The following is a 138356-nucleotide window of genomic DNA, read 5'->3' as shown; positions in this document are numbered from 1 at the left end:
TCCTCTACTGAGCCGTGTCTGATACACGTCATTAAGTCGTCTTGTATCTGCGTATTTGATCAAAATCTCTTCACTCTTTCCGTCTTTTCACTTCTGCATCTTCGTTCTTGTTTAAACTTTCTCTTTCAAATCCTTCATTGTTGTTTTTGTGAAGCTTTCTGCAACCAGTTTCACTCTCCCCTCTGGCGAGGCTTCTGCTGCACTTCCTTGCTTATGGCCACCGTCTGATCCCGACGAACTTTACTTCGGCTTCATTGCTTTACTCGTTCATGTCTTTTGATCATTGAACCTGTATCTTGAATTTCACCATGCACTGAACATGTTTGTTTCATGATTCTGTTTTTGCCTTCAAACTTCGAGGTGTAAATCGCTGAGAAGAGCCTCTTCTTAATGCCTTGTATGATTCCATACTTAGAATACAATTTGCATGTGTTCAACATACACCTTAATTGTGCAATCTCCCCAGGTTAACATACCTCGGACAAAACTTCCAACCTTGCTTATCGCGGTCTCGGTTTAACACTTGAAAACATTGTAACAAATATTTTCACAAGTGTTGCTTTTACTTCCTAAGACTTCTGTCTTCCATTATCTTCCAAGTCTTGGTAACATTGTCACCTTGGCACGTGTATAGATACTTCTATAACCTTAGATTTAATTTCAACTTGTAAATTTTCTCAAAATTTCAACAAGTGTTAAATCAATCTTCTTTCTCGGTTTAACATCAACTTGTAAATTCTCTCAAAATTTCAACAAGTGTTAAACATGATCTCGGTTTAACTTCAACTTGTAAATTCTCTCGAAATTTCAACAAGTGTTAAACATGATCTCGGTTTAACTTCAACTTGTAAATTCTCTCAGAATTTTAACAAGTGTTAAACATAATCTCGGTTTAACTTCAAATTGTAAATTCTCTTAGAATTTCAACAAGTGTTAAACATAATCTCGGTTTAACTTCAACTTGTAAATTTTCTCAAAATTTCAACAAGTGTTAAACATAATCTCGGTTTAACTTCAACTTGTAAATTTTTCTCAAGTTTCAACAAGTGTTAAACATAATCTCGGTTTAACTTCAACTTGTAAACTTTTCTCAAGTTTCAACAAGTGTTAAACATGACCTCGGCTTGAAAATTCCAACTCTCAAGCATCATTCTCCAGCCCTCTACATGGCTTCCACCTACTCCATTGTGGAAAAAAGTCTTTAACTCAGGCTGTGCTTTTCTCTTCTTGGATTTAATCATCTGGGCCGAGATCTTGCCTTCTGGAATCTGGGATCTGCTCACTTTAGACTGAGCTTTTCTTTTCTCGGACCTAATCATCTAGGCCGAGATCTTGCTTTCTGGAATCTGAGATCTGCTCACTTTTAGACTGAGCTCTTCTTTTCTCGGACCTAATCATCTAGGCCAAGATCGTGTCTTCTGGGATTCTCCATGGCCGACCTCCTGCGAAGGCCGGTGAGAATGTCCCTTGGTCTTGCCATGCTGAGGGACTGCAGGAATCATTTTCTATCCCCTTTTCTAGGCGCCTTTCTTGGCCGCTAGAATCGGCATATCTTGTAGCGAGAACAGTGGCTGTATGACGTTGTTCTGCATCAGGAAATTGATGACCGTTTGCAGGTCCGCCAATTTGTCCACCATTCCCTTTATCTTGTCGTCCCTCCGCAGGCATCTATCCTTCCATACCTGGAGGTCGTCCTCGTTGTAATACCCGCTCCGGTCCGTTTTCTTTGGTTCGTCGCTCTCTTGGTCGCCGTCCTTTCCTTCGTGATTCTTATCACGAGTCTCTTCATTGTAGTTGACTTCTTTGATGGCAGAGTCAATATGTTTCCCATTCTTAGTAGGGGTGTTGTTCCCTTTCTTCTCTTTCTATCCGTCGTTGGCCATCTATTCTCCTTTCTTTCCCACAGACGGCGCCAAATTGCGTGAGTGATTTTCCGATCACACTGCCAACTTAGTTATTCAACTGGAGAGCACCGGCAGAATAGATTAAGCCCGAACGACCTACAACAGAAAGAAGAGTTTATGGCGGTGGCTTGCCCACCCGAGGGCACTCCGACGATCAAGTCAGTAAAATATCTCTCAAAGATAACCAATAGTGCTTAACTCACTAGACAGAATATCAAAAGCATACCTTAGACCCATGGGGGTGCCTTTCTTTTATAACAAACTCAATCCTAGTCCCAATAGAAGCCTAGCTCTAATGGACTTAGGATTATTGCTAATCTTAGACTCCCAGTAGGATTAGGATAAACTCTCTAAGAGTCTTATCTTTACCCAAACTGAAGTCTTCTCCCCGTTCTAGGACTCTTGTCCTTTTTCCGCTTATCCCGGATTCTGGTATTGCCGCAGAATACCTTGGCAGTGCTCCAAATATCTCGACAAACATGATCTGCCCACGTAGCACCTCAGCTAACAACCTCGGCCACGTGGACTACCCAAAAAATATGTCCCCACAGTAGGCTAATGTGCACAAACTTGCAAAAGAGAAAGAGAAAATTGTAGAGAGAGAGAGGATATTTTTGCTCCCAAAGTTTTTCTAACCTTGAAATATGAGAGATAGGTCATGTATATATAGAAAACATGAGCCTTAGGTCGAAAATATCTATTTAGAAACAGCTGGAGCAGCGTGAAAATAGCTGGAGGAAAATATTTACAAAAATTCTACTTTTTGACACCAGTGGCCGGCCGGCCATCACTGGTGGCCAGCAAAAACACTCAAAATGGCCAAAAGTTGCACCAGTGGCCGGCCATAAATTTGTTTTTAGGCCCGACTTTAAATGGGCATAACTCCTTTATCTAGACTCAGTTTTTGGTCATTCTTGAATCTAAATTGAATCCCCGGAAGTCTACGTTCCAGTGATGGCAGCCTCATATCTAAATTCTAAGTGTGCAAAAAGATATGCCTATTTAGTGAAGGTTGCTTAGTTTTGTCTTAATCGGATTTGTGACGCCCCAAAATTTTAAGGACATCATAATAAGATTTAGAACTTAAAATCAATATTGCCACCAATATCACTAGCATCCATTAATTAACAACCCAGAAATTGAAAGTTTTCAAATTACAATTCTAATAAAACTTAAAACTTAGTCTCAATTACAAAAAAAAAAAAACACAAATATAAAAGAAAACTAGAGAAAAACTAGGAAACTTAGAAAATGGTTTGTGGAACTTGGAGACTCTTCAAGCTAACCAAGGCTGAATGTCACCTTGCGAGGCCTCGGTGTTTCCATCATTTTCTTCGGTACCTGGCATAAAACGCCAGGGCAACGAGAACGCCAACGAGCGACGAGCTCAATAATATACTACAACCCGAAAATACCCACCCCGATAATAATACTCACCATTAATGAATTATGCGTAGTAACAGAATAACATGTAGCATTTGATAAGCATAACATAAATGCCATCAGTTGAAATAATAACAATAGATAATAAATAAACAATAAAAAAAAACCAATAGCAAACGAAAGCAGTATGTCATCATAAGGAAAATGCCCACTTTTCTTTTTAAATTCTCATAGATTTAGTTCATCAGATAAGTTTAAGTAACTCCTCGCGGAGCACTATTTCCTCTCAACAGCTAAGCAATGGCCATGGGTAATTCTGACTCCCCCTTGGTCAAATATTCAAATGTTACTTGCTGTAACTACCAATGATGCCCACGCACTAGGGTTACGTACCCAAGTCGTGACATCACGGACTGCCACAAGGGAACGGTCTATGTTGTGACACCCGCACTACCAACCTTATATCGCCTACCCCGATAAGAGCTAAAATACCTTCCCATGCCATGTTAGGGTTCGCAACTCACTGGCGCAAGCTTCTAAACCGGGCTCACCCCATCATTTTTAAATTTTAATGTATCATCGATTCAATTTCGTGTTTCTTTACTTCGTCGAATTCATATTTTTATGCATGTGCGAGTTTTAGTTTGAGAACCATAGTGACATAATGTTTATATAGCACAACACAATTATATATGGCAACCAAAATAAATGTAATAGAATGTCTTAGGAATCATCACAAAATTTCTTAAGAATTCACACACTTCTTCCTTCAGCACTATATGGTCAGACAAAAAAATATGAAACCCATACCAAACGAAGTTCAACCTCTATAATATTTTAACTGGTACTAGCTCATTGAGTTAGGAAAATATTTTGAGAAGAATACCATGGCTAAAATTGATTTTAAAATAGAGAAATAAGTTTTGGAAGAAAACTAGTTTTCTGGGATAGTGAGTTACTTTAACCTCCAGCACAGGTGTTATGTGTTCGAAAAATAAAAAGTGGCCTCAAACGGTGTTGAAAAGAGGCATGATCAGAATGGTTTGCTAAATATTTGAGTTTAGAACATATTTCCAGAAGGGTTTGAAGATTGAAAACCAGTGTAAGATGGTCAAATAATTTTTATAAGAAAACTGGACAAATTCTGTCACGTTTTGGAAAAATTGGCGTTTCTCTCTCGATGCTTAATAAAAAATTATGACACCAGAGGAATTTGAAAGGTAAGTTAAAAATCTAGCTTTTCCGATTTGAATCACTTGAAAATTCATTCTGTGGAATAAATGGTGACTTGGTAAAGTCAGCATTGCTGTTGCCTCCAAACAGCAATGAAGTTAAAAATATATTCAGGCCATGAAACGTTGTCAAATAATTTTCTTCAATATTGTAGCACCATGAGAACATGTTAAACTAACTCCAGTAGTTTCAGATTTTATGAAAGTGTTCTCATAAGCTTGTTTAGGGTTTATTCAAAATGGATTAAAAATCTGTTTTGTTGGAAGTTCATTAGTTTGCAAAAAAACACACTTTGTATTCACCACGAATCGCATGCAAGACAAAAAAAAAAAATGTTTCTTACTAGTATTCCCATGTGAAACTCTAATCCTTCGTATTTACTTTCATTAGTGATAACAGAAAATAATCTTTATGAAGAGTAAACACAAATTCGTAAGCATGCAAGGTTGATTCAACGATAGAGAATATTTGAACACATAAGGAGCAAAATCAGTAGCTAAACCATCTAATCCATACTTGTAAGAAGGACAGAAATCACATAATCATAAGATTATCATTCTATCCAAATGTAACATGCATTGAGCATTTGTGTATTATCAATACACACTCTTGCATATTTTTAATGTATAGATTTAGTTATGAAAAAAAAATCTAAGGAAGGATAGGGGTTGAGTATTTTTACCTCAAGAGCTCCTTACAAACTATTCTCAAAAATTTGTTTTGAATTGGTGACCACCAAGCACCCTCTCCTCTTCTTTCTTTCTTTTCTTTTCTACTCTTTCCCTCTTGTTTTTCTTTGCTCAGCCATGTATATTTGAAGGTGGTTGAAGATGGGGTCCTTATGTAGGCATTGTGGAAGAGAAATGTGTGTTTAAATTGTATTTGTTTATTTTACTTTATTTTATCTTTAGCAAAATTTCTTATTGGTTTGAATTACCATCCTATAGGCATGATTGTCCACCTTTGATGAGGTTGTGTGTGCTATTGGAGAAGCATGCTCTTACATATGCATGCACAGTAAAGCCCAAGGAAAGACCTTGGGAAGAGGCCAACCATTCTCTCAATTTCCTTTTTATTTTTTATTATTATATATATATGATTTTGAGTCACTTTAATATTATAATATTATTTCATGTAACTAAAAGGCATGAGATTGAACCAATTAATCTACATGGGTTAATTTTCATGTGCATAAATTATTAATGCAAAACATTATACATAATAATATATATTAAGAATTAGATTTGTGTAGTCATAAAAGTGATGACGACGATGACAACCACAACAACAATAACAACAACAACAATAATATAATTAAAAGTTAATTACAGAATTTGGTCACAAAATGTTGTTATGGAATTGGATTATAGATGTTGATTACAAAATTTAAATAGCTAAATATAATTATCAAAATAATTTAATATACAAAACTACGGGTTCTAACAACCTATCCCCCTTAAAATAATTTCATCCTTGAAATTATAACCTGTACATTTATCTTCAATCAACTGAGGGTAGTCGGCTCGTATTGCATCCTCTTTTTCCCAATTAGACTCCTCCACTCCTCGGTGCTACCACAACTCTCGCACCAAGTGGATGACTTTGCTTCTCAAGTTCTTTTCTCGTCGATCCATAATCTTTATAGGCCTTTCCTCAAAACTTACATCGTCATTAAGATCAATCTCTCCCCAATTGATAACATGGGAAGGGTGTGGATCATATTTTCGTAACATTGAGATGTGAAAAACATTGTGCACCGCTGTGAGCTGTGGTGGTAGTGCTAAACAGTATGCCACCTCTCCTACCTCGCTCAGAATTTCAAAGAGTCCCATATAACGAGGTGCAAGTTTTCCTTTCTTCCCAAATCGTGTAGTACCTCGACGAGGTCAAACTTTGAGAAAAATATGATCCTCTACCTCAAACGTTAAGGGTCGTCTCCTTCGATCTGTGTAGCTCTTTTGTCGACTTTGGGTTGTGATTAATCATTGTCTGATCAGTTTTATCTTTTCAATGGTCTCTTGAACCATGTCTGGTCCTAACATGGTTATTTCTTCTACTTTAGTCCAACAGACTGGTAATTGACAAGGTCGCCCATAAAGTGCTTCATACGGTGCCATTCCAATATTGGTTTAGAAATTGTTGTTGTAAGCAAACTCAACGAGAGGTAAGTGTTTCTCCCAATTTCCATTAAAATCCATAACGCAAGCTCGAAGCATATCCTCGAAGGTTTGTATCGTCTTTTTAGATTGCCCATCTATTTGTGGGTGAAATGCTATGCTAAAGCATAGCTTTGTTCCCATCGCTTTCTACAAGCTTTGCCAAAATTACGAAGTGAATCGAGGATCACGATCAAACATGATGCTAACTGGTACTATGTGTAACCTGATCACTTCTTTGATGAACAATCTACTAAGTGAATCTAACGTATCTAATGACCTAACAGGTAAGAATCGGGTTGTCTTAGCTAGTCGATCTACCACTACTCACGCGCCATTATGTCCCTGTGGTGATTGAGGCAAACTCGTTACGAAATCCATGGTTATGTGTTCCCATTTCCACTCCGGGATTGGTAAGGGTTGAAGTGTCCCTGCCGGTCTTTGGTGTTTAGCCTTTACTTGTTGACATGTCAGGCAGTGTGACACAAACTTTGCTACATCCCTTTTCATTCTGCCCCACCAATATTGGCATTTTAAGTCTTGGTACATCTTAGTACCTCTGGGATGTACTGCGAATACTGAATGGTGGAATTCCTTAAGTACCTTTTCCCTTAGTGAGTTGTCGCTTGGCACGAACATTCAACCTTGATATTTCAAACTCCCATCAGTGCAAATTTCCCAACCATGCATGGTTTCACTAGATTCCATTCGTGCCTTGATGAATGCTACCTCATGATTGTACCTTTGTGATTCTAATATCTTGCTCAAAATTTTAGGCGTAGCAATCTAAGCACCAATGTAAGCCTTTCCATCTTGAATCTCTATTTGTATCCCAAATTCATTGAGCTCATCTGCCACCACGTTAGCATTGTCGGGATGATAGGAAAAGGGTAAATTGGTAATCCTCTAGATACTCCATCCAACGTCTCTGACGCATGTTTAAGTCCCTTTGAGTGAACAAATACTTCAAGTTTTTGAGATCGGTGAATATCTCAAACTTTTCACCATATAGGTAGTGTCTCCAAATTTTGAGTGCGTGAACTATAGCTACTAACTCCAAGTCATGAGTAAGATAATTCTTCTCATGGTTCTTTAATTGCCTTGATCCATATGCCACCACCTTGCCATTTTGCATCAATATGCACCCCAGACCTTCTTTGGAAGCATCACAATACACATTGTACCCAACGTCACGTTTTGGTACTATGAGAATAGGGGCACTCGTCAATCTTTTCTTGAGTTCTTGGAATGAATTTTCACAAGACTCGTTCCATTCAAACTTTACCCTCTTTTGAGTCAAATGTGTCATTGGTTTGGCCAATTTTGAGAAGTCTTGAATGGATCTTCGATAGTAATCGGCCAATCCTAAGAAACTATGAATCTCAAATGTGTTCTTAGGTTGCTTCCATTCTGTCACTGCTTCTACTTTAGTTGGGTCTACTGATATTCCCTTTTTAGACACCACGTGACCCAAAAACTTTACTTCCTTTATCTAGAACTCACATTTACTAACCTTAGCATACAGTTGGTTCTCTCTCAAAGTTTGAAGTACTATTCTCAAGCGTTGTTCATGGTCTCCTTCAGACTTGGAATACACCAAAATATCATCTATGAAAACTACCAAAAATTAATCTAAGTAAGGCGTGAATATTTTGTTCACTAAGGTCATGAACACGCTTGGTGCATTGGTTAGGCCGAATGGCATCACTAAGAATTCATAGTGGCCGTAACGAGTTCGAAACGCAGTCTTAAGAATATCTTCTTCCTAAACACGCAATTGGTGATACCTAGACCTGAGGTCTATCTTTGAGAAATACTTTGCCCCTCTAAGTTGATCGAAAAGGTCATCAATCCTAGGTAGTGGATACCGATTCTTAATGGTGACTCTATTGAGTTGTCGGTAATCAATGCACAACCTAAGTGTCCCATTTTTCTTCTTAGAAAATAAGGTTGGTGCTCCCTACGGGGACGTGCTTAGCCTTATAAATTCCTTGTCTAATAATTCTTGCAACCATGTCTTAAGTTCTCTCAATTCGGCTGGTGCCATACGATGTGGTACCATTGAGACCGGTGATGTACCAGGTTGTAATTCGGATGAAGATTTGCTCGATCTGAATGATTTTTGGGATCGGAAGAAGATCTGGAGATCGCCCCAGATCTTCATTGTTCATCAGGGAAATTGAAGAACAGCGAAGAAACTAAGGGGCATTGAAGGTTTTGGGTGGGGGAGGCCCTAAAACCTACGGATTTGGCGCCATAAAGAAAAAAATATGGAATGAAAACAGTAATAACAAGGGTTGAGGGACTTACCAATGAAAGGCAGAGGCTTCTTCTTCGAACGCGAGTTCAGGGATGACGAGAGAGAAAGGGCAAGAGCTCAGAGACGCTTGAAACGGAGGAATATCAGTGAGAATGAATCAAGAGGGAGGGGGAGGAAGAAAAACCGCCAAAATTCAAATTTCAGGGGACGGCTGGGTTGGCTGCTCGAGGACCAATGGGAGATTGACACGTGACCCCATTAATGGCAGCATCAGAGTTGAAGAGACAGGAAGGTCAGACGAAGCGTCGACCGAGCAAGACAAGGATCTGAGCGCAGAAATTAGCCTGGGTTGCCTCTTGCAAATTATGAATCGAGGAAGAGTTCATCCCGGTCGGAACAGGTAATCCTGGTCACGTTGGCGCGGACGGAATTAAGGGGCAATTGAGAGGGAAAAATATGGTCTGGATTGGGCCATGGTGATACCAGGCAAATTGTGGGCCGAACACATTTGGGCAGTGGTATCCCGGGTCCACCCAGAAGTGATTTTTGCTTGGCAATGGCAAGGACATGTGGAACCGAGCTACTTCACCTTGTCGGCATGGAGGCCGGTCAAGTAAGGGTTCCACGGTTTATGCGTTGCGCGGTTGGAAAGCACGCATCCATATCTCGGCGTGAAGGCTCATGCCTGAAGCTCGGAAGGAAGGACTTTGGTTGACCGGTATGACCAATCTCAAGCTTGGCTTCGCTGGAATGAAGTTGAGCATGGCTGGAAAGGAGCTCGGTTGTTGGGGGCACCTGGGCATGAAACGTAGCATGGCCGTTGACAGCCGAGATGCTACAACCCGGCTGCCGAGCTCCCAATACAGTGGGCTGGCAGTCGTGTTAGGTGTTGTTCAGCAAGATTTGTGCTGACAGATGGGATAGCAGCACCACGTGTCAAGAGACGAACGTGAGTAGATTTGGGGCACAGAAGGTATATAAGCAAGTCTGCGCCCCCCATGCTGGACAGATGAACATTTGGTAAGAGAAACACTTACACTCAACTCTCTCCTCACTCTCTCTATCCTCAGGTGTGTGCTAACTTGGTCGTCGGAGGCGTTTTCCGGCCACACACCGCCGGGTAGCTCACTGCTGTTGTGCACGCAGGTGATCAGACAGAAACGGAGCTTGGAAGAAAGGAATACGGGCTTGCCTGAATATTTGCTCCCCGTACAATTGGCGCCGTCTGTGGGAACTTTGAAAGACAAAACCTTGTCTTCCAGGCTCATCTGATCGCCATCCATGGCGAACAACGACGAGATTCCGTTGTCTGCCATCGACGGAGTTACCCCGGAGTCAGGCAGACGGAGAGAAGGGCATCCCACCATCATTCCTCCGATGGCGGACCTGGAGACTTCTCTAGGAGGACATTCAAGAGATGCGCGGGATAAGCGCGGAAGAAGTTATGGTCATTCACGGAGTCCAGACGGTCATCAGCGGCGGAGAGAATCACATGCCAGACGTTTGGAACACAAGTTAAGGGACCAGGACGCCGTCATCCAGTGAATGGTGGCGGAGATAGCGGAGCTGAAGCGGCATCTTAAAGGGAAGGGTGTAGCTGGAGTGGGAGACCACAGTGAGCGCACCCAACCCTGCCGTTCAGGCAGTCAAAGTCAGCGACACACTGCATCCATTTCCACCACCAGAAGTTACAAGGTTGGAGATTCCGACCTGCACGAAGAGAAGTCCAGCGCGCAAGACAGCACCTATCGACCCTCACGTCCGGCGACGACGTCGAGGTATTCTTATTCCGCTCGTTTAGAGGATTTGCGGGAAGTCTTGAAGGAACGAGCTCGCCGGCGGGAGGCTCAGAGGGTGCCGGTGTTCCAGCAGCTATCCTATGGGGTTCACGCCAGCGAGGAGGTCGGAATGCCTCCACCCCGCCAAGCAGCGCCACTCATTCTAGATACAGACTTGGCAAGGCTGAGCGCCACCCCTTTCTCCTTGGAGATAGAAATGACACCGCTTTCGGCAGGCTTTCACCAGCCTAAATTCACACTCTATGACGGGAAAACCGATCCCTACATGCATGTGAGTCACTTCCGACAGGTCATGGCCGGGCATAGGCGAAATGACGCACTTATGTGCCTTATCCTCCCGTCAAGTTTAGGCGAATTGGGCTTGAAATGGTTCGAGAGGTTGCCAGAGGGGAGCATAGAAAAGTGGCATCAGTTGGTCGAGGCCTTCGTGACGCGCTTTAAAACCAACACGAAAACACCAAAGGAAGTTGACCACCTACTGAGTGTCAAAATGGAACCGAGCGACACATTGAAGGCATACAACTCCAGATATTGGGAGACCTTCAACGAGATTTTGGATTGCCCGGTCAACCTTGCAATCACACAATACAAGTGAGGTCTTTCGGTCGGACATAGACTACGGGACTCGCTTACCATGCACCAGTCGACATCCATGGGCCAGTTGATGCAGCGTATCAATGAGCACATCCGTGTGGAGGATGATGCGTCGGCATCCAGCGCCAAAATAAATCCGGTAGTAGTGGACAAGAGGTCAGCTGGAAAAGTGCACGCGGTCGGGCAAGAGTCCGGCCGATCCAGCGATCGCGCTGAGGAATCGGACCGTGGCACTAATCGCAAAAATCGAGGTAGGGGACGTCGGAATGACCGGGATGACTACCCCCGAGATGATGTAGCCGATGCAAACAGAAGGTTGAAAGCAAGGATAGGCATCACCACGGTCTTTAAGATTCCAATCTATCGCATACTTAGTGAAATCCGCGATGAGGAGTATGTCTAGTTTCCTGCTAAGTTAGGCGACGAACAGAAGGGCTTCAATTCGAGGTACCGTTGCACGTTTCACCGAGAGCGAGGCCACCAGATAGAGGACTGTTTGCCTTTGAGTCAACACTTGGAAGAGCTAGTCGCAGCTGGACACCTGGACCTTTACATTGATGGAGGCGTAAAGGCCAATCAAGCTCTGGTTGACCCGCGGGGACCGAATGACCGAGATACGCCTCCACAAGGGGTTGTTAATGTCATCCATGGCATAGTGGAACCAGCGCGTGTATGCGAGCTTTGAGGTATGATCAAGAAGGCCGAACACATGAGGGAAGTTTTGTCGGTTCAGCCTGCGATCAAGAGGGGGAAGATCGAAGAGAAAGATGTGATCAGTTTCTCCTCAAGAGACCTGGAGCGCATTCAGATGCCGTACAACGATGCCCTAGTGGTTACACTCTGCGTCAAAGAATTTGATGTCAAACGGATCTTGATCAATCAGGGAAGCTCGGTCGAGATCATGTACTATGACGCTTTTAAACAGCTCAAGCTCCGGGATACAGATTTGGCCCCGGCGACTTCGCCACTGGTTGGTTTCAACTCACAACCGGAGTGGCCTTTGGGAAAGATTATCCTGCCGGTCAAAGTGGGATTCGTGGTCAACAAGTGGAGTTCTAGGTGTTGCAGGTGCCATCCACTTATAATTTGATCCTTGGAAGGGGATGGCTTCACGCTATGCAAGCCGTAGTGTCGACCTATCATCAGGTGATGAGATTTCCCTCGGTTATGGGGGCAATCGAGGAGATTTGGGGCGATCAAGTCATGTTGAAGCAATGCTTCGTGGCGGTCAACGGGAGCCGAGCTGCCAAAGGCTTCGTTCAAATGATTGAGGGACTGGAAGACTGGGGAGTCCTTGACAATGTGGGCACCAAGGCTGAGGACAAAGCTATCGAGGAATTGGTGGAAGTGCGCATTGATACAGAGTATCCGGACAAGTTCTTCTTGCTCGGCTCAAGCCTTACAGCCCAAGAAAGGACCGACATGGTTGAATTTTTGATGGCCAACATCGAAGTCTTCGCATGGTCACCTTACGACATGCCCGGTCTCGATCTGAGTTTTATATGCCATCATCTCAATGTCTTCCCCGGAGCAAAGCCGGTCATTCAGCGCACAAGGAGATCGGCGCTGCATCACGCCGAGGTAGTTGCGGAGGAAGTGAAGAACTTGCTTGAGGCGCGAGCAATTCAGGAAGTGCACTACCATCGGTGTATTTCAAACACGGTCGTGGTGCCCAAGAAGAATGGGAAGTGGCGAGTTTGCGTTGACTACAAGACCGTTAACCGAGCTTGTCCGAAAGACAGCTTCTTTCTGCCTAGAATAGACCAGCTTATGGACTTAATGGCTGGACATAACAGGCTCAGTTTCTTGGACGTCTACCGCGGCTACCATCAGATTGCCATGCATGGGCCCGACCGAGAGATCACCTCGTTTACTACACCAAGGGGACTCTTCTGTTACCGAGCCATGCCTTTTGGTTTGAAGAACGCCGGGGCAACTTTTCAAAGGATGGTGACCAAGATGTTCGCTCCTCTGTTAGGCCGGACAATGGAGGCTTATATTGATGATATGGTGGTTAAGAGCCGGCATCAAGCAGACCATTTGTCCGATTTGGCCGAAATGTTCGCCATTCTCAAAAAGCACAAGCTACGCCTGAATGTGTCTAAGTGTGCCTTCGGCATGGGATCCGAAAAGTTTTTGGGTTTCCTAGTCACGAACCGAGGTATCGAAGCAGACCCTACACAAATTCGAGCCATGCAAGAGTTAAAACAACCTAGCTCGGCTAAGGATGTGCAGCATCTGGCCGGAATGGCCGCCGCACTTAACCAATTTATAAGCCGGTCATCAGATCGCTGCCGCCCTTTTTTTCAAGCCTTGAAATCAAAGTTCTCGTGGGATGAAGAGTGTGACCGGGCTTTGGCCGAGCTCAAGGAGTATTTGTCTTCAGCGCCGTTATTGGTCACACCGAAGGCTGGAGAAGAACTCTACCTTTATCTGGCCATATCGCAGCATGCAGTCAGTGCGGTGCTTGTTCAGTCGGAAGGAATCAAACATTTACCCATCTTCTATGTCAGCAAAACCTCGCTACCGGCAAAGTCAAGGTACTTGCCACTGGAAAAACTTACGTTAGCTTTGATGATGGCTTCAAGGAAGTTGGCACACTATTTCCATGCCCATACCATCATCGTCTTGACCGAGTTCCCTCTCAAAGCTTTGTTCGAACGGGCAGACTTCTCCGGTCGTATTCTTAAGTGGGCGGTCGAATTGGGACAGTTTGATGTGAAGTTCCAGCCGCGCACTGCCATAAAAGCCCAGACTTTGGCCGACTTCGTTGCTGAATTCTCACCTGGAACTCATCTGTATGCCCAGTCGATATTGCCGTGGCGGATGAAGAGGTGAATGCAAGCTCGATCGAAATACCACAGCTTGGCGGCATTGGCGATGCGGAACTTGCACGCCCCATCGAAGCACCTTCAGTTAATACGATACTACAGCCTGGTGATGCGATGACGGAGTTGGGTATCACTGACTAACCCGCTTTGTCCGACACCACATCACCGAGGAGGGAAGCAATGGAACCGCTCAGCACAGAGCCTACGGTCGGCATAATACCGCAACCTGGCGATTCGCCTACAGACTTAGGCATTATGGATCAACTTGCTGAGTCCGACGTCGAATCACCAAGGGGGGCTGAAGTGGAACCGCTCTGCACGGGACCGGAAGCCGAACAGCCGAGCAACCGTGATCCCATCAACCTTCAAGCTTCTCAGGGCCCCTCAGAGTGTTGGAAGCTCTTTGTCGGCGAAATGTGGAAACTTTTTGTTGATGGAGCCTCGAACCGTCACGGTGCCGGGCTGGGTATAGTTCTGATTTCGCCAGACGGACTGACTATTGAACATTCTATCACCCTTGGCTTCCCAGCATCCAACAATGAGGCCGAGTACGAGGCGCTATTGGCCGGTCTCAAGAGCGCGCTTCAGATGCAAGCATTCGAGCTAATGGTTTACGGTGATTCCCAGCTTGTGGTTAACCAAGTTTCTGTGGTTTACGAGGCAAAGGATGACAGGATGATGAAGTACCAAGCTCTGGTCAGAGACCACATCAAGCAATTTTAGGCGATCAGGGTCCAGCAGATTGGTCAAGAAGAAAACTGCCGAGCAGATGAGTTGGCCGGCCTTGCTTCTATGGTCGACAGCACATCTCCCAACCCTCTTTTGATTGAATTCCTTTCGCGGCCCAGCATTGAGGAAACCGGGCAGACAGAAGTACTCTGCGCCGAGCTAGATCCTTCTTGGATGGACCCTATAATCCTCTTTCTCAAAGAACGGACCCTTCCAGCAGACAAGAAGGAAGCGCATAAAGTGCGGGTGAAGTCTGAGCGGTTTTGGCTCTCTCCATCAGGCGCTTTATACAAGAAGTCTTTCACCAGCCCCTACCTGAAGTGTGTGCACCCTAGCAGCGTGGAAGCCTTCCTTTGTGAAATTCATGAAGGCATCTGTGGCAGTCATATAGGGGGCAGGTCCTTGGCCTACCAAGCTATTTCGCAAGGCTACTGGTGGTCGTGCATGCAAGCCGACACCCAGAAATATGTTCACAAGTGTGAGAAATGCTAGAAGTTTGCCCACCAGATCCACCAGCCGGCCAGGGAACTTCTTTCCCTCACTAGCCCTTGGCCCTTTGCGATGTGAGGGCTAGATATAGTGGGGCCGCTCCCAACAGCACCAGGCAACCGGAAGTTCTTCATCGCGGCCACAGACTACTTCACCAAATGGGTTGAAGCGGAGCCTTTGGCAACAATCAAGGAGAAAGACGTGAAGCGGTTTGTTTGGCAGAATGTGGTCACGCGGTTTGGCGTCCCCAAAATTCTGATCTCTGATAATGGCACCCAATTTGATGGCCGCCTATTTAGGGGGTTCTGTGAATATTTGAAGATCGAATTCCATAACTCTATTCCGGCTTACCCGCAGTCCAACGATCAAGCCGAGGCTTCGAACAAGACCATTCTTGATGGACTGAAGAAGAGGCTTGAGAAAGCCAAAGGAAAGTGGGTTGAGGAACTCCCCAGTGTCCTTTGGGCATATCGAATAACCCCGCGACGATCTACCGGGGAAACTCCTTTTGCTTTGGCATATGGCATAGAGGCGGTCATCCCTTTGGAAGTTGGTATGCCCACCTTCAGAAGTGAAAGTTTTGAGCCCGAGTTGAACGCCGAAGCCATTGCCTTGGAATTAGACCTAGTGGAAGAACGCCGGGAAAAGGCTCTTATCTATGTTACCGCCTACCAACAAGAGCTTTCAAGGAAATACAACAAAGCCGTGCACCCCAGACCGTTCAAAGTGGGTGATTGGGTCTTGCGGAAGGTCATGGGCAATACCCTGGTGCCAGGCGAAGGCAAACTAGGGGCAACTTGGGAAGGACCCTACAAGATAACCGGTCAGGCGGGCAAGGGGGCATATCACTTGGAGGACTTGGATGGTAAAGGAATACCCCGGCCATGGAATGCAGCCAACCTCAAGTTGTACTATTTCTATCTTTTGCTCTCTTTTTTGTGCAAAGGAATTTTTTGCCTTACACTTCATGTAATATTCATTTTTGTCAATATATAAAAGTGACTCATCTTTGCCTTAGCATTTTTTGTTGCTTTGAGTTTTGTGTATTCTCAACAGAGATGATTTACTCCGGTTGAAGGAGTTGATGTTTTGTTCAACTTAGGTACCCTTAACCGAGATGTTTACTCCGGTCGAAAGAGTTAATGTTTTGTTTAACTAAGGTACTCTCAACCGAGATGTTTACTCCGGTTGAAAGAGTTGATGTTTTGTTGAACTTAGTGTAGACGCCCCCGCGTGGGGGCCCTCGCTACACGCTACAGTTCGGACTCGATTTGTGTCACGGTTCTTAATCTGAACCAAAGAGTCCAAATCCGGCAAATCGTTTTGAGAAAATAGATTTTTGAAAAGAAGTGCCAAACATGGACTGCTTTGCCAGATACAGAGTCGCCACCTAAATATTTTAATGGGGAAATTTAGAAAACCCTGACTCGGTGCCAAAGGCCACGTGTCCGTCATCACCAAAGTTGCCTCGGCTCGGGAACTTGGGTACGATTGGGGAAGGTCAGCTATGAGCACCCCCTCTCGCCCAATCCGAAGATCGGCCTCTACTAACCGTGATATCCGTTTTTGAAAACGTTATGTGTTGTTATTCCAGTTATTAGCCTAGAATTACTATGTTATGCGCACAGCAAACAAGTATAGACTAGATTACCTAATTTGGAAATAAGCATTGCATATTCGTTTGTCTTGAAAAACACTTTGGAATTTGCTACTCGCAATTAGGCTAAAATACGGATTTCAACGAGTTTTTCCAACTCAGACAATCCAACCTTCACCCACAGGCATTCAAGCAGTTTATCACATAAGCATCTAGCCACATGGTAATCATGCTATCATGGCAACACCCACACGCATGCAAGGAGGCTAAAGCATAAATACTTACATCGTACTTCGTGCCAAAACAAGGAACTCGTTAGCAATCAATGCATGATCCAAGTCCATGTTTAAATGTCTAATGCAACGCATACAGAATGTCACTAGAGTAGGCTCGGCTATTCTATGAATGACATGTGAAAATGCACAAGTAGCATGTATTCAAGTTAGATTTGAAATACTGATACAGTTAGCATGATGTGCCGAGCCCGGTGCATGCAATACTGATGAATGATGCACGCATGCATAGCATAAGGTATGCTAAATTAAACATGTCTTATTACTAACCGTCAAAGCAGGTAAGTAGAAGAGAGAAAGAAGTGGGGATTGGAAGACATGCACACACTCACCCACACTTATTACAAAGTTGCCCTCGCTCGGAGGGACCGAAAGAATAATACAAATTAACTAACTCGCCAACTAATTAATTATTACAAATCACCTAATTAATTAACAAATTAACTAAGCATAAGGAAAGCAATAAAAGGGGGGCTCGGGAAGAGGGTCCGATGCGCGCGTGCTCGGGTCTTGCTCGGAAGTGCACTGCCATGCATAGGCCACCTCTGTTTTCCCTGCTCTGCCTCTTTGAAGACTGCCAAAGTCTCAGAATTGCTTCCTTGGACATTGGGAGACCCCACCGGCTGAGTAGAATATCCACCGGCAGTGGTATGTGATCATCGGCTGTTGGTGAAGCTATCGGCCACCAATGGATTGCCGGTCGGCACTAAATATTGCCGGTCGGCAAAGAATGTATGCAGAACCTGCAATTGACAGCAGCAGAGGGCAAGGCATAGCATGGCAATGCAATTCAAGCAATGTATGCACCAATCCTATCCCTTATCATGTGTATGACTCAAAGGGACATGGTCCTTGGTTCTCGGACCATCAAGCGCCCATTTCAATGCGTGATGGCCCAAAGAATCAAGTGTGCATTTTTGATATGGAATGCAATGCACATGAACAAACCAATGGGACTCAACCTCTATCACAAGCATTTCAAGAGGCCAAGCATGCATGCAAATGGAATGTAATCCTAGGCATGTGAGCTAAGGATGCGACATGAGCATACAAGCAAGTGATGTACACTAGGTACACAAACTAAGCAAACAAGCAAACAAGCATGCCATAACTATGCAAACTACTAAAGCATGCAAGATGCAATCTAATCATGCGACATGCTAGAAACTTGACCAAGGGAATGCATGCCAAATGCGAGTGATTTCAAGCATGCAACACATGCAACCAAAGCATGCAAACATGGGATAATGTAACAACACTTGAATGGCATGCAAGGGATGGACTTACACTAATTGGACAGTTCTAAGTTAGGTCCAAAACAGTGGCCAATGTGCCCAAAATGAAGGACTAACACACACGCGCACATGCATGCAAAGGGTGTCCAATACTTCAAGCATTTAAAAGCAATTCTCAAGCACACTAAAGAGGATGCAAACATGGACAAATGACATGCATTAAGCTCTGAAAATCATGCAAGAACATGGTGCCAAACCAAGCAAACAAGATAGGCTAAGCATGTAACAATGGTCCAAGATTCAAGGCAAGCTAAAGGGGCATTTGACCACACTTAGCAAGACCAAACATGGCATGAATTTAATGACCAAAAACAGAGTTTTAGCACATAAAACAAAGCCCAAAAGACCACTTAGATGGCATCTAAATGGCTTGAATTCAAAAGCATGCACAAATGCACTTTCAAGGAGCATACCACACAAGCTCATAAGGCATCAAAGAGGCATCCAAGGCAAGCATACAAGCATGCTAAGGGGACTGAAATGATGCTATAAATGGTGCCAAACCATTAAAATAAAGCAAGTAATGCATGCTACACACTCACACACTTAAGACCAACAAGCCAAAATGCAAAGGGGCTATACTAAACATGTCATGGCCGACCAAAATGACTAAGGACAAACCTCAAACATGGCAAAATAAACACAAAAGCTTCACAAAGCCAAGCCTAAAACATGCTAGAACAATGGTTTACAACCTAAGGCATGTTAAGGCAACAAAGTGGCATTACAAGGCATGTATGCTAAGCAAGCATGGTGTACCAAAACCAACTAAAAACAGAGGCATATTATGATATAATAAGCACAAAAATTAGCTAAGGCATGGTCAACAAGAGCCTAAGCTAGGTGCTCCCTCAAGAGGCCAAAAATGGTCCTTTTCAAGGACAACAAGGAGAGGGGGTGGCCCTCTCCTTCTTGGGACCTCAAGGCACAATCCTCACCTCTGAAATCCCTCAAGATTTCAGTGGTGAGGAGGCCCAAACACCAAGGTCTCGGAGCTTACACAAAATGGCTCAAAATGGAGTCCCTCAAGGCTTAAGAGGGGTCAAACACCTCCAAACCACAAAACACTCTAAACAAACTATTTAGAGGGACAAAAAACAGAACTTTTTTATATTATATACTAAGCTCAAAAATAGTTCTAAGATAGGCAAAAATAGTATGCAAGAATGGGGTAAAAAGGGGTAAGATTGTTACCCTTGTTGACCTTCTTCACAAATGGTGGACCAACCCTTTCCTTGAGCTCAAAATAGCTCCCAAGCTTCAAGAACAAACCTTTGGCCCTTCAAGAACCAAGAAAAGGTGTAACACTATGTGTTTGTGTGCAATAGTAAGACACAAACACATTTATACACACACAAAGGCAAAATGAGAGAGAAATATAGAGATAGAATATATATAAATCCTAACCCTAGAACCAGAGCTTCCAACAATGTTTTTCTCTCTAAAATGTCTAACCCTAAAGCCAAGAGAGGAGGGCTCCTCTTATAGAGAAGCCAATCTTGTAAAGCTTACTCAAGAAGCTAACAAGGAAGCCATCCCTCCATACACGTGTATGGAGGGGAACAAAATGCAAGCCAGCTGTATTAAAATATCTGCAAAAGCAGATGAACAGTAGTCGGCTGCTCAAAATTGCCATTTTGACAAAATGTACTGCCGACCGGCAACAAAGAATGCCGACCGGCAATATACATTGCCGATGGCAACAAAACACCAGCCGGTGGCCTCTGGCCATGGCCGGTGATGTGTGGGGATGCCTCACAAGGCATTCCCTGCCCCTCCAAGGCAAAACACAAGTGTTTGGTGCAAAACCAGACACTAAACAGTCGAGTTCGGAGATCCTGAGGCAAGGCGCGTAGCCGAGACCTCCGGGAACTCCAAATGAACACAAACATGGATGATCACCGAGTGTTCAAATGGTGACGTCCAAGTCTTGAGGACGGTCAAAAATGGGGTGTCTACACTTAGGTACTCTCAACCGATATGTTTACTCCGGTTGAAAGAGTTGATGTTTTGTTCAACTAAGGTACCCTCAACCGAGATGTATACTCCGATTGAAAGAGTTGATGTTTTGTTCAACTAAGGTACCCTCAACCGAGATGTTTACTCCGGCTGAAAGAGTTGATGTTTTGTTCAACTAAGGTACTCTCAACCAAGATGTTTACTCCGGTTGAAAGAGTTGATGTTTTGTTCAACTTAGGTACTCTCAACCGAGATGTTTACTCCAGTTGAAAGAGTTGATGTTTTGTTCAACTAAGGTACCCTCAACCGAGATGTATACTCCGGTTGAAAGAGTTGACGTTTTGTTCAACTAAGGTACCCTCAACCGAGATGTTTACTCCGGCTGAAAGAGTTGATGTTTTGTTCAACTAAGGTACCCTCAACCAAGATGTTTACTCTGGCTGAAAGAGTTGATGTTTTGTTCAACTACGGTACTCTCAACCGAGATGTTTACTCCGGTTGAAAGAGTTGATGTTTTGTTCAACTAAGGTACTCTCAACCGAGATGTTTACTCCAGGAAAGACTTGATGTTTTGCTCAACTCTGGGTGTACTACCGAGATGATTTATTCCGGTTATATGAGTTAATTAATGAAATTTGTCTTGCCAAGATATTTTGTCCGGTTGAAGTTACTCAGCTCTAGGACCGTGCAAACACTTGGTGAAACTAGATCTTTTTCATTAATGAAAAAAGTAGTACAAAAGGAGGGGCAGAAAGCTCGGTTACATGCGCAAAGCAAAAAACAAAGAAAAAAGAAAGCTAAGCGAAGGGGGAAAGGTTGGTGAATTCATCCTCGGTTGCCTCCAAGTTGACCGTTGGAGATTGGTCTTGGGCACGGGCTTACTTCGGCCGGGCTGCTCCTGCTCTTGGTGGTCCTCTCCCTCTGCATCTGCCTCAGCCTGCAACGCACTGAAGACGTCGTTGGCATATGGAACGAGATAGGTCGGTAGGAAGGCAGGCGGCGGAGTGGCAAACACGTCGGTATCAGGACCTTGACCGAGATGTTCGCAGACAGACTTCCAGCCCGCTTTGAAATAAATGTCTTGAGTTGCGAAGACCTGCTTCTTGTAGCTGTCCTCGGCTTCCTTGAAGCCGGCGTTGTTGGCATCTTCGCACTCCTTCTCCCTTGAGTTCTTGAGTGCATCCAGCTCGGCCTGGAGCTCATCCCTTTTCTTCTCGGCTTCGTTAAGCTGGCTGAGCAACCTGTTGTTGTCAGCATTGGCAATTTGAAGTGAGGACTTTGCTCGGCCAAGCTCGGTTTGAAGGCTTTGGACTTGGCTAGCGGAGTCATTTGCCTTTTGCCGCAGTTGATGGATGCGCTCCATGACCAAGTGTTGCTTTTGGATGGCCTGCAAGAAGAAAATTTGATCAGAGAAGAAACCGTGCAAACACTTGTAAAAATTTCAGTAGAAGATTGAGATTCTTACCCTGGTCATGGACTTCACAGTGGATTTCACTAACCGGGTGTCAGGGACGTGGTCGCTGCCAACCATGTCGCTCGGCAGCAGAAGGGCTTTTAAAAGGTCGAAGGCGAGCAAGTGCTCCTTATCGCCCTTGACGGAAGCGTTAGCCAGGATGTCTTTACCCCGGTGCTTTAGCTGCGGTCGCCATGATGGTGTGGGGTCGGCAGTGACGGCGGGTTGCTCGGTGGTTAGCTCGACAACCAGCTCGGCAGATGGGTTTGTGCGAGGTTTTTTGCCAGCCCGGCGAGTCTCTTGTTTGGCCTGCCCGGCGGCTGGAGATGCCAAGGCAACCACGGGGCCGCTGGATTGACCGGTAGTTGGCGGGTGGGTAATGATGCTCAGTATCTCGACTGAGGTTGCTGTGAGGAGGTTCTTGATGTGGCTTCGTTTTGCTATCTCTTGTTCTTCAGTCAGCCGGATTAGCGGCACGTCCGGTAGAGTTGGGTCTGGAGGAGGTGTTGGAGCACGGAGAAAGTCTGTAACTTTGCTCCGGCGTGGAGCTGACTATCTGTAGGTTAGAGTGTAGCCGAGCAACTCGTTACAATCCCGGTGGCTATAACGGAGCACGGTCCGGATGGCTTCTACGTTGGGATATTGGTAGTTGGATTGCAAGGCTTGAATTGCTGCAAAAAGAAACAGGAAAAATGGTTAAGTACAGAATGTTGAAGGCAGGAAATTAACCGAGCAAATTAGCGCGGCTTACATGTGGAACCAAAGTTCTTGCTGATGAACCAGCCCGGTATATCGGCTGTTTCATAATTGCCAGACACCCAGAAGAAGTCGTCATCATGTAAGTCCTTGTCTGGGGTGTCAGTCACTATTTTCTCCTTGCCCGGTCTTATTTTTAAATAATAGGCCAGGCCGTCGCCGGTGTGCCCAAGGGTGTATTGTCGTAGTATCTCGACTAAACCTAAGTTTGTTCCTAGCCGGTTGTTTAACTCGTGCACGCCATTGATTATTCGGTAAGTATTGGTCGAAACTTGGGTGGGTGCTAGCCTGGTGCGGCGTAGAAATTCGGTCATCAAAGGGTTGACCGGGAAGCGGAGGTCTCCTTCAATTACTGACAGCACGGTGAAGGGGCATTGGTCAAGCCTGCCCCAAGGGGTTGTTTCCATCTCGGCGAGCTCTAAATGGACATCTATCGGGATACCGTATTCTTCCCTGAAGGCGGCCAAGGTAGTAGGTGTGTCCACAAGGAAGCGGAATTTCCCCATGTGTGGTCGACTAATTTAGCTCGGTTGAGGTGGTTTGGCACAGGTTTGGAATTAATGGCTACTCGGTCCTTGAGAGCCTCAGAATTGGTCTTTGGTCCCCTTGGACTCTGCAGGAAAACGGAGGGTAATTGTAAGTGGGAGCGCGGTCGCGCAAAATGAGCTAGACTTGAGCTCGGTCATGGATTGTGCCAAACCACCTCGGTCGTAAAGGCTAGCCAAGGAGCTCGGTCGCTCAAGCGAACTAGAGATTAGCCCGGTCGAGCGGCCAAGTCCTTTTTGCTACCTCGGTTTCTACTAAGGTTGGGACAAACTAAAGATTTGCTTGGTCTGAATGATTTTTGGGATCGGATAAAGATCTGGAGCCTGGTCCGCCCCAGATCTTCATTGTTCATCAGGGAAATTGAAGAACAGCGAAGAAACTAAGGGGCATTGAAGGTTTTGGGTGGGGGAGGCCCTAAAACCTACGAATTTGGCGCCATAAAGAAAAAAAATATGGAATGAAAACAGTAATAACAAGGGTTGGGGGACTTACCGATGAAAGGCAGAGGCTCCTTCTTCGAACGCGAGTTCAGGGATGGCGAGAGAAAAAGGGCAAGAGCTCAGAGACGCTTGAAACGGAGGAATATAAGTGAGAATGAATCAAAGAGGGAGGGGGCATGTTTATTGAGGAAGAAAAACCGCCAAAATTCGAATTTCAGGGGGCGGCTGGGTTGGCTGCTCGAGGACCAATGGGAGATTGACACATGACCCCATTAATAGCAGCGTCAGAGTTGAAGAGACAAGAAGGTCGGACGAAGCATCGACCGAGCAAGACAAGGATCCGAGCGCGGAAATTGGCCCAGGTTGCCTCTTGTAAATTATAAACCGAGGAAGAGTTTATCCCGGTTGGAACAGGTAATCCCGGTCACACTGGCGCGGATGGAATTAAGGGACAATTGAGAGAGAAAAATATGGTCTGGATTGGGCCATGGTAATACTAGGCAAATTGTGGGCCGAACACATTTGGGCCGTGGTATCCCGGGTCCACCCAGAAGTGATTTTTGCTCGGCAATGGCAAGGGCATGTGGAACCGAGCTACTTCACCTTGTCGGCACGGAGGCCGGTCAAGTAAGAGTTCCACGGTTTATGCGTTGCGCGGTTGGAAAGCACGCATCCATAGCTCGGCGTGAAGGCTCATGCCTGAAGCTCGGCAGGAAGGACTTTGGTTGACCGATATGACCAATCTCAAGCTTGGCTTCGCTGGAATGCAGTTGAGCATGACTGGAAAGGAGCTCAGTTGTTGGGGGCACCTGGGCATGAAACGCAGCATGGCCGTTGACAGCCGAGATGCTACATCCCGGCTGCCGAGCTCCCAATACAATGGGCTGGCAGCCGGGTTAGGTGTTGTTCAGCAAGATTTGTGCTGACAGATGGGATAGCAGCACCACGTGTCGAGAGATGAATGTGAGTAGATTTGGGGCGCAGAAGGTATATAAGCAAGTCTGCACCCCCCATGCTGGACAGGTGAACATTTGGTAAGAGAAACACTTACACTCAACTCTCTCCTCACTCTCTCTATCCTCAGGTGTGTGCTAACTTGGTCGTCGGAGGGGTTTTCCGGCCACACACCGCCGGGTAGCTCACTGCTGTTGTGCACGCAGGTGATCAGACAGAAACAGAGCTTGGAAGAAAGGAATACGGGCTTGCCTGAATATTTGCTCCCCGTACAATCATTATTATGTCTTAATTAAGGCTTAGGAATGCCTAAGATACAATGAGGATGCTAAAATACGTGTTGTAACACTTAGTCAGATTTCTGAAAATAGGGTCTTCGCTCAAACGGACTGCAAAATTCTGTAAAATCTTCAAGGTGCTCTCATTTTATGCTCGAGCCAAGGTTCAAAAATAGGCGCGGTTGCTCGAGTGCAGGTTCCCTCGCTTGAGCAGAGGCTCATGTCTGCAAAAGTACTGGAAGCATGAATTTTACACTTGAGCCAACTTTTAGTCGCTCGAGTGAAAGTGCAAAACAAATAGTGGTCGCTCGAGCATAGGTTCTATCACTCGAGCGATGATACAGAATTCTGGAATTTCCAGATTGATGTTCAAGATGCAAAACTGAATTTTAGGATGCATTAGCTCTAATGGAGCTTTGGCTCTCTATGAAGTCTTGGGAAATGGAAGTCTATGCATCTTCCCATAGATGCAACCTTCACAGACTTTATTTCTCCTTTCAATTGGAAGGAGTCCAATCACCATGTTCCTTTGCTTGAGCAATTGCAACCCTCTATAATTCAAGTGGCCATATCTTAAGTGCCACAAGAAGGTTTTGTCAAGACTTTCACTTTTGAAAGCAACTTTCTTGATTAGTGGCATAACAAGAGGAAAAACTTTGTTTCGGCTCATTTCAATGATTGCCACTGTGAGATTGTTTTTCTTGTCTACTATTTTGCATTTTCCATCTTCAAAAAACACTGAATAGCCTTTTTGCAAGAGTTGTCCAACAGTTAAGAGATTTTGAGTAAGATTTGGAACATAAAGAACATCATCAATGAGTTTTTTTGTTACCTTCCTTTGTGTTGACAGCAATGACTCCCTTGCCTTCAGTACTTTGAAGCTTTCCATCTCCAAGTTTTACTTGTGAAATGATATTTTGGTCAAGCTCTACAAAGATATCCTGTCATATGGTTACTGCAACCACTGTCCAGGTACCAAACTTGTTGAGATTCAAGTTGAACACTCATGCAAGAGAACAAGTGGTTAGGCTCATCTTTTGAAAAATTTGCTTTGTCATTTTCCTTCTTCTTTTGAAACCAACAATCCTTTTGAGAATAGTTAGGATTTCTGCATTTCTTGCACTTCAATCAACAATCTTTTGTTTCATGATTTAGACTTTTTTGCAAATATGACATCGAGAGATAAAGTTACCAGTTTGATGCTGGGAATTTTCTCCTCTTTCTTTTGCTTTCCATTACCTTCATTTTGATTGTACTGGACTTTTCCTTTCTTTTGGAATGAGCCCCCCCTTTCCATTGCTCCGATTTATTTGTCATCTTGTTGGAGAATTTGAGTTTGGATTGGAATGCTTGGTCCAAAGGTTGGCTTGGTGATCTGTTTATTCTTTGCTCGTGTGCTTGAAGAGAACTCATTAGCTCATGCAAAGTATAAGATGAAAGATCTTTAGATTCCTCCATGGATGCAACAACATGATCAAATTTTTGAGGTAGACATCGGAGAACCTTTTAAACTATCTTCTTGTCTTCAATGGTATCTCTATAGCTCTGAATTTGATTAACAACTTCAACAACTTTGGAGAGAAATTCTTGGATGGACTCACTTTCTTTCATAACCATGTTATCAAATTCCCTCTAAAGAAATTGCAGCTTTATAGAAATTACTTTGTCATTCCCTTGAAATTCATTCTTAAAGATATCTCAAGTTTATTTTGATTTATCAGCACCAAAGATTCGAGGGTAGATGGATTTGCTAACCCCTTGTTGAATATACCGAAGTGCATGACTTACTTACCCAAAAAAAAAAAATATACCGAAGTGCACTTGCATCTTTCTTGACATTTTCTTTGTACAGTTGCATCACTCCAATTAGACGAACTCCCAGCTGGAGGTTGTTCTAGATAAGTGCTCTCGACTACTTCCCAAAGATCTTGAGAGATGAAAATTGTCTTCATTTGGCTGCTCTAATAGTCATAGTGTTCTCCTCCAAAGATGGGAATTTGGTTTGGAGAGTATGCAAATACAGTTAGAACAGATGAGACTGTCATTTGAATTGATCTGGAGATATTTTGGGAATGAACAGGATTGGAAAGAATGGTTGGAAATGAATCCTTTGATACCAAATTTGTTGGGACAGCGGAAGTGTGAATGGATTAAGATATAAATCAAAAAGGTTGTGGATGAAAGCAAGAGTGAAAAACTATATTGAAGTGCTGTAGATTTTCATTAAATAAGGGGTTGAATTACAGATTAGAAAAATACCTGAAAAACATATATATAAACTCCCCTAATTTGATTCAAAAGGTTGCTGGTGCCTCGGGTTCTTTTCGATCTCTGTTTCTGCCGCTACACCTTTTGCTACTGCACAAAGGATTGTTTGAGATCTTTGAGATGTTTTTCTGATGGCTTAAACTGCAGGAAGATCAACACCACTATTTTATACTTGCCAGTAAATGCTTTAGAAAATTCTGCTCATTAACTTTTGCCTTCTTCCAAGCTCTAGGGAGGTGAACCAACACCTAGAACTTATTAATTCTCCTTGGCAGATATTTCCAAAGAGTAGACTTCCAAAATATTCATCAAATTATCTTCTTAGAACTTACTAATTATCTTTCAACATTTTCTTTGTGGGTGTTCAGTGAAGCATTGGTCTTCAATGGGTAGCTTTAGAGTGGTGGAGTTGGATCCTCAATAGCGAAGTTGGGTCTTTAATGGGCATGATGCAAGCAGTTTCTTTGCTCAAAGGGGAGTTTCATGTTTCTAGCGGTGGGTTTTCCTTGTGGGTGGTGGATCTTCTTCAATGGATGGTGGTCAGCAGAGGTGAAGCATAGTGAGTGCTCACGGTGACGTTCGCGGTGGTGGTTGGGTGAGACAACATGGACGTGAGGCAGTGGGAATGGGAGGCGGAGCAGGCCTGGAAGGTGCATGTGGATGTGGAACAACGGGATGGGTTGCTCTTCGGCATGAGATATTCTTGGGGGTTGTGGAACAATGTTTTAGGTTGTGTGTTTGGGGACGTGCACTGTTATTTGGGATGTATGCAGTCCTATGAATTGTTTCAGTGTGGTATCGGTGTTGTTAGGTGTGGGTGGGTTTCAAAAGTTTGATTTGTAGTTTTGATCTTTTAAAAAGAAAAAAAAAATTTGTGAGATCAAGGGATTGGTTGTAAGGATGTGAGTTGTAGTAGTAAGAGGGATTGCACTATTTGAAACTCTCTCAATGCATTTTTTTTCTTGTATCTTTAAAATTTCATATTTTTAATAAAAATTTGAATTTTACCGATCAAAACAAAAAAATAATAATAATAATAAAAAAGATTTAAGGAAATGTCTTTAATCCATACCACTATCATTTATATTATTTTGGTACTCTTTTTTGTTAGTCTCATCCTAAGTCCATAACAATGATTTGAATCGTTCGTCTTATATAGGCTTAGTAATAAAAATGTTGATCAAAAAATTAATTTCATCAGATATTACTAGACACGTAAACAAGAATTATATATTTAGCAACAATGAATTTAAACTTAAAGCATCCATTTTAAATAAATAAAATGTAATTTGTTTATCTATTCATCAATATTTAATGAAATTAGTTTTTTTGTATAAACAGTTTTCACTGCAAGATTTAAGAGTTGAATGGTTCAGAATATCATTGTGGGTTTAAAGTGGGATCTAAGCAATAAAATATGAAGTATATGATGAGATTATCAAGCAATCAAGCATACAGATGATTAAGAGATCAATCAAGTGCAACTTATCAAGAGATTCAGCAGAGCACAGTGCACTAGTAATCAAGAGTTGCAGCTAAATACATGAGGATCAATTGTAGCTATTCTGTCCTCACAACAAGTTGTTGTAACAGTTTTACACTATGTTTGGGAATTTAGGAGAGAAAATAAAAGAAATGATTACTTAAGTTATAAGAGAAAAGAAAAGAAATGATTGTGATTTCTCTCCTTCTTGTTTGGGTAAGTAAGAAATAAAAGAAAAGAAATGATTATGATTTCTCTCCTTTTTGTTTGGTTAGATTTCATAAGAGAAAAGAAAAGAAACTATTTTATGTTATATTACCAAAATAACTTTTTTATATTTTATCAATTATTTTATTTCTTTTATTTTTACAGGGACAAAATTGGTACTATGAAAATATAAGAATCTGTTGATTTATTTTCTCTCCCAATCTCTCCACTTTTGGGAAGATTGAAAAAAGAGAGTTATAAGAGAAATGGGTTTCTTTCCGTTTCTCCCCATTTCTCTTCACTTAAGTTATCCAAACAAGTAAGAGAAATAGATATCTCTCCATTTCTTTTCTTTTTTTTTTCTCTCCAAATCACTCAATCCAAACATAGTGTTAGTTAGTTAGTATAGTTAGAGATAATATAGATACACTATCATTCTCTTGTATATAAGGAATAGAACAACTGTGTACCAATATAGTCAAGTAAGATATTTTTACGCTTCTCTAAAGTTCTTCATGGTATCAAAGCACTTGTTCCAATGAGTCAAGGTTGTTTAAAGGTTCTTCACTGGCGTCAATGGTGGTTTCTTCCTCAACTCTTCCATCAAATCTCACTCTTCTAATCTCCAATCAAACTCATTTGTTACAGTCAAGTTAAATCCAACTGATTATATTGTATGAAAAAAATCAGTTTCAAAACATATTCAGAGCTATAAATTTGCCGAGTTATGTTGATAGATCCTCTATTTATCCATTTGTAATAGTTAGAAATTCAAGTGGAAAGGATGTAGATAATCTTGATTTCTTCAATTGGAAGCAATTCGACTCATCCGTTAAGTTGTATTACAGCAACTTTAACACCATTTGTGTTTACATCAGTTTTTTGTTGTTCAACTTGTAGTGAAGTATGGTCTCTTCTGGCCAAATGGTTCACCTCTCTTTCAAGATCTCACATTTATTAACTTAAGAACAGGCTTAATAACATTTCAAAGAAATCTTCTTCAATTGATGAGTACTTGCATCAGATCAAGAGTATCACAGATCAGTTGGCTCTTGCAGCCTCTCCTATTGATGTAGAAGATCTTGTTCTTGTTGCCCTAAATGATCTTCCAACAAAATATAACGCCTTGAAGACCACTATTGTCACGACCCAAACCTGCCCCTATAGGTTTAGTGTCGTAACCGGCCAGTAATCCGTGATTACCAAAGGCCTGCTTAATGACAATAATACAGTATAAAGGGGCTGGAGGAAGCCAATCAATAAATAAAAATAAATAAATAAAAGAATGTCCAATGAGCTGTGAGGACCTGAATTCAAAAAAAAAAATTCATTTACATAGCCATATTCAAAACCATTTATGCCAATAAACATATATATGAAAACAAAACACAAGTTAGGGAATTAACCCCGTCATCAAAAACAGTATTAACAATGGTCTTAAACATGCTTTTCACTTAACAAACTCAAAAGGATGAATTTGAACCACCCAAAAAGCCTTGACACAACCAGGTTCGGAACCTCGCTATGAGGCACAATCGCTAGCTTGACAAAACAAGGATTCAGGTCGGCACCACTAGCTTTGGTCCGGTGCTCGGTCACCTACATATAAAATAAACTGTGAGCTAAAGATCAGTGAATAACAAATGTGTAAAGAGGTGAAGAATGATGTCCTTACGGTCTTTGAAATAATCGATTTCAATCAATATGTTTCGTTAATCAATTGTTCAATCATTCGATTCGATCAATCATTTTCAATCTGTAGACACCGCATTTTTGACGGTCCTTACGACTTGGACACCATTGCATGCACACCCGATGATGAGATTGCATGCTCGCCAAGTGCTCGAAGCCCTCAGCAGAATGCCACAACTTTGAGCCTTTTCAAACTTTGTATACCTATTGCCTTATTCTTGGACCAACCTTTGGTTTTCGAGCCTGCAGCCTCTGGTGGCCTGCCGGCCACTCCTTTTGGGCTGCCGGCCATAACTACTTGGTTCCCGGCCTGCTGTCGACCACTGATGTGGCTTGCCAGCCACTAGTGTATTTTGCAGATATTTTATGCCAGTTGTGCCAGCTGTTTGCACAGATGCATGCATTTTCACCCACGTATAGGGCTGGATCTCCTTGAGAGAATTTCATGTTTTCTATATATAGGGACCCTCTCTCTCTTGTAGCAAGGTTAGAAAATTTTGAACTCAAAAATTTTCCTCTCTCTCGACAAATTCTCTACACTTTTGACTACAATTCATTAACCTTTGCCTATACACCCTTAACCAAATCTCACCATCTTTGAGCTGAGGTATTTTTGAGCTTGGTTTGAGCTCTATAGGGTGTTTTTTGCTTGGTTTTGTTGCTTGGAGTTGCTCTTCTCTTTAGAGGTATAAGACTTTGCTTGTAGCTTTGTTTTATTTGCTTCTATTCCTACTGTTTTTTCCATTGTTTTGGGATGTCAAAACTTTGTGGTTTTTTGGGCTGAAGCTTGGGTTTAAGGCCATTAAAGGTTGAGGGGTTGATAGCCCTTCTTTGTACCTTGTTTTGAAGGCCTTTGCCCTTGTGTTTCCCACTTTTTTACTATCTTTTTCCAAGCTTTTAAACACTGATTTTCAGAACTATTTCAGTGGCCAAAATCATGCTTTGAAGTCCAAATTTGGAGGGGTTAGCCTCCCCTCCTTATGTCTTGCTTTCTAGCCTAGGTTGTGCCATATTTTAGCATTTTAATCTAGCTTATTTTAGCTCAATTCTAGCATGTTTTAGGACATATTTTAGCCTACTTTAGCATTGTTTTGGGCTGTAGTTTGCATTTGAGCTTTGTTTTTCATGCTTCTAGTGTAATAGTCCTCATAAGCTTGATGTTTTAGGTCTTAGGCATCACTTATTTGAGTTGATAGCACTTATTTTTGGCTTTTCATTCGTCATTTCGGCATTAATAATCTCTGCAACCTCCCTCCTTTCTTGGCTTTTAATTTTGCTTTGAAAGTGGTTTCAAGTCACTTGCTTGCCCAAGTATAAGATTGAGGTTTCATACTTAATGGTTTAATCCCTTATGGGGTTCATTACCAACGGTATGATACTTCTTTCATGCCTAAAGCAACTTGTGTTTTGAACCCTCTTTCCATTAGAGGACTTTAATTCATCATTGGACTTAATTGAATTAAAGAATGGTTGGTAAATTAAAATGAGTAACTAAAACTTGGGACCAAAAGTGAGCAAGATAATATTTGGTTGTGTTCAATTGGACGTTAATTGAACACATGGAAGCTTGAACCATTTCATACTTGCTAGTAATGAAATGATTCAAGTCTCCAAGGTCAACTTCTTCTCTTGATCATTCGTGAAAGGGAGGAAGCTTGTGTCTTATTTTGCATTTATTGAACTTGCACACTTGGTTTCATAAGCCATCATGCAATGAAATTGCATCCATTGATGGTTTGTGAACCAAAGCTTGCTACTCATTTGATTTTCCCATGAAAATGAGGGGTAGGTTGTGCAAACAAACCATTGAAATACCCTGTATATGCTATGTTTATCCTCTGTTGCAGCAAGATGAACCTATGCATCAGTGGCCGACAGGCCACTTTCCATGGCAGGTAGACCACCATCCATGGCTGTCAACCTTCAACCATGGCCAGCTGGTGGCCGACAACCTTTACCAGTGGCAGGCAACCTTTACCAGTGGCATTCGGAAGAAAAACTGTGGTCTTGTCGGGTGGAAACTAAGCATGCACATGCATATCCGTTGTTTCCCGAGGCGTAGTAGTTAGTTGTTTAGTTTAATCATTAATTGCAACTACGTTGTAATTATTTAATTAGTTAGTTAACTAGTTAAATAATTCAAGTGTTGTAATAATTAGTTAAGTAGTTTAACTATTTATTCGGTTTGTAATAATTAGCTTAATTAGCTTAGCTTAGTTTGCTAGTTAGCTTAATTCATTCGGACTCTCCTTCGTGAGAGGGCAATGTTGTAATAATGTGTATGTCTTCCAACCCCACGCCTTTCTCCATTTTATTTACCAGCTTATGATGGTTAGATTAGAGACATCACGTTTCAATTAGCATATCGCATGTTTGCATCCATTTGTATTACATACACCGAGGCTCGATTCATCATTCTAACTGCATTGTTAGTTTCAATACTTCTTTGAATACGTGCTTAGACCGCATGCTATTTACTTGTTTCATATGCCATGTTAATAGCCGAGCCAAGTAATTGCATATTGCATGTGTTGCATTAGTCATCTTGTATAAGCTAGGAATTATGCATTTTTTCTAACTCTTTTGTTCATTTTGGCTTGGAGTACTAGGTGAGTCTTTACTCGCTTTAGCATATTGCATAGTATGTTAGTGTTGCCATGTTTAGCATGCTTGCCATGAGGCTAAGTGCTTAAGTGTTATAACTGCTTGAATGCCTGTGGATGAAAGCTATTTGCTTGAATTGGAATAATTTGAGTAATGTTCATATGTGATCACTTTTTCAAGTGGTACATATTCGAAACAACTTTCAAAACAAACATGACTTGAGGTGTTCCAATTCTTGCAAGTTAGTCTATACTTGAGTGTGTGCGCATCACATAGTAATGCTAGCTTAATAAACCGGAACAAAAGCATATAACATAGATAAGAATCATATCATGATTAGTAGAGGCCAATCTTTGATCGAGCGAGTGGGGGTGCTAAAATGTATTCATGACCTTCCCCCTCGTACCTAAGTTTCCGAGCCGAGACAATCTTGGTGACGATGGACAGGTGACCTTTAGCATGGGTCATGGGTTTCCTAAATTTTTCTAAAATAAAATATTTAGGTAGCAACTCTGTATCTGGCAAAGCAGTCTAATTTTTGCATTTTTGATTCAAAATCAATTTTCCAAATGATTTGCCGGATTTTGACTCTTTGGTGTTTATCTATTTCACGTTGCACTTGTGAGATTATATTCAAAACTGTGGAAGTCCGAACTGTAGGGCTTATTTCGAGTTCTCGAAAGGGGTTGCGAAAAAGGCGAGCTACACAATCATATTCATATTCATATAGGTTGTACGTGGTACATTCAATAGCAACAATACAATACAATAGGTCTTAAAGACCGAACAATCAATTGATGGCCATCATACAATAACAATAGTTCCAAGATTTGGAACTAATAGAGATCTCTATAACAATAGCGATATCAATAACAATAGCAATAACAATACGCTATGGATGCCACGACTACAATTCAAAAGAGGATCATCATTCAATCGATAGAAAGTAACCATTTAGAAACAATATAATTTAACGTTTAGAAAATAAATATAACTTGAATATATCTTTACAACATTGTTACTAGCAATGGCCTTCTCGATACATGTAATTTTGGTTCGGCGTCCGACCTAAACAAACAAAATCAAGCTCACTAATTCAATAACATTCATATCGCTAGTCAAGTCTATTCGATTCGGTTGTTACTAATTCGGTTCTAATTTTTATTTATGCACTCTAATGCACTTGTGAGATGTCAATGATCATGAAAACATTTTAAAACCATGCAATTGGAAGCTCGGAAAGTGGAAAAGAGAAGCGAAAAACCAGTTGGGTCCGCCCAAACAGGGCCGCACGTGCGGGACCTTCGCCGCACTTGCTCCCGTAGGTTCATATATTTCAAAATGCATAGCAAAATTTTCCTTGTTTTCCGCACGTGTGGGGCTCCACGCCGCACATGCGGCAGTGTTTCAATAACAGTTCGAAAACTGCTCTTTTTGAGTAATGTGTTTCTTGCAAAAACTCAAGTTCATTCTCAAACAATTCATTACCAAAATTCATAGATACATGTTGGACTTGAACCTTGACCATGGAACACAAATCTAAACTTGTAAACAATAACCAAATTGCTAGGAAAGAAATTAAATCCTCACTTTGGTATGTAATTGCATGAAACATGCAAGTGTAAACTTTTAAACTCAAACTTCCATGGAATGGCCTCATAAATGAAGAACTAAGCAATAATTCAAATGAATGAAACCAATTATCCATGAATCATGCCATGCATCCAACTATATGAAGTTAATTTGATGAATTCTTCCATACCAAAACATGCATGACTCAAATTCTTCATATCATGAACAAACCTTTTACTTGGACTTCAATTCATCCTCAATTAAGCTTTGATCCTTAAAGATGATGGATAACAAGTCTCTATATCAAGAATTTAAAAAGAAAAATGCTTACCTTACTTGTTGATTTATGAGAATCTAAGGCAATTTCTTTATAGGTTCTTTCTTTTCTTCCTTTCTTTCAATCTTGTTGAATTCTCAAGGTCTCTCTCTCTTCTCTCTCTACGTGTATGTCTCTCTAGATGCAAGAAAAGCCATTACACTCTTTTATTCTAGTTCAATTGATGAGCATGCAAAACACTAGGCTCAAATTAGTTAAACTAATAATTTAAGTAAAATCACCTAAGGCTAAGAAATTAATTAAAATCAATTTGACGTAACTCAATCAATCTCATCATCTTAAAAGCTTAATTACACTAAATTAAATTATACTAATGTGAATTAGGCTCTAATTCGCTTAATTCTAATTGTTAAAATTAACGAATCAGACATGTTTAATTTTACTCTAACCTATCTGTCCACAACAACGCAATTTAAATAATCTCATGGCATAACAACAACACTTAATAACATGTAATCATATAATTAGCATTAAACATATAAGCATTTTAATTAATTTTCTTAATTAAGGAGGCGGTTGTTACAACTATAAGGGCACGATCTAAGCCTATTACTAGGAGGATCTCTCATCTTTTTTCTGTTCTAAAGCTTTGCATGTTGAATCTGAGGACAAGTCTTCTTCTTCGTCAGATCTTATAGTTGCTTATACAATTACAAAAGATCAAAGTTCCAACAAATTTCAACATCAATCTAGTTTCGAGGGTTTTGATCTCAATATCATAAATGAGGCACTTCAAACAAAGAAGGCAAATACTTTCATAAAGGTTCTTTTAATCGTAGATGAGGTGGTGGAGGAAGACAACAACATTCTCCATCTTCATCTTCATCTCTATTTTGCTAGATCTATGGAAAGCCTAATCACACTGCCCTGAATTATTGGTATAGGATGGATTTTTCCTATCAACCTTCATTTTCTCAATCCAAAACAGCTTTTGTTGCTTCTACTTCTTCCTCTATACCCGCCAATTAGTATGTTGATTCAGCTGCTACCATACATGTTACTCATGATTTGAACAATTTGCAGTAGTTTTATCCATATCATGGTAATGACCAGGTAATTGTTGGTAATGGTAATTGTAGACACCTCATTTTTGACCGTCCTCAAGACTTGGACGTCAACGTTGGAACACTCGGTGATCCTCTTTGTTAGTGTTTCGTCTTGAGTTCCCGAAAGTCTTGACTGCGCGCCTTGCCTCAAGATCTCTCGACTCGACTGTTCCGTGTTTGGTTTTGGCACCAAACACTTGTGTTTTTGCCTTGAAGGGCGGGGAATGGCTTGTTGGCCATCCCCACATTCCACCGGCCTTCCCCTAGCATCACCGGCTGTTTATGGGTGCCACCGGCCATGGTTTCTTAAAATCAATGGCCGATCGGCACTATATTTGGCCGGCCGGCACTTTATTCTGCCGGCGACCTCTTTTGCTGGCCGGTGTGACTCCTTTGCACCCTTGAGGCATGGTGCATGCCAGCTGGAATGCACCATCACTCCTCCCGTGCAGTTTTTGGCTGGTGTGAACCTTTGACCCCCCTTTCCTTCTAGAAGCTTGAACCCTTTGGCCAAGTTTCTTGGAGAAGCTTGGCCAGCTGTCTTAGCTTCTCCAAGAAGCCAAGAACCCTTTGCACCCTTTGCCCCTTTCATTTAGCTTCTTGGAGAAGCCTAGAACCTTGGCCTTTGCCTATATAAGCACTCATCCTCTCCCTTTGTTAGAGGTTAGAGCTTTTGAATCAAAAAAATAGAGCTTCTATATCTATATATTTGATATATCATCCTCTCTCTCTCATCCTTAGGGTGTGTTTGGAAGCCTAAAAGTGCATTTTGACCTTACTTTTGCACTAAAACACACACCATTACACCTTGCTCCGAGATTGAGAGGCATTGAGGGTTGTTTGTTGAGGTTTTGGACTGATTTTGATCAGTAGAGAGTGGCTGGATCATCTGTTCTTCAAGGTTTCTTCAAGGGTGAGACACTTGCTTTAGTTTCCCCAATCTTGCACTAGTTTTCTACCTGTCTTGCATGCTGATTTAAGCTTTGTGTATAACATGAAAAAGTCTTGTATTTTTGTGCTTAACATCTCTCATTAAGGGTGTTTTGGCATTGGGGGTCGAACTCCTCCCCTTAGGCCTCTTTTGGCCTATTTTGGTGCCCTTTTCTTTAAGTTTTGTTTGCTTTGTTGTGTTGGTCTTCTCACCACTGAAATCCAGTGGATTTTCAGTGGTGATGGAGTGATTTTGAAGTCTTGTGTGGGGGAAGGACACCCCTCTCCCCTTTGTCCTTCTTTTACCTTTGTTTTGGCTTAAAAGGGCAACATGCATACTTGGTTGTTTTTGGTCCCATCTCAGAGGTTTTTGGGTGCCTATTAGTCATGTTATATCTCTGTCTTTGGTCGGATTTGTAGCCCTTAGCATGCATCTTGTACTTGCTTTGTAATTCCCTATCTTGCCTAGAAATGTGCCATGTGTTTAGCCTAGTATATCTTCATGATTTGGCTTAGCTTATTGAAGCTTTTGGTCATGATTTGTCATGCTTTAGGTCTGTTGGCCACTGTTTTTGTCATGTTTGTCGTGTTTTACATAGCCCCTTTGTATTTTGGCTTGTGAGCCTTGGGTGTGTGAGTCACTAGCATGCTTTAGTTGGGTTGTTTCTATGATTTGGAGTCGTTTCATATGCCATTTCAGTCCCTAATCCATGCTTGTATGCCCACATTCATTATCACTTTCTTGCCTTGAAAGGTTGTTCTTTTGTACCTTGGAAAATGGTCATTGTGCATGCCTATGTGTTTAGACATTAGGCTGCCATATCAGTGGGTTTTGAGGGCCCTTCTTGCATGCTAAAACTCCATTTTGTATTGAAAAATTCATGTCGTGCTTGCTTGGGGGAGGTGTGGAGCAGTGCTCCCATTTTTGGCCTTGAATGCCCATATTTTGGACTCATTCCTTGGCATGTTTTGACCATGATCTATGCATGTTCCAGCCCTGTTTTAGAGTCCTCTAGGACTGTTTTAGGTCATTTTGGTCCATCGGGGTTTGATTAACATGGCCATGGTTCGACCCTTCTTGGTTGGCTTCGAGTTTGGATCATTGTTGCATGCCTTGCTTGCATGACATGGTTGGTTTGGCATCTTCCTCTATGCATTTTCAGAGCTTAATATGTTAGCCTAGCATCCATGTTTGTCATCTTGTGAGTGCCCTTGAAAGTTGCCTTTCATGCCTTAGTCTTAGGCTCATTACTTTGCATGCTTATTTTGCATGATTGGCATCATCATTTTAGTGCACTTTGGCCACTGTTTTGGGGTGTGGCTGAGGGTCCTCCATCTTAGTGTAAGTCCATGGATCATATATTTGCATCTTGTAGTATGCTCATGACATTGCATGTTGTGGTATCCTTATGGTTTGTGCATTGTTGCATGCCCACCTCTTTACATACTTGCCTATCTAGCGTGCATTGTAGTATTGCTTGTAGTGTTGCATGCTAGTGGCATTACCATGTTGTTTGCATGATAGTTTGCATTGCATCACATTTGACATGTTTTGCATCTTAACCCCTTGTTGCATTTTTGAGCCATGTTTGCACAACATGCATTGCATTGCTTGGTTTGGGGTGTCAAACCTAGTGTGAGGGTGAGAGGTGTTCATACTATAAGTGATGAAACACATCTCAACCCTCGGTCACCGAGGCCCTTGACTTTGACATGATAGGGTCTTGGTCCCCATTTGTGTGTTGCATGCATTTTACATTGAATGGCAAGTTTGGTTCCTTAGGCTATCATGCGCAATTGATGGCCCAAGGATCAAGGACCATGCTCCCCTGAGTTCAATACATGATAGGGAACATGACCATGCTTACATGTGCTTGAAATTCTATGCCATGCACTACCTGTCCTCTGCTGCTGTCAAAATTGTTTTATGCAGGAAGTTTTTGCCGACCGGCAACATTTAGTGCCAACCGGCCATTAGCGAATGGCCGATAATTTCATCAGAAGCCGACGGAATTTTACCATGGCCGGTGGTCATTTCACTTAGCCGGTGGTGTTATGCAGTGCTCATTGAAGATACCCTGGGACTTTGGCAATTTTCAGAGAAGCAAGAGGCAGTAGTGCTATGGTTATGGGTTTCCGGGCGAGATGGATCGAGCATGCATCATTCGCGCATCCCGAGGCAAGGCTGCAGTCATCTCTATTCTGCATTTAATTTGTTAAATTAGAGGGTCTGTAATAATTAATTAGCTAGGATAGGTAATTCATTATTCAGATTGTATTATTCTTTCGGACCCTCCGAGTGAGGGCAATTGTGTAATAAGTGTGCGTGAGTGTGTGTATGTCTTCCAACCCCACGTCTTTCTTCCCTTTTATTTACCCGCTTATGATGGTAGACTAGGGCATATTTAAATTAGCATACCTTATGCTATGCATGCGTGCATTCATATATTTGTCTTGCATGCACCGGGCTCGGCGCATCATTCTAACTGCATTTGTATTTCAATTCCAAATTGAATACGTGTTAGTTGTAGCATTTCACATGTCATCGAAGATTAGCCGAGCCTATCTTAGTTGCATCTTGCATGTGTTGCATTAGCCATCTTAACATGAACTAGGATCATGCATATGATTATTAACTAGTTTTTGTTTTGGCTCGGAGTACTCGGTAAGCATTTATGCTTTAGCATATCGCATGCGTGTGAATGCTATCATGACAGCATGCTTACCATGTGGCTAGATGCTTATGTGATAAACTGTTTGGATGCCTGTCGGTGAAGGTTGGATTGTCTGAGTTGGAAAAACTCGTTGAAATCCATATTTTAGCCTACTTGCGAGGAGCAAATTCCAAAGTGTTTTTCAAGACAAACGGATATGCAATGCTTATTTCCAAATTAGGTAATCTAGTCTATACTTGTTTGCTGTGCGCATAACATAGTAATTCTAGGCTAATAACTGGTTTAAGAACACATAACATTTTCAAAAAACGGATATCATGGTTAGTAGAGGCCGATCTTCGGATCGGGCGAGAGGGGGTGCTCATAGCTGACCTTCTCCAATCGTACCCAAGTTCCCGAGCTGAGGCAACTTTGGTGATGACGGACACGTGGCCTTTGGCACCGAGTCAGGATTTCCTAAATTTCCCAAAATAAAAATATTTAGGTGGCGACTCTGTATCTGGCAAAGCAGTCCATGTTTGGCACTTCTTTTCAAAAATCTGTTTCTCAAATGATTTGCCGGATTTGGACTCTTTGGTTCAGATTAAGAACCGTGACACGAATCGAGTTCGAATTGTAGCAGGGCCCCTCGCGGGCGCGTGCTACAGTAATTCAATTCCTATTCAACACACATGCCAAGGTATTATTCTTACTCCTTTTGCTTTCAAGCTTAACAACATTCTTCATGTGCCTTCCATTTCTTCCAATCTACTTTCTGTTCATTAACTAGCCTTTGATAATAATTGTACTATCACATTTGATGATAAGTGTTTGTTATCTAGGACAAGAGTATCAAGGCACCTCTATATAAAGTTGTTCATACTCAAGGTCTCTACCAATTACCTTCAGCCCTATGTTCTAATAAACCAACCCAGCAGTCTTTTTTGACTTCTCTAACTGCATAACTTGCTGCTCCCATTTCAACTAACACATGGCACCACATGCTAGGTCATCCCTTAATACAGAAGTTTCAATTTTTCCTGAAGAATTTTCATTTACCTACTTCTACTACTAGTAATATGCATCTATGCACTTAGTGTGCTGTGGCCAAAAGCCACAGACTTCCTTTCAATTTGTCTAATTCTACAATAAATAAATCGTTGTCCCTCATTTGTAGTGATGTTTGGGGACCATTTTCTTCATTTAGTTTTGGCTTTAAATACTATGTTCTCTTTATAGATGACTAAAGTTCATTTGGATTTGTAAGAATGAAGTTTTCTCTCAGTTTCAAGAATTCGTAGTGTTTGTTGAAAATCAACTGGAAACAAGGCTTAAGATTTTTTGTACTGATGGTAGTAGTGAGTTCACAATAAATCAGTTTGAGTTGTATCTTAAGAAGCATGGCATTTGGCATCAGTTTTCATGTTCTCATACGGCTTCTTAAAATGGAGTTGCTGAAAGAAAGCATAGGCATCTTATCACTACTACCACTGCTCTTCTCCACCAATTAGCTCTTGTTTTCTCTTACTAGTTTGATGCATTAGTTACCCTTGTCTTTTTGATAATTAGATTGCCTAGTTCCAAGTTGCAAAATAAAACTCCCTTTGAAATATTTTTTCACCTATCCCCTGATTTTCATTTTCTTAAAAGTTTTGGTTATAGTTGTTTTCCTTGGATTAAGCCCTATAATTCTCATAAGTTTCAACCTAGTTCCTTACCTTGTGTTTTCATTGGCTATCATTCATCTGTTAAAGGCCACAAATGTCTTGATCCTTTGACAAGTAAACTCTATTTGTCACACTATGTTGTTTTTTATGAAACTTTGTTTCCCTTAGTTCCTCAACCTTCTATTTCGCCCTTGCCTACTCCTACTCTTCCTTAGCTTCATTCATTCTTTTGGTCAAATTCTTCTTTTTCATCTAAGCCCTCATATGTCAATCTTCTTGTCCTAGTCCCATAGCTTCTCCTCCTAATTCACTTGTTTCACCTATTCCAATCGTTTCCATTCCTCTAGGCCTACTACTGTAGCTCCTACTATAGCCCTTTCTACTATTTTATCTCATATTTCATCTCTAGTCCCATTACTATATATTTTACTAGTCAATTCTTCTCAAGTTTTCGAATTCCCTTTGAATCTCTAGTTATTGATCTCAATTCTTTTTATTTTCCCTATGCTTTAACTGCAATAATCATCCTATGATCACTAGATTTAAATGCAGTCTCTTATGGTTGCTCATACTCCTTCTCGTTCTTCTTCTTCTTCTCTTGATCTTGCTCTGGTGGAACCCAATTCCTTCTATGAGGATATTAAAACTCCAGCTTGGTCTGCAGCCATGAATGAGGAATATCAAGCTTTACAAAAGAAAAAGACTTGGATTTTAGTTCCTCTTCTATCTGATAAGCAAGCCATTGGTTGTAAGTGGGTGTTTCGTCTTAAGAAGAATTATGATGGTTCAAGTACTCATCATAAGGCTTGTTTTGTTGCTAAGGGTTACTTGCAAAAGGAAGACATTGATTATCATGAAACATTCAACCCAATGGCTAAGCATCCCACCATTAGAGTGTTTCTTAGTCTTGGTCTTCATTAAAATTGACAGATCAAATAATTGGACATTTCCAATGCTTTTTTTCATGGTGTTTTTGAAGAAGAGATGGTTCACTCTCAAGGTTTTGAAGACTTTTTTCATCTTTCTCATAGGTGCAAGTTGTAAAAAGCGTTGTATGGTCTTAAATTGGCTCCAAGGGCCTGTTATTCAACCTTCACCTTATTCATTTTGTCCACTGGTTTTACAGATAACCACTGTGATTTTTCCTTGTTTATTCATCGGATCACACTATTGCTAGTCTATATGGATGAGATTTTTATTTTTGGCAATGATTTAGCTCAAATTGCAACTCTTATTAAGCATATGCGCTCTGTTTTCTCCTTGAAAGAGTTATGAAATATTTCTTATTTCTGTCTCAACATAAGTATGCTTTAGAAATTTTTGCTAAAAATTGTGAATCTTACTCTTCTCCCATGGCTACCAATTCTTCACCTCCTTTTGAGATACTCATCCCCTTTTGTCAACCATCTCTCTATCACAGCCTAGTTGGAGCTTTGCAATACCTTACCATAAATAGGACTGATTATTAAATATTTTTTTTTAGGCAATTGTGAGTTTTAACAGTGTGAAAGTTGTAATCTTAATGCAAAAATCGGATGCACACATAAAGATATGAGATTTATTCCAAAAGTAAAATTTATGTCCATAGTCATTGATGTTATATTATGATAAAAAAGATTTATAAGCGAGATAAAAAGATAGTTGTCCCAACCACATATAAGTAATATTAGGATCGACACTATCCAACATGTATTAAAACAAAGATAAATGAGGAACACAGTCTCATAATATTAGAACTATATATATTATTGGTTAATTAATAATGTTCAGTAGTTATCAGGTTCACATTATCTGACATGTATTAACACAATGATAAATGAGTAGCACAAATCATTTGTCATCTTTTGTCTCATAGCTATTATATATTGGTTATATCATCAAAATCAGTTATTAAAAAGTATGGGTTAAATATTGAAATATAAAGTGAGTCATAAATGAGAAACTAAAATTGGAACACAAAGATTAAGAAATTTTGGTAGTAAAAAATTTAGCCACTTATTAATAATTGAAAATTGTGTGGAAACTAGGCAAACTTTCAGCAACAAATTGTTGGGCACTTTACAGGGCCAAGTTGGGTCATGCGAAATGGTGCCCAAACTCATCTGTGAGCTAAGATCAATGGATTTCTTTTAACATGCCGAATCTAGCCAACTTAGTACTAAAAACATATAAAACCTCATCCAACGAGTTTACCCAAACAGGCTAATGAGCCGGCTCACATCCTAAGCGCAATGAGCTGATATTCAGGCTTTTGAACTTTTATTTATTTTTTCTTTATTTTTTATATTTTTGTTGGGCTTGCAGGCCAAGCTTCAACACCTTAGCCCAGGTTTAACCAAAATCTTATTAGGAAGGGCAAAAGTTCAATAGAATTGAGGTCAAGTCGTATGCCGTTAGAATAAATAATGACCTTTTTGTAGCAATGAGGTTTACTTAAATTACAAATTATCCCCTGTGATTTTAGAAATTACATTATGCTCCCTAAAGTTTCTAATTTATAACAAATAGGTCCTTTTATTAATAAATCATTAAGTTAATTAACAGCTTTTAATAATGTTAAAATTTTATTTCAATTAGTAATTCAGATAATTTTATTATTATATAGGTGAACAGTTAGAAATTTCACTTTTTCAATTAATTCTGTTAAATACAAAATTATGACAGGGAGGTATTTGCAATTTTTCAAACCACAGAGAGCAATTCGTATTTTAAGTAAAATTTAGGGGGTGTATTTGTAATTTAAATATGTAATTATTTTTATAGTAGATTTCCTTTAGGATTAGGATTAACTATTTTGTGGGGCTTATTGCTTCAAAGGGTCTTGAAATGAAGCAACCATGCATATTTTGTTGAGATTTTTATATCATATCCTACAGTGCACGTGGAGACACCAAAAACACGAGAAAATATCATTTCGCCCCTCACATGTTTATGTATTTTTTAATTTGATCCCCAGATTTCGATTAATATCAATTTTATATCCAAACTTCTGAAATTTTGATCAAATTGGCCACTGCCGTCATATTCCGTCTACAATTGGATGTAATGTGCTGATGTGGAGGGCGAATTGATTTTTAAGGTATAGTTTGGAAGGCAAATTGATTTTTAATTTGAGGGACAAATTGATTTTTAATTTATAGTTTGGGGGTAAAATAAAATTTGAAATGAATTTTGGTGTCACGTCAGCACATTTTGTCCAACAGTCTCGCTAGGTAACTCGAATAACTTGTGGCTCGAATGGCTCGAGGTGCCAAAACGACGTCATTTTTTTTTCTTTTCTTCTTCTTTCCCTACTTTTCTATATGTTTTCTCTCTGAAATAGAAAGAAGAAGGAGAAAAGAGGGAGATGAGGAAGAAAAGAGAAGGATAAAAGAGGGAGGAAGAGAGAAGAATGAGGGGGATCAGAGAGAGAGAAGAGAGAGGGGGAATAGAGAGAGAGAGAGAAGAGGGAGGAACAGAGAGAGAGAGAGAGCGCCGGAATTCCCACCCACCGGCGTCACCGTCATTGTTATAAACTGTAACACCCCAACCTTTCACATGTCATCGATATTGTTCGCTTTGGGCCACGCCCACACGGATTTGTTCTTCCCAGTGGGCCACGCTCGCACAGATTTGTTTTTTCCAGTGGGCCACCTATCCCAGAACTACTCCAGCCTAAGCATGCTTAATTGAGAGTTTTACTAGGGATTTCACCACTCGAGAAAAGGCCTCGATATTGTATAAGGGTTTAGATTTTTACTTTTATAGCCTAGGAACTCCCCATCCATTCCCGATGTGGGACACCGGGACCTTACAATCCACCGCTCTTAGGGCTGCAGGTCATTGTGCAGTAGCCTGCGAGCTCACAAGCCCGCCCACATGCACCAAGAGACATTAGGGGCCCACACTCGGTGCTCCGGAGAGTCGACTCTGATACCATTTGTAACGCCCCAACCCTTCACATGTCATCGATATTGTCCGTTTTGGGCCACGCCCGCACGGATTTGTTCTTCCTAGTGGGTTACCAATCTCAGAACTACTCTAGCCTAAACACGCTTAACTAGGGACTTCTACTAGGGATTTCACCACCTGGGAAAAGGCTTCGATACTATATAAGGGTTTAGATTTTTTCTTTTATAACCTAGGAACTCCCCCTCCATTCCCGATGTGGGACACCGGGACCTTACACAAACCCTTCACCCACTAGCGCAGCCATCACCGTCGCTTATCGCTATCACTGTTGCAAACATCTCCACCCACCGACGCTGCCATCACAGTCGTCCATTGCGACCCTTCTCTGTGTGTATACACACATAGATTTGTATACATATCTCTATCTCTCTGTTCCCCCTCTCTTCTTTTCTTTTTCTCTCTTCCTCCATGTTCTCTCTGTTCCTCCTCTCTTTCTTTTCTCGCCCCTGTATTTTAAAGAGAAAATAGAGTGGAAAAAAAAAGCCCAAAACGCAAAACAACGTCATTTTGGCATTCGGGCCACTCGAGCTTTTGAAATTTTGAGCTATGAAGCAATTTTCTTTCGTCTAATTATAGACAAAATGTGATAGCAGGGGCCAAATTGATCAAAATTTTGAAAAGTTATGTGAAAATTGATATTAATCGAAATTTGAGGGTCAAATTGAAAAATACATGAAAATTTAGGGAGCAAAATGATATTACCTCTAAAAAACACACTAAAAAACACATTTTTGCATTTTCTCTTCCTTTTAACAATTTTTAATATTTAGTTAAAATATCATTGGGTGCAGAAAGCCAAATTTCATTAACTCGAACAGTGAAAATTCACTGAGACACAATGCAATTTCATCGTGCAATGAAAAATTTCACTGTGTATTTTATTATGTTTGTATTTCACTATGTGACTTTGAATTTACATATTTTTTTAACAAAGAAATGAATGAGAGAGAATAGATAAAGACAAAAACAAGAATAAGAGAGAATAAAAAAAGAAAAAGATAAAGAGAAACCAATACAAATCTGGACCATAGAAATAGACGAAGAAGCAATAAGGTGGCGTTGGTGGTAGAATGTTTGAAATGAAGGTGGTAGAGATTATACATGAACAATGTCGTAAGGCAGTAGTCGTTGTATGAGGTCATTGAAGTCAAGCGAAGGTGACAGTGCATAAACAATCTGATGAAGAAATCGGTGATAATGACAACGGTGGTTGTGATTTGCCAATGGTAGTGTCGTTCAAAATCTAAGATGACATGTGAGAGAGAGAGAGAGGGGGGGGGGTAAGCGAACTTTTTGTGTACTGGAACTCTGAACAAAACTTATAGGGTGGTTATTCATAATTTTCAGTAATAATATCATCATCTCCATGCATATGTATAGAAAATTTAACTTCATTAATATGTTGTTAAAATTTTGGAAAGATTATTTCTACTTTACTCTTTGTTCAAAATAATTTATTATTTTACCTTTTTTGTAGGGAAATATAGATAAATGAAAATAGAAAAATTAATCTCAAATTAGTAGAAATTTTGCAGTTAGTTGCACTAGAAACACAACTCACTTAAACTCCACTAATTTACAAGTATTTATATGATATTTTCTCATTTATTTTTTTATATATATTTATTTTTATTGGACTTTTATTTTTTTATATATTATTTTTATTGGTTTTGTGAAAAATTCATAAACAAATTTAATTTTGACATATTGAGAATTTTTCAATCCGGCACCAACTTATTCTTAAAATTGACAAGTTAGTTGAATATTTTGACTATTTTAAACCAATAGTTTGAGTAAGTTGGACAAGTAGAAATACAAAATAAATAAATAAAAAAGTCACTTAATATACAACCTTGCTTTTTTCATTTTTGTTTTTGTGTTTTCTTTTAAAAATTATGATTTATTCTAAATATTGACAAAAAAAAAAAAGACACAAATTAATCGAATATACGATATTATTCAAAATTATATTTTACAAAGTAATAAGCAAAATAATCAAATTAAGAAAAATTATACAATGAAAATGATAGGTGCCACCCGACTACTGGTATTAGAATTTTAAAAAGCTCAGTATAAAATAATTTTGCATTTATGTAAGTGGGTTATAGGTAAATTGATAAATTTTAAGTTTTGTTTGGTAAGATGGTTGAAATTAAAAAGATAAAATAAGTTAAAAAGTTAATAAGATAAAATGTCACATTCAGACTATAATTATTTCATTTTTTTCTTACAAAACTATAAAAAAAGTCAAAAGTTCATTTCAAACGAAACTTTTTTGACTATGCTAAAATAGTAAAAAAACTAACAAATCAGGTTAAAAAAATTCTTTCCAAGCGAAGGCTTAATCAATTTGCCAATGTTTATCCACACCAGCCTCAACAAATTTTGAGTCAAATTATAACTAAAAAGCTACTTTTCTATTTTAGCTAGTATTTTTGGTATATACACAGTATATTAGACTCTCTATTTTAAAATTAAATTTTGTAAAATATTAATTTTGTATTGTTAAAAAGCAGACAAAGTAGTATAGGAGAAGTTAATTTTATATTGTTATATATGTGCAGTTTTATATTTAAAAATAAATAAATTTGTGCCCAACAGCGGTTGTCTGGCCGAACATTCAAAGTACATAGGATATATCTATGCAATTTTATATTTCTAAAAAAAATAGAAAAAAAAATGTGCAACAACCGGTCGTCCGACAGGATGTGACGTCACCCTTAAGAATAAATAATAAAATATTGTATAACCTGTAAACACCCTTAAGAATAAATAATAAAACATTGTATAACCTGTAAACAGTATATCGCTACATGCAACGATGTCCTGTAGCAAAATTAATCAAAAATTAGTTAAAAATAATTTGTTAAGACTAATGAAATAAAAATTTTATAATTTATTAACTATATTTAACCAAAATCTATGTTTGTTGATACTGATGTGGTGCTCTAAGCCACTCAGTGCAACTCAACTCAACGCAATTCAACTCCTTTTTCTCAAATAATGCTAGTAGATTTGGATTGAACCAACCCAAATCCAGTGGAACAATGGAACCTCGGATCAACTCGAATCTGATGTGTGGCGTTGGTTTGGGGCTCCGATCCGAACAAGGTTTGGTTTGGTGCCTCTAAAATCCAAACCCCCAGCTTCAGTTCCGAGAGATACAGAGAGAACAAAAACACACATCTCATGGCTTTTCTTTTCCAGAAATTTCAAGAGGTACTCTCTCTCTCTCTCTCTCTATATATATATATATATATGAATGCTTTACAAATTTGTTGTTAATTTTATTTGATTATTGGCATATATCTATGATTCTTTCTGGACAATGCTTGCAATTGATTGAAATTGCTTCCAATTCATTTCTCTTTCTCTTTCTGTTTGGTTGAACTACTCATTTTACATTCAAAACTAGTTTAATTGGCATACCCACACATAACTATGAACATCCAAATTAAGGGTGTAGGGATACATTTTCTGAGTACCAACATGTGGCAAGGTGACGCCGACGTGTCAGCCGAGGTGCCACGTGTCCTGGTCGTGACGCCAAGGTGATCTCAGCAAGGCTGAGGTTATCTCCGAAGATATCGGAATCCGAGATAAGTGGATAAGGGACAAGAGTCCTAGAATGAAGAGGGAACTCAACCTGGATGAAGGACAAGAGTCCTAGAATGAGAGAAGACTTCCGTTTGTATTAAGATAAGACTCTTAGAGAGTTTATCCTAATCTTACTGGGAGTCCAAGATTAGCAGTAATCCTGAGTCCATAGAAGTTAGGCTTCTATTGGGACTAGGTTTATGTTGGCTATAAAAGAGAGGCACCCCCATGGGTCTAAGGTACGCTTTTTATGCTTAAGCTTGTGAGTTTAGCACTTGATTATCTTTGAGAGACATACTGACTTGATCGTTGGAGTGCCCCCGGGTGGAAGAGCCACCGCCGGAGCCTTTTCTTTCTGTTACAGGTTAGCTGAAGCCATCTATTCTGCCAGTACTTTTCCAGCTGATTACTAGGCGGGCAGTGTGGTCAAAAAATTACCCACACAATTTGGTGCCGTCTGTGGGAAAGAAAGAAGAATAGATAGCTAATGACGGACAGAAGGATCAGACTGGAGACAACGCTCCTGCTGGGAATGGGAGATCTATCAACCTCGACATTGAAGGGGACAATAGCAACACAGAAACTCGTGACTAGAGTCACGGAGTGAAAGACGCCGGCCAGGAAGGTGATGCACCAAAGACAACAGATCGAAGCGGATACTACAACGAAGATGACTTCCAGGTATAGAAGGATAGATACCTGCGGAGGAATGAAGACCCTTCCAGAAGGGATGCAAAGACAGGGGGCATGAGCACTCCCAAGAAGATAACATTCAAGTATAGAACAACTCATCCTGAGTGAGCAGATCCCGGATTCCAGATCCTAGATCCCGAATCCGAGAAGACATGATCTCAGCCTGGACAAGTAGGCCCGAGAAGACGAGAGCTTAACCTAAGTGAGCAGATCCCGGATCCTAGAAGACATGATCTCGGCCTAGATGAGTAGGTCCGAGAAAAGAAAAAAAGAGCTCAACCTGAGTAAACATATCCAAGATTCTAGAAGATAAGATGTCGGCACCTAAGTCCGAGAAGAGAAGAGCACAAGGAGCAGATCTCAGATCCCAGAAGATAAAAAGGAAACACACAAGATCAGACTAAAGTTGGCCAGAATTGAGAAGTATGCTAGGGCCGAGGAGGACATGCCGGGAACAAAGGTGTCGGAACAAGAAAAGAGAAACGGCTCGTCGATGCGAGGCCGAAAATCAAACTTAGGTTGGAGCCAAGTAAGATCAAATAGAGAAACCAAGGCCGACAACCTCGGCTTGAATTCAACCTCGGCGACAAGGTCGAAGCTACATGTATGATGAGAACTCAAGTGGATTTTAAGTTCACACTAAGGGGGCAGAGAGAAGAAGAATGCATTTACCGCTTGTTGAAATTTGTAGCAATTTACAAGTTGGTTAAACCGAGATGATGTTTACCGGTTGTTGAAATTTGTAGCAATTTACAAGTTGGTTAAACCAAGATGATGTTTACCGCTTGTTGAAATTTGTAGCAATTTACAAGTTGGTTAAATCGATATGATGTTTACCGCTTGTTGAAATTTGTAGCAATTTACAAGTTGGTTAAACCGAGATGATATTTACCGCTTGTTGAAATTTGTAGCAATTTACAAGTTGGTTAAGCCGAGATAATTATTTATCTTCACTTGTTGAAATTTGTAGCAATTTACAAGTTGAAGTTAAGCCGAGATCATTGTTTATCTTCACTTGTTGAAATTTGTAGCAATTTACAAGTTGAAGTTAACCGAGATAATTATTTATCTTCATTTATTGAAATTTGTAGCAATTTACAAGTTGAAGTTAAACCGAAGTAATGCTCAACACTTGTTGAAATTTGTAGCAATTTACAAGTTGAAGTTAAGCCGATATATATTGTTTAACACTTGTGGAAATTTGTAGCAATTTTCAAGTAGATCATGTTTAGCACTTGTTATAACTTAAGAAAAGTTTACAAAGATGAGATTAAACTAGTATATGTTTATCCTTGTTGAAATTTGTAAGCAATGTACAGGACAAGTACTTGCCGAAGTAAAACGTCAGGTGGCATAACCGAGGTGTGTCACCTCGAGAAGATTGCACAAAGAAGGAAAAGTACATAAGATATGCAAAATATTCTAAGTGTAGAATCATGCGAGAGCAGTTAGAAGAAGATCAAGACAGAATTCATGGTGATTGACACGTCCTCGCCATACAATATCGTCTTGGAAAGGCCATGGTTGCATGCAATTGGGGCAGTTCCCTCAACATTGCACCAACTACTGCGGTTCCCAACAGAACATGGGATTGAAGAAGTCAGAGGGGATCAACTGCAGGCGGAGAATTGCTCCATAGCAGCAATAAAATCCACCTGTAGCATTCGAGAACTAGAGAAGGCAGAGATTGAAAACGAGGACATAGAGGTCCTAGATGATGTCGGCAAGGAGCCAGCCGAGAAGAGTGAAGAGGCACTGAGGAAAATCCTCGTTCAGGAGGGGGATGAAGAACGCTTCTTTCTTCTCGGCTCAGGCTTAGCCAAAGAAGAAGAAAGGGAATTAGAAGCTTTTTTGAGAGCAAACATTGAGGTATTTGCTTGGACACCTTACGAAATACCTGCCAATGACCCCGAGGTCACTTGCCACCAACTGAACGTCGACAGGTTGGCCAAACCTGTAATCCAACGAGCAAGAGGACCGATGTTGATGCACGTCAAAGCAGTAGAGGAAGAAGTAGACAGACTTCTGGAGCCCAGGGCCATCCAAGAAGTCAATTACCCGACATAGCTATCAAATACAGTGGAAGAAGGAATGATAATCAAGGAATAAGGAATGTTAACATCGGCCAACAACAGACATTTTTCAGAAGCAAAAAAGGTTACATATGCAAAGAAAACAAAAGTACAAAGATGAAAACCCTAAGAACTAGAGACTAGGTAAGAACGTCAGACTAATCTACTTCAACGGTTGACGGTGGTTTAACATTGGCAGTTAGCTGGGAGAGCTTCTCTACCATTATCTCGGCAACAATTTTAAGAAGGGACGTGGTTCTAAGACTATGCAGAAAACAGAAACGAAGGCAAGAATCTGGAAATACAACAAGAAAAACAAGAAGAGAAAAATCAGAGTCAAGAAGATGACAAAGTTCAAAGAATAAAGCCACGAACACAGGCACTAAGTAAGTATATGAAGAACAAGAAAGTAATGAACCAGACATGATATGACAGGAACAGTTCCAGGCATTTTAGCAATAAGAAATCAAAAACTTGAAGATAGACGAGAACAGAAGGCCACGGATGGTAAATAAACAGATTCAAAGTAAATCAGAAGAGTTATGAAAGATTGAGCTTAATAAAAAGTGAGAATTTATGAACCTACCAAATGAACGCCGATATAAAGATCGCCAGAGTCAAATAGGTGACTGGAAATCAAGAAACCCACCGGAGAGTATAAACGGAGTAGTTGCAGAAAGCTTGAAAAGAGATCGATGAAGGATTGGGGATATTTTTTTTAAAAGAGAAAAGTTTTAGCACAGAAAGCACATGAAAGAATGCAAAATGAAGACAAAGGAAAAGAGAGAAAGCTTTGTTGAAAACTCAAAAAGGCGACAAAGGAGTATTGAATTGTACCTTGGGTGACGTACTTGACAGGCAGCGTACGCAAAAACGACGCAAACTTGATAAGCGCATACAAGCTAGTAAGGAATAAACGCATGAAAAAAAAAACGGTTGAGGAGTGTATGCATGGTAGCTCATGCGCAGTTGCAAAGCTTCTGGAGTTTACGAATTGATGGAACCATAAACCTCGGCTAGGAGGTGCGATCTCAAGTAGCCTGGAAGGCATGAATCTTGATACTTGACACAAGTGGACAGTAAGGTCCAGGGAACTTTGAGGTCGGCGAGTTTGATCTCGGACAGAGGGGCACAGATGAACGAACAGTGTAGGTTCCATCACCTCAGAATGCCGAGGTAATAGAACCTAGGGGGCAGTTGTGGGGATATATTTTCTGAGTAGCAACACGTGGCAAGGTAACGCCGACGTGTCAGCAGAGGTGCCACGTGTCCTGGTCGTGATGCCGAGGTGATCTCGGCAAGGCCGAGGTTATCTCCGAAGATATCAGAATCCGAGATAATTGGATAAGGGACAAGAGTCCTAGAATGAAGAGGGAACTCAACCTGGATGAGGGACAAGAGTCCTAGAATGAGAGAAGACTTCCGTTTGTATTAAGATAAGACTCTTAGAGAGTTTATCCTAACCTTACTGGGAGTCCAAGATTAGCAGTAATCCTGAGTCCATAGAAGTTAGGCTTCTATTGGGACTAGGTTTATGTTGGCTATAAAAGAGAGGCACCCCCATGGGTCTAAGGTATGCTTTTTATGCTTAAGCTTGTGAGTTTAGCACTTAATTACCTTTGAGAGATATACTGACTTGATCGTCGGAGTGCCCCCGGGTGGAAGAGCCACCGCCGGAGCCTTTTCTTTCTGTTACAAGTTAGCTGAAGCCATCTATTCTGCCAGTACTTTTCCAGCTGATTACTAGGCGGGTGTGGTCAGAAAATCACCCACACAAAGGGTTTATTATTATATTTGTTCGTAATGTAAATCGGATATTTACCGACCCCCCAATTTGTTTGCGACAAGGATTGGACTTTGGGCCTGGCAAATGAATGAATGTACTTACAAATTTACTACTTTTATTTTCCTACAAAAATATTTCTGCGGAGCTTTTTAAGCTAATTTCTCAATTTTTTTTAACCCAACTACAATAGAAAGAGTGACTAGTTATTATGCTGTATTTCATGGTTTTAATCTCTTTGGATTGAGGTCTCTTCCTTTTTATATGTGCCTATGGTGGTGTGCATTGAGTGGAAAAGTAATGTTAGTAATTTCTTTGCTTCAATTTGTTAAAATTTATTTGGTGTAAGTAGATTAAAATGGTTTTGTTTTGAGGAAAACTATAGGCAACTATAAGTTGGTTGAACTGCTGTTACTTCAAAATTATATAACATTACAATTAACAGTGCCACCAAACCACCTCCAACCATTTTTCATTACTTCCCCGTCCACTGCACCCAACCACCTCCATCTGCTATTCATTATCCATGGCTAACAGTGCCATTGCCAACACCCATTGTCACAACACTGCCCTCATCCACCAACAAATTCCATGACAACAACCCCAACAACGCAACACCGTTGTTAGTGGAAATTGTGTGAAACCTATGGCTACCCCTAATTCCTATTATTACCAAAGAAATCCCAAATTGATTGAGGTATAAGAGGAATTTGAGGATGTGAGCATGCTGTATTGTGTGAGGGAAAGTGGTGGCCCAATAATGAAACTTTAAACATAGTAAATCTTGCATCACTGAAGCATTACATCAAAGTTTCAAACAACTTATAAGTATTTGTGAGTAAGATTTGCGACAAGGGGTTGCCACCGTCCTCCCCACCAACCCTTAACTGCTAACTCCCACCTTTCCATACCACCCCTCATCCTTCATTCACCCTCCCCTACCACCCCCAATCCTCTTCCACTCTCCCCGCAACCCCTATCCTCTACCATCACTCATCCATCCTCTCTTGTGATCCCCAACCCCATTCCACCCTCAACCAACACTGAATCGATCATCAAACCACTACATTCACCATTGTAGCCATCCTACAAACAACCACAAGTTTTAACAGATAAAAAATTGATCAACAAACCATTCTAGAGAGACACAACCCCTAGCACAACAACGCAACAATTCCTCAATCGTAGCAACCAATACACCTCCACCCAACAACATTGTAAACCATCGCTGGCCTCACCCCTCTTTTCGTTCTTTGTTTTCTTCCATCATAACACATCTCATTATTTTTAGGGTTGGGGATTAGATTTAGGTTTGGGTTTGGGTTTGGGTTATTAAGGTTAAAATTGGTATTTTTGAAATTTTTGATGATGATTTCATCAAAATTCATTGTTAATTGTGGGTTAATAGGGGGTATTGTAACGAGATTTGAAACCTTAAAGAGCGGAATGTAATTTTCAAAATGTGAGGGAATCAATTGTATATTTCATAAACCTGGGTGGATATATTTACCGAAAATTTTATAAGGTTATGGTAAAAAATGAAGATTTTTACTTGCTTTTGAAAAATAAAATTGGTTAGGGAGAAAAATAATGAATATTATGATTGATGTAGATGTGTAAGATTGATGTATACATAAGACCACTAGAAGATTGATGTATACATAAGACCACTAGATGGGTTGGGCAATCTAAAGCGAGGGCCACCCGTAATCTTATGGACAATTGTCACTAGTTAGAATTTGTATAGGAAATGATAAGAACACAAAGGTTTTGTAATTGGTGGGCCAAGTACAGAGTGGGGGGAACATGTTAGGTCACTTGAACATTTATGTGAAAAGGGAAAAAGAGAAATAAACTATGTTCTATTGATGCGGATAACAACCTCACGTACATAGGAAACTATTATGTGAGAAACACACACACACACACACAAATGTAATAAATTTGCAAAATTTATTTATTTATTATTTGCTGGGGAAATGAAATTAGCTTTGGCCAATCAAAATATGATGAGTAGTTTTTCTTCATTTTTTGATTTTGTTTTTTAGTCCAACAACAGCTTGTGTATCGCTTGATACTTGATACTGTTACACTGTGACACTTACAGTTATGTCTCCTAGAACCACAATTTAGAGCCATGTTGTTTAACCTTTGGCTAGGTTTCTAACGTGATATGTTTTGCACTAAAAGATTCTAAAGAGAAGGAGTTTATATATTTTAATCGCACATGCACCTTTTTATTAAAGGTTCTTTTGTGGAAGCAGACCACACTATCCACTTGGTTTGTTAACTTGAATCAATTGTCTTCATTACATTCAAGGGGGTTTTACTCATTAGAAGTGGGTGGTTTTTTCGAATAATCCATATTTGAGATGATACATAAATAGTGAGCAGCTTGAGCTTCCATACTTTAATTTGACACTACCTCTTATTCACTTCCCACCACTGTCAATTAACCTTACTCATTGTTTCACCTTTATCTCCAATGTTATTTATTTATTTATTTTTTAATATAAATTTATGGTTACATGTGGGACAAATAGTTATATAGAGTATGCTCAATACAACTGCTTTAGATGTCTTCATGTCAAGATTTTGAATACTTGTGTTATATTTAGGCATGTTTTGGGAGTTTTCCTACCAACTAACAGATTTCACCTCCTTATTCCAAATATATATTTACAATATCAATGACCCCATTGGGTTGGCCACAAAATTACAACATGGCATCTGCATCCAATTTGGGATAATTTATCTTGTTACAGTATTGCAAAATTTGTTAGTTGATAGATTTCCCCATATGTTAAATGTGGCCCCCCTACTTTAGTCCTAACCATTGTTGTTGTTCAATCTTTCCGTCATCTTCTTAATAAGGTTTTTCTGCTTCTTCATTTTGCTATCAGGCTGTGAGAATTCTTGCAAGAAATCCCACATTTGCTAGAAATCCAAGGCACATTCAATTTGAGGCTGATATAAATCGCCTCTTTCTTTACACGAGGTTCATATCATTTGGTTATTGAGTTAACCATTGTTCATGTTACTCTTGTCCCGAGCCTGCTTTTGCCTTTCACAACACCTGTGTTTCGTGCTTTAAAGTTATGAATGCATTAATGCTTGATTGACCTGAGTTTTGTGGCCTTAAAAAAGAAGAAATTTTAACAATTGTTAATGTATTGAAAATGGTGTCATGTATTCTGGAAAGGTCATAATAAGAGGCAAATTCATCTTGAATTTCTGAAGTATCTATTATCGACAATAATCTTATGGTATTTCAATTTGAGCAATATATAATTTTTGTTTCTACCTAGAAATCTAGTAGTAAGGCTTTGAATTTGTAATTAGGGTATGCATTCTATTTTGTAAATTCTTAACATAATGCCTTTCAAGATAAAAATCTACCCAATGGGACAATATTAACTTATTAAATACTTAATGAACTTGGCTTAAATGACAAAAAGATCTTGACTAGCAGGAGTTAAGAGATCTAGTTGACCTTGAACAACTTTTGGTTTACATCATTATTATTTTTTCCCTTATTCAACTTGGAGGAAGTAGTTTGACTTCTAGTGATGATTTGAAACTTTTGGAATTCAAATTGTGAATCAAAGTGGCATTGTATCGAATCGCGAATAAAATCGAATTGTGAATTGTAAAGGTTCGGTCACCTTTTTTTTTTTTTTTTGATTATATAGAAAAATATATCTATACACTTACTTAGGGATTAAATATATCTCATAATATGAAATATTTAGACTCAAACTCCTTAAAATGTTGTTTTTAATAATGATCAAGTAGTCTAATAGATAAGAAGTTAACACATGTTCCAATATAAGATCTCCGCCTTACCTTTTTCCTTTTAAATATTTGTTATCAACCATTCTCACTAGATGCCTTTAAAAGATTCCTTTTATAACTGTAAACACTTGGATAAAGTTGATTATCAAAACCTAGAATATTATATAGAGAGAAGATTCTATTTTTTTTTTCTTTTTTCGTTCAAGGTTTGAGTTTTTTAGAGTAAATAGAGAGGGAGAAAGTCAAAGGATAGCATATAGTAATCGTAAAGACCTTAGAAAAATTGTGTGAACTCTTTTTCAAAAATAAAAAAGCAAAAAAGAGGTCAAAAATTGATTTCAGCGAATCAAAAGTGAATCAATCGATTCAATTATTCACCGATTCACCGATTCACCGATTCACTCACCTATTTGTGATTTATGAAACATGTTCGTATCGATTACTGACTGAATTGAATTGAATCGAATTGTACGATTCGAATCGCGAACCGTATGATTCCAATAATAGAATAGCAATACTTGGCATAAACAGTGTTATTAAAGGCGATAGGTGCACCAAGGCGCCAAAGTCTCGTGGGGCCTAGGCTCAAGGCGCAAGCTGAGGAGCAAGCTCCATTGAAGTGAGGCGCACCTTGTACGGAAAAATAAAAAAAAAATTAATATAAGTAAATAATAGGGTTCAATATAAACAAAATAAAATGTTAAACATTTAGTGTTCTTCGGAGATTAGGAATTAGGGTAATTTTTCTTTTATCATTGATTTGGGGTTGAATGCCCAATGTATTGCCATCTATAATAAGAGTAGGGATCTTCTGTAGCTGCACCATATTAAATCAATGGTCAGATTTTAAAAAAAAATTAATTAAAGCAATACTAAAAAAAATCCCTAAGACACAAGCCTTGGTTCTTATTTTGCCTTGGACCAGTTAGGCGACTTATCGAAGTCGACTGGCCTGAAACACTACAAGGCGCAAACCTTGGACCTAGATGGGACTTAGGTCTAGGTGCACCTTTAATAACACTGGGCATAAGTGTACAAGTATTTATGATTGTCTACGTTACACAGACTCTTTGAAATTTGAGAGGTACCTGTGTCGACACGACACTATATGACGCGAGTACGGGTGCGGGATACGGCTGGGATATGGCTCTTTACAACTGGATACGACTCTATTTTGCCCTAAATGCAAAAAGAACGGAAGAGAGAGCAAGGAGAGAACCTATCGTTGGCTTCAATCCTCTGTTCGACGACTTCAACAAGTGTGTCCCCTTCAATCCTGTCTCATTGGCTTTAACTTCTCCTTCGACTTCGACAAGCACCACTATAGACGATCTTTGTCTTCGTCTCTCTCTCTCTCTCTCTCTCTCTCTCTTTATATGTCGATCTTTGTTTTCTCTCTCTTCTCTTTGTCTTCGTTTTTCTCTTCTCTGTTCTCTCTTCTCCTCTCTATGTCGGTGAATATCAATCTCTTTTTTGTCTCTCTCAAAAGAAATTCAATTAAATCATGTATAATAAAAAAAATCTAATAATCCATTTTTTATTTTTTATTTATCTTAACATAATTTGTTATATATATAGATTTTTTTTATTTATAATATATATCAATTAAAAATAAAACAAATTAAAAATATTATTAATAAAAATAATACATAAGATAAAAAAATAATAAATATATTTAAAAATTAACTATTTAACTCATCTTCATATAATAAATATATTTAAAAAATAACTATTTAATGTATCTTTGTACATGTATTCAAATTTGTATCCATATCCACGTATCCTTAATTTTTAGTTTTGAAGAATCCGACCCTTAGATACACACCCTCACCCGAGTCCATATAACATAGATGATTGTTGCGCTTTGATGAGGTAATTCACTTTCATAGTGTTGGAAGATTGAGACAAACATCATGATTAATATTTTGCATGTCACACCCCAAATCCGGGCATGACCGGCCGTGGCCCACAGGGACTTAGCCCAAGGCACACGTAAGCCTAAACACGAATCCAATCACATTGAACAACTGAACAATAGTCCAATAATAAATAACCAAAACTCAATCCAGACATGCCACAATTATAAACGGCAAAATCAACCGCAATCAAAAGCCATCCAAACTTATGGGATATAAACAACCCACAAAATAAAATAATTCTAAATGAAACCCAATCACAAAGTATGCACAAAACTCGACAAAGCAACCTAAAAGAAAATTAAATAAATGCCCTAGAGGTCCATGCAATTGAGTCCCCGCTACGCCATGAGTCCACTCTAAGTCCATCTAACACCTGGAAGTGATAAAAACTAAGTCAGCTGATAGCTCAGTGAGTAGCAACATGGATAGTAAATACAGTTTTGAAAACAGGGTTCAATTCCAAAATAAGTTATATATCACAGAAACTAGATTGGCATACAGTTTGGTAAATACAATCTGTTTCAAAAAGAAGGTTCCACAAATCAACACTTAAATACTCATGTCTCGCAAGAACATGATAAACGACATTTTTCACTTAAAACAGATTATAACATGAACACCAATAATTTTCTGGGTACCAAGAAAAATAAATAATCTGCCACACATTTCTCAGGCTATAAGCCCCGTTGGATCCAATACCGAACTAAGAGTCATCCTCAGGGTGGCACCTGGGCCTTTTCTCAAAGACGATCCGATTGAAGGTCACCTAGTTGTTTTTAAAGGTCTGTTCCTTACAATCGTTGAGCACTAGAGTCATCACGGCCCAACCCGGATCTGTTCCCTAGTGGCCAGAGTCACCACACACAGTGGAATAATTTCCCTGGACTAAATACACACATGGTCCCAATAATCAATACACATCAGTTTTCGCAAAACATGGTGGTTCATCATTATAAACATGAGACCAAAACAAATAGTTTACAGTATGCCAAGTTCACACATGTTTCAGAAGTAATTTGATTCAATTGATAATATAATAATTTATCAAAACAGTTTAGTCTTGAAACAACAATTTAATTTTCCAACAGTTCAGGGTAGGGGAACATTTATAAAAATACGTAGCATGAAACTACTCACCTGGAACGAAATGATATAATCCTTGAATAGAGTATGAAAGTCCAACTAGTGCCCTGAACCAATATGAAAACTACACGTCACTACTAATTTAAAAATACTAAAGAATACGAACTAAGTAACCCCAAACTAAAGCGCACTAACACGGCTCAACCCAACTCACCGTTACTCTTAAATATTACCTAAGTTCATGTTCTTCAAGGTCTAAAATCACTCAAGACATAGGTTCCGATCGAAACTTAACTAAAAATAACTTTAAGATAAAACAGAATTTCAAACAAGCCTTCCCAACCTATTCGCTAACTTTGAAAATTACAAAACCCACTCCACGCTATTCAAAAAATTCCAATAACCTCCAGATATGATCTAATATATCCTAAGTTTCAAACCCAATTTGTTTCACTTGATTTGCTTATCAAAATAATTATCTACAATTTATTATATCCAAACAGGTTGTTTTCTGCAGCACTTTAAAGAAATTGACGGTTCTCTTAATATACACGAGCAATCAATGCAAGGCCAAAAATGTACGAAACTAGACTCGTAACCGGTTCTAATGACACTAATTTGATAATTTTTGGATTTATACCCAAAGAGAACAACAATCCCGAATTTACTGTTTCGGACTGGTTTCCTGGACAGATTTGAATACCTCAATTTATATGGATTTTGACTCCCAAAAATTATGAAAAAATTCAGATATGCAATTCAATATGTAATTGATCTACTGTAAAAATTTCAGATTAAAATTCATCCGTTTGATATGGTTTCTTGATTTTTAAAATTTGTGACTTTGTACAGAATTTTTGGACTGAAAATTACACCCAATCTTTACACATAAATTTAGCTCCTCAAGTTTCTTAATAGGATATCTATATACACAATACATAAACCTATAACCTCTCCATCAATGAACAAAATAATTATAGAATAAGGATGAAGAACAAAAAGAAGAGAAGAAAACCAAGGAGGGCTAACCTTTGATGATCACACACAACACAACACACCCAAAAGTTCTTTGATTGCAACATCTTCTTCTTTTTTTCCTTCTCTCTAACCCTCTCCCGTGGCTGCTGTTGTTGCCCTATGTGGTGAACAAATAATAGAGTAGGGTTTGTGTTTATTTTATTTTATACTAGTGGTGGGCACACATAGGTCAAATAAATAGATAAATATACAAACATATGTATAAGTTACATGCAACTCAAATGGTAGGAGTCTTATATGTTAACCTTGTGGTCTAGAGTTCAAGTCACACCCTCCTCTCTCTCTCTTTTTATTTTTATTTTTATTTTTATAATAAACCTTGTCTCTGAATTAAAGACTTTCACCATAAATTTATTTTAGGTTTAAAATTAATTAAAAGATCCTCCAATAATATTTAATTTGCACCTTAGAATTCACCACCAAAATATTTGAGATTGTAATATTATTATTTAATTATTTACTTAATTTTTATATTCGGGTTCTCACATTGCATGTCATGTATTGATGCTCTAATCTACCATGTGCTTTCATGTGAACACGATGCAGCCTTTGTTACCATATAGTTGCCTTCTTTTCTTTTTGTCATGCTAGTCTTAATTCCTTATGGAAAACCTTGCATATCCAGCTATAATCGTTCCTGATTCAAAGAGCATAAATGAATCATCTGAATCAACTTCACAAAGGAATACTGCTTTGACCCGTAGTGGCCTTGGCCTTGCTGTTGGAAGGATGAGCCCACAAAATAAAAGTCCTGGTGAGTATTTATCTGCATCTTTATTTCAAACTGTTAGAAATTTGTTTTTATCAACTCTAGGACATTTTAAATTTCACTTTATTAGTGTTTGGAATTACTACAGCTTTTTACTCTATTTGAGCTAACACTGAGTTTGCTTAAATTTACCCACTTCCTGATTTGTAAAATTTATCTTAGCATATTTATTGTTATCTTATAGAACGAATAGATAGTTTACTGAAACCATCTAAGACATTGTTTATTTATTTATTTATTTGTTATTTTTTTTTCATAGCTTTGTGTTATTGATTTAAATTGAGTTTATTTGGCGTCTGGGAAAAAAAAAAAAGTGAGTGAACTGTGATTAAATTGGTTCCTTTAAGTGCTCCTTGCCGAAACGATATAGTGGCATTATGAACAATAACTATGGTCTTGTTGCATAAGTAACTTGATATGGAAGGGCTTGACAGGTCTAGGTATGTGAATCCTAGTAGTCAACTATGGCAAAACTATGAGATCATTCTTAGAAATCTAAGCTTGTTGACAAAAGATCTTGACTTGTGCTTAATGCCTTCTCCCATCTCACTTCCCCATTACCATTGACATTTGGCACTATCAAAAGCAAGGCCTCCAATCTGGCTTTCACCTCTGCTGTTCCCAGCAATACTATAACAATCACACATCTCAGATAACATCTCTTTCCTTGTATTTTCTCTATATCAATCATGACTATTTTTAGGGGGAAAAAAAACAAAAAGAAACAAAAAGAAAAAGAGAACAAGTTAGTGACTGTGAAAAATGATTAGAGGTATGTGGGAACTAGGAAAGAAGGATAGTGGTATCAAAGAGCCTCATAAGGCGACTCAGAACTCATTTTTTCATTTGATGTGACCCCTTGTGTGTTTGTGTGTGTATGTGTGTGTGTGTGCATCTGAAATAAATAGTTGGGATGTTAGCATTGTACGATCTTACAAACTTTATTTTTTAATGAGCATTTAGTCATCTTTTATGCATATCTTGGTTGTTTTATTATATGCTAATTTCTTTATATTGTGGTTTAGTCATTTCGATATGATATACAAATCCGCAGATTCTTTCCCAATTAATGATAATGATGTTGTTTTGTCCTTTTATGTGACATGTTATTGGTGATTAACCATCCATATGAAATTATTGTTATATTGTTTTTTTTTCTTTTAATGAGGTTTCCAGGACCTCTTGGAGCATTGAAGTTATTAAGATCTATTGATGATCAACCAATGCTTTGTTTTTTCCCCCCCACTAAAACTGTCTGACAAAATTTTATCTATGGTTTAAACGATCTAGTACTAAAATAACTATATTGCCACTTGGTTCTCTGAATTTATCTTGATTACATTCAATGGAAATAGCAGAAGATTACATAATTTTATCTGTTTGTCTGCCTGTATCAAATTTTAATCACTGTAGTCTGTACCTAGCTTGGTCATCTGGTGAATTTATACCTATATTATTTGGTGTGGAACTCCCAATGATTTTGAGTAACTTTTAATGCTGGAATCTGATTATCATGAATTTTCAGCACAGCTGTACCTGATACAAAACCGTTAAAACCTGCTGAGTTGTCTTAGAGTCCGAAGAATCTCATAGGCTACACTCTTGAGCTCAAACCGTCTCAAATTCCGCATAGGGATGCTGGCCAAGGTTTTTTCATAGATGGTCAAGCCGATGTTGGTATTGTAATAGCATTCTACCCTGGAATAATTTACTCTCCAGCTTACTACCGTTATATTCCTGGATATCCAAGAGTCGATATACACAACTCGGACTTGATCACAAGGTACGACGGAACTGTTATCAATGCACAGCCTTGGGGTGTTGGGGGCGAAATCGGTGAAGTGTGGGACCTCTCGAGTGTTATTAAATCTAGGCCAAATGTGAAAGATGATGCTAATAATAAAGGTTTTGGCCATATTTGGAAGATGCTCAATAAACCTTTACAAGCCACACGAGTGGCCAGTGGTGGCGATGTGTTGGAGCAGAGAAACCCACTAGCTTTTGACCATTTTTCAAACCACCCTGCAAAAGAGATGGTCCCAAATGTAATGGTTTGCCCTTATGATTTTCGGTTAACTGAGAAGGATATGAGGACCTATATACCAAACATAAAGTTTGGAAGTAGAGAGGAAGCGAAGATGAAGAGGTTTGGATGATTTTGGTTTAAATCTTGGGGATCTAGCAACAGTGAATCAGATGTTCTGGTTCTTAAGGCTCTTGTCCTTGTGGCCACTAGGCCACTTTGTGATGAAGAGGTGCTCTTGAACTATAGGTTAAGCAACTCAAAGCAGCGACAATCCTGGTATACTCCAGTAGATGAGGAAGAGGATTCGAGAAGGTGGAGCTGAATTAGAGAATTGGATATTGAAACAACTTTTTCTTGTTCTTTTATTTTTATTTTGAATTCAGGTTTACAACCATATGCCTTGTGGCATTACATGATCATTTCTTTAGTAGCTGTCTCACTTGAGTTTCTTTGTTCCTTGGACCTTTTCCTCTTTTTTTGGATGTCATTATAAAGCTTTTTCAAAGCTGCAATTTTACCATTTTGATTGTAACCTAACAATGAAGTGGACTATGCTAAAATCATCATATTGACATTCTTCTCTCTCTGTCTCTCTCTCTCACACACACACGGCATGGTGAAAATATTATCAAGCCAAATTTATAAGTGGAAGCATGTTCTGAATTATGGTTGCTTGTAATTTGAAGCATATTTCCAAGAAGTAAACTCAAAGTAATATATTTATCGCATATATTGGTTGATTTTAAAAGGCCGAGTGTTATGATCCTACATCCCTTAACAGTTGGTTAGATCATGTGAATATAAGCTCTTAGGTATCGTCTCCTTGCAAGCTAGTTTTCAAGGGTTAATTCTACTTATGGATTTTTATTATTTGGTATAAAATTTGGCTACCATGTCGAGTATATGATCATATGAGTTACTGTTTAATGATTTAAGCCTCAGAGGGGGCAACCTATATGCTAATAGAGAGGGTGAACTATAGGCTAGATGAAGACACTAGTATTGTAACAGTACCAACACACTTTTTGCAAGTACACAAGCTAAAATCTAAGTGTGTGTATGGTGAGGTATGGGGAGCTTGAGTTCCAACACATTTTGGAGAGACTTTGGAGATGACTTTTTTTTTTTCTTGAAACACCATACAAAGTGAGTACTAAACTTTTTCAGTGGTTAGATTTATGATTGTGATTACAATATTCTTTTTTTTTTCCTAGTTATATTAGTGAGAAAAATATCTAAATGCAAAAAGTAAAAAAGGTAAAATTAAAAATTTAACCACTTCAACTGCTTATACAAATCAACCAGTTATATAAATCAGTCAACTTGATTGAATTTAGTACATTATCAAATAACCTTTAATTTTTAATATTCAGTTTTATCAAATATCACCTAAGACAAGTTTGATATGTAGAAAATATTTAGTATTGGAAGAGTGTCACTTGGGGTGGTTTAAGGAAAAGCAAATCAAGCAAGATTTCTTAGGGGGGTTTAACCGCGTTAAAATGGGCTAATATATTGTTTGATTTCATATCCATTTTTTTTATTAGTCCATCAAAATAACAATGTAAAAAAGTTTAAAATTTAACCAGTGCTAATCGGAAGGCTCAACACTTACCGCACTGGTTTAGGTCTTTCACCATGGACACACATGTCAACTTGATTCTTCTTTAACACCCCCTCATAGCTTTACCACCTTATTTACCTTTTTCCAATAGCACAGTACGTGTGGTCCAATATATTATCCATTACATGCTCCATGGTATGAATGATTTCAGATTGCCTAATCCACATGCGATTTCTAATACACCGCAATGCTATCCTCCACCAATAGCCAAAAAAGTTATCTCTAATGTAATAATTAAAAGATAACAATATAGATATATTTTCCAAAAGAGTAACAACCCTTATTTTCAAAATCCCACAACCATTTTCTTCCCATCTCTTTCTAACCAAACCATTTACCAAAATCAATCTAACTCCCAAAACAATATCATTTAGGGTTTTCCTACAAATTGGGCCTTTTCTCTTTTAGAAAATCTAATGCAAGTTTGTTTACCAAAAATAGATTTAATAGCAAAATCATAACCAAACAACCCCCAATTTGTATAGACCCTCAACCCACAAAATATACCCCAAAAGCAAGTAAGAACCACAAGATCTACATCTCAAAATATACCACAAATACACCAATGAACTCCTGTTGAATTAAGGAAATAGACCTTACCTTTTGAAGTGAAGAGGAGAATTTGAAAAAAATTCAAAGTCGATGAAACCACAAAACTCTTAGATCAAAAGAAAACTCTTGATGAGATCTATAATCTTTCTTAAAGGACCAAGGTGAGAAGATGTCTCTAAAAGTTAAGTTTCTAAGAGAGAGAGAGGGATTCACGATTTAAAGTGGAGAGAGAGAGAGAAATGAATGAGAAAAGTGTGTTTAGGGTCTATTTATAGTGGTAGAATAATAACTCTAAAGTCAATGAAAAGAATAAGTCAAAACCCCTAAAACTTTGGCCCAAAATCAAACTAAAATTTCTGAAAATAGCTCACAGGGGTCGATCCTCAAGACAGTGGTGTCGACCCTAAAAAAGAAAAGCTGAGACACCAATGTGTGCAGCAGACGAGGGTCGACCCTAGGAAGCAATAGTGTCGACCCTATATTTCAGTAGCAACACCCAGAACATAGCAATAGACAAGAGTCGACCCTGGGACCCGTGACGTCGACCCTATAAACCAGCAAAGACACTAAGAGTAAGGCAACAAGGTGGTGTCGAACCCCAGGAAAACTAATGTCGACACCAAAAGAAATTTTCCAAGTTTCCAAAGAACTTTTCAACGTAAACAAGAGCGAATGAACAATCTCAACAAGTCTAAATTGAATTGTACTCTTCCAAAACCAAAATACAACAACTCCAAAGACTACCAAAATGAAAATAAAGAAATTAAATACACTCTCCAATAGTTTAAAGGACACAAGTGCTACAAAACACAAGTATAAATGTTAAACATATCCATTAAATTTGGTAACGAAAGCTTGAAGTTATGCTATGATATTAGTTGATATGTGCAATACTTTACCAGTCTGTACAAAAATTAAGTTGTGTTCTAAATGTAGTATTGTACAATCAAATGTTGTCTTGTTACAAATTCGATAAGTTTTCGTTCTTGCATAAATTGATCGTTTAACATTTCTTTCAAAATTTTGAGACTTGTGTTTTTAAAAACTAAGACCTCATGACTTAATTAAACCTATCACTTAGTTGACATGTGCAATACGTGTATTTCATAGATGGACAGTGAGGGTGTCGTAGATGATGCGCAAGACTTAAGGTTGTGGCCAAGCAGGATTGAATTGGCCTTCATGCAAATGATGGTGGAAGCGGTGATGCAAGACCCTTCCTTAACTAGGAAAAACTCTTTCATTATAAGGCATTGTAGTTGGATTGACGATGAGCTATACAAGTAGTTTAAAGTTAGGTACACGGTTAGCTATTTGAAGCAAAAGTACCATCACATCAGGCAATCATACAATACTTTTGTAAAATTAAAGAACCATACGGGATTCGGATGGGATGACCACAGAAAAACGGTCACAGCCCCAGATGACATTTGGGATCAATATGTTAAGCTAACTACCACCACCTTGGAGTTGACTACAACTTTCATAGTGCACTTAGTTAAATACAAGTTACTTATTTACCACATCTTTGGTTGTCTTAATTTTATAGGCACATCCCAAAGCTAAAGTTTTCAAGAAAAAAGGACTAGATAACATGGATTTGTTAGATGTCCTCTTTGCAAACTCGCAAGCCACTGGTGCACTTACCCGTACTTCAACCCAAGGACCCTCAAGCTCTGATGAAGAAAGGGATATCCAAAGTGCATTCTTTTGTGTTGGTATCAATTCTAATACTGATTCTTTCCATGTTGGTGACGAAATTAAAGGAGATGATGAACTGAAGATAGGTGGGGGTAGAGGTAATGATGGTGGGCGAAATGGTGCACACCTGGATTTAGCATTTGATACATAGACTGCCACGAATCTTGCAAAAAAAGAATTTTAATGCGCCAAAACAAAATGTCTAAAGTGAGTCACGTCGACAAGAAATAGTGCTCCATTGATGCATGTATGGACTGTTGGGCAACAATGGAAGGAATCAATCTTGACCAATATCTGAAGGCGTGTGAGAGTTTCTGCGATAAAACAAATAGAAGAATGTTCATTAGGATGTCCCCCAACATAAAGATGCATTGGGTTCTTAAGCTAGCGTAGGAATTAACTTGGAAAATGGATTTTGTTTAGCATCCAGTTTGCTGGAAGTCAATGTATGCGGCTAAATTTTAAACAACTGCTCTCTTTTTTTCCCTCTGTATTTCTTATGTGTACTACGGATATATAAGGGACTTGGTGGCTTTAAGGGTGTGTGGGTTAGCATGTCATGAATAGTATGAAACCATATTTATCAAGTTTGGGACTGTTATGAACTTGTGTTGTTAGTTGTGCTATGAACAATAAGTTCTTTAGCATGTTGTCAACAACTTTGTTGCATGTGTAATCCAATTGTCCGTAGCTTCATATTTGTCAATCTTTACTTGATGTGTATGTCATTCTGGTTAGGTTGCATATTCCCTTACATGTTGTCAATATAACTGAACTGAAAATCCACAGTACAGAGCAAATTACATAATTATCTTAGCAGGTACTCTGTCTAAAGCCTTTCTTCCCATAGCAGGAACCCTGTCAGAAATAACCCATGAAGAAAAGAAGCCAAAAAATTAATTCAAATTCCTAATTATGAAAAGCTAAGTTAAGTTAAATTATATACACCACAATATGAATTACAAGGTCAAATCACGACCATAAGAGCACCATAAAAACTGGTGACAAATTGAACAAAATTCATCCAACCAACATGATTCCATATTTCCAACACTTCCATTGTCAACACAACCTAATAGATTTCATATTTCCACAACTTCTATTTTGTTTTGTATGGGATCTGTTGCAAACCTTCGCTCAAATAGAAAAATAGGTAAGTGCTCCACTTTTATATATAATTTATGTCACCTATATAATAAGTGAACATCGATATTGGTTATATTACACTCACCTGTATAGTGACTTGATAGTATTCATATTTTTCTTCTTTATCAGGACATAAGTATTTGAACGAAGTAGTTTATACTTTTGTATGGTAAAATTAATTTTACCTCTTTGTGGTATGGATGGAAATTGGATTTTCATTTTAGTTACTTTGTAATTACAAAAATGGGCATGAGCAACACAACAATTGATATTCATATGGACGATGAAATATACAATCAGCAAAATGAATTTCTCGACTATGACAACAACATGGTGAAATGGATTCAAGTGGGGATAACGTGGACAACAAGGATAGCAAAGACAGTGAGGACAGTAAAGACAATGAGGACAATGAAGATAACCCTGATAGTAAGGACAGTGGCGACAATATTGCAAGTCACGTGAGGTCATCATTTATTGCATTAGACAACGATGATATTGACTTTGAAATGGTTTGTCAAATATACAAATCAACCAATGGACTTTCGAGTAAGATGCCGCAACGGACGTGTCCGTACACAAGATCCACACAAAATTCGAGAGATCTTGTGGATGGATGCGCCCACATTCCGGTCCTTTTGTACTGAATTGAAACACTGAGAGTTAATAAAGGTAAAGAAAAATAGGTTATCTGTAGAGCAATCACTCGCTATATTTTTGTATATATGTAGACATAGTGAATGACATAGACTAGTGGTTTATCGTTTTCAACACTCAACGGAAACTATTCACTGACATTTCAAAATTATAATGAGAGTATTGTGTCGTGTTGCTATGCTTATCATCTAACCACCAGACCCAAATGCCATTCCTCCTGAAATTCAAAACAACCCAAAGTGTTACCCATTACTTAAGGTTAGTTTCAGACACCCTTGTTTGGTTCCAATTTTATGATGTCAATTATTTTAAAATTGGGTGTAGTTCATGTTCATTAGTATTTGTTTCTTGTCATTGTAGAATAGTTAAATTTGAACCAACTTTGTAATTGTTAGATACACTCAATATAAATACAATTACAAAGTACAAGATTTGGGTTTACAAATTTTCAACAAGTTCACTAAAGTATAGAAATTATAAAGAATAAAAATAAACAAATGAAACTTCGAGATATAATTATCTCTTGTGTATGTAGTGCTTTTTTAATTGTAAAAAATATTTTACTTTTGCAACACATCGATGTTACTCCATCCCCAGTCCGTAAAAAAATTGGTTACAATCTTTAAAAAAAATCACTACCAAAAAAAAACACAAAAAAATAAAAATAAAAATGATAAGATTTAGAGAATAGAAAATAAATTTCTGCCACATTGGAACCAATGTGGCATTTAGACAAACGTACTAATTTACATATTTGTGTATGTAGGACTGTATAGGGGCAATTGATGGTACGCACATTGCGGCGCATGCACCTGCTAGAAAGAGAAGTGTATATCGTGGTAGAAAGGTTGCAATAACACAAAACATTCTTGCAGCATGCTCATTCGACATGAAATTTACTTTTGTTTATCCCAGTTGGGAAGGTAGTGTAATTGATTCAAGAGTGTTATCCAATGCGCTAACACGTCCCGATGTAGCATTCCCTCTACCTCTTACGGGTAAGGCTTTTGCTTCTGTAGTCACGTTGCTTAGTAAGCATTACTTAAATGTTTGCATGTAATTTTTATGTGTTAATGTGGTATACTGATGTAGGTAAATATTATTTGGTTGATACGGGTTACACAAATATGACAGGATTTCTCGCACCATATCATTCAAAACAATATCACTTGGACCAATTTCGTGGATGTCGACATCAACCAAATGGGTACAAGGAATTGTTTAACTATCACCATTCATCACTAAGAAATGTGATAGAACGATGCTTTGGGGTGTTGAAAAATCATTTTCCTATATTGAAATCCATGCCGAACTACATGCAAGTTCGACAAGGCACATGTTGTGCTTGTCACAACTGGATCTGCATGCATTCTGCAAATGATCCATGGTTCAATAGGCAAACAGAACATGCAACTCCTATGGCAAGAAATAGTAATTTAGAAGATGAAGTCATGAATGAAATGGTTCAATTTCGTGATGAAATTGTGACAGCTATGTGGAACAACCGTAAGGTTCATCCATAGTAGCACATGCCACTTGTCATTTGCAATAGGATATTGCATTATCTGTTGTGTTGAAACTTATGTATGACCTATACTTTTAAATAATGTTTGTGTCAATTATGTGTTACACTAAGACATATGGATATGTGATGTTTACTATCGATTATGAAATGTTGTATTATTTTATTGTGTTCTGTCCTACATATGATGCTATATATGGAAAATTGTTGTAGGATAGTGTTGATGGAGCGACAATTGAGTCGACTTTGTTGTTGTGGCGCTAGACCAATTCGAGTGTGGATGGCCCGCACTGTGGCTAACAATGGTAGGTACTTTTACTGTTGTCATAGTGGCCTAAGCCACAGGCAGGCATTCATTTGTGTGGTACAAAATCAATATGCAGCGAAGTACAAATTCGACGCCAACAATAAGAAACAGGCTCCTTTATGCTTGTTGTAGGTGTAACATTCTGGTCTCATTGATTGTTATTTGTCTATTACTTGTGCTACTTAGTTTCAAATTTCTGAATGCCTAAATGTTGACAACAAACAAAGTTGATGTTCATTATTAATGAACAAACTTGCGTTTCTAATATATGTAATCACTCTTCTTCACGTTTGCATTATGAATATTGTATGAAAGATTGTATTATGCAACCAAGATGTGTCCGTGCAATTATAAATTTTGGTTATGTATGTTTGGTTTATGAGTTTCTTTTCATATTACATATGAATTTTTTTACGAATTATTTGATTACGAACTTGCCCTTGAATTAACTGTAACAAGTTTTTTTTTTTTTTTGGTCATGTTTTTTTTTGCAAATGTGCTACTGAGTGAAAGTCATTTTAAAATATTTCGTACAAAATATTTTCTCATAATTTTCATAATCCTTTAAAATATTTTTGTACACAGTTTTTTTTATGTGCTCATGTAATTTTCATAATCGTTTAAAACATATTTTGATTTTCTGTGCTTAGTAGTTTCATAATTTAAAATAATTTTTTACAACGTGCTTATATAATGTTTATAATCTTTTAAGAAAATTATTTGTTTATTTATTGATTACGTATTAGACACACTTCATCTTCATAAATGTAAAATTTTAAAAAGTAGTATAAAAAACTTCAAAAAAATTGTATAAAATACAACAAAATATGAAAATGTACAATTTTTTGTATTTTGAACTCTTTGTTGTATTTAGTGTATTAATGAGCTTGAAAAATTATGATAAAATTTTTAAACATACATTTACAATTTTAAATGTAAAGAAAAATTTATATTAACTTCAACAATTGATGAAAACGGATTGCAAATACAAATTTATGAACTTCAATAACTTGAAAATTACATTGTAAAAAAATTACATTTATAAATTTTCATAAATGTTAATTAGAAAATTTATGTTGTCACAAAATTTCGTAACGTTAACACAAATATGCATAGCATCATCAGAAATTGGCATAAAAAAATTGTACAAAATTTGGTATTTGATATTGCAAAAGCTTGTAAGTTGGTTACGATTTATTTTTAATGCTAATTTGTGACAAAATTACGTATTTTGTGGTTACTATCACAAAATTTTATGATAAAATTATACATTTAACAATAGGATATGCATTCATAAATGGGTTTATACCAAATTATGTTTTGATACATATATAACATGTACATATACATAAAACAAACATGGGAGTACTTTTGATGTGACAAATTTTTTTTTTTATTTTGTTGTTGTTGCTGTTGAATGTATCTAGTCTCCTCTCTTCTCTTTTGGAGGGAAATTTCAATTTGCAATAGTAAATTTTTTTGAAACCAAACACATCTATTTTTAAAATATAGTTTTCAAATCACTTTTTCAAAAAAGTCAAAAAAAAAATCTGGTTTTTAATGATATTGCCAAAATAAATGTGTTTAATTATAACTAGTGGCCGAGGACACATGCGATGTGTGTGCAAATTTAGAAAAAGTTATATTATGCTACATTTTTTTGAATAATAGATATGTATCATGAGTATAATATAATGTATTGTAAGATAACATTTGATTTTAATATATTTCATAAATAAAATATGTACAACATGATATATATTTATATATATATATATATATTAATCTTTCAAAATATTCAATATTTATGAATTTTCACAAATATATATATACACATTATGTGGTAAAGCAAGTTGAAAAAAATTTGTCCCTAATAGCACAGTGTGGCAAAGCAGCCTGGTTTTTTTTTTTTTTTTTGTAATAATAATGAACAAAATTAAATTATAAAAATAAAAAATAAATAATCACTGAGATGTGGTTTTATATAAATAAATAAATAAACAATCACTAAGATGTGCTCTCAAGTTTAAATTTTGAAAATATTGGCCAAGAAGAGTGATATTACTTAACAGAATTTATAAATAAACAAAAGTTTCTATGATTGAGAATATAATAAATTCAAGACTCTTAAACGACTAAAGAATTTTTACCAAAGAAAATAAACAAAATAAACAAATTCAAAACTCTTAAATAATTATAGAATTTATTTTAAAAAGAAAAAAAAAACCGAATTTATACCCAAAATAAAAATAATAAACAATCATAAAGAATATTTAACACATAAACAAACCTATTAATTTTAGTTTTTTTTCAAAACAGAATTTATAGTTTAGAATAATAATGAACAAAATTAAACTATAAAAATAAATAAATAAACAATCATTAAGATGTACTCTCAAGTTTAAATTTGAAAATGATTATCCAATAAGAGTGATATTACTTAACTGTTAGAAATTGGGCGCCTATGTGGCATGACCCTTAGAACCTTTTGAACCTGAACCTTTTGAACCTTATTCATGTAAGTTTGAATTTGAATTTGAATTCAAACTTATTTGGATAATCATTCAGGATATCTATATCTATCATATCAATAGATATGGATAGATGGATAGATAGATATTGGTTATATATCAGATTATATGGTTAATCTAAAGATATACGTATATCAGATATACGTTATGTGGTTTTTACCCATAACCATTTTTCTCATACTCTCTCTCTGACTCTCTCACTGAAAACAACGATCAAGCCATTTTGCACTGTGACTTGTGTGGGTGATACTCATTTTGTAGTATCACTCCACTGCTGGGTTCGTTGACTGATCAGATTTTAGAAGCACGTGATTTACCCACGAGGTTGTGTCATTAAGGTATGATACGAATTATTTTTATCCGCTGCATTAATTTATAATACTTTGATTTACATTGGTATCAGAGCGTATATGGGTTTTTTTCGTGCTTATTTTTTATGCATTAAAATATGTGTATTTTTTTATATAAATATATACACATTACATGCATGAAAATTAGATTGAGAATGTGATACATCTCATTTTTATGTTCATTAAACGTTATTTTTAATGCCATAAATGTTTTTATTGTGAAAAATGGAGTCTGGCAGTATAAAAATCGAACCAAAAAACACCCTGAAAGGCGGAGCGTGGGCCTCACGCGCCACCTGACGCCGTGGGAGGCTTCCACGCGCCTCCACGCACTGTCACACGCCTCCACGCGCGCGCTGTTCCGCGCTTCCCACGCACGCCCTTAGCGCCACACACGCGCGCCACGTGCTGAGCCGCGCGCCGAGCCACGAGCCGAGCCACGCGCGCTGAGCCGCACCGTTTTTCCTCCGTCGGCTTGGCTGTTGATGTAAGGGTCTGTTTGTTTTGTTTTTAAAGTCAGAATTACGTTAAATGGTCATAATTAATTCGTTATAGCTTTGTTTTAAGCGTGGTTAGTATCGTTAGACTCAGAATTATATTTTCTATCTTTTGTAAAATTTTGAAAATTTTATGAAAATAAAAAGTATTTTTCCTGTGATTATAATTCATTATTTATGCTTCAAAATGCTTCTGGTATTGCATAAATTATTTTCTGGGGTTGAATTTTTTATTGTAGACTTCTGAAATGTTTTACTATTTATTGGAATAATTTTTTCAGTTTATCAGATTCTGGAATTTTTTATTTCTAATTTAATGTGTGTTTATTAGTTATTTAGAATTCCAGAAAATTTCAAAAAAATTCTAGAAAATTTCAAAAGTGATACAGTTTCTGTTATGGCATAATTTAAATAGTAAATACAGCACATTATTTTTTTTTAGGGTTTGTAATATGTTGTGATTAGAATAGCATGATTAATTATTTTTTTTATTTTAATTCCGTTATTAAATGTAGCATAGCATGAGTTGATTGTGAATCTACGTTATGATGCTATTGTATGGAATTAGAATAGTTTATCATGCTTTTAGACATGCCATAGTCAGTGGGAGGTTATTCGGTTGAGAGAAATCTTTGTAGATTAACTCTCGAAAACCAATATTTTGCGCATAAATTAAATTAAATTTTGGATAATTGTCACCTGTGGCGCAAGAGATGATTACGAGCATAGCGGATTTTCGATCTTGCGACTTGTGTAATATTGTCACTATTTAATTTAGATTTTTGTGGCAAAATTATATTATGCTAATCAAATTAATCCCAATGCGAATTTCTCTCTAAATTGACTTAACTTATGAAAGTTAATTGGTTGACCTAGACTTAGTAAAGATATTCAAATGTGAACAAAGTAATCCCATTCTTTAGATGAGCAAAAGTCTTGGAGACTTTAGGTCGAGTCTTAATTGAGCCAAAGTAAGGAAACATGACTCAAAGTCGCCGTGGTTTTGTTGCTTTGTTTGGCATAATAAAAACTAATGTGCGCGCTATGGTTAGCGGCACGCTACGTAGTTTTGGTTGGCGAGTTTTGGAGTTATGAAATTATTAAGCCCTCAATAGATCTGTATATGATCTTGACTATTGAGCTGCGCGGATTGACTTTGTAATTTGACTTGTAAATAATGTTACATCATTAGATGAAGTAACATTCAAGAGTCACGTCATCCAAGAAATGCGAGCTTAAATAAATTAGTCATTAAGTGTAAAACGAGTAGCCAGTATAAGCAGTGTTTTGCTCTCTACTCAATTATTGGGAGTAGGTGGAGCAAAATTTCATGCACTATAATAGTGTGCGTTGAAATATCACGTGAAGTTAAAAAATTAGCGCTTAGAAGCTGCAAAATCTATTAACACTAAGTGAAAAGATTAGCGCTTAGAAACTGCAAAATCTATTAGCATTGCCAACTTGTCTAAGTCTGGACACTTATTGTTTCCACACTTGAGTGTGAGACATGAGAAGGGGCTTCTTTGTATGATTCCTTAGCTAGGGTAACGTTTTTGAATAATGTTTAGCACTAAGCGCAAACGTTGTGGCATAGTGATGAAAAGGTCAAAGTCGACAAGGTTGTTATGACTCTAAGAATTTGACGCATCGCTTGTGAGAGTATTGTGTTGAATTAGACTCTTTAGCCTAATTCGCGCTTAAGTTACTTTGGAGCTGTCATAGTTGATAGCTTATTCTCTCATTCTTGTGGATAATAGAATTAATTGCAAGTAACTATGAAGCGAGAAATAGATATGGCAAGAGAAGTATCGTCATCTTTCAACTAGATGCAGTAAAGTGTATGGAAAATAAAATTGACTTGAAGTTGCAGGGGATTAGCACTTACTAATTAAATTTGCGACTTAGGCGCACTTGATATCTCCATGACATCCTTTTATGGTCTAGTGAATATGAATTAGTCGTGACTCATTACCTAGTTGGGCCTAAACCTTTAAAACTTGTCTTCGAGAACTCACACATTAAGATGATTGGAATTCGTTTATGACTTTGGTCATGAACCAGTGGCTTATTATACTTAATCACATTAATGAGACGATGACACGATGGTTTGAGTAGGCCTTCTCGGGCCCACTCACTTATGACATACTGCTCTCATGTGAATGTGTAACTTTGTTCGCAATGGGTGCGCACAAGTAAGTAGGAAAGCCGTAGAAGGTCATTTGTTTTGGCGCATTTAGTCCACTATGATATTTGTGACTAGATATGTGTAAGGGTATGATAGCTAAGCCTCAATCTCGACACATTTGTAGATTACGATACACATCTGAGTCAAGACTATTCGATCTCCCATAAGTCAAAAGTTTTGAGATGATTTTTGACATTGCACATATGAGGTTGAGATCAATTAGATAATAGCTTTCGTGCTTTTAGTTTTGACCAAGGTGGTGAGTATCTATTTGAGTTATTTTTAGAAAACTCTGTGAAGAGAGATGGATGCTTAGAAAATTGATTATTCCTAGTACTCAACAACACAATGGTGTAGTAGAGATAAGGAATTAAATATTGTTAATGTTAGGTGGATAATGGCGCAAAATGTTTCCCAATTGGAAATTGCACTAGTTTGTTGCCTATATCCCTAACTAAGTGCCCTCCATATCAGATTTTACACTCCATTTTGAGTAATAGGTTAGCGGAGAGCCATTTATGGGCGATCTGTAACCGTTAAGCAACTTATCTTTATTTTATTTCTCATAAGATTGCGAAGTTAAGACCTAGAGTTCTATAGCGCATTATTGTATGCTGTCTTGTAAACACAAAGGGTCGTGTGGTGCATTATTGTATGCAGTCATGCAAACCCTTCGGGCCATGTGCATATAGGTAAGTAGCTTTGTGGTAGTGTAACTAAGTCACATAAAGTTTTATTAGTAAAGGTAACGTGAATAGAGTTTTTGGAACTCTATAAGATAGAGAATTCTAAGTATAGCGCTCTATGTAGCCTAGTTGAGAATGGAAAGAAATTTCCAATATCCTAGGGACAGTGGGAGCGATGTGCCTACTAATGGATTACTCTATTAGAGAAGAATACTTTACATTCTTAGTTGCGTGGTAGCGAATGTAAAAATTTTCCACGTCATCATTGGGTGATTGAGAGGGAAACATTCATGATTGCTCCGCAAAATGATAAAGAACCTAGGATAATGCCTAAGGCTCTAGTCCCCTATTTTTAGAAAGTGGATTAATGTTGCGCAGTTTAAGACAAAGTCTTTGAGGATTAACCATTTTTATAATTTGGTTGACTTTCCATTATGACGCAAAACTGTTATAAAGTTATGCATAATTTGGATAGTCATTGTTGAGGCATAAGGCTCGCTAGATACCGAAAGGCCGCACCATTGAGGAAAGTGTAGACCATGAAAAGACTTCCTCCTGGGGAGTGAGGTTATTTTGACTTAGGCTATGATTGACATAAGTTCAGAACATTGATTTGTGGACATTTTGACCCAACTTTCTCATTAGAGAATTGGATAAGTAGATCCGTAGGGATTTACCTTCTGCTTTTATGGTGAAAAGTTAGGAGCGCAAAAAGGTTGCTAGTTCCAATAAATCTTTTATAGCCTAAAACAGTTATCTAAATAGTGGTTCTTAGATTTCGTTAAGCCATGATAGACCAACGATGATCGATGAAGACCACTGAGGCATGATCAATGGTCCAAAAGAAGTTTTTCCTTACTTAGTCATTATGAGCCAGGAATTTATATAGTTGTCGCCACCTAGGGTGGGCAGTCCTCTATTTTAGATATGATGGAAATAGGTGATGTAATTTATATGCTCGGATGTACGATCCTTAGGGATTGCTTTGGGAGAATTCATGTTTTGTTTTCGATGACTTACATAAGGAATATCCTAGAACGATTCTAGATGCAAAATTGCAAACCCATTGACTTACCTATCGGTAAAAGCCAGAGCCTTAGCTATTGAGTGAATCCTCGGATTGTCTTTGGGAGAAACAGATGACTTATATTCCTTGATCTTTTCTTTGTTGTGGGAGCCTAAAGTACGCTATGTGGGCGTATTCGACATGATAAGTGTTATCTTTGGTAAATGGTCAACTGAGTTGTTTAGACATTGACCTTGTTCAGTAGACTATGGATAAAATGCTTTACTAGTAGTATATTAATTTGCTCCTTGTAAGATTCAATACGCTAGTTGGGCGCATCTGTGCTAGTTGGGCGCATTAAGAATGAACGCAAATTGGTCACCAAAATATCTTTAGAGAGGTTATTGCACAAGAGGTAGTGATCTTAAATTACTTTATGTAAGGCGCACATGGTGGATTCCGTTGTATATACTTATCGCAAGAGGTGCTGATAATGCTTATGTTTGGAATCAATAATTGCACAAGCTGTGGTCATTTTTTTTAAATCGATCACTTATTTTGAGATGATGGGATGTTGACACTATTATGGTTTGTGTCATAATGATTAGCAGATGATGATGTCAGCAGGCAAGATTGACTCACTCACACGAGCAATCGCCCTTGGCGCTTGGGAGCGAGCAAGGATGAGACTAGTGATTTATTTTTATTTGGAGCCAAGAAAGGCTTAAATAATCCACTATGTATGTCGCCTTGGTTACAACCAAGATGAGGTTGTGTTAAGGACCAAACATGGATGATAGTACCCACTTTCCATGTTGTGCCTGTTATGATTAGCTAGATGCGAGATCTCATTTGGCCCCTAGAAGGCGAGCAAATAGAGAATTCGGGTTAGGCGCTAGAAAGCGACTAGACTAATATCTGTACAGTGTATCGAGTATGACATCACTCTTTATGGAAGAGTTACTCCATCGTAGCATGTATTCATACTATATGTGCTTGGCAACTGAGTAATGAGGTGAGAGAATGGATCCCTGTTTCCTCACCGTGTGAGTCTTACGTGTCATTATTGATATGACTTTCATTTATGTACCCTTTTGTGACTTTTGACTTTGTCATAAGGTAAGGGGTTGATGTTCTGCTACTTTGATATGTTGCTTGCGGTCATGTATGATTCGGCCTTAAAGGACATCACTGGGAAAGCGGTCAATCCTAAACTAAATGGCATGAGGGCAAATGGAAGATCATCTAGTATTACACCACTGTTGTATATTCACTGCCGGCAACTCACATCGCTCTGTATGAGAAGCGGATTGAGTGTGAATATATTGCAAGAATTGAGGGGGTTAAACATGCTCTTTTGAGGGATTAGAGATGTTTTTTGGACCGGTGTAATTAGATGGGTCTGGGGTATATCAGACACTATTTCTGTTCTTTTTGGGTTGATGTCTCTATGCTGGCTCATTTTGAGTTTCTAGTATAGAGCTCCCACATGCAGGTGTTCTCAGCAGTCGCACGGTGCAGTGGCTAGTATGAGATTGTTTATTTTTTGGGGAGATTGAGATAGAGATGTGGCAGTGTCATGCCAACTCATGTTCGAGTGGGAGCTGTTAGAAATTGGGCGCCCATGTGGCATGACCCTTAGAACCTTTTGAACCTTATCCATGTAAGTTTGAATTTCAATTCAAACTTATTTGGATAACCATTCAGAATATCTATATCTATCATATCAATACATATGGATAGATGGATATATAGATATTGGTTATATATCAGATTATATGGTTAATCTAAAGATATACGTATGTCAGATATACGTTATGTGGTTTTTACCCATAACCATTTTTCCCATACTCTCTATTCGACTCTCTCCCAGAAAACAACGATCAAGCCATTTTGCACTGTGACTTGTGTAGGTGATACTCATTTTGTAGTATCACTCCACTGCTGGGTTCGTTGACTGATCAGATTTTGGAAGCACGTGATTTACCCACGAGGTTGTGTCATTAAGGTATGATACGAATTATTTTTATCCGCTGCATTAATTTATAATACTTTGATTTACATTAACAATTACAGAATTTATAGTAAAAATAAATAACTAAATAAACCAAAATTTCTAAATCAATTACAGAATTTATAGTAAAAATAAATAACTAAATAAACCAAAACTTCTATGAGCGAGAATAAAATAAATTCAAGACTCTTAAATAGTCAAAGAATTTATACCAAAGAAAATAAAAAATAAACAAATTCAAAATTCTTCATCAATTACAAAATTTATCCCCCCTCAAAAAAAAAAAAGAATTTATACCCAAATAATAATAATAATAATAATTAAAAACAATCATTGAGAATATTTGAAACATAAACAAATCTATTAATTCTAGTTAATTTTTTTTAAAAAAAATTTATAGTTTAGATTGAACTTTTATATGGTGAAAAAAAATGAAACAAATTTTCATAAAAATATGAGCCTATAATTCACATCATAATATATACATGTTATACGATTTTTTATTTATTGTTTTTCAATCAACATAATCAACAAATTGAAAATTTGAAAATTTCATTTTTTCAAAAATTATAGAATTTATATACGAAAATATGAATTTTTTAGGATGTTTGCTTTTTTTTTTTTTTTTATTTTCAAAATATGTTTAATTAAAATTTATAAACTTGCATACACTGCTGTTCAAGAATTACTAAAAAAAAAATAGAATTTATACCCAAAAAAACTGAGAATATTTAAAACATAAACAAACTTATTAATTGTAGTTATTTTTTTAGAACATAATTTACACCTAAAAAGATTAATAAGAAGGATAATTTATAGTTTAGATTGAAGAATATTTAAAACGTAAACAAAACCCTATCATTCTGAAAAAGTTTCAATGCCAAAAATTATAAATTGAAGACTCTTAAACACTTACAGAATTTATATGAAAAAAAAAACTAAACAAAAATATCAATCATTGAGAATATAAAAATTAATGAGTTTTAGATTATTTTTATTTACCTTCAAAAGCTTGCTTGTTTTCTTTTTTCAGAAAACACTTTTCAGAAAATTCTACTTTCTTATTTTTCGTATTTTTTTTTGTTTTTACTGAATTTTTTTAATATTTTAAGCAATTTTTTTACTTTTTAGACACACCTAACATAAATACACCTAAAAAGTAAAAAAATTGTAAAAAAAATCTTTTAAAAATTCACTAAATACAAAAAATACAAGAATTCAGTACATTTTTTTTGTATTTCTATGTATTTATTAATTTTTTAAAATATTTTTTCACAATTTTTTTACTTTTTAGATATATCTAACTAATGTGCATCTAAAAAAATAAAAAAAATGTTTGAAATTTAAAAAATATTCACTAAAAACAAAAGAATACGAAAATTAAAAAACTCAATTTTCAAAAAATTTAATCTAAAAAACTCAAACCAAACACAATAAATATTATTTGTATGCCATAATTGTATATAATAATTTTGTTTTGCATTTTCTTTGAAAGGGAAAATAATTATAAAAAGATTGAAGAAATCAAAAAGTAGAGAAAAAGAAACAAAAAAAAGTTAAAAAAGAAATTATCAAAGAATCGGAGAGATCGAGAGACGGTTAATTGATTGTCGCTTGCTTGGGTGGACAGAAACGAGGTGAGGAAATGTTTTTTGTTTTTTTGGGTTGAGTGTTGGTTAAGAAAATGAGGAAACGTTGGTGTATTTTTTTATTATTTACTAGTGGGTGGCATAAATAAGTAGGAATAAAAAACAATAATAATGAAATTAATATTATAATGTGTACTTAACTTAAATGGTATGAGTCTTCGTACTTAAATTTATGGTCATGAGGTGTTCACTTTATAAATAAAAAATACTGCCACATGACATGAGAAGATCTCTTTGTTGAGAGTAAAGCTTCAGGATACATAAGAGGTGTTCACTTTATAATAGTATAAATAAATAAATAAATCACTTAAATTTCACATGACTGAAGTTTTAGGAGACCTTCAAATCTAAACTTCACTTATATAATAATAATATAAAATAATATAGATAATTTTACTTACCCAAAAAATTATAATTATTTTTTTTATTTTTAGTTATGACTCAAATGTTAACCACTCGTCTAAAAAGAATGATTAGATTGAATTTGGGACTATTTTAATTAAAAAAGCACAAAATAAATTTCTAAATTTAATAAGAAAAAATATTATATCTAACCTATAATTATTATGTTTTTTCTCTTACAAAAATTTTAAAAAGTAAAAAAAATTCTTTCCAAACAAATTTTTTTAACCCAAACTAAAATATCAAAAAAAAAAAAAAAAAAAAAAACCAAAAGTCAACAAGCTCTTACACGCTTTGAAGATCGGTGTGTAGCATAGCGTTTCCCTTCGGGGAAAATCACAAACCGACAGACACATCTCAGTTCGTTATTATCCGTCCATGTTGTCTTCCCGAGCTGTCTCCATCTCTATCTCCATCCGATCATCCCTGCCTCTCTCGCGCAGATCCTTCCATCTCTATCTCCTTGCCTCTCTCTTCCCTCTGTTTTATCATCTCTCTCTAATATCTAAACCCTCTCTCTCTCTGATCCATCTGAGAAACCCCAACCGTTGAAATTGACTCCTTCAAATCGCCTTTCTGACGGACAAGTTGAAGACGCAGCACAAACAAACCCTAAGACGAAACAGATGAACAAGATGAAGCTTGAGATCGTCTGAAATCCATCACGCATCTTGAAATCCAGGTATTTGTTTTTCTGAAAATCCTCTTTCTGATTACGGTGATTTGCTTCAAATTGCTTGAGATTAGTTGAGATTGCTTGAAATTTGTTTGAGATTGCTTGAAATCTGTTTGGAATTGCTTGATTGTTGTTGTTGTTTTTAGTCTGTTTGTGTTTTTGGTGAATTTTGTTAGAAAATATTAGGTTCTGTTTGGGGGAGTTTTGGCTGGGAAAGGATGAAGAAGGGAAGGAGGGAAGGAAGGAAAGCAGTTGGGGATGATGATCCGGCAGATTTGGCATTGCCAAAGCTTGTGCAAAATTTGGCACAAGCTTTGGCATTGTTATAATTTGGCAGCCAATATAGCATGCCACTGGAGACTGGTTTTTGTCATCTATTGTCAAAATTTGGCAATGGCAGCTCCTTTGGCGGCCCACTGGGATGGTCTTATTGTTCACACACACTTGAACAAAATCAGGCCGATAATGGGTGATGGGATTCATTGCATTTAGGGATTGTGCTGAAATATATATATGTCATACCTTAACAATGAGAAATGTTAGAGCTCAACTAGCGTAGCTTTGGGATTGTTCCACAGTGAACACCTTCAGGGCTTTTTTGTGTGGTAATTTTAAGATTCATAAACCAAGAAAAAGGAGAAACAAAGCAAATAGCAACAGGCCCCTGTGAGCAAAGTCAGAACCCTTGTAAAAGTGGAGAGTACAAAACACAATAATTGCTAAATAAAATGGAGATCAAAATGAACACACTAAAATCTAGTAAAACCATAAAAGCTCTTCAAGATTTTCAAAGAAAGATTCCATATTTGGAAAATATCCCAATTGGGCTGCTAATTGACCACCCCATTCCAAGAACAAACTCTATTCCTCAGATCCTTCTCCATAGCTATGAACGCCTACAGGTTGCAAAAATACAGTCTAATTATTATTATTTTTTATGAGAAGCAACAAAAGGATACTTTATTGAACACACAATCTAATTATGATACTTAATCCAGTCCAATTTCACTTTCTAGTATCCCCAAATAGTTTGTAACTTGAGGTCATTGCTGAACCTATAATCCCAACCCCAAACCATTGTTAGCAAAAGAAGCTTGCACTGTTATACTTAGGGAAAGAAGTCTAAACTGTTTTAACCCTCCAAAGCCTTAAGCAATGGGATTGGAGAGTTGAGCAAGATCTAATGGCTCTCTCTATCTCTCTCTCATGTTTGAACTTCTTCATGCATTTATAACTGACCGAGAAAAATTTGCAAGCTTTGTAGTCAAGTCCTTTTATGAGGTTGTTGGGTAGTAGTGGTGGGACTTTATTGTGGAGAGGTGTTTGAGGTGTGAAATACCTACTAATATTTATTTTTTTACTTGAACGACAACGCATGGTAAGATTCTTACTGGTAATAATTTGAGGAAGATGAGACAAATCTAATGTTTATGTGTAAGTGTAAGCAGAATGTATAATTAGTTAGTCAACTCCTTATTCATTGTGAGGTGGCTAATGCTTTGTGGTCCTTGGTTCTTGGTTTGGTTGGAGTCGTTCAAGTCTTCCCAAAAGAAGTGGTGGGTCTCCTTTAATATTGGTGAGAAGTTATGAAGCACCGACACTTCAAAACAAGTGCTGTATCCGTGTCAGAGACGCGGACACTTCGGGGACATGCATGGGACACACCATATGGTGTGTGGTGTGTCCCCTTATTTAATTAATTTAAAAGTATTTAAAAAAAAAAAAGAATTAGAGTTGATTTTTATTAATATTAATTGTTTGTAGATATAATATTAATCTAGATAGCAAATAAAAAATATGAAAACATATTTTATTGCCGTGTTCCCATCGTGTCCCTGCCATGCCTGTGTTCCCATTTTTTTGAAATCACCATATCTCGTGTCCGCATCCGTGTCCGTGTCTGCGTCCGCATCCGTATCCGTGTCCGTATTTCTTAGGTGACAAGCTAGTGTGGATAAACGGAAAGAAAATGTGTAAAACTTGGTGTTGCTGGCTATTATGTGGATTATTTGGAGAGTAGAATAATAGGATCTTCAAAGAGGTGAGGTGCCACTCTTTAAGATTTAGAGTTTATTTTTATCTATTTTGTACAATTGGTTCTTGGGTAGATCATACCAATCTTTTTAGCCAAATTTTGAATTTTGTAGTCCCTTTTTAATAGCTTGGGAAGTATACTTCGGTGGTTTTGTTTTATAAATTTTCAGGTTACAAGACCTTTTCTTTTGTATGTGGGTGGCACCTCCTTGGTGCCTTTTTGGTAAATGATAGTTGTACTAACAAAAAACTGTATTTGTAATGTAAAAATGAAGAAATAGTTATTATTTTCAAGAATACAAATAAACTATATATTTATTTGTTGTCGTCTCCTTCTTACGTTTTGTATTGATTTGTTCGAAAATTTCATGGTTGGTGTGTCTATATTGTGTACCTATCCATGCATCTTTGGTATTATCAACTAGAAATAAAATATAATTGGAATCCAACAACGTGTATGTCAAAGGAAAATAAAAAGCATAAGAGCTGTGCTTTTAATTGCGTCTATGTTGGTTCAACCCACCCCAACCTTGTTAAACCCGGTTGGCTTAGGCAGATGGGGCGGGGGTGGGACAGGGGTAGGGATGGGTTGGGATGCTTTGTGTGTAATTGGGGGATCGGGGTTGGGTTAGGCCAGACCAATATGGATGCTGCCACGTTGCAGCCCTTTTAGAAAATTGCTTCTAAGTTTTGTCCAATGTTTTTTCTAATTATGAGGCTAAACATCAAGAGTTGCAAGGGGAATTCTTATACAATAGACTTATTTTAGAGCCAGAGACCAAGGAACAATATATTAAGGGCTCAATGTATGAAATACGATTAATTTAATTCTAGTTCCAAAATTAGATTAACAAGTTTCCAAGTTCAGAAAAGTAAATAAGAGGAGTTGTCTTTTTTGTAGTAGTTTTTTTGCTTTTGGTCTATTTTAGGTAATTGCTAAAACAAGCTTAACCTTTAAGCGTCTTTAGAAGATATATTATGAATTTTTTTTTTTTAAGGAAAAAAAAAAGGAAAAAAAAATGAGAGGAGAATATAAAAAACATGTTAAGTTTGACTAAATTTGATTGGATCTTATTAAAAACTCTTTGATCAACAAAATAACAACAAATCTTTTTATATATTGGTTACTTTTGTGCTAAATACTATTAAAAGTTGTATCATGTCATTTTTACTAAAAAGAGGGAGAAAAAAATAATCAAGACATGTTGGACACGATAGCTTCAAGAATCGCATGAATCGTAATAAGTGAATCGAATTATGAATCATGCGATTCACCATATATTCACTTTCAAAATTGATCACCCATAAATTCGAATCGATTTTGCATAAATTGCGAATTGAATCGTGAATTAAATAGCGAATTGTAAGATTCTGATTATAGAGCTCTAAAGATTGAAGGTCGTAGCAACATTGGCCTTGGAGTATTGGCCTTTTTAGTGTGTGATACATAATATTGTGAAGTTCATTAAACTATTACAGTTACATATTTGTAGTTTGAATATTTTATAAATCTTAGGAGTGGCCAAAGGCATCATAGTATAATGGTTAAATGCTAACATATCATCTGAATACGCGGATTGTAGTTAGGGTTTGTGCTTACTCTTTGCTAATGATTTAAAAAAAGAGAAACAAATAATGTGTTTGATGATACCCTTTATATATACAGTGCCGTTTGTGAATCCTAATCTTTGAACTCTAATCAAGGTGGCTATATCCCTTCTCGTTGATTTCTACTGTTTACATCCCTGTCGCTGCAACAATAATGGATGCTGGATATTTGTGCTTTACTATAAACTTCCAATATAATTTCAAGTTTGCAATCTAAAATTTTTAAAATATCATAGTTATTGGTAACTTAAGCAGGACATTGATAGTGCCAAAGAGTCTTTTGTGAGTTTGAAAATTTGAGGAGTTTAGACCCCATTTTAGTGCATGTGTGAACATTACATTCTAAAATTGCCTGGCACAGATTACTGATTCAGGATTAGTTGCTGTCATTATTGAACATGTTTTTACCTGGAGAGTGGAGTCTATTCCATAGTGCTTCATCTACTTTGTTTAGGTTTCCCTCTAATTTTTTTGAAGGAAAAAACTAGCCTATCCTCATTTCCTTGTGGTGAAATTGCGAATCCCTGTCAAGCAATTTTTCTTTGTTTAATATGTGAACTAAAATGCTTGTTATCCGGCATACTCTCAGTTCTGTATACCCATGTGCTGCTGATAAAATGGGTGTTAATCAATTTCTGCTATTGGGCACTGGTTATTTTAAGTCAATTTCGGATTGTTCATTGGTCACTAAATTTTGAGTTCCTATGCATTAACTTACTGCATGAATGTTTACCAATTGGGTTATTTATTCTGGAACTGGAATTGTTTTTGGGATTGGACAGGACTATCTCTTGACGACCAAACGAAAGCCATTTAGTTGCTTTCTGGATACATTTTGTTTTGCTGTTGCCTTGGATTATCTTTCTGCATGAAAATTATTTCCTTGCAAATTTCACCTCCTGTAGTTCAATTTCTCATTCCTTGTTATTTTTTCCTTTTTCTGCTTTTCTTTCTTTCCTGTGAATGCATTGTCCTGGATAGATAATTAAACGGTAAAAGGTGGCCATATTTTTCCGGCATCAATCGATAGTCAAATTTCGAGAACTCATTGCTTCATTGATTTTGCACCTGTTGAGCATCATCATCCTCTTGATTATCATTCAGAATTCTCTCTTGCTTGTTTCTTTTAATATAGATACTATGTTATCATCCCTTTATTGAAAATTATTCGCATTGCAACTCCTGGGAGCCATATCTCATGGCGCAGATTCAGTCAAGATTCTTACTCTGGAACTCCTGTTGCCCTTTCATTTTTTTCTCCACCTGCCCATATTATTCTTTCTTCTGCGAATGCTTCTGGCTTCTGTGCTTCTATCACAGTTGTTGTGCAAGCTACTTTATTAGATACATAAGATGCCAAGGACAAGAGCACATGCTGCTGCAGCTAAGCCAGATGAACCTGAGCCTGAAAAACCTGTTGCATTGGAGGAGAGGGTGGACTTTGATGGAGACAATGAAGAGGAGATGGTAGAGGAGGAGGTTGAGTATGAAGAAGTAGAAGAAGAGGAAGTAGAAGAGGTGGAGGAAGAAGAAGAAGAAGAGGAGGAGGAGGAGGAGGAGGAGGAGGAGGAGGTAGTGGAAGAGGAAGAGGAAGAAGAGGCTGATGCTGCTGATGGGGTTGATACACTAAAAGGCGCAGATGGTGACGAGGACATGGAACCTGCTGAGGCCGAAGAGGATGTGAAAAAAAAGCATGCCGAGCTTCTTGCACTCCCTCCTCATGGGTCAGAAGTATACTTGGGTGGCATTCCACAAGATGCTTCTGAAGATGATCTGAGGAGCTTTTGTGAATCTGTTGGTGAAGTCACAGAAGTAAGATACATTTCTTTATATATGGATGCACGTTTTATGCAGACTATAAATGACTACATAATATTTTACATGCCTATAACAGGTCAGAATAATGAAGGGCAAGGACTCAAGTGAGAACAAGGGTTATGCATTTGTCACCTTTAGGACAAAGGAATTGGCTTCTAAGGCCATTGAGGAACTTAACAATTCTGAATTGAAGGTAAGGCAAGCAGACTATTGCTTTGATGCATTTTCCTCTTCATGAATGACCCTTATCATTTATACAAATAATGCTCCAACTAATGTGTGCATGTGTGGCACATCATGCCTTTTTATATATTTGTATGCATATATGCAGCCATGATTTGTTTTGATGGTTAGTTTGATGACCTTTTGGAGTTTCTGAGGCTGTGGATGCCTCAGTACTATCCTTTCAATAAATCTTTTCTTTCTCAGGGGAAAAAGATCAAGTGCTCTACATCTCAAGCAAAGCATAAATTGTTCATTGGTAATGTTCCAAGAAACTGGGGAGAGGAAGACATCAAGAAGGTTGTAGCTGAGAAAGGACCTGGAGTTATTGCTATAGAATTGCTTAAGGTTTTTATTGTCCAGTTTTTTTAGTATTTTTATTTTATTTTATTTTAAAGAAACTATTTTTGGCACTTCTAAGTTACACTTGCTTTTCCATCCTTTTCAAAATTGTACTCTTATGTTGTGTTTGGTTGGGGGATTTGGGAAGTGATTTGGAAAGGGAAATGGAAAAGGTATGTGAAGCTAGGTGAAATGGAAGTATAATTTATTCACATTTCACCTCTCTTTTCCCTTTCCCTTTCCCTTTCGCTTTCCCGTTCCAAATTCTCAAACCAAACACAACGTTAATGTTCTATTTTATCTTTAAAATTTTAATTATTTAGCCGTCCTATGACTTTCTATCCATTTATCCTTACTATTGCAGGATCCACAGAACTACAGCCGGAACCGTGGTTTTGCATTCATCAAGTATTATAACCATGCTTGTGCAGAGTTTTCAAGACAAAAGATGTCAAAACCAGAATTTAAGCTTGATGACAACGCTCCAACTGTAAGTTGGGCTGACCCCAAAAATCCCGAGTCTTCAGCTGCTTCGCAGGTGCTATGCTTTTATTTTAGTTTTCATCTTGGTATTTCTTTGTTTAATGGTAGCAACTGGCCACATATTTAGTTAGTTTGTCCCATTTCTTAAGGTGCATAGTGACTTGCTTGTGGAATGCAGATTGTTCTATTTTTTCTTCTTTTGCATGACAAGCACTTCCAATGTGTGTTGGAGTGATGCTCCTACACCGGTCGTATTGTAATGCTTTTTTTTTTTTTTTTTTTTTTTTTTTTTCTATTTTTTCCCACCCTTTTTAAATAGGCTTTCTCCAAAGGCAGCAGTGTCTTGTTTGGTATCTTGTATTTGTGTTGGATGGCCTGTCAGTCACACATGTGTGCTTGTGAATGTCTTATCAAAAAGTCACATTTGTGCTTGTGCTATTACATAAAAGGTGACAAATGCTGCATATAGAAAAGCATGTGGATCTTCTACGATTTTATGCTGAGAATTAATAATATACTTTTGTTGTAAATGAACTTCATTTTTAATCTTTTGCTTAAATTGGCAATAACTTGCATAGAGATGGTAAATTTACTGTTATTTTTGATAAATACAGTCTTTTTATTAGATACAAAGTGTCAAAAGGAGAGTAATCTTTGTAGAAAAACTATAATCATCCTAGTTTGCATTGCCCTTTTTGTTAATATACCTGGGGCTTCCATGACCACAATAAAGAGAAAATGTGATAGTGGATTCCCCTACAACTAGGCATGCCTAATGGAGGTCATTCACCAGCTATGAAGCATGGACCTGGCAAAACTGGTGCCGTAGTGATGTTGGACACGGGGACATGCCGGGGACACGTACAGTACACGCCATTTGGCGTGTACCTTTAATTTTATTATTATTTTTATATGGGACATGCCGGAGACACGGTAAGGGGGCACGGCAAGAGGGGAAACCTGAACCCTAAATCAAAAGAAAAAAAAAAAGAGAGAAGAGAACCTGTTCAGTTGATCAATCTCCAGTCGTGATCTCCATCTCGATCAAGGCTCCTGTTCAGTTGATTTCCATCTCATCTCGAACTAGTAAGTCTCGTCTTTGTCTCTTCTCTCTCTCTCTCTCTCTCATTTTCTTTCTTTTTTTATTTTATTTTCTGATTAGATATATATTATATATTTTAGTTTAATTTTTTTTCTTTATAAATTTATATATGTAAATTTATTTTTATTATAGATTTAATTTTTTCCTTATATAATATTTATAATTTATACAAAATATCTTTATAATGTTTGTAATGATTTTTATATATACATTGAATTAATGTTAAGTTTTATTAATTTTGATTGTTTGGTAAGATAATATTAATCTATATAACAAATATGTAATATATATTTTAAAAAAAAAAATTCTGTGTCCCTTGCCATGCCCATGTCTCAATTTTTTTTGAAATTTCCGTGTCCCGTGCTTATAGTTCACTAGAATAGAGAACTTGACTTTGGAGATATGGTGTGTCATTCATCTGATCTACTTTTTCCATTTCAGCCTGAAACCATCCTTTCCATAGTAATAGAAGTTTCAGTTTACATGGCATAGGCTTTTTCTATTACCAACGTACAAATGATTTCAGGAGACCCTTCCTTCAATCCCAAGTCCCCAAATCTCATTAACCACCGGGGACACATCAAGAATCTATGTACCACTCGCATAGGCATTTTGAGTTTCAAAAATAGCACAACCAACTACCTTCCTCTATCATAAGGCAAAAACTTTAGCAAACAACTTACAAACACACGACCACAACCTGAAACATTCTCAATTTCATTAATTCAAAGCAACCTAATACTTATAGGGCTGAAACCCTAATTTAAAAAAATAAACAAAATCATAAAACAATATTTGGTAATTAGAATCCCTAAAATAAGAAATGTGTTAAGATCCTTATTAAAATATAAATAAATAAAAAATTACATGTTCTAAAGTTATAATTAAAATATCCTCCCAAAATCTGTGCATGGCCGTTTTGCATCATTCTCCCCAATTGAAAAAAAGAACTTTTGCGTTCTCTTTTAGATATTGAATGCGACTATGCCAACAAATCAATTATTTTGAATATGCTAGTCGTTTGACTTTCTTGTTCCAATGAATTGGTGTGATCAGGCCATTGACGAGGTCTACCAAACACAGATTGAACACATAAAAAAACCCCCTAAAATATCAATAAAATCAATCGTGTTCAACTTGATCAAAGAAGAATTTATTGGTAGCGTGTCAATAGGAACCTCCTCCTTTGATGAGATCATGTTACGTGGGGAGCCATTTTCCCTTTAAGGACTTATTAGCTTTCTTTATTTTTTGAACTTTCTTCCACTATAAGATCACTTTCCTTGGACATTGGAACAACTTGGGAAACAATTTCAACAAGATTGTTGCAAGCACTTTTGAGGAATTTCTGAATATCTTGTAAAACATATGCTAACAACTTATTCAAAGTTGCTGGCATTTGAAGCAGTTGCATGGTCATTTTAGAAGTTAACACTTACATCTTGTTGGTCATGAGAAAAGATGTCAAAATTTGAATACAACTCTGTGTTGGTCATCATGGTGGTAATAAGGATGAAACAAAGGGAGTAAGAAAGAGGCCTTTTTCTGGTGTGTGTGTGTGTCGGATTTGGCTAGGTTGCGTGGGCTTATGCGTTGTTCGGTCTGGGTTAGATTGGGTTGGGTAACAGGTTTAGGCCTAAAGCTAGCTGGCTGGGAAGGCTTAAAAAGGACTAGGCCTGTTGCTGTGTGAGCTGTAAGTGGGTGGCAATGGACCTTAATTAACTATGTGGGCTAATGTTAGGTTATAAGGACTAGGTTGATGCTGTGCTTAGGGTTGAGCTTAAGAGAGTTCGTGATTAGGTTTAATGGGTTGGGTAGTCTCTTGGGTTAAGTAAATGTGGCTGACTACTTTGGGCTGGTTTTTCTGGGACAAGTGAGAAATAGGTTGAATTTAGGAGTTCGGATGAAATATTTTGGGTCAGGTCAATGGTGTTGGGTAGGGTTAGTATACTCAATTTGTTAAGTTGTTTTGTAGAGATAACGCAAGGACAATGGCAGTTTATGGATTGGTTGGAGGTTCACGACGAAGAAAAGGGTCGACGACAAGACTGAAGGATTCAACAACAATTGTGAGGTAACCGTAGTCAATGATGGTCGACAATAGTGGATTCTGTGATTGTCAATCGTCTTCCTCACTCAAGGTGTGATGACGGTTCAGTGTTTTAAAATGCTCTAGTTGCATTGAGGTGCCAAGGTCTCTTGGAGCCTAAGTGCGAGGCGCAAGGCGCGCCTTTCCAAAGCAAGGCATATGTTATTGAAGATAAGCAAAATTTGAATGTAGACAAAATTTTCAACATAAGCAAATATTTATAGAATTTAAAAAATCATAGAACAACATTCAACATTCTAAAAACCATAAAGTAGTATTCAACAATTCAAAAAATCCTTAAAAACAACATTCAACTTTCTAAAAATCACAAAAGAATATCCAACAAAAGTCATAAAACATCACATTCACATCCAACAAAAGAACAAAATTTCTCCTATTCGTCAACCGATCATTATAGAACATCCATAATGTGCTCAACACTCTTTGTGTTCCTTCATCAATTTATTAACGCGATTTACTTCTTTTTTTAAAATAAAGAACTTGCACCATATGTCATAATTCACTAAAGTGAGAGGAATCCCAACATTCAACTTTGGTGGTAACTAGAATCCCTAAAATAAGAAAGTAAATACATTAACTATAAATAAATGTTTCGAGGTAGTTAATTATAATTAAATATTACAAAAAGTCTGTATAAGAAATGCCATAATGAAATCAAGACTCTGGTGCCTTGTTCCCAATACAGTCTTTCAAAGGTCCCAAGATGATGACTCCTATGAACTGCCCTTCCAAACTTTCTCTATCCCTTTCCAAAATAGTGTCAATTCCAGTCCATCAAGATGAGGTCTCTTGGCACAAGTTTCCATATATAACTCCTTGTAGAATTGTACAATTCCACTTGAATTTCTATATACTTGCGTCTCTTGTGGGAATTAGCCAATATGGGAAAGAATTTAGATCTGATATTTTTATTTTTTATTTTTGTCCACAACACCTTGTCTTATGCCTCCAACCAACGTCTCCAAACAACTCTATATTTCACCTTATTGTCATCCTATATTTACTTCAGCTCCTTCACCCTATCCAGAATACCTTCCACTTCGAGTCCGGTTCTAAAAGCAATCATGTGTTTTTTTTTTTTTTTTTTCTGGTACGAATGTCCCCATAATTAAGCGTTGATTGCCAACTTTGAAACTTGGGACACATTAGATTATTACACCGCCTGTATCTAGCACCAATAACTGGCATATCCGTGAACTCTTTTACTTCAATGAAGTCCTAGAATTCTTTCATGGAATAGATTATGTGAATGCAACCCCTCTGTTCAATAGGGAATTGAATGGAGTCCGCTCCTGTACACCACGGTTTTTGCCCATCTAACTTTTACCTTCCCAACCAATAGCCCCACCTCCCAAGCTTGCCTTACGCTAGCTACCCAAACCTATGCTAGAAGAGTGACCTAGCCTAGCTTGCTTGCTCATACACGTCCAAATCCTATGGTTTTTGCTCTACTGATATGCTGGACTTGTTTATGGCCTTCAAGACCATTGGACCCATTCCAGCTGTTCCCCAATTCTAAATTTGAAATTTAAATGATTTTTTCTAGTCACACCAACGGCCATTAGGTCTGATGAGGATGATAAGCCCTAGATTGGTTGCCTGATCCTCTTTCTCTTTCGATCCAACTCATCTCTTCCAGGCTACATCGTCTGATCTTGGCTATGGCCACAATTAGACCATTTTTTTTTTAATACATGGCCTAATTGTAGCCTTAGTCCAGAATGATTCAGCTGCCGATTTTGAATTTCAAAATCCTTCTCTTTCACCCACATTCTGTCAAGTGTACCCCATCCATACCTACCCAATATGATTCACGCTCCTCTGTAGCTCGATTCCCATGTGCCTCCATTACTTTGTTGATTTACATGATGAGGGCTCCACTTCAACAAAGTTTCTCTGTTCTGACCCACGCTATTCGAATCTCCTTTTTCAAATAATTGTGAATCCTAGCCACCTCCAAATGACCTCTGCACTAGCTCCTCCTTCCTCCCTCTAAAAGATGAAAACACACCTAACATCTTTGCAAACATCACCCATCCTCCCCTTTCTCCATGAAAGGGATAGACAATACCTTCATCTTTGCTCCTTCCTTGACTACATTATTGTAAAACCTTTTGCTCCCCCTTATTTATATGTGGCTATGCCCTTTAATCAACGTCTTGAATCCCTTGAATCTTCCAAAATCCTGAGGGTTTTTTTCCTTCTTTACTTCTCTAAGCTAATAACACATCCACCAAGCTTCGAGACCCGATCTTGATGGCTCTCTCGATCCCTTGACCTCTACCATCCTCACTGTCGTCATTTTCAAATGACAGATTAAGAGTCTACGAAGCCACTTGGAAGAGCTTCCTCCTACTGCTAGTTGAGAAGCACAAACACGGGACACATTTGTTTTAGGGAGACTTATGTGTAGGTTATAATAGATAGACTTATTGTCCAATAGGTCTTGTGATAATTAATGGCATCTTTTATCAAATACTATTAAAAAATATCACTAATTGTTAATTTGCGACGACAGTTTGAAAATTGTTACAAAAAATGTCACTAATTATAAGATTTAGCGGCAGCTTAAAAAATTATCACAAAAAAAGTCACTAATTGTCAATTTTTAACAACATGCAAAAAATGGTCACAAAAAATTATTTTTAGTGACAATTTTATTAGGACTTATTTTTAATTGGACTTGATGAGAATTAAGTCCAACTATTAGGACCTATTGGTAATTTACCCGTTATTTTATATATTTTCATTTACTATATATATGAATATAAATTTAGGATACATAGACGTGAGAAACATCAATGTATATTGTATATATGGTTGCAGTTTTGTATTTTCTCTAGTTTTCTCTTTTTGTTTCCATAGATGTTACTTTGACCACAAATTAGCTGTTTGAAATTATAAAAAAACCTTACAATGGTGTCATGAGATGTGTCCAAACACAGGACACACGTCAATGAAGTGTCCCAACATGGCCTACAAAAAAATAATAATTAAGAAAATTTACATATCATGTGGCTTGTCAAATAGGTGGACATGTATGTCCCTTGCCGTGTCAGCGTCCGAACATGTCGAGCATGGACACATCACCCATCTTGGAGTGTTGGTGCTTTTTCGGTGGCTAGTTCTTCCACTGAAATGGTAAATTGTGTTTGAAATGCGGGGTGTCGAGTAGTAACCTCGGGTTTTCTAATACAGGTTAAAGCAGTGTATGTGAAGAATTTGCCCAAAAACATTACCCAAGATCAGCTAAGGGAACTGTTTGAACATCATGGAAAAATCACTAAAGTTGTTCTTCCTCCTGCTAAAGCAGGACAGGAGAAGAGCAGATTTGGTTTTGTTCATTTTGCAGAAAGATCAAACGCAATGAAGGCTCTAAAGAACACTGAGAAATATGAGTTGGATGGTAAGACTTCTAGTTTTTGTCCAATTTTTTCAATAAATCTTTTTGATGAAAAAGCCACAGATTATGGAGGTTCAAGTCTGAAGGTACCACTTGCATCTGATGCTGGATGTTCCGTGTGTACTCAGTCCTTGTCCAGCAACCTGCATTGGCTGAACCACCATGCACAATGATCCTATCTCTTTCTCTCCTTTCCTTCACCTTTTTGTTTTCCCTGGTAATTTTGTATTTCCTTGACAGGTCAAGTTTTGGAGTGCTCTCTTGCAAAGCCACAGGCTGAACAAAAATCTTCTGGAGGGCCAAATTCACAGAAGTCAGCCCTACTTCCAAGCTACCCACCTCATGTCGGTTATGGTTTAGTTGGGGGTGCCTATGGTGCTCTAGGTGCAGGATATGGTGGTGCAGGCTTTGGACAAGTAAGACGCCTTGCTTCATTTCAAATAATGAACTTGCCCTTTTTATTAACAGGGATCATTATTGAGTAATGCACTCTTTTGTCATGAAATTTAGAGGATCATTTTCTAAGGAGTATGGACAGGAATACAAACATGGGACATGATGATTTCAAAAAAATGGGGACACAAACACGGCAGGGACACGACAATTAATTGTTTGTATGTATACTATTATTATTTGCTATGTAGATTAATATTGCATTCATAAACAATCAAAGTTAACTAAAACTAATACTATATGTAACCTCACTCTTAACTAACTCTTTATCTTTTGTCTTGCTTATGGATAATCTATTAATTATTTAAATCTAAGCAAAAATTAATAAACATTCAATAACCAACATCCATCAAAAGCACTAAAGAAGAGGGAAAAAAAACATAGTTGGTGTCCCCAACGTGTCCCTAGCCTGTCCCCTGAAAACAAATTAATTAAATAAAGGGATATGCCATGTGGCGTGTCCCATACGTGCCATGCCGTGTCCACGTGTTTGACACCGCTACGACAATTGTTTTGAAGTGCTGGTGCTTCATAGAATCATTGTTGAGTAACGCATTTTTTCGTCTTGATATTTAGCTATGGCACAATAGGTGGCATGCATTATGCTGGATTTTTTTTATGCTCTTGTCCCAATCATGTTAGCATGATTTACTTAGTCGGTGGTCCATAATTTAAATAGCATGCACTCTGTACCAGTTGGCTTGAAATTGTATAGGCTGTATTCCCTTGTTCAAGTTTTGGGGAAAACACCCAGTGTCATGAACTCTATACCAGTTGGCTAGTCGCTAACAAAATAATGTCGATGATGGTCCTGTTTTAATGCATCAACTCGAATTGGTTGATTTTTGATGTCTTAAATGAGCATATGACTTGTCTATGTACAAGCGTGTTTATCCCCATCTACACGTGTATATATGTGTGTATATTTCTGAGGATAAAAAAGCAAGGGTTAACAGGTAAGTGTTATCCTTTTGAAAGTACTGGTTCTAGATTTGTTTCTTCAGCTGCACTTGCTGATGTGTAAGCTACTGGTTTGCAGCCACTGATCTATGGAAGGGGACCTACTCCTTCTGGCATGGCAATGATGCCGATGCTTTTGCCTGATGGAAGGATTGGATATGTCCTGTAAGTATATAATTGCTTTGATTCTGCTGCTTAGTTGTGTGGCAATTGACCTTTGATTGTTTAAAAATGGCGGAAAGTGAAAATGGTAGAAAGTGAAGTAAAAGAAAATAAATGAAAAAGAAAATATATTTTCGTTTAAGCATTTGATCAGGATGAAGATTGTGCAAGAAAAAGAGAGATTTTGAATTTTAATTATTTTGCAAAGACACTTAAATTTCCTCGTGTTTTCGTTGTGTTTTTTTTTGTGTGTGTGTAAGAAATGAGTTGTTCAAGAAAATTAATTTCTTTGTAGTTTTTAACTTTTTTCATGCTAAACAAACTTAGAAAATGTGTTTATTTTATTTTATTTTTCTTTACCTCACTTTCTTTACTTTCATCTTGAAGTTGGACCTATCAATTTTATTAGGTAACTTAACTTGAATTGCTCCTGATATCTTGTCTTTAAGAGTCCGCTGCTTTAGCGGTGGCAGTGTCGTTAAAAAAAAGACAAAAAAAAAAAGAAAAGGCGGTGACAGTGGCGTTATTATTTATTATGAATAAACTTTAGCTGTGTCTCTGTTGCTACAGGCAACAACCAGGAGGGCAGCCACACACCCCACCACCACAGCAGAGAAGTGGCAGGAGCGGTAGCAGAGGAGGAGGCTCAAGTGGTGGAAGGCGTGGCAATGACAGTGGACGTGGTCATAGCCGGTATAACCCCTACTAATTTATTTGTGTTGTTTGTGGATGCAACTGCCACAAGAATGACAATATGTGCAGTGCTCTATTTTTTCAGTTTCCTTTGCTTCCACGTCAATAACTCATTGTTGTTGCCCATAAAGCTTAATACTATCTTATGTGTGAATTCTTATCACTGGAACCATGTTTCATAGTTTGTTTGTAACAAGATGTAGTCACACATAGACTGTGTGGATATAGATATATATTGAGTGCCATGGCATTTGGGTGATCGGTGGTGCTTGTTTAAGATTGCTTATAAAATAATAGCAAGTTTGATGACCCATCTTTAGAGGAAACTATTAAATATATTGCAGTAAACTGGTGTATAAGAAGTTTTGTATTAATTTTGTAGTGAGAAATGTCGTCAGTTGACGTTGCAGTCTCAGAAAGCTTGTAGCTAAGGGCCCATTTGGTAGTACTTTTGTTTTTTGTTTTCAAAAATTGAGAAGTGGAAAGAAAAACTTGTAGCTGTTTTTGCTTACAAAAAAATGGTAGTAGTATGTAAAATCATTGACATTTGAGGAAAGGAAAGAAAAGAAAACAATTTCACTTAATTTTAAAACAAAAGATTTTCTGTTCATAAGCTTGATGTCCTATGCACTAGTCGGATGGATTTGGGTACACACCTTTCATGAATGTTCTAACAGATCAGATGAGAGTAGATGCTTAATCATATTTGAACTTGGAATACAGACTGCCCTAGTCCACTTGACCCTAGACATAAATGTTAGTGTGATATAACACAGTTTAGCGATGACCCAATTGACAAATATGATGAGGTAGATGCAATAACATTATTGACAGACATTGTCATTATTCAACTGGCACTTAAAACTTAAAATTGAAAGCATTTGGTGAAAATCAATCAAGGTTATTTACTAATCATAATTAGTATCATTTAAAATTTTAAATGATTCTTAAAATGTAAATTAAAAATTAATAGAAATTTAAGTGATAGGAAATTTATTTTATTCCAATTGAATTTATAAATCCTTACAAATTCATGCTGACTTACATGATTATAACATCATCACAACCATCGTCATCACCACCACTCCTACTATTACCACCATCGCCACTATTACTACGATCACCACCACTGTTATAGCTACTACCACCGCCGCTATCTCTTTACCACTCTTTCCACTGCCACCGTAGGAAAGGTAGGGTAAAATTTAATAAAATTTTAAATGATAGGAAATTTACTTCATTTTGATTGAATTTATGGATATTTATGCATACATGTTGACGTATATATAATTATAACCTCACCACCACTCTTATTATTGCCACCACCGCCACCACCACGACCACCACTATAGCTACTACCACTGTCGCCACCCCTTTACCACTCCTATCACCGCTATTGTTGCCGCTGCTGCTGCCACCACCACCATCGCCATCACACCACTATTACAACTATTGTTATCACCACCACCATCACCATTGTTATCGTTACATATGCATTACTATGATGTCACTACTACAACCACACAATTACCACAATCATCACTGGATTATGACCATCTCTTTAGCATCATTACAATTACCTTTCACATCCACAACTACAACCATTACTACCGTTACCATAAGATTAATCATTCATCTACCAAATTTGTTTAACCAGAATTCGCCCGAAAGTTAATTTCTCTTAAAAATGAAAAAGAAAATGACACATTAATGGTTACTTGGTATAAAAATATTTTATTATATATGACTCACACATCTGATATAAATTTAAATTTCAATATAATAATATATTTTTTATATTATGCGACAATTATTGTTGTATTTTTTGTCTAATTTTGAATAGAAGTTAGCTTTAGGAGTAAATTGGAAAAACTTGAAACATAAAGGGTCAAACTGGAAAAAAAAAAAAATTTTACGGGTCAAATTGGAAAAGTAATCAAACTTAAAGGGGGCAAAGTGTAATTTACATTATTTTTTTAAATTTTTTGTTTTTAACATAAAAGTGGACACTTGGCATATGGAGGTGTTTACTCTATATATAGTGTAGCAAAGATGGACCTAGAAGCGGGTAATAGGGGCGATCGCCTCCCTACGATTTCAAAAACGCTATTTATTATAGAGACTCACTCCCTCTATAATTATTTACAAATCATAGAGACTCACCCCTTCTACATTTTCCTCTTTTAAAATAATTTTAAGTGGCTGTCACTCTCTATATATATGAAATATAGGATCAATATATAATATTAAAAAAATAGACAAAAATAATACGAAATTTCTTTGTTATAACTATTATTAATTACGAGCCCAAGTTTCTAAAAAATTGAATAAGGTATTAGCTAATTACTTCATCATGTTCTTTGAAAAAGACATTATACAAGATTTTAATATCGATTCTATTATAGCCATTTTTAATGACATGAACCAATGTCAAGCATAATAATTCAAGATGCCTCACTTTAATAAATAAATTGTTTTATAGTTGTTATTTTTTGTTAGGGCTGAGCAAGGAATCTGTGAAATCCGTAATCCGATCCAGTCCAGTCCAATCCGATAGGTTTAGATTGATTTTTTGAATCCGCGGTTTGGTTTCGGATTGAAGAATTAAAAATCCGTAGTCCACGGATTGGTTTCGGATTGAACCCCACGGTTCCGGATTGGAACCGATCCGGACCGTATACAAATAGTCTATATTTTTATTATACATCCTCCCCCATAGTATCTTCTCTTATTTTATATAAAATCTAAACTCAAACCTAAAACTGTATAATATTTTCTTTTATTACTTTTGTTTGTTAGTTTTTAGTTTTAATTTGCAATGGTCTAAATACTTATGGTGAAACCTATTTTCTTCTGGTTGTTTAAATTCTAAAACAGTATGTCGCTATTATAGAAAAACACGTTACTATTGTGGAACTAATATAGCGCTATGTTTATATTTTTATGAAATTAAAGTGTTATATATATATTTTTGTTACTTAATTATGTGAATCCGTGGTCCTAAACCGATCCAATCCGTATTTAAATGGATTGGTTCGGATTGGTTCCATGATTTAAACGGATTGGATTGGTTCCAATTTTTCAGTAGATAACGGATTGGTCCTGATTTTATCCCAATCCGATCCAATTCGGACCATGCTCACCCCTATTTTTTGTAACTAAATATGGATACAAAAAATATGCTGTTTATATATATTTTCATCTTATTTTCACTTTTTAAACTAGTAGAAATTGATATTATACTTTATACTTTCTTTTTAAAAATTTTGTTGGTATATATATATATATATATTCGCCCTATATAAAAATTCTAAATAGATGATGATGATGATGATGTCTAATATACATTAACATGTTGTTGTGCTTTAGTGGAGAGGCGTGGAACTCCTATACGTGAGTTGCGGGGTTTAAAACTTGCTAATTGAAGTTTTTCATAGTGAAATAGGTGCGTTGGAATGTTAATAAAATATAAGTTAAATACAAATTATTTTTTTTTGTATTTTTTTTAATTTAAATTTGTGAAATATGATTATATTTTATTCACATTTCCTTATTATATTACTTTTAAAATTTCTATCCAAATTTATGAACAAAACACGACATAAGAATTTTATGCTTAATAGAATGGAAAGGTTGCTCTTAATTATGTTTTACTTAAAAGAATGATATACAAATAACTAAATTTTTCATGTAGATTGATATGATTTTTGGTTGGTCATTTCAAAATGGACAATGATGCAATACTCCTTTTCATTTATAGGTTAGATATATCATCAATTATTTTCTATAATTCTAACACAAAAGCGATGAATCTCATTGTTTAAACTAATAATTACTATTTTAGGGCACCACCAGAGCTGGCTTTGGCTATAAGCCGCACAAGTAGCCGCTTTGAGCCTCCAAAATTGGTCGAAAAAAGGGCGCCAAAAAATGTTTGTTATTATACTTAGTTCATAAAAAATAAAAATAAAAAGGGACCCCTCAAAAAGAAACCAAAAAAAAAAAAATGATTAATGTTTGAATAATTTGAAACAACTAGATGTTTGTTTTCTAATGTATAGATTGTGTATTGATTATAGTTATTACAATTGCATTTGGAGAAAAAACTTTTTAACATGGAAATTGATTAAATTTTATGGCCAATCAATTATATCACAAGAAATATTAAATGGGTTTGGTTGGCAAGTTAGATAAAACAAGCTTTGCAGCTAAAAATGTTAACATGGTGATGTTTAATTGACATTTTTTTTATAGTTTTTCATATTTTATTAGGTATTTCAGCTTGGATTACATGGAACCTTAATCGTAGACTATATTTGAATAATAATAATCTTGAGGAAGAATGAGATTATTAATGCGATTTTAGATCTCCATGACTCTAGGGTTTGAGGAGTTTCATTTTTTATAATTGCGCAATTTCTTATAAAAAAACCTCACGCCTGTGAGAAGCTCAATCACAATAGTTTACTTATCCACGGGACTAATAATATGAATTTTGCACTCGACAATATGAAATTTCAAAATTTTTGAATAAAATTTAAATTATCAATTAATCTGATTATGTCAAAAAATAAGTCAAAATGGATCCATTTTACAAGCCTAGTTTTGCATTTATTTTTATATATATAAAAGGCCCCGTGATTTGTTTTGGACCTCAAAAAAGTCAAGACCACCCTGAGCACCACTTAGCAATGCTCCAGGAGTATTGAATAATTTTCCATTCGGGATACTCACCATTATCCTTATAATCTCAAAAACATCATGGACACATTATTTTAGATATGTTATTTGTATCAATTTTTTGTTTGTAAGTTATTTTGACAAAATCATATTTATTTTTTTTAAATTATTTTGGTAGTGTCAATTTATCAAAACTTTTCAAATTATTTTTAATACTATATAATTCTTAAAAATTCAAAATTGAGCGAGTTGAATTGAAATCACTATTAACCCTTAGCTCCGTCCCAAGCAAAAACCATAAGCTCATCTTTCTAACCTAGTGGCAAAGAATGTTTGACGTTTTTCCCTCACAATACCAATTACAACCCAAGCGGTCTAACTGCCAATTAAGAAGCATGAATACTAATATGGACATGACATAAATAAGGATATAAACATAAGACATGATGATTTTTTTAAAAATAGAATGCGGACACAACGGGAATACGATAATTTTTTTTTATTTATTTTATACACCCTAAGTAAATGAATACTACACCCACAAACAACTAAAAATGGTGAAAAATTAATATAATTCAACATTAAAAAAATCTTTCAATTTATAATTTAAACTCTATTCAAATATAGAAAATGTTATCTTGTCAATTATAAACGTTAGAGGTGTTTGCCTTCATAATGATGATTAATAGGGACTAGGGCTATGTTTGATTGGAGGTTTGGGAGGGTGGATTGGATTACTAATCCGGAGGACCTACCAAAATTTTGTTTGGATGCAACAAAATTTCATAGGATTAGTAGTGAAAGGGGCTTAGTAATCCCCCTATATAGAGATTAGCTTGGGTGAATTTTAAGTGGGATTAGAAAAATAGTAAGGGGATTGAATCTATTTTACATAAAAAAATTATTTTTTTAATTTTATTTTTTCTTATCAAGTGCACCTATTTGTTTTAGTTTTTTTTAATATAGAAATAATTTATTTATTTATTTAATATAAAAATAATTTAATAATCCCATCATTAATCATCTCCAACACTATCATCAAAACAAACACACTTTTAATTCCCTCAATAACAATCCACACAGTAACTATCTTTTCACTAACAATCTTCTCACTAACAATCCCATCCAATCTAATCCGCCAAACAAACGTGGCCTATCATAACAATTTCACCAAAATATCACTTTAGTCGTTTCACTTTCAATTGTAATCGTCAACTCCTTATATTTTAAGTCAAGTTATAATACATATATTTTTTTTTTCCCATCCGTCTACGATGTACAGTTAACAAAGTTGACGAAATATATTATTTGAAGTATGTATGACATTTTTGTGGTCTCATAAGAATCCTTATTTATTAAAATCTCATTTTAGGCTTACACTTTTATTAAAATCACACTTTAGTTCTCACATTTTTATCAAAATTTCACTTTAATCCATCCACTTTCAATTTCCTTTAATTTTATTAATTTGTAGATAGATGAAAAGATGAGATCGAACCTTGATTTAAAATATAAGGAGTTAACTGTTATAATTGAAAGTGAATAAATTAAAATCAAATTTTTATAAAAATATAAAACTATCAAGTATGATTTACCCAGAAAAAGTAAGACACATCACATGGCGTATCTGAAAAATGTCACTGTCTAACATGTGTGCAACACGGATATGGAAACTAAGGCCTCGTTTGGGAACCCTCCCGTTTAGCCAAAAAGTCAAAAAGTTACTAAAAAAGTCAAAAAGCCAACAACTCATATAAAAAAGCCAAAGATTCTTTTTTCTCTCTACTTTTTACACATCTTTTCGTAAAAAGTCAAAAAGTCATTCCAAACATATTAGTTTTTTTTAGCTCATATTTTAGTCAAATAGCTAAAAAATTACTAAATTAATCTGTTCCCAAACGAGGCCTAAGTCAAAGTATGGATGCTGCATACACAACAAAAAGTGGACGACTAGAATGTTGAAAAACAACTAAAATGCAGGGAAACGGGAAAAATAACAGCAAGTTGGTTAGTAGACGATTGCAAGGTAGAATCACATGTTGATCCTGACATAAGACACTAACATACTTATATTTTACCTAATTTCACATATTTTTTTCTTTTTTCTTTCTAAATTTCTCTCTAAATCCCCCAACTAAACACATCATAATAGTTTTTGGTTTCATAAAAACGATCTCCTTCTTCAACGTTTGGATTGTTCTACACTTTTTTCTTAAAATTGTGTTTGGTTAGAAATTTTAAGAGAAATTTAAAAAGAACAAAAAAAAATATAGGTGAAATATATATATATATATATATATATATATATATATAAAATTTATTTATATTTTATCTGATTTCGTACACTTCTTATTTTTTTCTTTCCAAATCTTTCAACTAAACACAACATAAAACATATTAATAGGGAGGAAATAAATTGAAACCTCAAAATAGATAACCAACATATTTAAGGGAAAATTAAGATGACCCAAGTTGTTCCATCAAATTTATTTGTTTTTGTCATTTTCAATTAAACCAAGTTGATTATTGGCTGTGCTACAACCCTTACATGATCAAAAAATGTGGTAAAACTAAGATTTATAATCGAATTTTACACTGTAGTTCCATTTTTGTCTACCTTTTAGTTGCATTTAGATTATAAATTTAAATAGGGATTGAGAAAAAGAGAAATGAAGAAAAAATTAGTTTATATTTTATTCACATTATAGCTATTGTTATCACCACCACTACCACCACCACCACTACTACCATCACCATTGCCATCGTACATATGTACTACTATCATTTCACTACTATCACCACACACTTAACAGAGTTGTCACTGCATTATGACCATCTCTTTGATCATCGTTACAACTACCCTTCACATCTATAACTACAACCATTACTACAGTTGCCATAAGATCAATCATTCATCCACCAAATTAGTTTAACTCGAATTCATCCGAAAGTTAATTTCTGTTAAAAAATAAAAAGAAAATGACACATCAACGGTTATGTGGCATAAACATATTTTATTGTATATATATGACTCGCACCTCTGACATAAACTTAAATTTAAATATAATAATATATTTTTTATGTTATGTCACAATTATTGTTGTATTTTCAATCTAATTTTGAACAGAAGTTAGCTTAGGAGCAAATTGGAAAAACTTGAAACATGAGGGCCAAGCTGGGAAAAAAATAAATCTTACGGGCCAAATTGGAAAAGTAACCAAACTTAAAGGGGCAAAGTGTAATTAAACTTTTTTTTTTTTTAAATTTTTTAAATAGAAAAGTAGACACTTGGCATAAGGGAGTGCTTACTTTATATATAGTACAACACGGATGGACCTAGAGGGGTGCAGGAAGGGGGCGATCGCCTCCTACGATTTCAAAAACACTATTTATTATAGTAGTATTAGCTACAATTATTTACATATCATAGAGACTCACCCCTTCTACATTTTTCTTCCTTTAAAATAATTTTAAGTGACTGACACTCTATATATATGAAACATAGGATCAAAATATAATATTAAAAAAAATAGACAAAATTAATAAGAAAATTCTTTGTTATAATTATTATTAATTACAAGTCCAAGTTTCTAAAAAATCGAATAAGGTATTAACTAATTATTTAATCATATTCATTGAAAAAGGCATTGTACAATACCGAAAAATGTGCGAGAGCTCGAATGACCTGAATGGTACGGAAAATATTATCTTACCGGTAAGAGAATAAAAAAAATCCTAAAACGACGTCGTTTTGGGATTTCGAGCCATTCGAGCTGTTGATATTTCGAGCTACGTAGCGGAGTTGTATTTTAATATCGATTATATTATAGACATTATTTATGACATGAACTAATGTTGAGCACAACAATTCAAGATGTTTCATTTTAATATATAAATTGTTTTATAGTTGTTATATAAAAATTGATACTATAATTCTGACCTTCTTTTTAAAAATTTTGTTAGTATGTATATATTCGCCTCTTATATGAAAAATTTGTGTTCGTACATGCAATATAGACGATGCCGATGACGATGATGATGATAGTAATAATAATGTCTAATATTCCTTCACCTGTTGTGGCGCTTTAGTGGAGAGGCGTGGAACTCCTATACGTGAGTTGCGGGGTTTAAAGCTTGCTAATTGAAGTTTTTGATGGTGAAATAGGTGTGTTGGAATGTTAATAAAATATAAGTCAAATATAAATTAATTTTTTTTGTATTTTTTTAAATTTAAATTTGTGAAATATAATTATATTTCATTTATATTTTACTTATTATATTATTTTTAAAATTTCTATCCAAATTTATGAACCAAACACAACATAAGAATTTTATGCTTAATAGAATAGAAAGGTTGCTCTTAATTATGTTTTACTTAAACGAATGATATACAAATAAATAAAATTTTCATATAGATTGATATGATTTTTGGTTGGTCATTTCAAAATGGAAAATGATTCAATACTCTTTTTCATTTATGGGTTAGATATATCGTCAATTATCTTCTATAACTTTAACACAAAAATGACGAATTTCATTGTTTAAACCAATAATTACTATTTTAGGGCACCACTAGAACTGGCTCTGGCTATAAGCCGAACAAGTGGCCTCTTTGAGCCTCCGAAATTGGTTGGAAAAAGGCGCCAAAAAATGTTTTTTATTATACTTAGGCCCCGTTTGGGGATTTACCTTTTTAGTCAAAAAGTCAAAAAGTTACATTTTTAGCCAAAAAGCCAACAACTCATACAAAAAAGTCAAAGATTCTCTTTTCTCTCTACTTTTTACACATCTTTTCGTAATTAGCCAAAAAGTCATCCCAAACATATAAGTTTTTTTTACTTACTTTTTTAGCCAAATAGCCAAAAAGTTACTAAATTAGTCTGTTCTCAAACGAGGCCTTAGTTCATAAAAAATAAAAATAAAAAGGGGCCCCTCAAAAAGAAACCTAAAAAAAAAAAAATTGATTGATGCTTGAATTATTTGAAACAACTAGATGCTTTTTTTTTTTTTTTGATTCAATTGAAAACTTAAAGACAAAGAATAAATGCATTTTAGAGAATGTTTAAACCCTACTAGAACTAGCACTGCACATATCAGTGATCAACAAAGGAAGGATGATGTTCAGTGGATCATCAAGAAATACAGTATATTCTTGTTGGTTAACTCCCAAATTTGCTAGAGCATCAGCACTTTGGTTGGCTTCTCTGGATATGGCTTTGATTGAGCATTGGCATCGCTTTAATAGGAAGCTTGCATCTTCGATGAGGGCTCGGTAGGGGGAATTTGCTTCAGCTCCATCACGGATCAGAGCCATGGCTGTCTGGGAATCTGTTTCAATTTCAACATTGGCTAGCCTTTTTTGTATGATAATGGTTAAGCCTCGATAGATACCCCAGAGTTCAGCTTCCAGACTTGTACAATTGCCTAGATATGCCTAGATATTTGATGTAACCCCATAGCCAGGTTCCCACTTCATCACTTAGAAGCCCGCCATATCCTGATTGGCCCGGGTCGCCTTTGGAGTTTTTATCAGTGTTTAAATTGAGTTTACCTGCAATGGGAAAAGACCACAGCATTAATATGGGATTTCTAAAACTTGGATTCAATGTGTTTTGGAAGGCTTCCTGAATTTCCAAAGCTTGTTTTAGAATGAGGTTAACACTGAGATGCGCATGTTGGGACAGATTTTCGAACACTGTTTTATTCCTCTCTTTCCAAATTATCCAGAGAGTAGTCAAAAACACTATAGACTATTGAATATTGTTGACATGATCACCATGTAAAGCTTTTGAAATGTAGCCAAATTTCCTTGGCTTTAAAGCAGCCTCGAAGTAAATGGTGCATATCTTCTCGGTGATCTTGGCACCTGGGACAATGATCAGAATTAGTCAAATTTCTGATTAGCCTCATATGATTGGTTAAAAGTTTCTCATGAAAAACAAGCCAAAGGAAACTTTTGAGTTTGTGGGGTGCCCTAAGTTTCCATAACCACTGCCAGTCAACTTCCTCTCTTTCTTTCTTGATTATAGCTTCGTAAGCTACAACTGTAGTGAAGTTACCACTATTGGATCCTTTCCATTGGGGAGTGTCAGTGAAAGTTACATACCTGGGTCTGTAAATGCTGAGGATAACCTCTTTATCTTGTGGGGAAAGATGATCATGGATTGGTTTAAGTTCCCAATTCCCTTCTTCATCAATAATAGAGCTAACTTTGGTTGTGGTGTCGATATGAATCCCTTGAGAAGATAAGCACAGAGGCTGATTACCACACCACCAATCAGTCCAAAAGGCTATGTTAACACCTGTACCAACATTCCACTTGATGTTGCTGTCCAAAATTTTTTTAGTTCTGATAATGCTCTTCCAAGTATGTGATGCTCTTCTCTTGACAAACCAATTAGAGATTGAGTGATTCGTAAGGTACTTAGCTTTTAGGATTTTGCACTAAAGCTCCTCAGAGTTAGTGATAAGTTTCCAACCCAACTTAGAGATGAGGGCTGTGTTTTGATCCCTGGATTTCCTGATACCTAGACCCCTATTTCTCTTAGATTTACAAACTTGGTGCCAGTTCACAAGGTGGACTTTCTTGCTGTTATCTGTACTGCCCCAGAGAAAATTACGGTTCAACCTGTCAATTTGGTCACAAATCTGACAAGGGATTTCCATGGTTTGCATAAGGTGATTTGGAATGACAGAGGTAACAGTTTTGATAAGAGTGGTTCTACCAGCTAGGGATAGAGTTTTGGCTTTCCATCCTGAGAGTCTTTTATCCAAATTGTCAATGAGGCCTTTCAGGTGGTTTTTGCTCAAACGACTGTGCAAAAGGGGAGTACCCAGGTACTTACCAAGGTCACTAGTGATAGAAATGCCACACCTGTAACTGAGGGGGAGAGCTTCTTTTCGCAGAATGTTGGGAGAAACGAACATTTTAGATTTATTAAAGTTGATTTTTTGCCCAGACATGTCACAAAATTCAGATAGAACTTCCATAATGCAATCACAGTTACTACTATTAGCTTTAGCAAATAGAATCAAGTCATCAGCAAAAAATAAGTGAGAAATGGGAGGGCCATTCTTGGAAGCCTTGAGGCCCTTTCATTCTCCACTTTCGGTTTTGAGTCTAATCATATTGGAGAGATTTTCCATGCAAATAACAAACAAGTAAGGGGAAAAAGGGTCCTCTTGCCGAAGGCCTCTCCCCATGCTGATGTTAGGTAAGGTCTCCCCGTTCCAGATTATAGACGAATTGATAGTAGACAACAATTCATAATAAGGGTAATCCATTCAGGGTTAAGATTAAGTTCTTTGAGGGAATGATGAATGAACTCCTAAGAAATACGGTTGTATGCTTTTTCGAGATCAATTTTCATGACTAAGTCACCAGATCTGCCTTTTTTTACATCTAAGAGTATGTAGAATCTCTTGGGTTATGACAATGTTATCAGTGGTGGTTTTGCCAGGGATGAAATTACTTTGGTTCGGACTAATGAGGTCAGAAAGGAGAGGTCTAAGTTTGTTGACAATAATTTTAATGATAGACTTATAAATGACATTGCAGAGGCTTATGGGCCTAAATTGTTTGATGGATTCAGGGTTGTCCAGTTTAGGAATAAGAACAATAAGGGTTTCATTAATATCTTTGGGAATATTTTTGTTGTGAAAACAGGTCTGAATGAAGTTGCAGATAGAGGTTTTAACAGTGTTCCAGTGATGGTGGTAAAAGACAGCTTGGAGGCCATCTTTCCCAGGGGCTTTGAAAGCTTTAATACTTTTAATTGCATTCCAAATTTCAGTGGAAGAGACAGGGGCAAGGAGTCTAACATTGTCACAGGGAGAGAATGTAGTTCGAGCAATGTTAGTCTAATTATTCCTAGGTTGAATTTCCTCATGTTTGAAAAGATTACTAAAATAGTCCAAAATGTGATCTTTGAGGCCATTGGAATCAGAGATCCAATTACCATTATCATCTTTTAACACATGGATTTTCAGTTTTCTTCACTTCGAAAGGGTAGAGATATGAAAGAATTTGGTGTTACTGTCGCCTAGGGTAAGCCATTTGTTTCTGGATTTTTGAAACCAAAGGGTTTCTTCTTGAGATAGGGTTATATTGAATTGTTTAATGAGGTCTTTGATCTCATGGATGCCATCTGTAGCTGGGTGGGGAAGATAAAGATGGGTCTTCACTTAACTCCTTTATCGGGATTTCTAGGGATTTGCTGGTCGAATCTTGTAGATTTTGATTCCCAGTTGTCAGATTGAGGGGAGGCTCTGTATGTGTGCTGTCTCTATCTTTATCTTTTATGATAATGGAAGTCTTGAGTGATTGGTCTCTGGAACTTAAGTGAGCCTGATGTGATGGGTGATTTAAAGAGGGAGCTAGGCCATCAAATTGGCTTGGGCTTTTCGAATGAGTAGAATGTTGGTGTGTAGGGATAATAACTGGCCCAACAAAGCTTAGAGAACTATATGAGGGAGAGGTCTCTTTGTCATGGCCCAGTCTATTAAGTTTAAAACTTTTGCTAGGACCCTCTTCCTGATGGGCTGGGCTGCCTAGTCCAACAAATTTGTTGGAGTTTTGGAAAGGCCCATTAGTCTGGGTTTTCCTACTGGGTATGGGATGTTTGTTTCTTTTGGTGACTAACATCCAAGGCCCAAAGTTAGTTTCTCTTTCCTCTGAAACCTGCAGAATGCCGTTTGTCTGACTCTGTGCTGTTGGAGGGATCTCGGAAACGGCTAGACCAGTGTCGGCCGGCGGTGCACTGGTAACCGGTAGAGGCTGGGATATGGTTTTTGCTGCTTTGTAACGAGAGAGTTCCTTCCTGTGATCCACTCTACCACAAAAAAAAAAAAAACAGAAAGAGTGAATAGATTCATATTCAATATTGTAACTTTTCTTACCTAAAAGAAATCTAGGACAAAGGGGTTTGTTTAGGTCCATTTCGATGCAAACTCGAGCAAATTTGCCTCGTGTAGCCATGGCCGTAGTAAGGTCGATATTGAGTGGTTTCCCAAGCTGCTTGGCAATAGTGTAAAGGATCCTTTCTTGGAAGTATTCAATCGGAAGCTCTAGAAACTGCACCTAGACCGCGGTAGTGGTTTCAAAAGCTTCCGATGCCTTGAAATCAGGCTCCTATTTTCGAATAGTGACGTAATGATCCATAATGACCCATGGACCTCCTGTATATACATGATCGCAATCTTCCTGCGAGTTAAATTTGAACAAAAAATAGTTGTTGTCCAGATCTATGGCATTAAACTCATCTTGTGTGGCCCAAAGATGTTTGACTCGTGAACAGAGCATCCTATAGCCAATGCTCTTGCCTAAAAGTCTAACAATGAGAGTATTGGTCCATGGTCGCCTAATCTGTTGTAAGAGTTTTCTGGGGAGATCAATTCTGGGAATGCCACTTTGGGCATTAGGGCAATCCTCGACTTGGATGTTAGCATCCACATCCTCGTCTTCATCTGCCTCATCAGAGAGTATGCTGTCAACTACATCATCAAAATAGAAATCATTCCTCTTAGGAGCTGCTAGGACGTCTTTGAAAGATTTAACCTTAGGAGATTTAGTGGGTGGAGTCGTTGAAGAGGATGGGTGTTTCGAAATTGGTGGATCTGAGTTGGTTGGCGTCGGAGTGACAACCTCTGAAACCTCCATAGCCTCACCACCCAATGGATCGGAACCCTTAACCTTTTTCGTGCTTCGGATGAGGTGATCCTTTTCTTATTGGGAGATGGTATTAGGATCGCAGGGGCTAGCAGAAGGGGAACTCATATGGGAGTGATCCATTCTTATCATGGTACTTACATGGTACTTACATGGTAGATGTTTGTTTTCTAAATGTATAGATTGTGTATTGATTATAATTATTACAATTGCCTTTTGAGAAAAAAACTTTTTAACATTGAAATTGATTAAATTTTACGTTCAATCAATTATATCACAAGAAATATTAAATGGGTTTGGCTGACAAGTTAGATAAAACAAGTTTTGCAGTTAAAAATGTGAAAATGGTGATGTTTAATTGACATTTTTATAGTTTTTCATTTTTTATTAGGTATGTCAGCTTGGATTACATGGGACCTTAATCTTAGACTATATTTGAATGATAATAATCTTGAGGAAGAATGAGATTATTAATGCGATTTTGGATCTCTATGATTCTAGGGTTTGAGGAGTTCTGTTTCTTATAATTGCGCCATTTCTTCTAAAAAGACCTCATGCCTGTGAGAAGCTCAATCACAGTAGTTTACTTATCCACGTGGCTAATAATATGAATTTTACACTCGACAATTTGAAATTTCAAAATTTTTGAATAAAATTTAAATTACCAATTAATCTCATTATGTCAAAAAATAATTCAAAATGGATCCATATTACAAGTCTAGTCTTGCATTTATTTTTATATATATAAAAGGCCCCATGATTTGTTTTGGACCTCAAAAAAGTCAAGACCACCTGAGCACAACTTAGCAATGCTCCAAGGCTATTGAATAATTTTCCATTCGGGATACCCACCATTATCCTTATAATCTCAAAAACATCATGGACACGTTATTTTAGATATGTTTTTTGTAAAAATTTTTTGTTTGTAAGTTATTTGGACAAAATCATATTTATTTTTTTAAAATTATTTGGTGGTGTCAATTTATCAAAACTTTTCAAATTATTTTTAATACTATATAATTCTTAAAAATTCAAAATTGAGTGAGTTGAATTGAAATCACTAATTAACCCTTAGCTCCGTCCCAAGCAAAAACCATAAGCTCATCTTTCTAACCTAGTGGCAAAGAATGTTTGACGTTTTGCCCTCACAATATCAACTACAACCCAAGCGGTCTAACTGTTAAGTTGACTGCAAATTAAGAAGCATGAATACGGATATGGACATAATTTAAATAAATATGTAAACATTTTACATGATAATTTCTTAAAAAACGGAATGCGAACACAACAGAAATATGATAAAAAAAATAAAATAAAATTATACACCATAAGTAAATAAATACTACACCCACACACAACTAAAAATGGTGAAAAATTAATATAATTCCACATGAAAAAATCTTTCAATTTATAATTTAAACTCTATTCAAATATAGAAAATGTTATTTTGTCAATTATAAAGTTAGAGGTGCTTACCTTCATAATGATGATTAATACACCCTATTCAAATATAGAAAATGTTATTTTGTCAATTATAAACGGTAGAGGTGTTTGCCTTCATAATGATGATTAATACGGACTACAAGTTTACGTTATGGTGATTATAAATTTATGATGAATCTTTTTATAGCTCATTACAAAATAAAGGATAAATTACCAATACACCTTGTAAAGTTTACTTAAAATATAGATTGCTTTCTGTAATTTTAAAAATTACAAATATTCTTTTGTTAGAATTTTTTATTTAACAGAATTAACAGAAAAAATTGAAATTACTGACTATTCTTCTATACAACAACAAAATTACTTAAATTATTAATTGAAATATATTTTTGATATCATTAAAAACTATTAATTGCCTTTATGATATATTAATAAAATGGGTAATTTGTTATGGAATTAAAAACTTAACGGAGCGAGATGTAATTTCCAAAATTACATGACACAATTTATATTTTAATCAAACCTCTTGAAATGCATTTATAATTTATCCCAAAATAAACCTATCTTGGGGTGTATCTAATAGGTAAATTACACTTAATATCATAGCAATTTCACTATAATATCACTTTAGTTGTTTCACTTTCAATTGTAATAGTCAACTCATTATATTTTAAGCCAAATTGTAATTTTTTTTTTTCATCCGTCTACCGTTAACAAAGTTAACGATATTTGTTATTTGAAGTATATATGACATTTTTGTGATCTCATAAGAATCCTTATTCATTAAAATCTCATTTTAGAATTGCACTTTTATCAAATCAAAATTTCACTTTAGTCCATTCATTTTCAATTTTTTTTTAGTTTTATTAAACTAGATAGATGAAAAGATGAGATCGGATCTTGATTTAAAGTATAAGGGGTTAACTGTTATAATTGAAAGGGAATAAATTAAAATAAAATTTTAATAAAAATATAAAAATATTAAACATAATTTCCCCCCCCAAAAAAAATAAATAAATAAGACAGGCGTATCCGAAAAATGTCACTGCCTAACATGTGTGCAACACGGATATAGAATCACATGTTGATTCTGACGTAAGGCTCTAACAGTTCTTGGTTTCATCAAAAAGATCTCCTTCAACGTTTGGATTGCTCCACACTTTTTTCTTAAAATTGCGTTTAGTTAGAAAATTTAAAAAGAAAAAAAAAAATAGGTGAAATATATATATATATATATATAATATTTATATTTTACTTAATTTTATACATTTTTTATTTTTTTCTTTCCAAATCTTTTAACCAAACACAGTATAAAACATATGAATTGAGAGGAAATAAATTGAAACCTCAGAATAGATAACCAACATATTTGAGGGAAAATTAAGATGACCCAAGTTGTTCCATCAAATTTATTTGATTTTGTCATTTTCAATTAAACCAAGTTGATTATTGGCTGTGCTACAACCCTTGTATGATCAAAAAATGTGAAAAAACTAAGATTTGTAATCAAATTTTACACTGTAGGTCCATTTTTGTGTACCTTTTAGCTGTATTTAGATTATAAATTTAAATAGGGATTGAGAAAAAGAGAAATGAAGATAAAATTAGTTTATATTTTATTCATATTATCTCATCTTTTTCTTTTATAAATTACTATCTAAATTTATGATTCAAAGACAAACTTTATGTATTTGTGCATGCTACAAGATAATTAGTGAAAAAATGGATAAGTATACAACCTTTATGTATGTGTGTTCATATATCATATGATAACTTAGGGGTTGTTTAAGATATTCTAAATAAGTGCACTTTCTGTCTTTTTAGACTTAAAAGTTGAGGAAAAAAATATGGATATTTGGTCTAACTTTTTGTCTTTTTACGAAAAAATGTGTATTAAAAAATTGTATAAATAAAGTGTATAAGGAAGAAAGTTGAGTAGGTTTACATAGCAAATTATTGCCTCCTTCGAGGCAAAGTATTTGGACAGTGATGGTCGGTCCGTGGGGGGCCACCACAGATCCCATTTTAATAATTTGAACCGTTCAATATGTACAACTCGTCGAGTATTATATGCTTATGAAAAATCACGTTGATCGGATATCAATAGCTATATGATCGGATTAGTTTTTTTTCAACAGTTAACTATCACACCATCCATTTTGTTTATACAAAACTGATATGATCATATAGTTAACGATATCCGATCAACGTGATTTTTTACAGACATATAGTACTCGACGAGTTGTACATATTGAAACGGTTCGGATTATCAAAACGGAACTCTTAGTGGGCCCCCAAGGGCCCAACATTACCATCAAATTTTGTGACTTTACATATGTAATTTTTTTTTTGCCCAAAAAGTTTATGACTTGTCTTCCTGCTGGGACAGTACGGCTGATAATGTAATGAAAACTTTTGTATTACCAAAATGTATAAAATATTTTTTTAATATTTTTTATTTGTGAATAGTAATGACTTTTTTATTTTTTGTGTAATTTTTTTTTTAACTTTTTGAATTTTTTGGGACTCGTTAAACTTGGCCTTAATATCTTTAAAAATAGATTAAAAATAAAGTTATAGCAAACACATTTATCTTGTGAGAACATGATACCAAACAAATAGAGTCCTTAATTAAAACCATAAAAGTAAGGTTCCTTGAAAGAGAAAATGTATAATCCACAATGGTATATATAAAATGTAGAGTGAAGTTATAATCTATACAAAATACTGCCTTAACTACAATTTTGATTTTAATATTTAATTTACAACTTTTAAGTTTTCAAAGAACTTGTTACTAGAAAACTTAAAACTTTAACTTGTGTAAGTTTAAACCAATAAACAAGATACTGGGCTAGACAATTAGATATTTGTCAAAAATGTAAAGAAGGCTAGACAATTAGATATTTGTCAAAAATGTAAAGAAAAATAGAGGGAAAATGGTATTCTCATCTAAAAAATATTCTTTTTAATAAGTTTGAAATTTTCTAATAATATTAATTTATATAAAATAAGTTTTATATGTATTGTAAGATATATTTAATTTAAGATATGTATTGATTAAACGTATCAATTTCTCTCTAAAAAATCAAATCATAAATTATGTATTGTGAATCGTAAAATACTGATGTAATGGGAATACTTGAAACATGAGGGCCAAACTGGGAAAAAAATAAATTTTACAGGCCAAATTGAAACTTAACGGGGGGCAAAGTGTAATTAGCCCCTTTTTTTTTATATATAGAAAAATGGACACTTGGCATAGGGGAGTGTTTACTCTATATATAGTATAGCAATGATGGACCTAGAAGGGGGGTAACAGGGGGTGATCGCTTCTCTACGATTTCAAAAACACTATTTATTATAGAGACTCACCCCCTCTATAATTATTTACATATCATAGAGACTCACCCCCTCTATATTTTTCCTCTTTTAAAATAATTTTAAGTGACTGTCACTCTCTCTATATATAAAACATATGATCAAAATATAATATTAAAAAAAATAGACAACAATAATAAGAAATTTTTGCTATAACTATTATTAATTACGAGTCCAAGTTTCTAAAAAATCGAATAATGTATTAGCTAATTACTTAATCATGTTCATTGAAAAAGACATTGTACAAGATTTTAATATTGATTCTATTATAGACATTTTTAATGACATAAACTAATATGAAGCATAACAATTCAAAATGTCTCACTTTAATATATAAATTGTTTTGTAGTTGTTATTTTTTTGTAACTAATACAAAAAATATGCTATTTATATATATGTTCATCTTATTTTTACTTTTTAAACTAGTAGAAATTGATAATATAATTTATATTTTCTTTTTAAAAATTTTGTTAGTATATATATATTCGGCTTGTATAAAAATTCTAGATAGATAGTAATGATGATGATGATGTCTAATATACATTAACATGTTGTGGTGCTTTAGTGGAGAGGCGTGGAACTCCTATACGCGAGTTGCGGCGTTTAAAACTTGCTAGTTGAAGTTTTTGATGGTGAGATAGGTGTGTTGGAATGTTAATAAAATATAAGTTAAATGTAAATTAATTTTTTTTTGTATTTTTTTAATCTAAATTTGTGAAATATGATTATATTTTATTTATTATATTATTTTTAAAATTTCTATCCAAATTTATGAAGCAAACACAACATAAGAATTTTATGCTTAATAGAATGGAAAGGTTGCTCTTAATTATGTTTTACTTAAAAGAATGATATGGAAATAAATAAATTTTTCATGTAGATTGATATGATTTTTGGTCGGTCATTTTAAAATGGAAAATGATTCAATACTCCTTTTCATTTATAGGTTAGATATACCATCAATTTTCTTCTATAATTCTACCGCAAAAGTGATGAATCTCATTGTTTAAACTAATAATTACTATTTTAGGGCACCACCAGAGCTGGCTGTGGCTATAAGTCGAACAAGCAGCTGCTTTGAGCCTTCGAAATTGGTCGAAAATAGGGCGCTTAAAAATGTTTGTTATTATACTTAGTTCATAAAAAATAAAAATAAAAAGGGGCCCTCAAAAAGAAAAAAAAAAAAAGATTGATGTTTGAATTATTTGAAACAACTAGATGTTTGTTTTATAAATGTATAGATTGTGTATTGATTATAGTTATTACAATTGCTTTTGAAGAAAAAACTTTTTAACATTGAAATTGATTAAATTTTACGTTCAGTCAACTATATCACAAGTGTGGGTGTTGATTTTTGACCACACAACCAAACGGGAAAACTTAGAAAGAGAGCATCGGCGGAATAGATTAAGCTCGAATAACTTGTCATAGAAAGATAAAAGTCCGGCGATAGTTCGTCCACCTGGGGGCACTCCAACGATCAAGTTAGTAATTATCTCTCAAAGATAGCCAATAGTGCTTACCTCACTAGACAGAGCCTAAAAAGCATACCTTAGACTTACGAGTGAGCCTTACTTTTATAGCCAACATTAACCTGATTCTTGTAGAAGCCTAGCTTCAATGGACTTTGGCTCAATGCTTATCTTGGACTCTCAACTAGATAGAGATAAACTCTCTAAGAGCTTTATCTTTATCCAGACTGAGGTCCTCCTCCATTCTAGGACTCGTCCCTTAGCTGCTCATCTTGGACTCTGATATCTCCAAAGATAACCTCGGCCTAGTCGAGATCATCTCGCATATGACCAAGCCACATTGCACTCTGGCTAACAAGTCGGTGTCACTTCAGCCACGTGCTGTCATTGACAAAATATGACCCCACAACTGCCTTCTAGGTTCCATTACTTCGGCAATCTGAGATGATGGAACCTACATTGTCTTGTTGGTCAAAGTTTGCTCTTTCCTTCTACGGTCGAGATCATTACTTATCGGCTTCGCGTACCCAGGACTCTACTGTCCAAACTTGCTACTAACCAAGCTTGTTAACTGAGATCGTTCTTCTAGCTGAGGTTGTTGCCTCATTAAATCCAAAACTCCAAGAGTTTTATCTACGCATGAGTTGTCACACACGGTTTTCCCAACCGTTTCTGCCATGCGTTCTTTTTGCATTGGTTCGTACTTGACACGCGCTATCAGGACGCGTCGCTTCTGCGCACGCCATCTAACAAACACGTCGTCCAAGGCATATCATTATGGTTTGCCGCCTTTTCACAATTTTGACAAAACTTCTCATTCTTTCTCCATTTCTTCACTTTTGAGTATTCATTTTGCCTTGAAACTTTCTCTCTCTAACGTCGTTCTCCCAAACCGCCATTGTTCAAGCTTTCAAGCTCTGCAACTGTTCCAATTACCTCTTCCGGCGACCTTTTCATGATCTGTTTGCGACCATTCGCGTCGTCTGACTCCAGCGATACTCTTCCCAGCATTTTTTTCCTTGGTTAGCCACTGATTTCCTCCATTTTCAGTCTTTCATTATTCCTTTGATTTGTTTCGAATCTGTTACATGTTTACATACTATTTGTTGCCATTGCAAATCAGTTTTTGTTCTTGAAACCTTGTTATATTTTGAATCTCGTATTTGTCTGTGATTCGTGCTGTTCAATATATACTTGTATCTGTGCACACTGTTCGTAATTCTTGCACACATGTCACGTAGTGTTCATAAATTTGAACAAATTTTGCCACTGCTCTTGGCCCTTGCACATCCGTACACACCTATTCAGTATTTCTTGCAAAAATGTTGCTTTCTTGACTCTGAATCATGCTCTTTTTTCTGTTTTTCTTGTTGTATTTCCAGATTTTTGCCTTCAATTCCTGTGCCTATAATTCTTAGGTTTGGGATTTGCTTTAGAACTTTGTTCTTTAGGAAAATCAAAATAAAAACCCTCTTAGGTTTCAAGAACCCTTGCACTAGTGCCTGATTAGGATTAAGCCGAGGTCTTTAAACCCATACCAAATATTCTTTCCCGAAATTTCACACCAATCTTCACTAGCAGACATTATGGGTATGTTCAGGTGGAGAGTGGATACCCCAGAAAAAATAGAGTACTTCCGTCGAGAGTTCTCCATCCCAGCCGATGTTCAACTCAGATTGGCTAGGGAGGAGGACTCTATCATGCCTGATGGGGACTCCATGCCCTTCCCAGTAGTTGCTTTCATAGAATGTGGACTCCGGTTCCCTCTAGACACTTTTTTCCGAGAAATCGTTCATTATTACAAACTCAACCCAATGCAACTGGCCATAAACTCATATAGGGTTATCAATGGCATAATTGAACTAGCATACTGAGAATAAGCTAGGATCACTTTAGTCGACATCCAATTCTGCTATACCATGTGTGGCCTTAAGTCTGAAAAAGGCTACATATACTACCTTAAACCCAGATCCACCGCCTTCAAACTAATAGCCGACCTCCTAGACTAAAACAAGTGTGCTGGAGATGATAACTTCATTGTCTCGGGCAAATAGGAGTTTGCACCTGATGACGATCTTCATCTCTATCATCTAAACCGAACAGTTTTTAAAGAGGGTAATGGTAAGAATGAGTCATCTTTCTGTAATTTCATTTTGGTTAAGGCTTGCCAACTCACTCATCCCTACTAATGTTTGCTCTTTGTTTTTTGCAGTTCTATCTCAACCAGCCAAAGGATTTCGAAAATCATTTGTTCCTAACCGAGATCTAAAGAAGCTTTTAGAGGTCCCTGTGCAGAAACACAAGGTCCCTCTGCTGTTGAATTGCATACCCACCTACAAGTCGGCTTTACCCGATGTCCCTCGCAGAAGTCGAACTCCACCATCTGCCTGAACCCGACAAGTCACTTTTTCTCCTAGAGCTGATCAAGTTTCCTCTTTAGATCTTGTTGAGCTGCCATCAACCTCTGTCTCCCAACTCATCCTGATATCACAACGTCGATGCTGACGTTGAGCTCTACCAAACGTCCCTGCCGGCAGAACCTGAAGCCGCAGACGACGAGATTATGAAGAATCGACGTTTGACCCAGTAAACCCACCAATTGCTCTGCCAGCAATTGATTTTGGTACCAAAATCACCGTTGCTGTAACCGCCGAAGAAATGGGCCGCAGCAAAGCCATTGTAGAGAACCTCTTGGCTGACCTTTCAGGAGTTGTCTCCATTCAGTCTTCCCCGTCTCAATCCCAAATCCCACCAAAGCCAAAAAGGGTGAAGTGGGCTAAGGCAAAAGCCTCTGTCACCCAAGTTGATACAGATGATACCTTACCAATTTCAAAATTGGTTGAAGTTGAGAAGAGTGCCCCCAATGCGGAGAAGAGGCCTGCCGAATACCAGCCGTCCAACACCTTACGCTCGAAGAAGGCAAGGTCCCAAGAGGCTGCAAACCGAAGCTCTTTCAAAGCCGATGACCCCTGGGCTCTTTCTATTACGATTGGTGATCAACAAATCAAAGCCAACGACAATGCCATCGACAACATCGAGGTCGGCGTCGCTCTTTCTACCGCTGTCCTTCTGCCAACTGATCTAAATCGTATGGTCGAGGTCACTGAGTATGAAAATTTTGTTTTAATGATGCAACACTTTGTTCTGGTAAGTCTTCAACTCTTGGTACTCTTTTAGCTTTTATTTTAAGTTCTTCATATTGCAAAAAATTTACTTAGCTTGTTCACTCCTTTTTTCTAGGCGATCCAGCACGCTCATTCCTTTGTAGTGAAAGCCGAGGACATAAAGAAAGAATTGGTCCGCAAGACTAATGAGGCTGCTGGCTTCCTTGCCTCCCTTAATAACGCTGAGGAAAAAATGAAGATACTGCTGGATCAAGCCAAGGCTGCCAAATAGGCTCAAGATCAAGCCGATGAGAAGGCGAAGGCTACCAAAGCCGTGGTCGAGGTTCTCAAAGCCCAGGCCAGGGAGGCTGAAGCAAAAACCACCAAAGCCCAAGCAGAGCTTCGAGATGCCTTAGCCACGAAGGAGGCCGAAATCAAAGCCGCTGATGAGAAGGCTTTCTCAGAGGGGCAGGCTGTTGTTCGTGATGCATATAAGGCCCAGGATACCCAAGCCTGTAATCGAGGCTTTCTTTTCTGCTGGTCGGCGGTCCTAGACAAACTGTTCATCCCTATGGACTCTCTTCTCTGTGATACTAATCAACTCAAATTGCCATTCCCTCTAGCTCCCAAGGATTCAGAGGATGAAGCCGTGGCTGACGTTGCTGACAAGGAGGAAACTGTTACTGGGGTCAAGTCCCTAACTTTGAATGATCAAGTCATAGACTTGATTCATGATGAGGAGAAGGACTTGGTTTCCAAGGAACCCTCCCCCAAACAAACAACTTTTGATGCCGAAATCTAGGTGGCTGAGAAGAGCTTGGACTAGACCTTGCTGGAAATTAATGCCGAGATAGCGGTTGAGAAGGAAGACACTTTGCCAACCAAGGCCGATACAATTCCAACAGCCGAGGTTGAGCAATTTGAAGCTAGTGCCCATGTCTTCAACACTTAGAATTTTCTTTTTCTTTTCATCTGAACTTTTCTTCTTTTAGTTGTACTTTTGGTCTGAATAATTCTAAGTTTCAATTTGGCCGATGTGCTTCCTTTTGTATCCGAACAAGTTGTCTTTTTGCCAGGCCGAAGTACCTTTTTGCCTATGAACAAGTTCTATCTTCTGACTGCCAGTCTTTCTTTCAAGTGTTAAATGTAGGCCTTCTTTTTTTCTATGCATGTTTTACTACTTCTATACTTAGAATATTTTTTCATTTCTTTCAAAGTATACCTTAGTTGTATAATAACTTCGAGGTATAATACCTCAGATATAAACCTTAACTGTTTGCCTCGGCCAACAATTGCTCGGATAACACTTAAAAGCATAAAAATATTTTTACAAGTGTTATTCAGTCAAGCATTGCTTGTTTACCTCCATATGTTGTCTTCTATTTAAGACTTCACCCTTTCCAAGTTTTGATAACCTAGTTGGTCATCTCGACAAGTATGTATCTCGGATACTTCTTTCAATATTACTTCAGATAACTTTAGCTTGTACATTTTCTTGAAATTTCAGCAAGTGTTTAAGCCAATTCTTAAAAAATTTCAACAAGTCTTCCCAAGCTTTTAAACTTTTATCATTCTCCAACTCTCTATCCCTTAATGTGAGTCTAAGTTCGACTTAAGTTCATATTAAGCACTTATAACCTTTCGTCGAAGTCAGATTCGAACAAAGACTAGCCAAGGTGTTCAACCTGAGTTTCTCTATTAATCCGATTAAAGCACACTTAGTTCTGCCGACATGGCAAATCTTAGTTTAGCTCTATCATATGCAAGTACAATTCGACTCTGTCATATGATAAGTTTATGCGTTATGTTTCATTAAAAAATATCGCCAACTTAGTTCAACTCTATTATATGCAAGTATAATTTAACTCTGTCATATAATAAGTCAAAGTTATTTGTCATGTTTCATTTAGAAACATCGCCAACGTAGTTTAACTCTATTATATGCAAGTATAATTCAACTTTGTCATATAATAAATCTAAGTTATTCGTCATGTTTCGTTCAGAAATATCACCAACTTAGTTTGTCACGCCCCACTTTTTATATCAACAGATACCATTACCAAATCCTTCATTATAACACAATTTCAGAGATCATGCGCAGAAATTTAATACATTAACGAGTACTATTATTAAAGGTTCTCTCATTCGAATATGAAATGAATACAACATGAGATAAAAATAAATAAATTGTCCGTAGGCTTACATTTTTTAAATTAAAAGAAAGGGTTTAACCCTTTTACATCAATGGCATTCCGCCTACAAATAAAAGGCCCCGTGACCAACACATAAAGAAGATCCTTGATCTTGAAACCCTTCTCGACGTTCACCTGAAAAAGGATTAGCAACGTGGGATGAACATAAAGTCCAGTAGGGATCCCGATATGATCCTAAACAATAACAAAATAAGATAGCTATGATTATGAATGCTTTAAATCATATCATATACATAATGTGATAGTTTATATAGAAATATATTTATATAGGAACTTTTCTCAAAATCATTCATTTCATTCAACAGCATAAACAATTTACTTTTCTTTCTTCTTGTTACCTTTTTTTTTTTCTTCAAAATTCATATGACAATAACACGTTCATAAAAACAATTTTACAAAACCCATTACGTTTTCTCCCACTTTCCGGACGTACACCTGATTTATCTTTTGAAACATGTTCATATGTATTTGATGTCCTTCACATTATTCGCAATCTCAATACAGTACTTACGTCTGTTTCCAACACACTTATATTTGTACATATATACATTCAGTACAAAGGGAAAACAACAAGCAACCAACAACTATCTACTCAACGAATGAAGCAACTCAGCCTTCCAGAACCATAACCATCATAACCCATAATATATACAGATACATTGAGACAATAATGATAGATAAGGTCTATTATACCTGTCTTAAGCACAGTAAACCAAGGATACACTTTTCCATAACGAAATGCCAGGCCAAAGATACACTTCAAGTCATTTTAGTCTTACTTCATTTCATGACAATTCATTTCAAGTTAATTTATTTCATCTCAATTCATGAGCCAATTCATTACATTTAGACACCCAACTAAGGCTACAACTGAGTGGTTCCCAATTAACACAAATAATACACAAACACTTCAAACTTTTATTTCATAGATATTTCGTCCGCGGGCAGCTGTTAAACGGGACCCATGTATTCTTTCACGAATATTTCGTCCGCAGGTAGCCGTCAAACGGGACCCATGTAAACATAGGCTATACAAGCACTGCTAATGTCATATACGAATATTTCGTCTGCGGGCTAGGCACCCATGTATAATTTCGGGACTTTTACCTAGGACACTTTGGCCAACTTAATTATAATGGAGTCCATCCCCTTTCTCCTCCCAAACAAGCATTCATACATATGCAATATATTTAAACACAAACTCAAACAATGGAGTACATCATTTTTCCAGTCCAAAATAACCATACATATATAATGTATATAAACACATACTTACACATGGAGTACATCCCCTTTCTTCTCCCAATTAATCACACATACACAATGCATATAAACCTAGTCATATTCAATGACAACCAGCAAAAGATTAATCTCAATTCACTTAGTCCACATGCAATTTCTACAACAGTCATAGCTATCCTTCACCGATAGCCCAAAACATATATTTTTAAACATATATACAATCTCCAAAATAGATAAACTATCCATATTTTCATAGGTGAGAGATGACAAATATCCAACTCCACCATTACATTCATATTTATCCATTTCTACATCTAATACGAAAGGAAAATAAAAATTCAATTCTCGCAAGACTCTTAGTCCAATAACGATGATAATATGTAAAAGTTTCAAAATCCGACCTCAAGTTCATTATCAATTTACGAAGGGTGATGATTTCATTTTCTTTCAAAAAGACCACTTTTCTTTATTTTACAATCCACGCGACTCCAACTATTTTTCTAAAAATTTATTCTCGTCATTTTACAAAACCAAAACCAAATCCATCATCTTTATTTTACAAAACCAATTCCATTGGTATCAAAACTATAACTCAACTCAACTCAACTTCACGTGATTAGTCCAAAATAATACCAACACCGTGGTTACTTCTCTTTTTATTTTCTTTTGATATAAACACAATTATACAATCCATATTAGCAAAATATAAAGATTATTCAACTTCCTCCCTTTTAAATCCATTATATCAATAATATTAAATTAGGGCTTTTCTCCCTCTCTTCACAAACATAATAAATCGCTTCTCAAATAACCCAACTACAAATAACTTAACAACTCCAATCACAAATATCAAACCCTAGATCCCTTTTCATGGCTTTCAAGAAAATCCATAATGAATCTGATTTTTATGCAATAAAATCTACCACATATCCATCTATAAACGAAGTATTGGATATGAGCAAAGAAATTCCTATCTCTTGAAGCGAAGAGAAAACAACCCAAAAATCACCGACGATGAAATCACGAACTACTTAGATCAATAGAAAGCCCTTGACAAGATCTACAACCTTTTTCAAAGGACCATGGTGAAAAAATCACTCTAGGTAAGTAGATCTAGAGATCTAGGTGCGAAAAGTCAAGTTTTAGAGAGAGAAGAGAGAAATTACGATTTAAGATGAAAAGAGGAGAAAAAGTAATGAGAGTAAAGTGGTTTGGGTGTATTTATAGTAGTAGAGAATTGCCCTAAATTCAAATAAAAAGGACAAAGCAAAAACCTCCAAAAAGTAAGGCCTAAACCAACCTAAAAAGCTGAAAATTACACGCAGGGGTCAACCCTTTAGGTAGAGGGGTCGACCCTTCAGGTAGAAAAGACAATCTGACAACAAGCAAGGGGTCGACCCTTAGACAGAAAGGATCGACACTAATTTCCAGCAACTAACACACAAATTCTGCAATATACAAGGGTCGACCCTTCCTAGACTGGTGTCGACTCTTAAGGCCAACAAAAAAAGGCAAGTGTCGATACCACCAAGATTGGTGTCGACCCCCAAACAAGATTTCTAAGTACCCAAATAACTTTTCAACGTAAACAAACGTGAACGAACAATCCCAACAAGTTTAAATTGATTTTCACTCATCCAAAACCAAGATACAACAACACTAAAGATCCCCAAAATAAAATAAAGGATTCAAATACACTTCACAAATTAATGTTTTAAAAGGGTACAAGTGCTATATAGTTCAACTCTATTATATGCAAGTATAATTCAACTCTGCCATATAATAAATATAAATTGTTCGTCATGTTTCGTTTAGAAACATCGCCATAGGACTGGTCAGTCCTATCACACAAATTTCAGATTCATAAAAATCAAACTAAAATTTTATTTTTACTTCGGCAAATGATATAAACTTCGAAAAACAAAAATCTAATGATAGAAAAACTTTAGGTTGCAAGTGTTCTAGGGTCTTGGCAACTCTTTGCGATCACTGTCTTCAAGCCGATATACCCCATTGCCTGCAACCGAGATGATTCTATAAGGCCCCTTGCAATTTGGACTTAGTTTGCCCTCCCTAGGATCTTTCTTGTTGCTGACTACTTTCCTCAGCATAAGGTCCCTAACTTTGAACTCTCTTAGGTTGACCCTCTTATTGTAAGCCTTAGCAAGTTGTTGCTGGTATGCCCCCAGCCGAATTGCTGCTCTCTCTCTTTTTTCCTCTAGTAGGTCTAGATCTTGGGCTAGAAATGCCTCATTAGTACCATTCTCCACTCCCTGGGTTCTGATCCCTAGAATGCCGACTTCCAGTGGGATAACTGCTTCAGTACCATAAGCCATGGCAAATGGAGACTCCCCAGTTGATCTTCTCGGTGTAGTCCGATATGCCCAGAGTACATTAGGCAACTCCTCCACCCATTTTCCCATTGTTGCTTCCAGTCTCTTTTTGATTCCATCTAAGATAGTCTTATTGGATGCCTCTGCTTGACCATCACTCTGGAGAAAACTCAGAGTAGAGTAGTAGTTCTTGATCTTGTACTTTGCACAAAAGTTTTTGATTAGCTTACTGTCAAACTGTGTACCATTGTCTACTATTATTGCCTTTGGGATCCCAAACCTAGTGATGATGTTCTTCTATATGAAGTTCTTCACATCAATATCTCGAATCTTCGCAAGAAGTTCAGCTTCTACCCACTTGGTGAAGTAATCAGTTACTACCAGCAGAAACTTCCTTTGCCCAGTTGCTTGGGGCAGTTGTTCAACAAGATCCATGCCCCACTGGGCAAATGGCCAAGGGCTGGATACTAGGTTCAAATCTGCTGCTAGTTGATATATCAATGGTGCAAACCTTTGACGCTTCTTGCACTTTCTGACATAGGCTTCAACATGCTTCTGCATGTAGGGCCACCAGTACCCCTGAGTAATGGCCTAGCATGGCTTCCACATACCCCTTCATGTATTTCATACAAGAAGTCTTCAACCTAGGAGGGATGCACACACCTCAAAAGGGAACCAGTAAAAGACCTTCTGTAGAGATGTCCTTCTGCTGTTAGGCTAAACCTTGCCGACTTCAGTTTGGTGTTGTGTGCTTCTATGCGATCATCCGGTAACTTGCCATCCCTAAGAAACATTACTATTGCATCCATCCAACTTGAACCCATCTCTACACACATTGCTTCATACTCTGTGATTAGTGGTTCCACACGTGGGCTTGACAAATAATCAACCATTATTGTCCTTGCCTCCCCTGATTTCATTGCACTAGCCAGGTTAGCCAAGGCATCGGTATGGCTGTTGTCATCTTGGCTGACCTGCAGTAATCGACAATCTTGAAACAAGGCTAGTAGTCTAACAACTTCTTTGACATAGGCTATCATTCTTTCATCTCGGGCTGTATATTTGCCTGTTGCCCGGTTCACAATAAGTTTGGAATCACAGAAGACTACCACCTCGTCAGCTTCTATTGTTGTTGTTAACTTCAACCCTGCGATTAGTGCCTCATATTCTGCTTCATTGTTTGAGGCCTTGAACCCCAAACCAATAGACTGCTCTAATATTCGCCCATCTGGTGATACCAACACCACTCCTGCCCTCACTCCTTGACGGTTTGAACTTCCATTAACAATCAGGCTGAAAGAGTCACCGATGTAAATATTGCAGGGCTTGGGTTTTTCTTTTTTCTTCTGTTCTGTTGTAGGGTTTTTCATTCCCAGTTGGTCTCTTTTTGTTCCCCTGAACACCGTAAGCCACGACTCACTGTAGCCCGACGTGGGATGGCACCAGGTGTGAACTTGGCTACAAAGTCGGCCAGAACCAAGCCTTTGATTGTCGTTCTAGGTCTAAACTCTAAATCATATTGGCTCAATACCACTGCCCATTTGGCTACCCTGCTTATTAGATCTCCTTGTTGTTGTAGGGACTTCAAGGGGTGCTCAGTCAATACCACAATCTTGTGGGCTTGGAAGTAATGATTTAGTTTTTTTGGAAGCCATCACTAAGGCCAGTGTCAATTTCTCCAGGGGCAAGTACTTAGTCTCTGCGCCTGTTAAGGTTTTACTCACATAGTATACTGTCCTTTGTTCTCCCATCTGTTTTCTAATTACCACTGCACTCACTGCATGCTCCGAAACTGCCAAGTATAAGAACAATTCCTCTCTAGGTACTGGATTTGAGAGAACTGGAGCTATAGTCAGGTATTTTTTCAAGTCGGCCAAGGCGACTTCACACTCCTCTGTCCACAAAAAATCTGTGGCCTTCTTTAATAAACTGAAAAATGGTTTACACTTATCTGAACTTCTGCTTATAAACCTATTCTGGGCTGCGGCCCTTCCTGTCAGCATTTGCATTTGTTTTGCCAATGTTGAGCTCTTCAAGTCAAGGATGGCCTTGATTTGATCTGGGCTTGCCTCAATGCCCTTTCTGGTAATCAAGTACCCCAGGAACTTACCAGACCCAACTCCAAATGCACATTTCAAAGCATTGAGTCGGAGCTGATATGCTCTAAGAATATCGAACACTGCATTCAAGTCGGCCAGGTGATTCTCAGGTTCTTTGGTCTTCACGACCATGTCATCAATGTATACTTCCACTGTTTTGCCGATCAGAACATCTTGGTCACCAACCTCTGGTAGGTTGCTCTTACATTTTTTAACCCGAAAGGCATCACCCTGTAGCAATACAACCTTTTGGGGTGATAAATGCAGTCTTCTCTTTGTCGGGGGGATACATTGCTATCTAATGGTACTCCCTATAAGCATCTAGGAAGCTCATCCTTCCATGTCCCAAAGTGGCATCCACTAATTGATTGATCTTGGGGAGTGTGAAACTATCTTTGGGACAAACCTTATTCAGGTTGGTGAAGTCCACGCAGACCCTCCACTTTCCATTCTTCTTTTTTACAACAACTGTATTTGATAACCAAGTTGGGTAGTTTACCTCTCGAATGGCTCTGGCCTCCAATAATTTGTCTACTTCCTCCTCTACTACATCCACATGAACAAACGTCGTCCTCCTTACTTGTTGAATGACAGGTTTAGTCGACTTGTCTACGTTTAGTCTATGGCATGTGACCTCGGGATTAATGCTAGGCATCTTATAGGGCGTCCAAGTAAACACCTCTATGTTGGCTCACAAGAATGCTTCTAACTCCCTTTCCGCCTCCTCGGTCAAGCTTGAGCCGAGAAGGAAGAAGCGCTCTTCATTCCCTTGCTGGACCACAATTGTCTTCAAGGCTTCCTCACTTTTGTCGGCTGGCTCTTTGCTGACATCCTCTAGGACCTTTATGTCCTTGTCCTCAATCTTTATTGTTTCTGCTTCTCACACGTTGTAGGCAGATTTCATTGCTGTCATGGAACAATTCTTTGCCTGCACCTGATCCCCTCTGACCTCCTCAATTCCATGCTCTGTTGGGAACTGCAACAGCTGATGCAGTGTTGAGGGAACAACCCTCATTGTGTGCAACCATGCCCTTTCCAAGATAACATTGTAAGGGGAGGGGGTGTCAATTACTGTGAACTCTGTGCTTACCTTCTTGGTGCCTACCTGTACATCCAAATTTATTACTTCCAGGGACCATTTTCGCGCTCCATTGAACCCGACCATTGGGCTGTTGGACTACTCCAAATCATCTCGATGAAGGTTGAGCTCCTTGTAACATCTGACATACATGATGTCACAAGAGCTGCCTTGGTCAATCAGAATGTGCCTTACCTGGCGTTCTCCAATCTTGAGGGTTACTACCAGAGCATTGTTGTGTGGATACTGTACCATGTCTAGGTCTACTTTTGTAAAGGACACCATTGGTCCCAGGCATTTGTTTGTCCTAGGCCACTTTTGACTTGATATACATGCTGTAAGTGCTTCACCCTCTGAGTCTCCCCACGTACCTCGCTGTCTTTGACCCTCGAATAAATCACATTGATTACTCGAGGTTCGTCTGCTTGTGGTTGTGGTGCTGATGGAGGTGGTGCTTGTAGACACCCCATTTTTGACCGTCCTCAAGACTTGGACGTCATCGTTTGAACACTCGATGATCATCCATGCTCGTGTTCGTTTTGAGTGCCTGAAGTTCTTGGCAGAGTGCCTCGCCTTCGGACCTCTTGACTTGTCTATTTTGTGCTTGGTTATGCACCAAGAACTTGTAGCATTGATTCTGGGGGAAGAGGGTGGCCTGCTGACCAGCCCTACAACCCATCGGCCAGGCCTTTTTCCATCGGCCATCAGTGTTGGCCGGTCGGCCTCACTGATGGCGGTCGGCCATAAGTTTTGGCCGAGGTTTTTTTTTTTTTTTTTTTTGCTTTTGCAGATATTTTTGGTGCCAGCTGTTCCAGCTGTTGAACACTGAGCTCATCCTCCATACACGTGTATGGAGGGATAGAAACAAGCTTTAAGCTTGTCAAGAAAGCTTTTGCTTGCATTGCCTATATAAGGGGAGGCCCTTCTCCTTATCTTGAGGTTCAAAAAATTTAGAGACAAAATATCTCTCTCTCTAGAATTCTCACACACTTTCTATATTGTGCTCTATAGTGCTCACAAGTGTGTTTTCTTCACATTTTTGCAAAGAAACACCTAGTCACACACCACTACCTTGGAGCTGAGGTCCTTGAAGGTTTGTTTGGAGTTCAAAAAGATGGTTTTTAGGCTCAGAAGTTGTCCTCTTGCTGCTATGCTACAAGGGTGAGTATATCCTCCTTTTAAGCTTATCTTTGTATACCATATTAGCCACCTTTGCATGCTGTTTTGGGCTTGGTTGTTAACTATGAAAAGCTCTGATTTTAAGTGTTAAGAAAGGTTGTCTGAGGCCTCTTTGGTGTTGGGGGTATTTCATCCCTTTGTGTGCCTTATTTGCTTGAGATTGGTGCATTCTTTTAAAACTTTTGAGGCACCCTTTGTTTAGCCTTTCTACCACTGAAACTCAGAGGAATTTCAGTGGTAGAAATCATGCTTTGAGGACCAAATTAGGAGGGGTGGCCTCCCCTCCTTGCTTCTTGGTTGCATGCCTTGTTCGCCTAATTAGTGAACATGTTTTTCTAGCATGTGTTGGCTTATTCTCAGCTTATTTTTGGTCTTATTTTAGCATGGCTTAACTCTGTTTTGGCCTCGTTGGCTCACCTCATGCATGCTTTTTACATTTGTAGTGTAATCTTGCCATTTAGCCTTGCATGCTTGCTACTTTGGCTCATCATTCTAACTTATTTTGGCTATGCTCCCACATGCTTTTACTCTTGTTTTAGCATGCTTTAACTCTAATTTTAGTTGGTGAGGTCACCTCTTGCTTGGTTTTTGCACTTGTAATGCTTTCTCACTCATTAGCCTTGCATGCTTAGTGTTTTGACCTATCATTCTAGCTTGTTTTAGCTCTATTTCAGCATGCTTTTAGCCTTGATTTAGCATGCTTAAACTCTATTCCAAGTGGTCTTGGTCATGTATGGCTTGCCTTGTATGGCTATAGCATGATAGGCTTTCATAGTCTTGTGTTTTGGAGTCCACTAACATGCTTTGCTTGGGTTGTTTGTATGATATGACATCATTTGATATATGATTTTAGAGCATGTTTCACTATCATACTCTCATATGTATCGCTCTTTCAATGCTTTTGAGAAATTGAGCCTCATGCCTTGTTTGTAAGCCAATGAATGAGCATATTTTTCTTGCCATCTATGCTGCAAGTCTAGCATGTTTTTGCTACTATTTTGACCTGCCTTGGGTCTGTTTTGAATGGTTAAGGTCATTTGAGCATTGCTTAGTATGGTTGTAGTGTAAAAGGCCTTGACTAGCCTTGAGTTTTGGGGCCTTTAACATGTTGTGTATGTGATGTTTGCATGATATGGCACCATTTGGCATGTAATTTCAGTGCATGTAGTGTAGTCACACTCTCATATACTTCATTCCTTCATTGCTTTTGAGGGTTGTGTATCATGCCTTGCTTATAGGTTAACATGTGTACATGTTCTTCTAGCATTTTGAGCTTCCATTTCAACATGATTAGGTCACTGTTTTGGAGCATCTTAGGTCTATCCATAGCTGGCTTGACCATTTGAGATTGATAGTCCATGCCTCATGTGTAATGTTCTTAACTTGCTTTAGTGCTCTTGGTCTCTTAACATGTCTTGCATGCATTGCTTACATGATAGAGTATTGTGCATGCTACTTTAGCATTGATAGATAAGCATGTTGTTTGCATTGTATTGTGCTTGGATCAGACGTTAATCCAAACACGAGGAATGCGGCACGTTTCATACTCAAAGTGATGAAATGTGTTGCATTTCTTGGTCGTTGTCACCCTTGATCATGCATGCTAGGGTGACGACACTGAGTCTTATGTGTGCATTCACCAACATTGTGCTAGCTTGGCTCTTTGGCCATTATGCATTGAGATGCGTGATCGGTGGCTCAAGAACCTAGTACTACACTCCTTTGAGCTTGAGAAATGATAAGGAGGGTAGTTGCACACACATTTCCTTGCAAATACACTGCCATGCCTCTGTTTGTGCTCTGTCGCAGCAAAAAGAAAAATTCAGGGAATCAGTGGCTGACCGGCCATCAAAGCCAGCCGACCGGCCACCAAGGTTGCCGACCGGCCATCAGTACTGGCCGATTACCACCAATCATGGCCAACCATCCCTCAACATGTTCCTAAGGAAGGTCAGAAGCATTCTGGAAGTTGGCATAATTTTCAGAGGTTCAAAAGTGTGCAAACAGAGACATCGTCAGGCAAGGTGGTGGATTTTCGAGAGAAGCGAACCGAGCATGCTTGTCTCCCTCACCCACGAGGCCGTCTTTATTGCTTTGTTAGCTAGTTGTAACTAGTTCAATTAATGTGTTGTAATATTCTAAATTAGCTTAGCTTAGCATAACTAGTTAATTTATTCGGTTTGTAATCTTCTAATTAGCTTAGCATAGTTGATTAATTGGTTTGTAATAAGCAGCTTAGCTTAGCTTATTTATTCGGACCCTTCGTCGAGAGGGCAAATGTTGTAATAAGGGTGCGTGTGTGTGTGAATGTCTTTCAACCCCACGTCTTTCTTCTTTTTATTTACCAGCTTTTAATGGTTAGATTATGACATGTTTCAATTAGCATACTTATGCTTTGCATGCGTGCATCATTCATTCGTATTGCATGCATCAGGCTCGGCGCATCATTCAAACTCCATCGTATTTCAATACCTATTTGAATACGTGTTCTAAAGCATGCTATCAAGTGTTGCATTCATATGCCATCATAGATAACTGAGCCTATTTAGTTGCATGTGTTGCATTTGGCACTTAACATAGCTAGGATCATTCATTGATTACTAACTAGCTTCTGTTTTGGCTCGGAGTACACTATAAGTGTTTATGCTTTAGCATACTTGCATGTGTATAAGTGATTGCCATATTAGCATGCTTGCCATGAGGCTATCTGCATAAGTACTTAACTGTATGAATGCCTGTGGATGAAGGCTTCATTACTTGAATTGGAACAATTCATCAAAATGTGAGTTTTAAGCCCACTTGGAGTGGCAAATCATCATGTTTTAAGCCCACCTTGTTTGGTGGCAAATCTGCATTTCTAAGCCCACTTGAGAGTGGCAAAATCAAACCATTTTCGAAAACAAACATTGAATTGTTTTGTTCCAATTTAGGCGATCTAGTCTATACTCGTGTGTTGTGTGCATCACGTAGTAATGTTAGATTAATAAACCGGAATAAGAACACATGTGTTTATAAAAACAGCATATCATGTTAGTAGAGGCTGATCCTTTGATCGGGCGAGCGGGGGGTACTCATTTCAGGACCTTCCCCTCTCATACCCAAGTTCTTGAGCCGAGGCAACTTTGGTGATGACGGACACGTGGCCTTAGGCACGAGTCAGGGTTTCTTAAATTTTCCAAAACAAAATATTTAGGTGGCGACTCTGAAATCTGGCAAAGCAGTCCATGTTTGGCACTTTTTGATTAAAATCGATTTTCCAAAAACGATTTATTGGATTTGGACTCTTTGGTGATTTATCAATCTTACATTGCACTTTGTGAGATTAGATTCAGAACCGTGACAGGAGTCCGAACTATAGTAGCTATGAACCCAATTTGCGCCCTCTCCGAAAAAGGGGGCGTGAAAAACGAGTTCGGAGCGGTCTACAGTGCTGCCGGTACCTGGGGCAGCCTTGCCTGCTCTTTCCTTGTTCTGGCCTCATCTACTAGGTCTCTTAAGTGACCTTGTCTAACCAGATCTTCCAGATACGTCTTCAGGGCTCTGCACCCCTGAGTAAGGTGCCCATCCTAATTGTGGTAGGCACAGTGCTGTCCAAGTCTTCTTCCCATAAATTCGCCAGGAATCTTCTCTGGTGCTCTATAATACGGCTGGTTCCTGATCCTTTCCAAGACTTCATAAACCGGAATCCGGAATACAGTGATGACTGCCTGTGCAGCCCTCAGTCTTGTTTCTTGTCTATTAAAATAGATAACATATTTGAGGGAAAATTAAGATGACCTAAGTCTCACTGGCATGACATTTTATAGTATAGTCATTTTATTTGTTAGAGGATTGAGTGTTAATTTATGTTTCTCTACATTTGATAGGTATAGGCCTACATAGTTCTCCATATTAGTGCCATTATTATCCAAATAACTCTGAAAATGAAGGTTCTCCACAGCTACTCACAAAAAGTAATAAAAGTAAAGAAGAGAAAAAACTTAATTGTTGCAAGTGCTATATCCTTCTCTAATATTCTTCATTATTTTCTAGTAATGGATCTTGCAACTAACACAAAAAACAAATAAGTATCTCTTATACGGATATTAATGAGACTCTAGGCTGAATTATTGTTAACAACTCCAATGTGAGATAGATCTGCAGAGCCTTGTAACAATTTCCTGAAAACCCAACAATAATGTTCCAACCAATTGACATATGTGTTGGGAAATTTTCTAAAAATTAAATTTAGTTTTTGGGTTTTCATAAACCTTCCTAGAAAGAGAGAAAAAAATAGAGCACTAAATAAAGTGCTTCATAAAATTATGGAGTAGAATGCTAGCGTGCATGTGATAATAGGAAATTTACTTAATTCCGATTGAATTGATGAATACTTGTGCATACATGTTAACGTACATGATTATAACCTCACCACCACTCTTATTACTGCCACCACCACCACTATAACTACTTCCACCGCCGCCACCCCTTTACCACTCCTACTACCGCCATTGCTGCCACTGCCACCACCACTACCACCATTACACCACTATTATAGCTATTGTTATCACCACCACCATTACTACCATCACCATTGCCATCATACATATGAACTACTATCATTTCACTACTACGACCACACACTTAACATAGTCGTCACCGCATTATGACCATCTCTTTGATCATTGTTACAATTACCCTTCACATCCACAACTACAATCATTACTATCGTTGCTGTAAGATTAATCATTCATCCACCAAAATTGTTTAACCTGAATTCATTCGAAAGTTAATTTATGTTAAAACTTAAAAAGAAAATGACACATTAACGGTTACGTAGCATAAACATATTTTATTATATATGACTTACACCTCTGACATAAACTTAAATTTAAATATAATAATATGTTTTTTATGTTATGTGACAATTATTGTTGTATTTTTTGTCTAAATTTGAATAGAAGTTAACTTGTGGAGTAAACTGAAAAAACTTGAAACATGAGAGCCAAACTGGGAAAAAATAAATTTTACGAGCCAAATTGGAAAAGTAACCAAACTTAAAGGTGGCAAAGTGTAATTAATCCTTTTTTTATTATTTATTTTTAAAATAGAAAAGTAGACACTTGGCATAAGGGGGTGTTTACTTTATATATAGTACAACACATATAGACCTAGAGGGGGGCAAGAGGGCGCAATCACCTCCCTACGATTTCAAAAACACTATTTATTATAGTAGTATTACCTACAATTATTTACAGATCATAGAGACTCACCCCTTCTACATTTTTTTTTCTTTTAAAATAATTTTAAGTGACCATCACTCTATATATATGAAACAAAGGATCAAAATATAATATTAAAAAAAATAGACAAAATTATTAAGAAAATTCTTTGTTATAATTATTATTGATTACAAGTCCAAGTTTCTAAAAAATCGAATAAGGTATTAACTAATTATT

The 138356-nt window shown here is 37.2% G+C and overlaps 2 protein-coding genes, 1 long non-coding RNA gene and 1 pseudogene across 12 annotated transcripts; 3 read left to right on the top strand and 1 right to left on the bottom strand.

Annotated features, from left to right (window-relative positions):
* The first annotated feature begins 41955 nt into the window (after positions 1-41955).
* On the top strand, positions 41956-64606 carry LOC114291676 (uncharacterized; annotated as a pseudogene).
* On the bottom strand, positions 59320-61457 carry LOC145801213 (uncharacterized). The gene is made up of 3 exons (XR_014342329.1): positions 61332-61457; positions 60357-60409; positions 59320-59592 (listed from the first exon to the last, which is right to left on the bottom strand). It is a non-coding gene; the product is annotated as an uncharacterized LOC145801213 (long non-coding RNA).
* Positions 64607-69496: 4890 nt separating the features above from the next.
* On the top strand, positions 69497-71338 carry LOC114291677 (uncharacterized). The gene is made up of 3 exons (XM_028235541.2): positions 69497-69670; positions 70582-70813; positions 70908-71338. Exons 1-3 carry the CDS (start codon positions 69497-69499, stop codon positions 71336-71338), a joined length of 837 nt encoding a protein of 278 aa, XP_028091342.2.
* Positions 71339-83255: 11917 nt separating this feature from the next.
* LOC114291668 (heterogeneous nuclear ribonucleoprotein Q) lies at positions 83256-99289 on the top strand. 10 transcript variants are annotated; one of them, XR_014342324.1, is made up of 10 exons: positions 83261-83646; positions 88418-89094; positions 89177-89293; positions 89530-89670; positions 90029-90202; positions 96558-96765; positions 97003-97178; positions 97273-97376; positions 98255-98340; positions 98908-99289. XR_014342324.1 is itself a non-coding variant. In XM_028235532.2 (9 exons), exons 2-9 carry the CDS (start codon positions 88636-88638, stop codon positions 99044-99046), a joined length of 1500 nt encoding a protein of 499 aa, XP_028091333.2. In that variant the 5' UTR covers positions 83256-83646; positions 88603-88635; the 3' UTR covers positions 99047-99289. The 10 variants fall into 10 exon arrangements, 6 of the variants coding, with proteins under 6 accessions (XP_028091333.2, XP_028091330.2, XP_028091332.2 ...); XR_014342322.1 differs by having other exon boundaries at positions 83263-83646; positions 88603-89094; XR_014342323.1 differs by having other exon boundaries at positions 83264-83646; positions 88264-89094.
* Positions 99290-138356: the final 39067 nt, after the last annotated feature.

This window comes from Camellia sinensis, chromosome 10 (genome assembly GCF_055761805.1).
Source record: "Camellia sinensis isolate YWXY chromosome 10, ASM5576180v1, whole genome shotgun sequence".
Lineage (NCBI taxonomy): Eukaryota > Viridiplantae > Streptophyta > Magnoliopsida > Ericales > Theaceae > Camellia > Camellia sinensis.
The sequence above is the reverse complement of the archived record's forward strand: the minus strand, read 5'-3'. Positions and strand labels throughout refer to the sequence as shown.

Bases quoted from the DNA above. Each gene is read 5' to 3' on its own strand.
- LOC114291677 (XM_028235541.2), top strand. From the start codon at position 69,497: ATGGATTCAAGTGGGGATAACGTGGACAACAAGGATAGCAAAGACAGT. The intron at 69,671-70,581 runs GTTTGTCAAATA...TTGTGTATGTAG, and splicing joins ATGATATTGACTTTGAAATG to GACTGTATAGGGGCAATTGA. The intron at 70,814-70,907 runs GTAAGGCTTTTG...ATACTGATGTAG, and splicing joins ATTCCCTCTACCTCTTACGG to GTAAATATTATTTGGTTGAT.
- LOC114291668 (XM_028235532.2), top strand. From the start codon at position 88,636: ATGCCAAGGACAAGAGCACATGCTGCTGCAGCTAAGCCAGATGAACCT. The intron at 89,095-89,176 runs GTAAGATACATT...TGCCTATAACAG, and splicing joins CTGTTGGTGAAGTCACAGAA to GTCAGAATAATGAAGGGCAA. The intron at 89,671-90,028 runs GTTTTTATTGTC...TTACTATTGCAG, and splicing joins TTGCTATAGAATTGCTTAAG to GATCCACAGAACTACAGCCG.